The sequence below is a fragment of the Homalodisca vitripennis genome, chromosome 2, assembly GCF_021130785.1.
Source record: "Homalodisca vitripennis isolate AUS2020 chromosome 2, UT_GWSS_2.1, whole genome shotgun sequence".
NCBI lineage: Eukaryota > Metazoa > Arthropoda > Insecta > Hemiptera > Cicadellidae > Homalodisca > Homalodisca vitripennis.
Genome location: NC_060208.1, coordinates 37100082 through 37244260, shown reverse-complemented (window position 1 = coordinate 37244260; position 144179 = coordinate 37100082). Strand labels below are relative to the sequence as shown.

General features: G+C 33.3%; 1 protein-coding gene across 1 annotated transcript; it reads left to right on the top strand.

Annotated features, from left to right (window-relative positions):
• The first annotated feature begins 51730 nt into the window (after positions 1–51730).
• LOC124355589 (glutamate receptor ionotropic, NMDA 2B-like) lies at positions 51731–125952 on the top strand. The gene is given in 15 exon segments (XM_046806750.1): positions 51731–51906; positions 54368–54555; positions 65530–65756; positions 70921–71015; positions 71017–71105; positions 75048–75192; positions 77570–77799; positions 102939–102975; positions 102977–103018; positions 103021–103089; positions 103442–103625; positions 107808–107881; positions 107883–107924; positions 121519–121571; positions 125898–125952. Coding segments are annotated over 15 exon segments (1647 nt in total). The 5' UTR covers positions 51731–51789.
• The last annotated feature ends 18227 nt before the right edge of the window (positions 125953–144179 follow it).

Genomic DNA, 144179 nt, shown 5'->3' with positions numbered 1-144179 from the left:
ACAATTAGTTAGTTAATGTGCTCACTTACGTGACGGAAGATAATATTTATTTTCACAGCTTTACTATAAAAACATGCCACTACTTTAAAATAAAATAAAATAACACACACAAATCAGTGGTAATGTTATTGATATGGGGGAGGAGTGACCACAATTTGTTAGTGTGCACTTAGTGTATCTTCTTGTAGTGTATCTTCATGTAAACTCGTACATGAAGGAGATGGACGTTTGGTGTTTACTGCTTTGCTAACTTCGGCTTCGCACGCAGTTTCGTAGGTTTTGCACGCGTATGAGCACTTCTGGTTCAAAAGAACTAGATTTTCCACTCCAGTTATACGTTTGCCTTGTTGCCACAATCAAGGGAGTCTCTGGGAAAGTTTATATTCATAGTTATTGTAATTTACTCCGGTAGATATGAGAAGTCTACTTCCGTGGTTTCTGTAATTGATAGTAAAAGTTAGATAGTAACTTTGCCTTTGATATATATAATACTTGATATTTGCAAAAATGTACATTCAAAAGTATATTTTTATTAAAACATTTAACTCACTTATTTTGATTATTTTTTATTTTGTGCTCAATAGCGGTTGGGTAAAGAGTTAAAATAGTGTTGATACTATCAAGCTTACTCTAAGCTTTCACACTATAAAATGAAAACAGAGAAATGTATACTCGAGAAAGCATAACAAAAACACTCACTTTCAAATGTAAAAGTTTATTAAGATTATGATTTTCTACCTATAACAGTTATTCTACTTAATTATTCAATAACCTCTTGCACGGGTGATCGGCATTGTGTACCTGGACACAGAACTGTGTTCTCAGGTCGGATCATTAAGCAAATCACATCTCACAGCTGATATATACTAGTAACATTATACTAGCAATCATGTATAGTATGAGTTCCTTATAATGTACGTAGATAAGTACAATTTTCCTAACTCTATGGTTATGTTTATAATTTATTTTTGGAAATTAAATGGAAAAATGTGATTTTATCTTTCAATATCCAATAATTTTTATTTTTATAATTTATCCTCTTTCTTTGATATCATGGTAACTCACAGAGTGCAATTCTGTTGTACAAGTGGGATTTTCTATTTTACGTGAATTATAACACTATTTTTCATTAACATTTTAATAATTTTGTCATGAATAAAAATACATCTAACTGTCACTGAAATATATGTACAACAAAAACTAGCATTCGTTTAACTACGGATGACATAAAATCGTCTAATGTGCAATAAATTTTGCTGCCATTTTAACTTCCCTTGTTATTTGCCATTTTATACATAGCAAAATAGCATTCCAAATATCAGCGAGAGTAAGGACTCAACACAAAACATCGAAGCTGGTAGTGACAGTAAAATATGCCCTCAGTTCCGCAGTTTCCGCCCAACTTTCGGCGTGTATCTCACACATTACTTATGTGTGAGGGCGGAAGTTTGAGCTCTGTCATATAGATGAACTGCCAATGGCACGACTGAGACAACTTAATTAGTTCAAATGAGCTGTTGGCATGTAATATTCTTTGTAATTTTTTATACACGGGTCATTCGGATAATACATTCCTTTTATAAATTAAAATATACCCAAGTAGATTTACCTCTTTTTAATAGATATCTTTGAGAGACCAACTATTAAGACACATAACTTTCATTTAGGCTTAACCTTTGGACTGGTTACCCATATTTCAGTATACAATTAATAAAATTATTCAAGCTGTAAATTAAAATATTCATTTACAGTGAATAGAAAATGAAAACAGCACAATCGAATTTAATTATGCTGCAATAGATCAATAAAATGTGGAACCTTTTTAGTGGTGTTTAAAGGCTTCAAACCACAGCTACCTGTCCCATCTACGTTAGCGCTTCATATCCGATATATAGTAATTTGTAACTCTTATTTGAAAACACTAAGCTAGTTGGTGTAATAAACTTCATATTATCGCTCTCAAAATTGTAATAATTGTGATTACATCGCATCTCCAAGACTGAATCTGTATGCGTTCCATTCAACAATCAGACAGCATATACTTAATAGTTGATGATCTCTCATATTTATACCATATAATGTGTTTATTACTATAAATTACTCACATGAACGTTAGCATCTTGCAATATTCGTTCATAAGCTTTAAATCTTAACCTTGAAGAGGAAGGAATTCCTTTGAATGGCCATCGCTACTTTTTGCGACGTTCCAGCTAAGTGTAGGAGTTGTTCAAGTTATTGTACAGAGATATGATTTTGCGAGTTTCTTCTAGTATTTATAATTGATCTTAAGTTACATTTACAGACAGTTTACATGTGGATTTACACCAATTAACTAGAATTACTAATCCCATGAATATATGTCTCCGTTTAAATAAATTAAGTTGATTAAAGTACTTATATAAGGTTAACCCAACTTTAATTGTGAATAGAAGAATACAAATTACGCTACACTTACTTATTGCTTCCTGCTGTTACGTTTTCTAGCATTCCAGCAGGAATACTTGAACACTAGTTAACAAGCATTAGAAGAGTGCTTAAGCAGTAGAAGAGTACACCTCGTAGACGGACTAGTCACGTAAGAAGAGTTCGCTCCTCGGATATGTACTCACTAGGTGAAAGTAGTTCTTTGATTATGATAACCGACGACTAACTGCTTAGGATGAGTAAGATACACGGATTCCGAGCCTAATTCCTTGACGCCGAGACCACCCCTCGCATGTTACTGTAGTACATTTGTTAATATATAAGGAGCATTGAAGGACCCGACAGGGCGTAACAAGGCATTGTAAGTCTTCCCGGCATTTATTTTCAGAATAACTTACAATCTAGTCATTGACTTTTAAAATAGACTTTTCACTCTATACTTTTTCGTTTCACTCCAAGAATAAACGTCTACAGACAAGTCACCAAAAGATAATATTATATGTAATGATGTGCCTAGGATGCATGTGTTAATATGTCACGAGTAAAAATATGATTGTACTCATATTCTGACAAATTTGTTATTTTGTGATTTTCACGATTTCATAATGGTTACTAAAAGTACCCAATAATCGCTACAGTTAACCAAATCCCAATAAGTGACAAGCACCTTCCTTAAACTCAGCGTTGCCTATATACAAATGCTTCTTCATGCCAAAATTTCAAGTCCTATAATAGTCAGTTCGTTTTTCGTATCGTATAAACTGACAGACAGAAATAAAATGTTACTACCCCTTCCAGTGATAGGCTTCGATAATTCTCAGGTTACATAGAGCTCGTGTTTTATTCCCCCAATTAAAATTATTTTTCAGGTCTAATTGATCACTATACAATTTGAAATATTTGAAAACAATCAACTTTATTAGTTAATTAAAATATAAAACACTCATGATCCTTTTTTTGGTATAATGTTAGAATATTCAAACATAATATGTGAATTTACTCAGAAGCTATGTGAATGAATAATAATTATATTTGCCAATAATACAATATAATATAATAATTCACCATTACATTTAACATACATAAAAATACAATTATGCATTTTAATAAAATAGAAACAATATTTTAATTAATTAATTAATTAATAAAGAATAGTATTTCACAATCTCAAAATAAATAAAACATGAAATTAGTATTTTTCAGAAACGAAGAAGTATTCCTGTTTAATTTCGCAAGCGGTTACGTTATTATGGCACAAACGTAATACCATACATATAGTGATTGATTATAAAATAGTTTCATACAACAGAGATTCCACTGGTATCTTGGAGAATTTGGAACGGTTTAAAAGTGTAAGAATTTAATAAAATAACCGGTATAAGAACATACATTCAGCGTAACCTTAAGTATAACAGCGTTTGATGTATTACAAAAGTAAGCACTTTGAAATTGTTCACGTAATATTATTATTCAACTTAAGGTACAGAGTATAAAGTTATTATAGCTGTTTTTTTAATATACATAATGTTTTATTGTCAAATAAAAAAGTAATAGTATTTCTACTTTGCAAGATTAATTACATTTATAAGCTGAGAAACAAAGAATTAGAATTGTGGAAAACTTAGATTTCTGAAAGCTTTCCGTTTTGTAATTTTCAGTTTTATTTCATTATTTGGAAACATTACAAAAAAATTACACCACACTTTAAGGATGGGTTTAAATAAAAAATAATTATTAATACAATGTTAATTCTTTTTTGTTTTGTTCGTAAAATTAATAACAAAGGTTTTTGAAAAGTTAAGCAACTTTACTTTACTGCTATGTTTTGAGAAATCATGGTAAAATTGTATTCACAAATTTTTTAATGTTTTGTTACAGTTATATTTTGCAAAATTCTAAAAATCTGATACAACCGAATTTCTTGTACAGTTTGAAATAAATATTTGTTACATGCTATATTAGTTAGAGGTCTTTCGGCTCGTGTTCCTTCTCGGACATAAACCATTTATGATAGTTACTCTTTTTGGAATTGGTTTCCTTGAATTAAATAATAACTACACAATATTTTAAAACCGTTACATTCAACACAATACATACAATATACTGGTATAATAATATATGCATAGCGTCAATACAGAAAAGTGAGAAAAATGTTATATTATGTCACTGAAACAAACAATTATAACTGCTCGATGTATCAATCATCTGTTACACTATTATAACAGTTGATTATTAAAAAATATAGACAAGCAATCTTTCGGATTGTAGTTAATTATCTTGACCAATAATTCAATTTTAACATGATTTACCATTTATTATGCTATAACAATACATTAATAGCATACTAAATACAATAAATAATATTAAGCACAATTCAATGTGTAATATATTAAATGCTCTTAATGAAATACGAACTCGAAAACGACTGACACTGTTTCACAAATTGCTTACTTAGTACGTTATTATTAATTGCAGTTGTTATAAAGTATACATGAGCTAACTTCAGAATGGTAGATTTTTAAATTATCTTACCAATTATACAATAATATCATGCAGTTACATTTATCGTACAGCAAACGATATACAGTTAAATACTATACAAAAGAATAATTTTAATTCAGCAAAACTAAATATAAAAGATATTAAATGCTGCTAAATTGAGCATCTGTTACTGTTGAAGGAATTGACAACTTGCTGCGTTTTTATTATGTGCAGATATTACAAAGCATATATGACCAAACTTCCGGATCAGTGAGTTATCTTACCAAACATAAAATAATTTCTTTTAAGTGCAAGAATATCAATACAATTGGGAAACTAAACAATGATAAGATATTGAATACAAGAATATTTTTAATTCAACAAAATTTATAAAATGGAAAAGGTATTAAATTGTGATAATGAAATAAATATTTGTATTCCTGAAAATATTTATAACCTGGTACGTTACTCTCAATTGTAGTTCTAAAAAATATACATAAACAATGTTCAGGCTGGTAGCTTAGCAAATTATGTTACCAATTATACAATCATACAATTACAAGTAACATACAGTTCACGGTACATTTATATTAATAAATAAATATTATCTGGTATAATAAATACCAGAATAGCTAAAATTCAACAAATTGTCTGAAATATTAAATATATTAAATTTTACAAATTAATGAAATGAAAACCTTTTTCAACTTTTTAAAACAGTTTGAAACATTATAATTATAATATCTATTGACTAAACAATTTTGACACGAAACATTCAACGGGCAGGGACAGTACATAGCGCATTAATAATACGTAAATTCAATATTATTATGATTTGTATAGTACAAGAAGTTATAAATAGACATATGTCACATATAATTTTTAGAACAGCTAAACATGAAACATTTAGTTCATATTCAAATAAACAGCCATTAAGTTAAATAATACAAATAAAGTCTATATATAAGTAATAAGTTGAAAATGTATTAAATACAGTTTAAGTTATTTTGCGCAATTTGTGAGAGAAAGTATTCTAATTAGTACAAACAATAATTTATTATTTAAAAGTCATGTAAATTTTATCGATCTGTTGTTTCAGATGAATTTGAGAAAAATAAAAATTAAAGTTCTATAGAACTTGTTACAAAAATTATTTGTTTTCATCTACCTATTTATGTATGAGTTCTTCAGTATATATGTTACAAGTAAATAGTAAATTTCATGTTTAATTTTTATAACAAACCTTGCCAGCTCTAAAATCTTTTACGTAATAATTAAACTTTTTTACTTAAGTTTTGCACATTTTATAAACTTTGTAATTATGTATACATATATATATTCAGACATGGCACCTTTCAGCCGGCTACCGTATATTTAGACGTTTTTCATTTAACGTATGGCACTTAAAATTATAGTAAACAATTTAGCCTCATATAATTTAAACCGAGGAACTGCAACATTTTGTGGTCTTATATATATATATATATATATATATATATATATATATATATATACACTGTAAAACGACATTATATATATAGTGATATATATATAAATATATATATATATAAATATATATATATATATTACTCTCACCTAACACTCTCAAACGATTAAGATTGGTGAAGTGGTTTTCATTGCATAACTAATAATATATGAGTAATGCAAAAATTACATGTTCTAATAACATTTTGTATCTTCAACTTATATTTATTTAAATCAGCCACTATATTATTTTTTTCCTTTTTAATAAAATATATTATCATACTAATATCATCATATATTATCATCATTAATATCATACTAATCTATGATACGAGTACTAATACGTGTACTAATCTCGTATTTAAAATATACAACTTGAGAAAGTTTTAAAACTATTAATAAAACTTTGGATGTACTAAATCTGAAAACTATTTGAAATTAATAGAAGATATAAATTTGCTTATGAAAAGTTGACAGATAAAATAAGAAATTATAAAAATTACCAAAAGAGACCATACAGATTCAACAAAGATGTGCTGAATTTCTCTAGTATTGAATGTTCTAATATACGGATGAAACCAGTTCTAATGTATACTTGGACCTATCAACCTTATACATGGACTTATGTACACGATTCAACGTTACTTCCCTTATATATATATTACTTATAAATATTGCTATATTAACCTAAAAATTTATTAATTTTTAATTTCTTAAAGAATGTGCAACTGGTAAAGGAAAAAATAATTTAATGACTGATTTAGTTAAATATAGGTTGAAGGCATAAAATGTTTTAGAACATGTAATTTCTTCATTATTCAAATATTATAAGTTATGCAATGAAAACCACTTCACCAATCTTAATCGTTTTACAGTGGTAGGTGAGAGTGATATTCTGTTTGACCTTTTATCAACCATGTCAGTCAGTCTACACGTCAGTCGTTCACAGGTATATGGCTGATAGGATGTTACATAAATATTTTTATTTAGTTTCCACAGTATGCAATTTCCCCTCTCTGTTAATGTTTACAATTTTTATCTGTACTGTTTGATCTAATCTTAAATATTTTAATAATTACAAATGTACAAGAATAAAATATTTCTATATTAGTACTAGTTTTAGACTTCTCTGGAGAAATAAATCAGCTCAGATTTGTGGTATATTTTATTTCTCATACAGTATCCGTATACTGTATGTCAGCCTATCTAAAATTCTGAGTGAAATTAATTAAGTGAAAATTGTTAACTTCTAATGTTATTATTAACTGAAGATGTGATATATGTGATGATAATATATATATATATATATATATATATATATATATATATAAGACCACAAAATGTTGCAGTTCTTCGGTTTAAATTATATAAGGCTAAATTATTTACTATAATTTTAAGTGCAATACGTTAAATGGAAAACGTCAAAAATATACGGTAGCCGGCTGAAAGGTGCCATGTCTGAATATCTTTGGGACCAAAAATTTGCTGCGCTTTCAGTAACATGAATGCAAACACAACGAAGTATTATTATTATCACATAGAGATCAACTAGTTGACTCACTTACTCACTTAGTTACAGACAAAAATTAGGTCTTGTAATTTCTAATTCTAGTTAAATCTTAATTTTAAAATGATCATATTTTTAAATCTGAAACGCTAATAAATGTGTTATGAAAAGCCAATAATAAGACATATTAAATAAGTTTATTGTTGAGTACAATCACAATAACACTATAAAGTAAGATAATAAATACAGAAACTTACTAATTTCTCAGTTACACAACAGAGCATATCTTACCTTTTGCTTTCTGCTTTCTCAGTTGGTGATATCATTACATAACCATCGTTGTTGGAAACCCGGTACCTGTGCTCAACAGTGCTACTAGAAATGTAACTAAATACATGATACATTCACTTATGACACGTATTACTTTTACCACAACAATGAACATAAAGCAATAATCTGCAACATATAATCTTGTTCATTTCGCTACTAGTTAATTTTCATTTCGTATTTTCATTTCGCAATACGTACTTATAATGAAATCGACTATTTTTACAATCAATATGTCAACTTTTAGCTTGTTTGTCACGCTATAATTTTTAATTAAATAATTTAATATAACCCATTACCTTGAGATTCCACAACGATACAAATAATTAACCACATACGAGTATCACACTTACCATTAGAAGACCCCAATAACTTCCCCTTTACTTTTATTATGGGTGTAGTTAGTGACAACATAATAAGTTTGTTTCTTAATTTAAGAAGTTAAAGACATACAACAAATAAATGATGCGGTAAACTATGAGTTATGTAATTTCTATAATGTATGCTATGTGTATATTTCATTCTTATACCTAGATCAAAGCGAGTAAATTTTACAGACACGCTCTAATCTATCATATTGGAGATATAAAAAAGTATACGCTTTATTTCTTAATAAGCTAATATTTAATATATATATATATGTGTGTGTGTGTGTGTGTGTGTGTGTGTGTGTGTGTGTGTGTGTGTGTGTGTGTGTGTGTGTGTGTGTGTGTGTGTGTGTGTGTGTGTGTGTGTGTGTTTAACTACCAGGTGGGAATCCTCAGTGTTAATAATGTGAGTGTTTTTGCCTTTATTTATGAAATCTCCTGATTCAGTTTAGTCGTGCTTTGCGAATTTATTGTATTATGACACAGCCTGAGGGACATATGTTGTCTTCACCTTCTACTCGAAGATATTCCTCCATTCAGGTGTCAGAGCTTCACTCATGTCGATTTGATGATCAGACGAAAACCCGATATCCAGAGAAGACAACTTCTCATTGGCACGCTTCTTGGCTAGTATCTCCTCTTTATCCATAAATCTGACAAATCTAACAATAATTGGAGCTGGCCTTCTTATACCAGGTACTGTTTTGATTCTGTAGCAATAATCAATCATCCAATCATTTACATTGACATTTAATTTGCTCCCTAATTTTTTCAGAATGCTCATCAACTGCTGGAGAGACTCATTTCTCGCCTCTGGTACTCCGTGAATTTCAATGGAGTTACTCTTCACATTTCTGCCATATTCCTCAAGTTTACACTCCAGGGTTGCTGTCTTTATCTTCAGGAACTTGTTCTCTTTTGTGATACGATTTAGTTTATCAGCACAAGATTCCACTCTGATAGCTAATTCGCACATGCCGGTAGTGTTGTTTTTAGACTGCACTTTCAGGTTTTTCATAGAGTCAGTCACATTATTATACATTTCCGCCTGAATCTTACTCACTTCGTCCATAATCCTCAAGACATCTTCTAATTTACGAACTTCAGGTTTACGGGATCCTGATACCTTAAATGGCCTTGGAACTGTACAGTCACCCATTTTAAATTTAATCCTGAAAGATTCACAGGTCGCAATGGTACTTTATGATATGTTCACTTCTCAGTCACCTTTGTAATATTTGCAGGAAGACTATCACATACGCTGTAAAGTTACTACATTAATAGAATTTCACTGACTTCACTGAACTGCGCAAAATATTGTTACGATACAATTGAATTCTTACCGCACACGATAACGGCACTGCAATCGAACCATAACAATTATACACACCACAAAATTTAAAATATTCCAATTTTGGCCCAAAATCACTTCAAAATTTTAAAAATAAGTTCAAGAAATGTTTTAACTATTAAACTCACTCGAAGAAAAAAATCATAACCTAATACTTTTAGGATAATATTAAGTCGACATCAAAAGAAAACAAATAAAATTGCCCTCTTAAGTTTCGCAGTTAAACTGATAACTGTCCAACAACGACTCCGATGTGTACAGGTCCAGCGACAGCGCGATACTGAGTTGGTAGGCTGCTATTTTGAGAGCGTTCGTTATCGGTCAAACAGGGTTTGTGTAGGCTAACTAGCAAAGTGCACAGGTAATTGCCTCTGATGCCTTTTTCCTTGTTCAATTTAAGAGTTTCCCGGTTAGTTGGCATCGTTAGTGTTCGACTGCTTCATGAGCGTCGAAAAAGCAATACCTTACCTAAGAGACCAGTTTTAGAAACTTTGGTTTCAGACTCTATATTACCTCTTTGAGGAAATCAACTAGTAAAATACCTAAAGTTTTTAATAATCGTATCCATGCTTAATAAAGAAATTGTATGTGATTCTATATAACTATTCCTTCATTAAAATATGGATGTATTACTCTTTATCGACCTTATTTATCTTTCGTCATTTTTTTCTAAAATTTTAAACAAATAATTAAAAAGTAATTAATTAATTTAAAAATTAAATTAAACTTGCTCCAATAAAACTTCTTAAGAAAAACGAATATTTTAGAAAAAAAATTGGATTCAGTGCCGTTCTTATTACTGAAAGAGGATTAATACACTTTATGACAAACATGGTTTAAATTAAGGAAATTTTTAAACCAGGCTTGTGACACCTTAGAATATAAAATTTTATTTGGAAAGTGGATTATGTGGATTAGAGGAATTGTCTAGTCATGGCTTAGGATTTTATTTTGCAGGCAGAAGCCAATGTGTAGGAAAAAGGTGCAGAGTATAGTGATATGGTGAAAATAAAAAGTGGTCGCTCCCAAGGTCCAGTTTTAGGAGCAATTTTATTTATAATCTTTATTAACGATCTCCGTGGGCTAAATTACATGGGAAATTGTATACTCTGCTGATGACACATTGTTAAGCTATATGGGAAGTGATTGGGATCAGTACATATAGACAATGTGATTTTACACATATTCGTGGTGATTTACCGGAAACATATGCTGTTGAGCGCTAAAAAGACTAAAGTTTATTAATTTAGTTTTTTTGAACGTTTCGATTAAATGAGTACACATGTGTCAATTGCCTTGAACGTACAGATAAATGTGTAACAAATAAAAGCACTCTTAGGGGGAAAAACAAATAAGAGCATGTATTTTTGTGTAATTTTTAAAAGCGAATTTTCATATAAAATTCGTCTGATGACATTCTAAAATAAAATAAATTTTATTTTCAGATATTTTTAGCTAAGCTGATATTTTTATATTTAGGGATATTTTTCGTACATTGTACTTCTATTTCTGAATGGCCCGGTAGGACCCTTAGGCTTTCAGTAATAAACCAAAACCTGAATAATTTTATTTTTACTTTAGCCATAGTAGGGCCGCACAAAAATTGATTATAAACCCAAAACCCGTCAAATTGTCTTTTCCGTTTAGTGTCGGCAAGGGCTCTTAGGCTTTTAATGATAAACTAAAACCTGAATGGTATTAGTTTATGTATGGCCCGGTGGGGTCTTCAGGTTTTTTGTGATAAATTAAAACCTGAAGGATTAAGAATTAAAGCCGCTCAAAGTTTCGGTAATAACCAACCCTTAAGTATATATAATAATAAAGTCTTAAGTATACATTGATCGTGATAAATTAATTTTTAACAATGTTTTACACGTGTCAGAGTTCCTGTCTCAGTGTAGTTAGTTCTGTTGGGTGAGTTGGCCTATCTCAGTGATTAAGACAAAATCTGGTAAGTATTTACATTGGTCCCTTATAATAGTTATCAAACCAAAAGGTTTTCCTAAATATTAGCTTACTTTAATGTATTGTATAGCAGAGTAAAAAAATTCAGTTCTTATCTTTTTATGTTTTATGATAAAAACCAGTAATAAATTTGAACGTACCTAATACTTCTGATGAATCAATTTATATTTTTTAATTAATGTTTAGCAGATAACTAGTTTGAGGTTGTCTTATGAAAGTTTAAGGTTGAAAAATTCGTGGTGTCAAGAGTTCGTGGTTCGTGGTATTTTTAAACGAAATATCGTATTATAGATTGCTACACATTTTATACATACAATAGTCTTTTGCACGCAATACTTTAATTTAATTGTTTATAAGAGGGTGTATACATGTATAACATTTTTTTATAATCTTAAATTTATCTACCGGTAAGACTAAGATTCAAGTGTAATAATAAAATACATCAAACTACAATTAAGCAAATTTCCATAATCAATTATTACTGAAATACTTTTAAGTATTTATGAATTCTTTTTTTTAGATTTTTATGGATGTTTTGAAAGAATAACAGCACTTTGAACATTTTCCCTTGTTATGTGTTCAAAGTGTTACACCTTATGTTACACAACGGTTCAAGATTGAAATCCACACTTTTCGTCAGATAAAAAAATGCTTTCAGACTTCATCGATTCCGAGTGGGAAGGAGTTTAAGTTCCATTAAGGATAACCTTTATTTGTAGTCCTTTCGTAGCGAAGATGACGTATGAGTATTATGAGAGAACGTGAAAGGTGTTAAGTACAGCACAGGATACGCGATTCGCTCTGCCACATCAGGACAGATCCAAAACAATCAATGTCATTCCCAGCTACACTTGCACATACCAAAGAACAAGTATGAGTATTACACGAGAACGTGAGAAGTGTTAAGTACAGACCAGGATACGAGATTAGCTCTGTCACATTAGGACAGATCCAAAACAATCAATGTCATTCCCAGCTACACTTACACATACCAAAGAACAAGTATGAGTATTACACGACAGTGTGAGATTGTTGAGAAACACGCAGCAGAGGCTATGAGAGTATTAAGCTATGTCGGAATTAATACAATATGCTTCCCGGCTACATACGCGAGGGATGTACGGAATCGCTGGAGACTCGATTTATGATAGAAGGAGCTTTATTACTCGTTTACGAGCTTTTGCTACGTGGTGTATAATAATATTTACCAATACTTTTCAAGAGTACAATTACTTGACTTTGAGAGCATATTGGGAGATATTATGTGGTACGTAATAACTTCCTTTCTCAAACTATCGCCCTTGTCATCTATAAACACTATAATTCAATGATATTACAACGCAACATAAGGACAGGCAGCTGCATTTCAGTTATGACAGTAAGTGTATGACAGTTATAACTGACGGGTGTCAAACAAGCTTCGCTAACATTGATTTAGTTTTTTCAAAACTATCTGGAGTTTATGTTTTAAGGTCTCTAGCCAAATACAGCCCGTCAGGTACTCATGGCGGCGCATTATGGCCTGATTTACCCTAACCGTTCCTACGGAGCGGGTTTGTGGAGAACTTGTTGAAACAATCATATTTTAAGACTTTTCAAGCTTCAACAGAAAGCTCTCAGAACAATCGCCTAGATGAACTTCAGAGAGCCGTGTCAATCAGCTTTCAGACAATTTCAGCTGTTGACTCTGTCATGTCCTTACATCTTGGAAGCGGTTTTATTCTCTATGTTTAAATTTGCACTGACTAGGAGTCCAAACTGGGAGAAACAGAACGGAAGTTTATGCACACCTACCCTCGCAAGCAGTTGTCTGTTTCATCAACAGATTGCCCGATTCCATGACAAATTAACAAATTTCCAAGGAGTTAAAACCCGTTAGAAACGCTTTTTAGCGTCCAAGGCATTTTATAGTGTCGACGATATTTTTTATTATAGTTGGGAGACCTCCAATCTGGAAGACTGACACTGACGTTGGCACGGGAAGAGTGTATGTCTGAATGATGTATTGTGAACGATTGTAAAACTTATAGATTTATACGTTGTGACCTTTGCCGTATAATTGTTACATCGAACACGGAAATAAAAGGGTTAACTTCGATTTTAACTGCGTACATACTTGTTTTTAAACTGTCGATTTTCATTTAGTAACCCGATAAATAACTTAATTGAAAAGTGATAATGTAGTAATAATCTGCGTAAAATATTTCACTGAGGGTGCATAATTCGCGGGTAGGAGGAGTTCTATAGTTGAATGTGTTACTGTGTCACATATTTGAATGGCATATTATTAGTTTTATTTACAAGTGTATTCATCCAGCAATGTTATCGTTGTCATCATGGTTACCCATAAGGAAAATATAAAAACGTTCGGCCACTCAGATCTATGGAATAATAGCCATTATAGGACTTGATATTGCCTACATATAAATAAAGTTTTATACGTAATTTAACATCGATAAGTAAGACGGACAGAAATAAAATATTGTCCAGCCCTCGATTATGGAGCCTTGGTATGGCTTCTCTAATAGCCATACCAATGAAAATGTTCATTAAATTAGTTGAAAATTAATACTATAAACCCTAACGTTAAATTAAATTTTAATAAACGCCACCATCCTAGGAACACTGAGCCTCATTTATAGAGGTAATTGTAAATTGTGAAGCATGAAATTGTTTCAGCCCCTAGGAGTATGGGCTTCGCTAACGCTCAGCCAATAAGTATATTGAGATTAATTGAATTGCCCTATAATATTTGGTGCGTATCGCCTACTAAAAAATTATAAACAAATGTTTTTAATCTCTTTAGCTTTTTAAATTAAATTCCTAAAACATTGCTTGTATACCACCTTTACTTATGGTTCTAAGACGCACAGAGCAAGAGGAAATAAGCCACTATCTATCGAATCCCACTTGATCTTTGAATTAAATTAAATACTGTGGTGTACTGTGCGTAACATACATGAATTGAACAAGCTATCAGATAGGAATTACAAATGTATGAGCATATGATCAAATATATATGATATTTGCTGTTAATATCTGTGACGTCAGATATGATGACAGTCATATTCCACTATCAAATGTCATGTACAGTCACATTACATGTACTCGCATGAGATAGCATCTGACATATGTCCTTGTCCCTTTCAACACTTGGATCGCTGAGTTGTACTTTTCATGTTTCTAAGCTCATTTTAAATCTAATTAATTCCATTTTTAAATGGATGGTTCCAAAATATGACAAAAACCTCTATTTTTAAATAAAACATTATATTAAACCACTTACATACTTCCAGAATTTTAGGAATCCTGTTATTGGAGCCTCAAGGTTTCATAAATAATAATAAAAAAAAAACAACTTACAGGGCTGGAAATTTTTTCAATATGGCCATGCATGGTATAATTTGAAAGCTCGTGTCGTGGAGTATAACAAAATTTATTTTGGTGTGGTGTCTTGTTACAGGAGAAGTACTAAAAGGAAAACACTATTCCCAACACACATTAGATCGCCATTTTTAAACGGATAAAATAATTATGTAAATGTGTAAACTTATGTACCACATTACATGAAGAGTCATTTAAAAGCTATTGCGATTCAATTATGAATACTCTTTTTTAATCACTCCCTATTTTCACAGAGTGTAAATTATTTTAAACAAATTCTTTAGGTTAGATTCAATGGGGAATCCGTTTAAACGAAACCTTGGCAGTTAGTCCTTTGACAACTAGAAATTTGAGACGGGTGGTATTAAACAAATTGTATCATATTAAACGGAAAATATTATATATAAGGGGTTTTATATATATATATATATATATATATATATATATATATATATATATATAATATTTTCCGTAATAAATATATATATATATATATATATATTTACTATATAAATATTACTACAGGACAGCCCGATATTGAGTGGTAAACCTCCCACTACATACATAAACATAATATTGTTGTAGCCCTTTTTCTTACCGTAGCTAAATAACTGTATAATACTGTGTTAAAATCTCTGCTTCGGGGAAATATTTACTGTGAAACGAAGGCAAGGTTATAACATCTTCAGGTACTAAAAACTGAGATATATTAAATCCAATTGTTTCCGTTCTTTGTCACAAAAAGATTCAAGTTTCACACTCTAACATTACCTTTATAACGACGTTACGCAGGTCTTACACTATAATGGTGACATTTATTATACTTTACTTATTTCAAACGACAAAAATTTCGTTTATATAATTTTTAAGAAGTTTTAAAAGATCGGTATCCATTGTATTTGACTGAGTGCCAATAGATTATAACTTGAGGACTTGATGGAAGCAACATAATCGTAGAATACCTATGTTTGTTAGCAAATCGAGTAGAATTATATAATATTGTAAAATTTGACATAATAACGCATTCAGCCTCACTATAAAAACACGTATAACATAATCACCTGATGACTTGGTATGTATAGGCATTTTTAATTTTATTACTGCTATGAAACCTCACGTAATGAATACAAATGTGAATTATTCATTGTTACATGTGTTGGGGTATTTAATGGAAGATATTTTAAGAAAATATTATTATCTGTAGATTTAAAATATTGCATGTTACTTAAATTAGAATGACTTCTATGATGATCATCCACCCACTCTAAAAAAAAACATTCACACGCATACACTACTATGATTTTGATAGTTTTACACAATCAGGTTAAAATGATGTAATAATAATGTAATAATGTAATAAGTGGTTGCATAAAACTTATATCAGTACACTAGTTAAAAAAACGATGTCAGGTTTTGTAAATAGCGAGGACTTTAGTAAGGAGCAGAATTGTTTTAAGTTACTACTCTATTTGATTTCATCAGTCTTTGGATTAAATAATTTTGGGCCTATGTATTGAATGGATTGTCTATAGAGTTCTTTATTAACTTTAGGTAACCTGAAGGTCTACTTTCGCTAATTATAGTAGGCCTATTATACGTCAAACTACCTGTAACTAAATTCCCGCCTATAATAAAAGAAAACGCCAAATACGTATTATGTTGTATTTTTTTCACTCTCACACTTAGAGGAAATTTTTTCTACAGTATATGAAACAATAAAAGAGAACTATACGGTAAATAAATAATTTTCATTTTCCGTATTACTTTTGGATGTAGCTATTACAAGATTTAGCCTAAAGGTTTTTTTGTTCCAACGCTGTTCATAGCTACATTATAGTAACTGCATATCGTTATAATAATCCGCGTGAAAGGGAGATACGGAACCATAATCATGGTTATATTATATACCTTTATTGTAAAGCTTCTTTAATTAACGTTGTTATTACCTATACAATAAAACATTCTGAGTGATGACAATCATTATATCTGCATTTAGTTGAATTTAGCGTTGTTATAAAATGTTTAACATTGATACACTCTATACATTTTAAGTTTACTGCTGCTATTTTAAATAGAAGCTTTTATTTTCATAGAAATGTTGACATCAGATCATGAGAAAGCTTTAAATAAAGTAAAATAGGGGATATATTCAGACTGATCAGAAATTAAAAACAAAAAATAATGTAATAATAACTTTTAATAAACGATACATTACAACAAGAGGGCATAGGATCTTATAAAAAACAGTTATACATTTTAGGATCGTAATGGAGTGTTGAGTACGGAGTTTCTGAGTTCATAAGATCGATGAAGTAACCCTCAGAGTTTCTGGGACATGCCGACATTAGAAGTACTATCGGTAAGCACTTCAGTTCCCATCAGCCATTTCCACTTTACTTCCGCCTCTCACCGGTTTATTTCTGGTTTCCTGCACAAGAACTGTACAAATGATTACTTGCTGTTTGAATATTGACAAGGATCTTCAGATTTGTAGACTGAACAGATGTATACTCCCAATAATAATCGTGGTGAATTGAATTTAAGGTATTTAAATTATGTTTCATGAAAATAATATATTGTAAATATAATGTCCTCAAATTTGTTGCTTTATTTTAAACTATCAATAAAAAACATGTAATATGAAGTTTGTGAGTATAGCTATACTGATAGTAAACAGTAGACATTATGATATTTCCCTACGGTGTTATAACATTCAGTCAAAGGATGAAAACTTATTTTAATGCTCTTGACAAAGGAAAAGTCTTTGGAAAAGGAATCCAGCACATACCTAAAATTTAGGTTAAAATAAACAATCATACCAAAGTGTCAAAAATTACAACCAACGTGTTACGGTTCAACTTCATGCACAATGTAAGTAAAACATACACTTAATAAAATAATAACTATTAAAACTGAAAAAAGATCACGAAAGTGATCAATGACAAAGATAAGAACTTCAAGGTAGAAACAATATTTGCTTCATAGTGTATTAGTATAAATTTCGAATGAAATTGACGCTTGTTCAACACGTTCATGCTAATATGAACAACTAATTACATTTGGATACGTTTCTGAGCCAGAAGTTCCACCCATTTACTAAAAGGAGCTAAATAACTGTTGTAGGTCAAATTGTGTTGTATAAAATGTTACTACCAGTGTATGCTGGGAATGGATAAGTCATCAAATTAATCGTGTGGATTAACGGTTTAGTATGGGAGTGTACCCAGTTGGTCCCAAAAGAACGTACCAAGCGGTCTCAATCTATTTCATTCAGTGTCTATAGAACCTATTATTCAAATCCATTACCTAACAATAGCACTAGTACTGTGACTCTTAAGCTCCACTTCGCCCTGGACCAGAAGGAATTAGTAGCTCTCTGTAACACTACACAGAATTTTTACCTGGATTTTGTCAAAATTCCATGGACCCCTAGAATGTCCAAGATTTTTTAGTTATGTTCTGAAGAACAGCGCTATTGGCATCAATTCATTTTTTTTTTTTTTTAAGTTTATTTTTAAAGAGTTTTAGTCAGGTATGATTCATGAATGAATTGGTGAAGGAAACAGGATTTTTTCCGTCATTTGCCATCGTTCAGTGAAACAAAAGTGTTACTGATTTTTTTGTTTCACTGAACGATGGCAAATGTACGGAAAATCATGTTTCCTTCACCAATTCATTCATGAATCATACCTGACTAAAAATCTTCTGTTTATTTTCTATCTGATGTTATTTCAGGTCATTTCGTTAACAAGATATTCAGGGTAGTTGTATTGGACATTTTCTGACCATTAGAGTTCTAGATTCTTGGCTCAGCGATCAACGATCAATCCAAAGAATGTCCAATTATATTTTAATATGAAATCCATGGACCCCTAAGAGGTGCAGGCTACTTGTAATAAAACCAGGTGTATCTGGTTCCACCACTGACAAAAGGGCGTTCTTAATACGTTCCTTGGCTAACAATTGTCCCAAACATTGTCAGTAATGTTTGTACAGAAATGTAACTATATTGATATCGCTAATTTTCTTTTACTGAATTCATTGATTGTGAAAGCTTTACCCGTCTGATTCACTAGGCTGAAAACTGAACCGGATCTACATTTATTCCGTATAATTTATATGCCGCTAACGATTTAGTAAAAGCCCTAGGACTCCTGGGACGTCCATTATTTTTGTCACATTATAGGTTTTATATGATACTCATCCCTACTGTCACTGAAGTGTGCCACAAAACGTCAGGTAGTGAAACGTGTTTGGCATTAACCGTTTTCAGGCAATATTTACTCTGTAGTTTGAACAAACCAATACTAGCATCAACAAATCTGCTGATATGACAATCAGGATATGTGTACGGGGAAATATTTATTGGCCCTACCACCTTGAATAGAAGGAGGCACCTATCCGGGTTAACATTTATTCCATAGAATGCGCAAGACCATGTTTGTTAACATCTTTGCGCTTCTAGAATTTTTAAGATAGTTGATGATGAGAATTATTTGAACTTTGAGCTGTAGAAGGGGTTGGTTCATTGGTTCCAGAGATGTTCTTGAGCTATACTGGGGTTAATAACTGATCAATATAATATATAAGGTAATTCTCATTAGGTAGATTTATGCAAATTTAGTTTAGTGTAGGTACATTAGCAAATATTAAGCTAACCATTTTGCTAAAAACCACACCCCCTTCGATAACTTCGTCCCATCGAGGAACTTTACTTAAATGCTCGAATTACTTAAATATTGATTCCAGTTTTCAAAGTCACTTTACAAATACTGGAGTAATCTGTAATAAACCAGAGGAAAATTTAAATTACATATCCGCCTAAAAATGGAGGAAACATTAAATTTAGGTTAAAACTTTGCTATTATAAACAAATAAATAAATAAATCTATGTATCAGTAAAATACAAGAACATTGTAATACCAACCGTATACAATATTCAACAATATTCTTCTGTGAAAGTTAAAGAAGCAACTTTTTATCAGGTTTTACACTTGGGGAATTATATCCTTTGACGAAATTCATCCGGCTTTTATAAAAAAATCCGTCTTTTAGTCCCTAAATTTCCTGTTGGGTCCTAAGTTGATGCTCTCTAGACGGTTAAGTACATATTGCAGTTTTCGTAGATAATAAACATTATTTTTTTAGTTTTAGAAGTCACGTTTACTAATGTATAAAATAATGTACCAAACCACGAATTCGTTTGTATTTCCTATTAATTAACTAATACTAACTACCGTAATTAATATTAACTAATTTATAATTTTGTATAGGATAAGGTCTTTACTTTTTTCATTTTATGGTGTTCCAATTCGTCAGAGTAACGAATTATCCTCAAATTAACAACCCATGTTAGGTAAAAGATTCTTGTCTGTCAACCAAGTAATAAGTAATTCAATTAATTTTGTTATCTCGGATGATTTTCGTCAGGCGTGAGGTAATAAAGTACTGTGTACCCAAGCTCTTTACCTAGTCAGTTACATCGATTAATTTAGATACAGTGTTTACCTAACTCCGCGCTTAGAGGTATATTACCATTTCCCATTACTGAACTCAATGTCGCTTTAGTGCAATAATGTGACTGACAGGACACGGTTATTTGAAATGAAGTATTTTTTTTTATATTTAGTACAAAAGGTCAGTTATTTTAAATTGAGACTGCCAAGCAACTAAAGGTGTTTTGTATATTCAATCCCATTAAATCTGTGATCATATTTTTATATTATAAATGTAACTATTTAACAAGATTAATATGTCCAAATTGCCTAGAATGGCGTTCTTCCTTAACAAGACCATTAAAAAAGCAAGTAATGCAATTATTAATCAGAATATAGGCATTAAGTCTACCGCTCGATATATTACAATTTACCTTGGCACCATTAATAAAAAAGGCCTTTTCATGGTCGCTATGAACCCACCGATTTTAAAATTAAAACAATTCCTAACCCCACACATGAAAATATCTTCACCCAGCATTAGTTTTAGATAAAAAACTTAATTGGGATAAACATACATATTCCTTACATAAAACACTTAAATCTTCGGTCAGAAAATTTTACTTTCTAAGAAATTTTCGCTCTACACATTTGTTAAGAACGTTGTATTTTGCCTTAGTTGATTCCATATTACAATATGTGGTGGTTTGTGGGGGGGATGCATATAAATATCTCGTGTTGTTAAAAATAACTTTTTACGAATTATGTTAAAAAAAATCCGTGATAGTTCTTTTCCTTTGTTTATTGAGTTAAACATGTTGCCCATTCAGCATATTTATATCTGTAAAGTTCTTAGATTATTTCACCAGAGAAGCGGCAATGCTATAACTACTGATCTTTTATACTTAACTCGTAATATAAATCGTAGAACATTTAGAACTCCAAAAGTATATAAATGTTCGTTTAAATGTTCATTTCGTCGTAGCGGTCCTACGTTTTTAATAAGCTACCCTTGTCAATCAAAGAATCAGTAGGTCTAAGAACTTTTAGCAGTAAGGTAAAAAGATGGTTGTTTTCTTTAAGTACTTTGTAATTATTTTTAAATGATTATTTAGAACTATAAACTTTAAAACTATATTATTGTTAAAATAGTTTTGATATTTTTTTATCAATTGTATTGCTTTGTTAAATATAGTAGTGTAATTTTGGCTGTATAGTTTAATGTGATTGTAGTGTGATACAAAGAACAGAAGTCACAGTGCGCGGCTCTGTGTCATTTCAATTGCAAATCTGGACTCTAGCTTTTTTGCTGTTATTTATTTATTTATTTTTTTTTGTTAATCTGGCCACAATACTTGTAAACGTTGCCAGTTATTACTCCATAGAAAGAGTTTTTGTTCTTTTTATTGTATAAAAATGCTGGAATAAATCATTATTTCATTAGATATTCCCAATGAGTGTGTAGGTTTACATCCACGAAGTGGTTCTATTGCAATTATCAGTGTCATTAGGACGCTCTGTTTCGAAATCTACAACAGCGGGTTGGAACGCCAGCCCAATCATCGTCGTGAATCAATTGCTGGTGATTTACTATTTAGTTTTTATTATCTCATGGAGCTGTTAGCCTTGGTTATCTGAACAGGTTGCCTGGATCTTCAAACTCCGTTGGAATAATAACGGCTCCTTGTGGTAATGACCCTCTTGGTTATATTCCATAAGATCATAGGTGCGGCTCTTACACCACACAATACTCTACGAATACAGAGTCACATCTTGTCGGATATTGCTCATCACCACGAGTTGTGGTCTTGAAACTGGAGAAGTTATAGTATAGTACCGCAAGTTTGTACACTAATAAGTACATTTTAGCCTTTCAGTCTTGATAGTAATAATAATTATTACCCTTAAAAGTACGGTACAAAAATAAACTTTCCATGGGATGACTATTTCTAATTGACTTATTCTAACTGATATATAAAAAACATACGAGTATTCCTAATTTACTAATACTGAACACTTCCCTTTTGACATCGCAAACTTCCCCAATAATATTCCACACAAAAATACTTCAGTTTTAACTCTTTGCTTCTCGGATGGTAATTGCCAAGAAAACTTATAACCGCGACTTAATGCCATCACGAAACGTTTACCACGAAATATTGACCAACAGGTTAGTTACCACGAAATATTGACCAACAGGTTAGTTACCACGAAATATTGACCAACAGGTTAGTTACCACAAAATTTTTTACTACTAACCGCCTGAATTTATTCCAATCATAATTTACATTATATATCAAAGTTAATAAGATTAATATTTTTCAGACAAGTTTAATAACGCAATTATTATACTCAAATGAATACTAACGGAAGCCTCGCGGGAATTTTGCTTCGTGTCTGAGGCAGGGCAATTTGTCTAACGGAAATTACCACATTTATACAGGAAGTGGCAGTCTAATTAAGCCACGTACAAACAGGAACATTCAGCGAAATGATTGTTTCATTGCACTATCTTACAATTTATTATAATAAGTATAAGGGTAATTAGATATTTTTCAAAGTTTTTATTGACAACTTGTTGGATCTATGCTCCCAACATTAGTTGAATAAACATTTTTGCTCGAAATATTAACGGCCACCATCTTAAAACTATTTATGGGTTAATACTAACTACCGAACTTAATTAAGCTATTTGTAAATACTGTCTCTGTAGCAAGTCTAGTTTTTCCTATTAAGAACTACTGTAATTATCGTAACTATTTCAGCATTTATTATACTTGAAAGATGTTTTACACTTTGAGTAACGGATTCCAAAATGGTAACCGATTTATTTGTGACTTAGTCACTTTGAGTAACGGATTCCAAAAGGGTAACTGATCTCTTTGTGACTTAGTCACTAAGAGTAACGGATCTCAAAAGGGCAACTGATCTCTCTGCGACCAAGACATTTTTGCGAATGAAAAACTTAAAAGCAAAATGGCAAAGGTTTAAGACTCAGTTATCATTATCCTGTTTTTATCTTTTCAGAACTCATCAGCATAGCGAAAAATCCATGGAGCTTGGAAAATTGGCGTTTGCATCTGGTACTGCTCTACATTAGTGTACTTGAAATATAATAAATGATATCAGACATTTACCAGCGTTATATGTTACAAAATTGAACAAACGTTTCGAGGATGGAAATCAATTAACTTCGTCAGATGCGAATATAATAAACACAACACCCGGTTACTCCTTTCCTTTCTTTTCTTTGTATTTTTTAAGTTCTTTTTATTTAATGTATTAATATTATTCGCACCTAATGAAGAGAATATATTTTAATCCTCAAAATGAATATATATATATATATATATATATATATATATATACATGTATACAGAGTGAGTTTTATGTCCTGGCACAGCTGGATATAATTTAATGTATGATATATAAATCTACTGTTGACATTCTCTTTACTACTCACTTAAAATTATATATATATATATATATATATAATTTTAAGTGAGTAGTAAAGAGAAGGTCAACAGTAGATTTTTGCAACTGGTAAGATAAGAACAAGGGAAATTCCAAAGCATGTTGACTCATGTTACGATAAACAGGACAAGACAGTTAATGATTGAATGCTGTCTCAAGTTTTTACACACGTCTAGCACACTGTCAAACAGCCGAAGGTGCACAGTTTGAACACCTGCTACATTAAAACAGGTAACTGTTTTTAGAATTTGCGTTAGTGTTGACTCATGTTACGATAAACAGGACAAGACAGTTAATGATTGAATGCTTTCTCAAGTTTTTCCACACGTCTAGCACACTGTCAAACAGCCGAAGGTGCACAGTTTGAACACCTGCTACATTAAAACAGGTAACTGTTTTTAGAATTTGCGTTAGTGTTGACTCATGTTACGATAAACAGGACAAGACAGTTACTGATTTTATTAATGTAAATTTGTCAAAAAACCTGCTAAAATAAACGTAGAGACCTCTAGTTTGCATTATTGGATTTCTTTTTTTATTCCCTTTAAAATGAGGGGTCAAATGATAGGGGTTTATTTGAAAATGTTTAGTCCCCTTTACTCCCCTTTAGAAAAGGGGAGGCAACATTTTCAACAACTTGAAAAATTAAAAAAATATGTTATAATAGGTAGGTTCAAGGTTTCACATAGATATCGGGCCGTTTAAATTATATTCAGGTGTGCCAGGGCATAAAACTCACTCTGTACACATATGTATATATATTTCTAATTGTATGCACACTGAAGGGATCTTGGAAACTGTGAGATACATAGCAAGAATTAAATGAGCAAAGTTAAAACAAGACCAACAAATTAATGTGGTGAAGTAGATTACTGGTTGAGTTGTTCACTCGCTGCGCTCAAAAATCTGTTTTTGGTTTAACTTCACTATCAAACTATCACTGCTCTCCCTTTTCCAATCAATACATCTCCGAATAATAGAATAACAATTCCCTTCAAACAACCATACAAAAATGGGGTTTTTATGTATCATCTGATAGGAACCACAAGAAAAGTATAACATATATGGTATCGTTGCCTTCAAAAAAACTAATCAAACTGTCACAGATTTTAATAAGGGAGTGGTGACAGAGTGAAAAATTGGAGCAAAAACTGCTTTTTAGCACAATAAGTGAACAACGCTACCAATAACCAACTTGACCACACATCAGCTACCTGAATAATAGAATAAAAATACCTTCAAACGACCATACAAAAACGGGTTTTATGAATGATTTGATTGTAACCACAAGGATAGTATGACTTAAATGGTATTTTGCAAATCGGTACAAAATATACTATATTTTGATAAGGTAAAAATTTCTCGTTGAATAAAAAAATTGTTTATAATATTCAAAAAAAGTTACAATATTTTTGAAAAGACACACACATATATATATATATATATATATATTAATATATATATATATATATATATTGTATGTATGTGTGTGTCTTTGTGTCATGATGGTGATTAGAATTAGCAGGTTTTTTTAAAATCTACCTATTAAAAGGAAAACTATTTTACTTCATAACTATAGATTATAGAGAGACATATTCTGGAGCTAGAAACAAATTAAACAACTATAAACACTGATAAAAATATGTAATTTTCATTTTTTAAGTTAATGGTTAGGGTTTCGGACTGTAAAATATTTTAAAATGTTCAATGTCAAGGAGTACAGTGATTCAATTTAAGAGTGAAAGAGCTTATTAGCCAGTTGATAGCTAACATTTAGAACCTCATTAATTGAAGAGTTAGAACCTCATGCTCTATATAGTTAGTGTCAGGTTTATTAGGAAAAAAATTACTTTTGGCCAACAGGACACACAGGTTTTTGTCAAGGGTCTAATATAACTAGCACTAGTACTATAATGCATAAATATATACATTTTTGGTGTCTACATTTTTAATACATCAGTATATTTTAGTAGTACGTGTAGTAAGAATTCTGAAATGAAATTGGCCTCTCTTCGAAAGGAAACCTTTGTAAGAAATTGAAAGGTTTCTTCATCTCATGTTTGGTTGAGTCAGCCATGCGCTTGTTATAAAGTTTTATTCTCGGGAGTACACCTAACTTAGAAGTTCCCATTGATCAAATATAACGACCCTTAAACCTTTCTCTATTTACTTTATTTTACTGCCTTATAAGATAAACATGAAAATATGCCTCATCAATGAAAAATGTAAATGACTGAGGAAACCAAAGTTTAAAAGAACAAAGGTATATGAGAAAAGAATAGACGAAAAGAAGGGACTGGAGAAAGGCGTAGGGAACAAAGTCTTAAAAGAGAAGCAAATGAAATGTTTCGGAGTTCTAAATGGGAGAAGGAAAATATCTGCTTCCATGAGCATTCTGGCAGAATCGGATTGTTTTACAGGATCAAATGAAAGCGTATAGTTAAGTTTAGAAGATAGAGGTCAATAAAATACAATGGTACAATATATAATGAATTCTATAACTTTTAGAAGATCTAGAAATAGATGTAAAAAAAATAATTGAGCTTACTTGTTATTATCAATAAGGTATACTTAATCAAGATAATCTATAATAACAAGTTTATGTAGTCATTAAAATATCGTTTTGCCTAATAATGAATGCAAGTCACGTCAACGAGATTGGAAGCAAGCAACACATTATCCACCGATGCTAAGACGTGCGTTTGCATATTTAAAAGGAATTTAAAACCACCCGGGCATTTCAAATATGCTGGCATGGACTTCCAGTTGTGTGCCGTTATGCATAACGTCGTGAATTAGACATTAATCCATATCCCTTCTTGTATTTAACTACATATTAGTTAGAACATATAACTTGGTAGCTTTTTAATTGACTGGGATAATTGAAACCAAATATTTTTGTTGAGAATTTACGAAAAATAAAGTTTCATAAAGTAATTGTTTAGTAATATAGCATGTACGCACTTTCGGACAAGCTAACATTTCGCTAATATATATTTTAGACACTATGAAGAACACATTTTAAACTTAATAATTTTCGATGGTCAAACACGAAAAATACGACACTCATACAACTCAACACTATTGTACACTTCCATGTAATTTTTATATTTTAAAAATATATACTGATGAATGGCTTTCAAATTCGCACGAAAGGGTTTCAAAGCAATATAAATATTAGTTTAATAGTTACGGTGGATTTATTATAATATTAAATAATTAATTTTGCTGTTACACAAAAGAAACAACACATAAGGCTGGTCCAAAAATAATATTTTTTAAGATTAATTCCTAACATAGAGAGAAACATTTTAAATGTTTACTTCATGTACATTACGTTATAAAAATAGTATTCATTTATGTATAAAAAGTACAATATAATTGAACTTTTTATAGTTAGGGTAGCCTGATAATTAATTATTTATACTGAGTAAACATGAGGTCTGTTGAGTTCAAGAGAAGCGTCCTTTTCTTGCTTTAGAGCCTGTCCAGTCAGTAACTTGAAATAAGCAGAAAGGGGATTGTTGAGTCTGGCTTCTACCAATTACAGCTGGCTTCTCTTTGGGCAGAGCAAACACATATCTTCTAGACAAATGTCTACCTTTTACAAGCTATAGTGCTTAGGAGATTATATTATAAAATTATATTATAAAATCTATCACATATCGTTACTAACCCTAATTTTTATTAAATAAAATTTTTGGACAACAAAATATTTATAGTTTTATGACAATGTTTATACACGCAACATTTTGTAATAATCTAAGTTTCTTAAAAATTAAATATCGAACTTGAAAAGCGAGATTTCATGCACGTGAATCGCGCAAGATTAATCATGAGAGAGTAAATCAAATCATAGTTTTACTGTGCATCGCAGCCCATAAAGTTAAAAAGCAGATCACTGAATATCGAGGGCCATTTGTGTTTGCTCTTTTGACGTTCTAAATTTGGCCTATTTTGGCCTTTTATATTCCCATTTAACCTACGGCATACGTCTTTGGGGTGGATGTGCCAGGGTCAGATTCAACAAAGTGTTTAGGCTTCAGAAAAAAGTCATTAGAATCATGTGCAAATTGAAACCAATAGAATCTTGCCGCGACTTTTTCAGGGAGCATGGTTTTCTGACTTTACCTCTATATCTTTGATGTAGCTCTGTATTTTCGATTCCAGTGTGAGTTGGTGTGGGGCAGAGACGTCCACAGGTATGATACTAGAGGTGGAGACAGCTAGAGGATGCAATACCATAGAACAGTGGCATTTGAACAATTTCCTTCACAAGTTGGTGTCAGATTAATTAATAATCTCTCTGAGAGCATGAAAAATGCAATTTCAACAACTCAACCCTTTTAAATCTTGATTAAAGGACCTTTTAGTGTCGGAAGTGTTTTACCCTGCTGGTGAGTTCATGATGCGCTGCTGGGACCACTAATTTTCGTAACTTATTACCGACAATGAAGCCATGTATGAATGAGAGAGATAATGTAATTTAATGCATGTATGCGTGCAATGAATGAATCTTAGAATAGTCAACTGCAGGCATTCTAGCTTTATTTATTGACGTTTGCAAATGCAATGTAAAATAGTTTAATAACAATAAATATATGATTGACTAATTGTTATAGAACTGTCTAACGTTAAGTGCACTGTCCAAAATATTGACTTATATCACATTTTTACGAAATTTGTATTTTGTGTGCTGTCATATATTTAAATGGTTTTATGTTCCACAGATCATTACTAGAAATCATTTTTCTAAATAATAACACAGGATGGAACTATGGATTAAAAATTTAAAACTCATTCCGAAATAAGTGTTAATAATTGTATCTATTGAGTTACTGACTATTCTTTCCTTGTCAAATGGTTACATACTGTAGATTTCCAATAATTTTAGAACGAGAATTACTGTTTGTTTTCTTATATTGCCAACATAACCCTGAGTATTTGGTAGAATAGAGCAACCCACCATCTACTGGCCAAATTGATTTTTCTCAACTAATGTTTCTTCATTTGCATTTTAACAATCCTTTTCAACCCGTTAGAGATTGAATTAAAAACCCATATTTAGTGCATTTGAAGAGGGAACTCTTTATATTTTCTCCAAAGTCTCTTTATCCACTTATTCGGCACACTGTACATCAGTAAATGGTGCTATTCTGAGATCCGAAATCCTCTGCATATAAGAGGCAAAGCTCTCACTTACTGACAATCACTACTAATTCTTTAAATTTCCGATATCCTAGAGAGTTAAAATTTAGTACAATATGACTCTATTGTCTTCAATAACTCATAGAGAAAGCTAAAGCATTTTTATATAGATCAAATAACTATAGGTGTTGAAATGGCATTAAAACCTTTATATGCACTACATTTGTTTTTCAACTCCCCGAAGTCCTACTACGACGAATTTTTTATTTTATAAGATAACTGAGCAGAAAGTGTTTCGTGTGGATCAACCACCCATACTGATGAAAAACTTCCCTTGAAGAATTATATTTTTCTTTCAAGTTGTCCTAGAAAGATTACATTTTAAACACGTATACACACACGTTCCTCATCACATAAATAGAGATAGTATATTCATGGTGATCAATCAAACATGGGGAATTAAATGGGGTTTTTGCATCAACTTTTAGATAAGCAAAAATATCATAAATAATTCAGATCTTAAAGATGTGAGGCTCAGGTTTTACTTTTTCAACTTTTCAGTTCCTATTTTCAATCTTCTGGTAAGAAAAAACCGAGTTTGGAATTCTATTCTATTAGTAGTTGCAAAATACCTTCTATATAAAATCTAAATGTTTTTCAACTTCGCATTGGTCATAAGAGCAATGATATTTTAAATGCACCTGAACTGCTTTGAACAGACAAAGATATGATTCATCAAGCAGATCATGGGGGTTAGAATAGAGTTGCAGCCCCTAAAACAACTTTTTTATTTATTTTCCAACTTGCTGATGTTCTACAACGATACAATTTAAAATAAACGTGCTGTCAAAAAGACAAATAAAAGCATTTTATTTAGGAAATACCATTTATATGGGTGCAAAGGGTTGCAACCTCAAGAACAACTACAGATATTTCCTCAATGTCTATACTACCCGCTAAACTAAAAAGGTTAAATTTGACACGTGCCTTACGCTCTCAGTATGAATTTCGGCACGGGAAGTACTTTAAATCAGAATTAGATTGTAATGGCAGGGAGTTGACTCTTTTCACTAAGGAAGACTTTCCAAACCCACACATTTATATGTTTTCAAATATAAAAATCTGTATCTTCGAAGATACACTTTTTTACTAAGTAGTCTTTTCAGACCAATGCATGTATATATTTTCTTAATCCATGCAACGAGGCAAACACCACTACTTAACCGAAAATACCTTAAAGTAGATTAAAATTACCGAAAGTATATATTTTTTAAGTGAAACACTTTTGAGACCTATTCATGTATATAAGAGTATTTTCTTTATCGGGACAATGATGAAAACACTACTAAGGCTCCGGAATTACATTAGACAATGAGTAGAGTATAATGTCTTAATATAGACGTTTTTGTCCGGAGCAAAAGTTTTTATACCCACGTATTCATTATTTCTTATACAAAAGCTATCAGAGCACCGAGAATAGACCGGAAGAATATTACAAGGGCTGAAAGTAGATACTTATTGACTAAAGGAAGTTTCTCAGACCGTATATGTATACATCTTTACTTATATTGATCGTGGCAACAAGAAAAACTCTACTATGGCTTATTAAATATAATTCATTCGAACCAGAAATGCTTCTTCACGTGAGAAAAAGAACCATATTCCGGCTTCGTTCTAATATTATTAATCTTTGCTGACAAAATTTGTGTATTTATTCATAAAAACTGTTTCATTCTCCGACTTTAGAGCCCAAAAAACATTTCTCTTTAAACTTAATGTCCAATTGACTGAAAAAGTAATTGTCTATGACGTACTTCAATTTAATATAAAGAGGCGTGTAAAGCCATTACTGTGTTACTGCTAGTATATTTGATTACAGAATAGATGTATATTAAATGACTGTTTAAACTTTTTATATAGTTTATTGCTGTTATAAAACATATTGAATTCATAAATACCCTCCCAATCAAGACGGATTTAAAACATACATACTTAATATTAAATATCACGTCGTGAAGGAGGATGGATGTAATAAATAATTTTAATAATCTCGTTAACTAATGAAATGCCTATTGATTCAAAATAATGAATTAACTGTATTAATTAAAAGGAGAAGCGGTTGTTAACCCATATTCTGTAACCTATTAGATAGTCATTACTACATTAAAAATGAAATCAGGCTGTCCTGGTCATTTATGTAATAGTAACACAGCACCGCTGCAAAAGCTTGACAGGAGTGACGGTTTAAATGGATAAATTACTCTGTAATGTATTCAGCGAAAAGCTGCTTACGAAATAAAAAGGATAGAGGGATAAAGTGAGCGCCCACCTTAATAGGATTATAACACTTTGAACCCTCCTGGGGGGGGTTTTATAGCTGTTTACTTTGTATGCTAGGTGAATTAACTTTCCGTAAATATATTAGCTGTAATCAGGGAAAAGGAAGTGACAAGAAGAGAATTTTTTCATCCTGTGAATATCAACTACATTAATATGTTTTGAGGTATTTTTATACCACAAGGATCTCTATTAGAAAAAAATACTTTCTCTTGATTTGAATAATCTCATATAATCAATAGCTTATAGAAAAACAATTCAATACGTGGACGATACTAAGTTTTCAAGAAAATTCTTAAAAAAACATTAGAGCGAATTTTTTATGGAGTTAAATATTTTCATGCAATTTCTATTAAAACCGAATTTTTATTATTCATTGTTCCAACTCCAATATTCTACGAGCCTGGAGACAAACTGTACTGTATACGCATCCAATCTGGTTTTTAATCGATAAGGAATGATTTCTTAGAAAGAAATTCCTTAGATCGTTAGCCGCGCTAACTCTGTTGGAGTTCGGATTGGGGGGGCTACTAAAATGACAGAGAATATTAAATATAAGCTTTTTCCAATATTATATTTCTCAAAGCTATATTCAATTAAAACCAATCGTCAAACACACGTAATAAAATTATAAAATTAGATAAAGAAACCGAAAGACGCCACATTTAGGATCTGTACATTTTGAAATGAAGAATATGTTAAAATACAAATATTTATTGCGAACATTATGAACATAAATTTCAAAACAAATTTTAAATTGATTGACCAGACGGTCGACATTTGCAATGTTTCGTAATTTAATAAGAGATATCCTTACAAAACGTTAGAAAAGTATTTCGATCAACACTACAAGATATATATTCAGACACATATACAGGTATATAATGTCTTAATTTCCAGGCGAATTTAGGGATAAGATGGCACATGATCTGGGAATCTTTCTAATCTCCACGAATGGTCGGCCGGGCAGGCAAGCTGCCTGCAAGGATTGGATAGCTCAGCGTTAATACATCCAAGGAACATCTGCTTGATTCTATAATCTTGCGATAACCGTCTACCGCTAACCTGCGCCTACGTATCTACACTTGTTTACATTACTTTCTACAATATATTACTTAAAATAGTTGAACAATATTCCCGCAATTATTTATAGTACAAGCCAGCAATTACGCATTTTTAAATCGTACAATACTGAAATAACCAGTCACTTTATAATGTTAAAGGGTAACAATGAGTAAATTTGATTCTAATTGCAGCTCGGTCAAATATGGCAATATTAACCATTGTAAAACTTACGAATTCATACGAGGAATTGAAGTTAACTGTAAACAATTTCTATACAGGATTCATCGTCTTAAACAACTAAATAAAATAATGGTTACTAAACTGTAACGAATATCTTGGAATGTTTATTAATTATCAATATGATTTGTATTGTAATAACCCAGGCACATTATCGTCCGAACCTTTAAAAAGAAAATCACGTGAAAAAATGTTGAATGATAGGAAAAATAAATTCAAGAGATAAACGTATCAGCAGAATTGTAAAATTGAACAAACACCTGACTGCTTGGAAAATGAACAGCTAAGAATTTAGAGTAAACGAATATAATCGGTTATAATTGGCGGAGGTAAACATTGAACCGAGCGCTATAATCGATCCAGCACGTGCGGCGGTATAATGGAGTACTAATGAGGATACGAGAGCTCGTAACTGTGTAGGGGAATTTTGATAGAGCTGAATAATAATTGTTACGTTATAACAGCAGATGCTCGGAATTGTGTCCAGCTCCAGATGATTGCATAAACTACGTTGTTACCTGTTACGATCGATCCTGTACGTGTTGCGGTATAATGGAGTACTAACCACAATATGAGAGCTTGTAACTGTGTAAAGGAATTTTTATAGCCTGAATTATTATTGTTACTTTATAACAGCAGATGCTCGGAATTGTGTCCAGCACCAGATGGTTGCATAAACTACGTTGTTATCTGTTACGATCGATCCTGTACGTGTTGCGGTATAATGGAGTACTAACCACAATTTGAGAGCTCGTAACTGTGTAAATGGATTTTTATAGCCTGAATTATTATTGTTACTTTATAGCATCAGATGCTCGGAATTGTGTCCAGCACCAGATGGTTGCATAAACTACGTTGTTACCTGTTACATGTGGCGGTATAATGGAGTACTAACGACAATATGAGAGCTCGTAAACTGTGTAAAGGAATTTTTATAGCCTCAATTATTATTGTTACTTCATAGCATCAGATGCTCGGAATTGTGTCCAGCACCAGATGGTTGCATAAAACTACGTTGTAATGTTTTATCATCGATCCCGTACGTGTGGCGTTATAATGGCGTATAGTACTAACGAGAATACGAGAGCTCGTAAACTGTACAGTGAATTTTGATAGCCTCAATAGCTATTGTTATATTATAGCATAGCAGTTTTTCAGAATTGTGGTCCAGCACCCGATGGTTATATGACCAACATTGTTCATGTAATTTAACATAGCCAAAATAACCATAACCACGTATTTTATAATGAATTACACCTGACTGCTTGAAAGTTACCAGCTCACCAGTATTATTGTTAAACGAATATAATCGGTTATAATTGGCGGAGTGTAAACATTGAACCGAGCGCTAACATCGATCCTGTACGTGCGGCGGTATAATGGAGTACTAATGACAATTTGAGAGCTCGTAACTGTGTAGGGGAATTTTTATAGCGCTGAGTAATTATTGTTACTTTATAACAGCAGATGCTCGGAATTGTGTCCAGCACCAGATGGTTGTATAAAAAAACATTTTCATGTAATGTTTTATCCATCGATCCTGCCCTACGTGTGGCGTTTATAATGGCGTATAATACTAACGAGAATACGAGAGCTCGTAACTGTACAGTGGTATTTTGATAGCGTTGAATAGCTATTGTTACATTATAATAGCAGTTTTTCAGAATTGTGTCCAGCACCCGATGTTATATGACCAACATTTTCATGTAATTTAACATAGCCAAAATAACCATAAACGTATTTTGTAATGAATTACACCTGACTGCTTGAAAGTTACCAGCTCACCAGTAAGGATAAAACGAATATAATCGGTTATAATTGGCGGAGGTAAAACATTGAACCGAGCGCTAACATCGATCTTGTACGTGCGGCCGGTATAATTGAGTACTAATGAGAATACGAGAGCTCGTAACTGTGTAGGGGAATTTTGATAGTGCTGAGTAATTATTGTTACTTTATAACAGCAGATGCTCGGAATTGTGTCCAGCACCAGATGGTTGTATAAACAACATTTTCATGTCAGTTACCATCGCCAACATAGCCTAAAACGTATTTTATAATGAATGTTGGGGGGTGGGGGGGGGGGGGGGTGGGGGGGGGGGGGGGTGGGGGGGGGGGGGGGTGGGGGGGGGGGGGGGTGGGGGGGGGGGGGGGTGGGGGGGGGGGGGATTTCTCTATAAAGGAAAAGACTTAACACTTTTTATGAAGCTTCATTTATATTTTAGGCACACTGATTTTAATTACCGTGTATTTCACAACATGTAATTTGGCTTAGCGTTATCGAATTCTTTTACATTGATCTTATGGATAACTACGACAGCAATGAAAAGATTTGCTGAATAAATAAATAAATTTGTAAATAATGTGAGTAAACTTCTATAAAATTCGAATGTGAGTAAAATTTAAGGAAATTCAATATCCTTACAATAAGGGGTAAAATTTATAAAAATAAAAAGTCGAAATGTCAATGATAAAAATCAGTGACAAAATCTGATTTCAACGGCCTACCTCACCGTTATTTATAATATATAAAAACAGTTATGAAAGAAAACTCAATCGACAAAAATGTGGATTTACCATGTTGCAAGATATTCGAGGAATATATGATGTGTAGACTTTAAAAGTGGCATGAAAATTCCTAGTTCCATACCCAAAAATGTGTCCCTATGATAGTGCATTCCAATCATAAGTTTTGGCTATATGAAATTTTAGTCTATCACTCAGCTATCACAACTTCTCTTTTTTCGTCTTATCTGTGTTATATGTGTTATATGACAGCAGGGTATTGTGAATAAAATGAGTTTTAGGTTTAAAATTGACATTCAACCTTAACGAAGACTGTTACGCGGACACGTGATGTGGCGTACTCCTACATTGTTTAATTTTTCTACCTGGTGTCTGCAATAAAACAGGTGTACTATACACATCTTCTTTTTTCCGTACCAAGTTCTCTCGTTATAAAATTTATGTAATCATAGCAAAATATCCCCATTGCAAGCTCCACTTCAAATAATTGGATTCTTCCGTATAATGGTGTTGCATTATGTATTTACAGAACTCTCCTTTTAAATTGCATAACACGAATTTATTTAAATAATTTTTTGAACATTCATCGTTAAGATATTGAAATACAGTGCACTCTTAAATATTTAAAAACATATTTTGCTATTATAAAGTCACAGAAGAAAATGGTACAACGGATAAAGAAAAATAAAGTTTAGCCTTGCAATTTTGACCTTGTTTAATATTTAGTTCAGAAAATTTTAAATGAAAACTACATGGTTGGTTCGATTTTTTCAGTATAAAGAATAATATTATGGAAACGAAATTGCTTAGAACCAGAGATAATTACAAGGGTTTATGAGATTTGAAAATTAAGAATTAAACTTCTGGTAATTTTAAATGAGAAGATTCAACATGTGATCTTGACATGTATAGAAACCACTAACGGTCCAGAGTTTTGGAAACCAGTTTTTCCCTTCGCTTATACACTTACACTAGCAAAAAGCTCAATATCTTAGAAGAATTAGTGCCGAAAGGTTTATGAAAATCTCTATCAAGGTGGTACAATGTAATGAGATTTTATAAAGTAAAGGTCTAAAACATGAACATAATGCTATTTGGGGGTACATTTACCGTTTAGCAATCATTTAGTAAATAGTATTTAAAAATAGACTTCACTGATATAAGTAAAGTGGAATTATATATTTTTTTTAATATTTTTTATAACACCTTTATTTTATTTCATTAATATAATTTACCATTGGAGGCAATATACTCGTACTTAATAAGACAGTAAGCAACCAAGTAAAACCCAAAATAAGAACTTTTACAGTCTTAAATATTGTCATTCACTTAATGATGAAGTGCCAAATAGTTAAAATATTTTTAAAAGCAATTGAGTTAACCCACTATTACTGTTTATATATTTCCTTACAAACTAATGAAATCTAAGTATTTGAAGATATTTCAATCTATAACAAAGAAACCCTCGTTAGTAAAGGACAGGTATTATTTGGAAACCAAGCACAGTGCGTTTAATTTTGGTGTTGAATATCTCCTCACTGAAACCCTTCACCTCTCTTCCTCTTTTGTCAACCCGGCTTTGTTGAAATCCTTTGAAAATGCTCTGATCCTTTCCCTGATTCCCAGGAGTATTTTCGTTTTTATTACCTTTTGAGCGATTTCTTTTCGTTTTTATATATTAGGATATTCAAATGCACGGAGTTGTATAACATAGTTTAATGTTTATTTATTCCAATAAATCATCAAGTAGACTAAATAGAAATATTATAATAACAAAATAACAATTAACATTGTATTTTTGAACTAAAAAAAATTGAAAATTATAAAAATGTAACTTTAAAGACAATTGAAGGCTTTTTATTGATTATTTTAAAATCTGAAGGGATCTGACATTCAAATTAGTATAGACAATAAAAACATTACATAAATAAAGTGTTATATATTTAACTTACGTAATTATGACTAATAATTTTTCTTTATTTCTCAACGACACAATCGCAATAATAATTTGTAAAACACGTATTGTAGTAATGTACTTGAAATGTTCATTTATGCAAAATGTTCCATCAGAACTAGTTATGATTATAGCTCAGTAGGTACTAAAAGTATAAACACTCTTGGCTAGTCTGCGTCTGAATCGGTAGAAATAAAGAGGACAATGACACATCGATTCCCAGCGGACTGTACTTATTGTGATTGAAGGAAGAAGCTATCTGGACCGATACAGTGTCAACAATGATTTTAAAATCCTTATTAGATTTATCCATTCTTTGAGTAAACTATATTTTTCGAAACTGGTTTCCACAATTGTTATGTTATCTTGCATTATACATTATACTTCTGTTCCAGTTTTGTTGATAAGCTGATTAATTTTAATTTAGAGAAAACAAACGTCGCTGTTATTACCTCTAATATTCCTTCTCAAATGAAACAAATAAATAAATTCATCTCTCTCTTCTTTTTTATATTTGATGGAGTACTAAGGTAACAAAGAATTAAATACATGATTTACATTTTCAAAAGGTTTTATAACAAATGCAGGTTCGCCTTACCGGCAAAAGCGTTTTATTAATAACAGTTTTGGAGACACAACAGATTTATTCAATTCTAAAAAACATCTGATTCTTTAATTTGATACCTTAGGAGGTCTTTTCGGTATAGGAATCATCTTTAGAACAATATAAATGCCAAATGTACGTCGCAATTGTTAAACAGATATTTTAGTGTTATTTTTTGCAATACATTTTGTCCTTGCCTTGGTGTTTAATCTTGGAAATAATAACCAATCCCGACCTCAACATAGCTTTTATACGAGTAGAATGGAATAAACTTTATATTTAAGAGTAGGAAGAAGCTAAAATATATGTTTAAGAAATGTTCAATGTTTAAAGTTTATACATTTTACATTGTGAAATTTTTAGTTTAGTCGATAATGCAATTGATTTTATTAGGTACAACAGGTAATATATCATTCATATGTGTTACTGAGGTCCGGGGGGAGTATTTTAGTAAGTTCTGAGGTCCAATGGTACTGCTGTGCATCTCTTATTTATTAACCTAAACAACGTAAGGCTCTCACTTCCAAAGATGGCAGTCAGAGTGCACAGTTTTTTCCGAGCCTCAATTCATAGCCTTGGATAACTTGGGTAAAACTAATACAATCATACGCAACGCTCATGATAATGAGATTTCTATAGTCAGTAATGGCAGAAAATATACTCTGAAAGATATGTGTAGAGAAAGGGATGAGAGTAAACAGTTAGATTTGAAGCTTGTTTTCTTGTAATTTTACAAACTAACAGTTTTTAGTTGCACAATTTTAATCTAACGAAATTATTGACAATAAGGCTGTTCAATTTGGTCAAAACAGTCTTAATTGGAACAATCTTACCATTGCAGTTAAGCTCTACCTCTATCAGTTAGATCCTAATGATTTCGTGCTTAATATGCTTAAATTGATAAGAGAAATCCTAAAAAATATTCAGATTCGAGACCATAGAAGGTCCTAAATCCAGCTTTTTGCACATATATGCACCTCGATACAAGTCTTACAGGTTAATCTATATTTCAACTCAATTGGAGGAAAGTGCTCGTCAAATCCAGTCTGGATACAAATAATTACAGAATTCTTACATTTTCCAGTTCAAATTCATTAGAATGTTTCTTAACGGTTTTCATGATCAAAATTTAGTTAAAAAATAAGTGAAAATTACTGCTGAAACTTGTTTATATAAATTATATATATTAACGTACTAAAAACGTATTAAAATAAAGCAACAAACTACATGAATATTTATTCTAGGAAACATGGAAAATGAAATTAAATTTTCATCGGTATGGAAAACTAGCAAATTATATATTAGTCTCCTCAATCGGATGTAAAAAAGATGACATACTAACAACTACATAAAATTATAATGCCAATTATAAACGTGTTCCAGTTTAGAGATCTTTAAATTAATGTCTTTAGATGTTGAGCCAAATAAGCTCTTTTACTTAAAAGAAAAATAGAATTTAAAAAAAAAACACATGTATGAGGACGTTATCTGTAATTGAAGTTGCCCTATATTTTATTATGACTGTTTCTCACACCTCGGGTTTTCCTATTTTGTTATTTTCCCATTCTAAGTAAATGTTTAGATTAAAACTTTTTAATATTAAAGTTTAATTTAATGTATACCCGGTGCTCTAGTATAAAATTATATTCTTTGATCTTATTACTTGCTAATAGAACTAAATATAACTTCACTTGATTGTAAAAATAAAATAATCTAACCTTTTAACACTTATAAGTATTTTTAATGAAATAAATAATTCGAAATTCAAACTACTTTTTAATAAATGTATTCAAATTAAACTTTCAAATATTTGTTTGCTATAATATATATTTATTTATTTGTTACATTACTGACTGTATTATATATTTATAACATATATTTTTAAAATTCTTGACAGTACTCGGTAAGCTTCAGGAGCGGTCAAGTCACAGTCCGGCGATGTAGCAGTGCAAGTCACGTATCATATTCTTTCGCAAGTTCCAAATCAGACTGGCTCTCGAGGCGCAATTCCTCACCAAGCAAGTTTTAACTCATTAAACATATAAGTTACTCGACATACAATTAGTTCACCCCGCTCCCCTATTGATCCCCGATTGACTATTGTAATCCCCGATGTGAACGATAACATAATATTTGCAATTGCCTCTTGGAGCCTGTTTTCCAAGGGTCATTGCAGTAAAGCGAAACAAAACTATTTCTCTTGGTTTATATTAATTTTTTCAAACTTTAACATTAATATGTATTTGGGCATTTGAAATTTATTTATAAAAACAATATTTACCACGAATGTTTAATTTCATTTAAATAAATTCCGTTACTGATTTTTATTATTAATGTTTAGGTTTTTTTCCGCATGTAAACTCGGGCTCTACAATTAGTACGGGATATAAGCTTGTGATATATACTTTATTGTTTTACATTAAAACAAGATCAACATATCAAATTTATAGGAATATTTACCACTAAAAATTTTAGTATAGAAGGGTAAAATTCCTAACAAATGCACACGAATATATCTGGAAAGTGAGTGAAATACGGTTAGGAGATTGTGACTCACCGAATAGATCTACACTGAGATCAGTAACCGATACATGTTACTTAGACATGATCTGCATTTTCTCGTCTACATTAATACATCCCTTACGTAATAAGCTAAGCACCACGAGTACATGAAAAATGGATATTACATTCTATGATAATAATTATTATTATTCTTAAATAATAGACGAACACAGACCACAGACGACATCGGTATTGATATGATAAGAGCAGTAAGCCCATATGCTATTTGATGCCATTACCCACCTTGTAAATATGTCCTTGGCAAGAGATGAGTTTCCACAGACATGGAAGATGAGTATAGTCAAACCATTGCCGAAAACACAGATACCAACAAGTGTTTTCTCATCTTAGACCCATATCAATCTTACCAGCCATGTCGAAAATAGTGGAAAAATTGGTTTGTGAGACCAATTTCGGATTTTGTTGATGAGCAAAATATTCTACCGAAACTCCAGTCTGGGTTCAGGAAACATCACGGGACATGTACTTGTTTGAGACTCGGGACGGAGGCCGGTGTAGTTCACTAGTCATGCTTGACTACTCCCAGGCTTTTGACTCAATCAGCCATTCTTTATTGCTTGCAAAGACGAAGTTTCTTGGTTTCGGGTATAATGCACTAAACTGGTTTAGGTTCATATCTTGTTGAGAGGCAACAGATGACGGAGGATGGGTACAATGACTTATTCTCCTCTGGTGAAAGCTAGGGGCGTCCCGCAAGGAAGTTGTCTAGGCCCGGTACTCTTCACATTGTACACATCAGATCTGGACAACTGTGTGCACCACTGCAAAGTCCATCTGTATGCCGATGATTGCCAGTTGGCATATGCCATTTGGGTTAAATGGGTTGGAGGAGGCTATTGCTAACGTAAATTCAGATTTGGAGAGCATGCGAGTGTGGTCGGGGAAACATGGTCTTAAGCCTGAACGCTAAAAAATGCACGGTTCTCTACATAGCATCAGCGGCTCAGGTGCAGTGTATCAAAAGAGAGCAACGTGCAAATCAGGATTGGCGATGAAAACTTGAGTGTAAGTGACACTGTAAAGACGCTTGGCGTTGTGCTGGACAGTGGGCTGGGTTTTTCTGACCATGTGACGTATGTTTCTCAGAGAGCACTGGGGAGACTGTGAGGGCATCTATACGCTGAGATCCACCCTTCAAGAGTCCGTTAAGCTTCGTCTTGTCCTGTCTGTCGTGTTGCCAATTTTTTATTACTGTTTTCCTGCATACGGCAATAGCATCCTCAAAGGAGGACGCAGAACGAATTCAAAGAATGCAAAACACTGCAATTCTTTTTGTATACGGGCTCTGTCGAAAGAGAATCACGTGTCACCCTTTCAAGATGCTGCAGGACTTATGACCATGGATGGCCGTGTGTAGGATGGCAGACTTGCTGCCTTATAAACAATGTACTGTTCCAGCGGGAGCCACGGTACCTGGCAGAAAGGCTGTGCAGTCGTGCTGAGATCGTTTGCCGCAACACTCGGCAGAGTGACCAAACTTCACTTTAATAAAGTGAGGTTGAGAGATTGGTCGAAGGGGATTTTTCCCATTTTGGTCCAAAGGTTTGCACAACGGTCTCCCTTGTGACCTTAAATTTGCTTAAAGGCTTCAGCTAAAAAAGCACCTCTTTTCACTGGAGTGAATGTTTTATACTTTTTAACTTTGTACTTTTTAACTGTTTTAAATAATTTTAGTGTCTAAAATATATTGTATCATGTTGACGTGAGTTATTATGAAAAACAGATGTATCTGATAATAGCTTTGAAATAAAAGGCATGTTTATTTATTTATTAAATATTTTATTCATAATAAAAAACTACGTTGTTTATTCTAAAATTTAATTTTGTAATATCGTTTGCTTATTCCACATTTCAACACGGGCACTCTATTCAAAAGTGTCTTAAAACCCTCTATTAATCTTAAAAAGCTGTTTATTTTCCGTGATATCCTTAATGTTTCAATCTCCTCAAATCATAAAAAAAACTCAAACCAAAATTTTGTTATTTCAGACGCAGTATAAATTTTGCTCATTTATTTGTATTTTTCAGCAACTGAAAAAAACGAATGTAATATCTATCTTTCGGTAGGAAACAAAACAGCGGTTTGGGAGTGTACTTCATTTTCAAGCTCGTGCACATATCATAAGTGATTAACTACGATGCAACAACGAACCCGTAATATGAATGACCGGTATTGGAACACGTGTGATAGAGAGGATATTGGAAAGGATTGTTTACTCCTCTAAGCTGATAAATCGTTCGATTACTCACGGGTATAATCCCAGCGTGTGAATGACAAACAGGGTACTGCAGAGGTTTTTTCAGAACCAATGTTTTATTTGGATTTGAGATATAAAACATAAATATTGATACAATATCGGATACGATTATCTTCAGTGAAAAATATTCTAGTCATGTGACTTTTGTAACAATTTATTTTATAAACGTGATGATCATTTGAAATGAAATGTGTAGATATTGTACAGTTTTCCCATTGAACTGAAATTTTCAGGAAACACATCCTCATTAAAATACGCTAAATAATAAAAACCTCATCCATCCTGGTTAAAGAGATCAGTTTACAGTAATTCCTCCCTTGATTGGAAGATTTAATGTAGAAAATATTATAGTTAAATAATGGAATTTGTAGGATTAAGGCTATAAATTAAATGTTGTTACAATATTGTAGATTTGTGAGTGGCCACAATGTTGGCAGTGAATTTATAATTTTAATGGACGAAACGTAATATTAATATCTAATGAAATGTGGGTTTTGCATATAGCACTACATTTTCGGTCTTCTATTTTCTATATACCGAAATATAAAATTAAAATTGATAAAATTATTAAATTGAGAAACCAGTGTAAGAGGTACATTTTAATTACAACCAGATTAAAAATAACATTACGGAATATATATAAGTTTACGTGTTACGGTTGTAAATTTGAATTTAATATCTCGCTGTGTTATGCAAAAATTGATGAAAAAACTCCAGTTACTTTATAATGCCTTGGTCATAAAGTTATTATTTTACGATCAACCTTGGTATAAAGAAAACTCTTCTAAGAATGTTATAGAAACACAAAATAACACGTACAGTACAACTAACATCGTTTCTCAGGATAACGTAACACAAATAGAAATACATTTTAATACAGTCCATAATAAAATGCCCAGTTTATAATATAACACAATATCATTATTTTATTGCTTTGAATTTCACCTCATTCATTAATTCAGCTTTAGGGCAAGATATTTTATTATTACCATCTAATAGTAATTCGAGACGTCAATTCAATACGGTTTCAATAACGAATAATATGTAGTATACATTAGGAAAATAAAACAGGTAACATTTTTGCCAATTGAAGTATTGTGTTTCAGGAAGTGATGAATCATTACCATCACGAGTAATAAGAGTTAAGGTAATATCGGGGTTAAATTTTATAATATTTAGGAGAAAATTCCCTCTTAGTAAATAAAAAAAATTATGTAGGAGCTGAAAGCCAATTTACCATGTGTAAATACAAATATTTTCCCCCCTTTATAGCTAGATTTATTTGTTGGTAAAACAAACCAACAGTAAGCTAGGTTACGTTGTTGGAGGCCAAGTGATACGGTATCAAAAGGGTAAAGCATATGAATAAATAGACGTAAGCATATTCATAGACACAAAAGCATATAGCATAAAGCATATAAAGCATAAATAATAGTTACATAGCTGCTATATTGTTGTCTTACAGTTAGATAAACAGATAAAAGTCCCTAGTTACAGCCAAAATTTAAGTGCTAAAAATATGATCAGAGAACATATTTATCACATCATATTAATTTCACTCTTTTGAAAACAGATCGTCATACGCATAAATAATAGTTTACATAACTGTGAAACTGTTGTCCCACAGTTTTTCAAACAGACTGAAAGTCCCTACATATGGCTGCGAAACTGTTGTCCCACAGTTTTTCAAACAGACTGAAAGTCCCTACATATGGCTAAACTTTAAGTGCTAAAAACATATTATCTACGAAAAAAATGGTCACATCATATTAATTTGACGTTTTTAGATACCATCTGATTTTCAAACAGCACTAACATTATTATAGCTTACTAGCGATTTTTTCAGACGAAACTGCTCTATTGATTTAAAGAAAAAATCGAGGTTTTCTTATTCAAAGCAAATTGGACTCTCGGCTTTTGGACTGCAAATAACAATATAAACATTTTCTTGTGTTTTAAATTAACTAAAATTGCGAATTAACAACTGGCATATTAATAAATCATCAAATAATATATCACCAGAATATTCTTTGTGGACACTAACATTATTAAAATATGAAGAAATAATACAGTTTCTTTTTACATTATCTAAGAGGTACAATAAAAATCGATGTTTTAAAAATATCCCGTGGTTTGATAAAGAAACATAATTTGTTCTAAAACAATATATACTTAGAAAAATCTCTCTTTAAAAACATTAGCTTAGCAAAAAAACTGTCATGTAATTCTAATTAGAATGTTTTGTAACTATATCAATAACTATATATTTTAGAGAGAAAAAAAACTGCACTGAAACAATATATGTGACACTGATGCACCAAATATCCATGTACTGCAATTCCCTCCATCCACCCTACCCGTCGAACCACCCTTCCTTCCCTCCCCAGATAAAGTAGCTCAGGCTTCACCGACCAACCGCACTGCAATCTGCCACTTCATAGAAAATCGGTAGATTAATTTAATCCTCACTTCAATTTTTATCTCTGTTGACCGTATACATAAATATTACCGCTATGGTATTATTATCTTTGCAACTTCTAAAAAGAGATCTATTCATGTGAACATCGTCCTCAAATTACTAAATCCAGAATATATAGAATGTATCATTCAACTACTTCAATTTCTTTTTAACTAATCAAATCTGTATATGATATTCTAAATTCGATTCCTGAACTAACATTCGTAAATATATTGGTAGAGATATCAACCTTTTTTAAATTTGTTATTGACGATTGAAAGGATAGTAGGATTTCGGACATTTTCCATCGTTATTTGTTAGAAAAATGCATCGCTTTACCTTAGTTCGCCAGTGACGGGTTTGTGCTCTTGTCTCCTGTTACGGTGACATCGTTTGGGGTTTTCACTCCTGACTGGACTTCATGTCATCTGTAAGGTGTCAGTTAAACTACTTCATGTTTGTGTGACACCCTTGCCACGTCTGCTTTTAATGACTTTAGGGCTCGGACTCACCTGAAGAAGAGGGTTGATTTCAATCCTCGAAACGTTGCTTATACTTATTTGTTAATATATAAACGGTAGCAAATGACTGAAATCGTACATATCTCGTGTTACTAATTTCTAAACATAACAGTACATAGATTAAAGTAACGTTTTACGTACTTCTAATATCCACATCTCACTAAGGTTGGCTGTTGCTCCCATCACTGACATTAGAGATGCTTAAGAACATAACCTTTAGAGTTGGAATAACGATTATGGCTCTCATAATTACGCATATAGCAGCGTTATGGTCATTAGCGAAGAGATATCGGATATTATCTTCTACCTACCATTTAATTTAAATCTAAAAATGTGAGAAATCTCGGTTTATCCGGTAGGCCTTTTTTACTGCGGAGGATGACTGCTGGAGAGGGTGGAGCTCCTCTAATGTTCAAGACTAGACTATACATGAGGGGGGTACTGTTCCCTTTTCTGTTATGACTGGAAGAGCTTGGCCACCCCTTCTTAAAAAGGTGACATGTCCCTTATATTATATAAAAGATATAATTCCCGTTACTCCTCCTCATAGGATTTCAAAAGTAGGTGGCTCTTCTTGAATATCCTGTCACTAAGGAAAGATGTGCAAGAGTTCTTTTCCGGATTAAATCTAATTAGATCATCTCAGTTCCTTATCTGAATTGAAAATGTTTTCGTTCAGCTATATCGCAGCAATGGAAGATGGTGCGTGGACATTGGGATATCAGTTAGTTACTAAAAAGCCTGAAATCTGAATCAGGTTTTTCAGACCTGATGCAGTGAAATGGTGTTTGGGTGGGAAATTACATGATTCACCCATTAAACATCAGACATAAAGATTAAGATATATGATTACCTCAGGTACGTTTCTGTTGACATCACTAGGTAAGTTAAAACAAAACTCTATCAATTCAAATATAAAAGTACAGATCATTATGTTTTTAATCCAGTCTCTGAATTTTTATTTTATATAATTTTTGTTCCATAAATAGAAACTCATTGCTAGTTACCTGAAAATATTGGTATATATGTAGTACAACTTAAAACATAACCTAGTTTAATAAATACTGGATCGTCTTTTGTGGCGTCCACATATGTGTCTAGCTTCTGTATCGATATTCAATATGTTCTGCTCAAGCTGCTCTTTTGCATACTGCTTAGATATGCAAATGTATATTTACTCTTTCGACCGACCTCATACATATATAAACAAATATTATCTTGTAATATCCGTTATCAGTAACCAATAATACAAACAGATTTGTTATATTTATTTATTAATAAATCTGAAAATAGTTTTTATCATTGGTTGATAACATTACGTCATCTATTAATTTAATACTCAATGCCTAATACAGTCAACCCCCACATTACATGCTGCGACGCACACAACATCAGGTTGATCAAGTTCTATTCAAAGTTGAGAATTCAAACACCCCCCCCCCTCCTCAATCGACTACTAGTTTCGTGATTGATTAACTCTGTCATTTAGACTTGCAATTAGTCAAATTCAACTTACTTGATAACTTAAAGGTGTTTTAATACGAGTACATTTTACAAACATCAGAAAATTAAAGTATTAAAACAAAATTAAACGTGTAAGTTTTCTTGAACATCTAATTTCGACACAATTACACCATTAAATACACTTAAAACTATTAAAATATAATGTATATTTCCCTTAAATATTTGCGTTATTATTCTATTGATCTTGTAAAATATTTAATATAATTTATGTACATTTAGAGACCTTAACATTTAAAGTTATGGTTAGGTGTGTAAGAGAAGACTTAATAGTCCTAACCTCGCCGATTGAATGTTTTTCTTTGTATTCAATAAAGACATGTTTCATTTCATTCAATTTTTTTCATTCCATTCGAGATGAAGGTTTAAAATAAAAAACGTCCCAGAATATAGTTCCTCTTTGCCGTACCGACTGTAAATTTTCAATATACGAGTATGTGTGTGTGTTGGAGTCTATATACACGGTGATTCATGAAGTTCTCCCCCCACTTATCTACAGCACATTGTACTAGTAAAAATAATGAAAAAATGTTATATAAACATAGGTCCGAAAACGCTTCGTTAGCGAGTTACAGCTAGCGAAAGATTTCGCCTGAATTCCTGGGTAAAGAGTAAAATAAAGCCATACTGAACTTTTGGAAAGGTTAATTAAGTAAGAAATATCGTGGATTCTTATGTATTTTTACCTGATAAAGCTAATAAAATAGGTTTCAGAACTGTACCTGTAGTAGTTTTTGAGGGATTCAGGGTTTAAATGCAAAAAATTGGGGCACGAAACAATGTTTTTTTATGTTTGATGTACAATAACTTTGTTAAATTGGTAATAAATACATAAAAATCAACAGACATTAATTGTAGAGAATTTAATTCTGAGAAAATTGATATAATCAAAGTCTAAAATAAAACAGAAATAAGTACCAAAAAATCGATTTTATTCAGTATAATACATTACTAGCTGTAAAGAAATACCGTACGGTATTTAGTTAAAATAAAACAAAAACAAAATGTTTGTTCCTTAATGATGAGATAAATTGAGAAAACAAGATTAACTGTTAAATAAATTTGCTTGTAAATAAAAATATCATGTTTTATTACGTTGTCAATGAAGCAAACATTTTCCCATTATTGTTTACTAATCATCGAAATGCAGTTTTTTGTTTTATTAATTTCTAAGTTGGTAACGCACGAATAACAGCTGATCAACAATGGTATTCTGTACTGTTACGTTAGAACTGTGTATTAGTGGTGTTTTGCAAGCTACAGCAGTGAGATCGGGTTCTGTGAATCGTGTTATTAAATGTAATTTTTCTGTGAGTTATAATTCGATTGTTTATTTAGCGAAAAAATGCCTTACTTATTTACATCAGAGGAATACGCTGATATGGTTTTTATTTTGGGTTACTGTAATGGTAATGCTAGAGCTGCTGTAGAAGAATATGAACTACGTTACCCTAATAGGAGGATTCCAGATACCAAAAACAATTTCAGGAACTTTTCGTACTCTTCGGGAAACAGGATCACTACCAAGTACTAGAACCAATTATGAACGAGCTGTCCAACTTGATGATGATATTGTTATTAATGCTGTTCATCGCAGTCCAGGTGTAAGTACACGACGTATTTCTAGGCGGATAGGAGTTTCGCAGTCAACGGTGTGGAGGTCACTTAATCGAAACAAATTTTATCCGTTTCATAAACAAAAGGTTCAACATCTACAGCTAGGGGTTGGTTCGCTTCGCTTAGAGTTTGGAACTTTTTGAATATTAATAATCAACTCTACAAAGCGTATTTTGTTTACGGATGAGGCACAATTCACTCGGGATGGTGTCAATAACTTGCACAATGAACACTCATGGGCAGAAGAAAATCCACATGAGGTAGTGGAACAGAACTTTCAACACCGATTTAGCGTTAATGTCTGGTGTGGCCTTTTGCACAATCGGGCTGATTGGACCTTTCATATTACCTGGACGCCTAAATGCTGAGTTCTATTTGCATTTCCTTCAAGAAGAGTTGCCGCAGCTGTTAGAGAATGTTCCTTTACATCTCAGACAAAATTTGTACTTCCAGCATGACGGAGCACCTCCCCACTTTTCACGTGCCGTTTCTGCTTACTTAAATCATCAATTTCCTGGACACTGGATTGGTCGTGGAGGGCCTCACCCTTGGCCACCAAGATCACCAGATCTATCTCCATTGGATTATTGCATCTGGGGATAGATGAAAGGACATTGTATACAAGACAAAAGTGAATTCTCGTGATGAATTAATTGCCCGTATTATGGATTCGGCTGTGCAGATACAGGGAAAGTCCTGAAAAATTAAGAAACGCAACAAAAGCAATACACAAACGTGCTGCAAAATGTATTAATAATGATGGCCTCATTTTCGAACATCTATTATAAAAAGGTGCGTACGGTTGGCCCAACCTGATTAATTTTGCTTAAAACTAGTAATGTATTATACTGAATAAAATCGATTTTTTGGTACTTATTTCTGTTTTATTTTTAGACTTTGATTATATCAATTTTCTCAGAATTAAATTCTCTACAATTAATGTCTGTTGATTTTATGTATTTATTACCAATTTAACAAAGTTATTGTACATCAAACATAAAAAAAACATTGTTTCGTGCCCCAATTTTTTGCATTTAACCCTGAATCCCTCAAAAACTACTACAGGTACAGTTCTGAAACCTATTTTATTAGCTTTATCAGGTAAAAATACATAAGAATCCACGATATTTCTTACTTAATTAACCTTTCCAAAAGTTCAGTATGGCTTTATTTTACTCTTTACCCAGGAATTCAGGCGAAATCTTTCGCTAGCTGTAACTCGCTAACAAAGCGTTTTCGGACCTATGTTTATATAACATTTTTTTTCATTATTTTTTACTAGTACAATGTGCTGTAGAAGTGGGGGGAGAACTTCATGAATCACCCTGTATATATTAAAAAAAAAACTAAAAATATAAAAAACTGTGTGTGTGTGTGTGTGTGTGTGTGTGTGTGTGTGTGTGTGTGTGTGTGTGTGTGTGTGTGTGTGTGTGTGTGTGTGTGTGTGTGTGTGCGTGCGTGTACAATAAACCAAACATAGGCTAGAAACTTTGCTTGAAGCTTCATTTATTTATAGGTAATACTGAGTTAGATAATAGTGCATATTAGTCACTCCATGGCATTTAGCTCAGCGAACAGCTTTATATTGCCATCGAGCAAATAGAATAAATAAATTTGTAAATGTGACAGGTGGTGGACCTTTTATTGCATACATATGTCCTAAAGAAAATTTTTTTATGTAACATATTAATTAAAAGAGCAAATGATGTAAATATATTTATATCTATAAACAGCCTGTAATTTATTTTATACAGGTCGGAATTTCTAAAATGTTGTATTAGTTTGGTCTATTTAATGATGCCTGATGATTCTTTTGGTAGAGTCCTCGAAATTAGACAGTACGTGAATGGTCCTGACCTGGCGTTAGAAGGGTTTTACTGATTCTCCAAATGAATATTGCTGATAAAAGAGTTATTTCGGAAGATTTTGTTTTCTAGGAAATTAAGTACAATAATACCCATCCTAGACGCCAAGGACCTTTTGGAACCCAAAGTGCGAGTAGATAAGAAAAGTAGCAGGCTTACCTTGATAACCTTCAAAAAAAGGTACAAAAAACACATAAAGCTACATCAGATATTATTTAGAATTAGATAGTATTTTGGAATATTTCACTGTATATATATAAAAACTAGTAAGCTAAGTTTTGCAAATTATCAAGGTGATATACAAAGAATTTAAAAATATACTTGTGGCTGCACATTCTTATCGAATTCGAATCTTCGTTGTATTTACAACCTAGATATATTGTAACTTTTTATATTGAAGTGGTTATAAATATTTGAATCACAACATACTGTTTCATTAATAGAATTACTAACAAGAGATCTATTTAAATATTTAATTTTTATGTTTTACTTATAAAACTGATGTTCAATGCTTATCTATCACCAACTATTCTTCCTATGTAATAATGCAATTTTGAATTATTTTTACGTTTAAAAATGTTTAGATCGGTTAAAAATGTAAAAAGGGTTAAAAATTCTCCACAAAGCTCCGAGATAATGATGGCCGCACAGGAATGGGATGCAGAAAACAATACAACAGCCTCCCCCCACCCACTCCTACCGATATCGTTGTTAATTGGATCACTGACGGTCTATTAGAACAATCAATCCAATAGGAACCAAACACTACTGACTATGAATATTATTAATTATTAATTAACGCCCTTTACATTGATCACTGGTCGTGTTGCAGCTATCCTGAACTCACTCTGCAAGGAGTTCCTGAACGTCAACGTGTCCGCCATCTTGTATCTGATGAACTATGAGAAGTACGGTCGCAGCACGGCCTCAGCACAATACTTCCTACAGTTGGCTGGTTACCTGGGCATCCCCGTCATCGCCTGGAATGCTGACAACTCCGGCCTTGAGAGAGTAAGTGTTAAACTCTCTACAGTCCAAAGCCTCTCCTTCAGCATTCATACATACTTAACAGTTTCTTATGTCTACCATTGCATGTATTTTATTTAGGGACTGTTTTTTAAAGCAATATTATAAATATACTGATATTTCCGGAAGTATCTTATTTCGATAGATTGTATGTCTATATTTGCAAAATGATTTTTGTTCTTCGGTATTATCCGGAAGCCACTATTTCCCTCTCTAATACATCTTATTAGGCAATATAAGTAGGTTTAGACTATCATAAATATGGTAAAATTAAATCTTAACGTCCTACGTCCCAGATTATCAATCTTTTTCGATCGGACGGGATGATCGGAAATGCCCCTCGCCAACAGAGCTGGCTTCGGCGGCACCTTCGTAGGCCTTCGCACTTTTCGCGAAAAGAGAAAACCATCCCTCAAGATAGCACCCAAATTCAAGCTCAGATATCGTGAGCGCTCATAAGTGGTAACTTCAATAGAACGTACTAACATATTTACCTACTTATAAGCCTACTAACAAATAGTAGATAGCGGCAGAGTGGCTTCCGGATAATACTAACGTACCTTAATTTGTTAAAAAGTTTTGTTAAACGTAAAAAGTATATATAATATAAAGTATAAGTTATTATTTTTATAATAAGAAACTACTGTATTTACATCACTGATTGTGACAAAATAATTACTGACTTTTTGTAAATCTTAACTACTAAATATAACTATTCTCTCTCTATTTTGTAATTCTTCCTATCTGAAAGAAACGTACATCATGCATTAGTAATCCTCAGAATGTTTATTGTTCCTTTCCCTACAGCTGTAGTTTGCGAATACCGCTTGAAGGTCGCCAAAGTAACCACTGCGCTGCTTATCGCGTTGAGATAAGATGAGCCAGTTGTGCACTACTTATCAGTTACCGAAGAGAATAAAAAACACTACATGTCAAAGGTACACTCTGTTCCAATTATAATAAATTGGTTGAATTTCTGAAAATACGTCGGTATTCAATTAACGCAAATGGTCCACATTTAATAATTGAACATTGTTTTCCTTAAATTAAATGTACTAATATTTTCTACGGTAATTTATCTAATAATACTTTTTTTAAACAGCTGTCTGTGATTTAATATTCTGTAGTTTGACGATATCGATCAATATAACGATGTTATTACAATGAATATAATCAAACTCCATTCCATACTTGTATCTGTTTGATCGTTTCTTTCTTTATAACTAAACTTTATGTAATAAAGTTATTTTTAAGACAAAATACTCACTCCCTACGTACGTTATATAGATGATAATATATAAAAGACCATTATAAGGGAACCCCTGTAACATTATTGAACTACAAATATAAACTATAATTATATATCTAGTTCATACAAAATACTTCTAGATATCACCCGAATGCAAAGTCCAAACATAAATTATAAATATTGTGTGATTTGTTTAAATTCTTCGTTTATGGCATGATATTCGGATTTTTTTGAGTATTCACACATGTAAAAAAAACATTTTTATACTACGAGATTTTGGATTCTCAATAGAATTATAGCACACACAATAGATAGAAATTAATTTAACAGCTTAGTATATATTTACTGGATTTTTTTATTATTAGCAGCTTACTATAGTTAGGCGTTTCGTTAGAGATTTCTATGATGTGAATATTTAGATAAACATTATGTAAAATTTATTTGAATGGCAATGTAAAATAAATCTAATAGATAATACAACTAACTTTTGAATTTCTGCTAAGTATTATATTGAACTTAATATTATTGTTTATTCTTATAGAAATTCTTCATTTTCGTACTTTTTACTGTAATGTACGTCTTTTCACTATGCGGAAAGACTTTTATAATTCGTTTTAATTTTATTCAAACTATTTAAATTGTATTCCTAAATTTTGTGTGTTTAGATAATTTTAAGAACAATTTATAAATGTCAAATTGTTTATCTTAACCACATTACTGTTGTCTGAATGAATAACGTACTCAGTGTGCGAATTACGGGGCTTATTTAAATTTAACCTCATCATTTTTCGTAACCAATATATGCCTAACTTTCTACTCTAAATCACCCTTTAATTCTGTCTATGTAATACTTGAACATGCAAACTGCCAATGAGGACACTGAAGTATTATTGAAAATATATAGATTCCATTTCAAAAAAAGATTAATTGACTAATATATTTTTTTTTTAATTCCTAAAGCCAAATATTGAAATTGTACAGTAAAAATCAGACACTAATTGTGTAACGTATTTTCAAGTTAAATCGATAAGATTTAGAACGTTTATTTGACTCATGAACAAATATATAACATCGAAAATTCTATAATACAAAAAGACATGTTTGTCTATCGCAGAGTGGCTTAGGGGTGAAATATTCTCCTCTCCTCCCCTATTCTGCAGGGATGTATCAAATATAGACATAATGTGGTGGTTCCAGAGAGCCTCCCAGTCCAGCCTACAGCTCCAGTTGGCGCCCTCCCTGGAACATCAAACCGCTGCCATGTTGAGTATTCTGGAACGATACAAATGGCACCGCTTCTCCATCGTTACCTCCCAGATCGCAGGCCACGACGACTTTATACAGGCCATCCGGGAAAGGATATCGGATATGCAGGACAGATTCAAGTTAGTATACAATCATATTATTTATTTTTTTAGTTATCAAATACATACCTGTACTAACAGTAATTGTATTGTAACTAGAACAAATATCACTCCATAGATGATACTCCAAAAATCCACTATTTATTAATTTACAAATTACTAATAGTTTACAAAGCCTATGTCCTAAAATATTTACCTCCAAATTAGTATTTATTTCAAAAGTTATGTTTCTGAAATTAATATTTTCAGTTAATATAAAGCAATTTTATATTTTTAACGGAAGTAAAAATACAGAGGTAGTATTATATAGCTTTACAATTGTTTATGATTTCTCCATTATACAATTGGAGACGGTATTATACTACCGTTATTAGGTTTATCCACACTTCATTTCCGTACTGATAGCATCATACGCTTTATGTAGGAGGATGCATGTAGGATCTTCTTCGCATCTAACAGTTTCTTATCTTCAGGATTGCCAACTTCTGCAGCGCGACGCCCCCATTTGATTGGAAGGGCGTATTTGCTTCCTCTGATGGTTATCCGTGTCCCCATCCATACAGAACCCTTTGTACTACAAATAATCACTGGGACATTTTGTCGAGCCAAACCATTCTCCTCACCAGTTCACCTCTTACCCGGGATGACCAAGCCAATGTTGTGAGCCAAAGCCCCCTCTGTGGCCTCTTACCTCCGAATACGTTACCTAGACCGCGGCGACCCTCGGAGAGGATTCCGGAAAACCGGTTCTATAGGCATACCTCCAGAGTTATGGCTATAGAAGATACACCGGAGTGACCCGTACCATAGGATACAGGCTACGGTGAGCCAAAACTCATCTTCCTCTTTAGACCCTGACCATCAGATCTGTTACTCAGCTGTTCTGGGATAACGTACCTAAAGCCAGCTTTTACCAGCATATCCCCAGAGATACAAGACACAACTGGGTGGTACTGAAAAGAGCTCTAGCAACAACATAGAGCAGTATACCCATCGAGAAGCCTACCTCATTTCCCAGCTCACAGGGTACATTAAATGGCTCTCGAGGCCCAAGGCCACGCCACCTGTTGTAAATAAATAAATAAATGTTTTATTGCGTTAGACAATATAACACTGTATGGCAATCGTCATTATATTTGTTTAAACTAAAAATTGTCCACTCATTCTTACATCTCAATCCCTTTTAGACATACATTGTCAACATTTATTCATTCCCAATCATTCGAATTGTCCCACTCTTTCACCTAATCAGTCTTCCAATTCGGTGGTCTCCCAAATGGTGTGCCATGAACTCGTCTGTGCTGTAGAATGCTTTTGCAATCAACGCAGTTTTCAGACGGGTTTTAAATGCTTTGAGCATTGGGGCATTTTTGATTGAATTTGGCAATTTGTTGACGAATTGAACTCCCGCCTGTGACGGTAAACGTTCATGAACTGCCGTTCTGTCTCTCCCAGTTCGGTAGTTCTCCCTGCCCCTTGTTGCGTAAGAGTGTATGTTACTACCTCTTATGGTTTCGCATTTTGACATGAAGAAAAGGCATGTCTCTAATACGTAGAGGCAGGGTAGTGTCAACAGTTTCAGATTTTTGAATGCTGGCTTACACGACTCTCTCCTTTGAAGCTTGGCAATGATTCTGACTGCTCTTTTTTGCAGTATGAAGATTCTGGAAACATTTGTTTTTGAGCAACCCCCCACAAAACCAATCCATAGGAGAGGTGTGGGGTAGATTAGTCCATAGTACGCCGTCATCAGCACCTGAGTCGGGCAATACTCGGACAGTCTCCTCAAAACATAAATGCCTGAGGATACCTTGGAACAAACGCTGTCTACATGAAAATCCCATGTCAACCCTTGATCGAGGTGTATTCCAAGCAATGTTTTTGAGTAGACTTCTTCGATCTCAGTCTCATTCAACATGACAGTGGGACTAGAGCCTGAGTTTGTTTGTCTCAGGCAAAATTGAATGAATGTTGATTTCGTTGGGTTTGTTCTGAGGTTGAGTTCATTGAAATGCTGGATCGCATTGTTGAGTTCAATGAATGTAATCTCTTCGAGTTCTGTTTTTGAATTCGCTTTGAAGCATAGAGTCGTGTCATCGGCATACTGGACGAGTTGTCCGCGGCTTACCGATGAACCAACATCATTGACGTAGATCAAAAAGAGTAGAGGACTCAGGATGGAGCCCTGGGGAACTCCATAATAAAGCCCTCTCCCTTCAGATCGAACGTCTGAAATTCCAACAAATTGTTTTCTATCACTAAGGTACGATTCGAGCCACTTGAGTGGCACTCCTCGCACCCCCTAATGTTCCAATTTGAGAATGAGGGAATGGTGGTCAACACAGTCAAATGCTTTCGATAGGTCGAGAAATACACTCAACGTGTCTCCTCGATCTTCCATTCCTTCTACTATCATGTCGACCAGACGAACGATTGCGTCAGTTGTTGACTTTCCACTTCAGAACCCGAATTGGTTTGCTGATAGTAGGTTGTGTTTTTCAAAAAAATTCACACATCGAGTGAAAAAAATCTTTTTCAAAAATTTTGCTGAAGACCGGCAGCATTGAAATTGGGCGATAATTTTGAGTTGAAAGGAGGTCACCCTTCTTAAAAATTGGGGTAACTTTCGCAATTTTTAGAGAGGGTGGAAACGTTCCCGAGTGAAAAGAGAGATTAATCAAATGCTCGAGTGGCCTCAACAAATGCTTGGAGCACATTTTTAGAAGCCACGTTGAGACATAGTTTGAATCATTCGATTTTTTCGAAGAGAGTTCTCTTATCACTCTGGCGATCTCCTCCTCTGTGACCGGGGGTCAGAGCCATTGAGGCTGCTGGACTTGGTATCAATGATGGGGATTTTTGGTTCTGATGCGGACGAAGTCCTTGGTCAGTCCCAACCGAGGCAAAAAATTTGTTGAACTCCTTAGCGATCCTCATTGGGTCACTAATATGTTCATTTTCAATTTGGAGATCGATTTTCTTGTCGATCAGTGAGGATTTATTGTTTATTATGGCCCATGCGGTGTTTGAGACATTTTTGGACGTGAGCAATGCTTTGTTTACATCATAAGCTTTCGCAGCTCTGATAACCTTTCTGTAAATTCTTTTGTAATTTTGAAAAAAGATTTTGAAACTCTTCATCTAATGAGTGCTTATTAATTTCTGAGAGAAACAATAATTTTTCTCTCGAAATTAGAATACCTTTGGTGATCCATGTGCACTTTTGTTGCCTCGTTTTTTGTTGAATTTTTATCAGGGGACAGCTCACGTTTAAGTGGTAGTTAAAGTTCGATTCAAAACTACTGAATTGTGTTTCAAGGGGATCTCCAAAATTTAGAAAGCTCCAATTTTCTTGAGCGAGAAAAAAATTTAAGAGCTTAATATTTGCGGGCCTTGTGTTTCTGATTGTTTTTTTGTTGACTGGATCCCTTGCTGGTTCATGACCATTGATTGTGACCTGTTGGCCATAGTGATCTGAAATGGCTGTGTTGACCACTAAAGCCTCGGTGTCTGACAAATTTGTGACGACATTGTCAATCGCAGTCACCGAAGTGGTCGTAACTCTCGTGGGAGAGGTGATCGACCAAACGACCCCAACAAGTCAGCGAGTTTTCTAGTCATTGGACTGTTATCATCTAAAATGTCGATGTTAATTGTGATAATGGGTTGCAGCCACCAGCGCGTCGTGAGCAGTAAATTCATCGTTTTGTCGCACAAACACGTTTTGTCACTAATCAAACAAACACCAGTATATCGGGTCACGTTTCCATAATATCGTATTTGACACGTGATCGTTACTGATATCATCAATAACGTATTCAAGACAATACATACCTGTCATCATGTCACTCCTACATTCAGCTCGCAATATTGCGTATATGTAATCACGTAACACGTCATCATATAAGTAAGTATTCATGGTTGCATGGTTTGTACGCATTCTGTGGTATTACTGCAGCTCAAAACTACTGGAATGAAATAGCAAGCTCTAGTTATATATTTAAAAATGGGCACGAGTACATAAAATGTTGATCACTATAAAATGTATAAGTATTAACGTTAATAAACGAATTTTAATTTATAGTTAAAGAGAGCGTGCCGTTTTATTTATTCGTGGTTTCATTTGAACGAAAGAATGATTCCATTTAACGCTAATTAATGGTTAAACTTTAGTGCGTTTGCCAATGAAATAAACTTTAATTACTTAATGGAAAGTGAGAAATAGCCTTTATAAATACAATTTGGTCCGCTGTGTAATTAAATTTACCAAGTTCTCTTCATTATTTTACAATCGTTGGTATAACATTTTTTGGTGGATAAAATAATTGTATAATATGTTTTATTACAATAAAATACATGTATACACATTATTTCCTAATAATTTTAATCTTTACAATTTAAAATATTACAAATAATCTATATCACTTTTTACTTTTACAATGCATTCCGTCAAGAAACAATCCATCATTTTGAGAACAAAAGCTTCATAAAGGCTACTGTTCACTTTATATATTTTCATAGCGAATGAAGAAATTAAATTTTTTATCACGGAGGTAAGTACAACTGCCTGACCTTAACAATAATCATGCTACAGTATGAGTCTGTAACTCTGCTTCTGCTGCTTAGTATACCGAATCAGATATGAATTTTGGGTAGGAACACTAGATGCATAGTTAATTCGTAGAAAGAGAAACCATTATCCTAGTAACACAACGGTCTGCCTTGATTTGTTATTCTGTTGCCTAATTTTCAATATAACCATATAACATCAATGTATTACGTAAACATATGATTCTGCTATAAAAATCTTAAACTTAATCAAGGTACGTTACCCAAGGTAAAAATATTGATCAGTTCTACTCGTAGAGTAAAGCCTATTCTAATCCGTAGAGGAAGACAACTAATCAAAATTGTTTTTGAATTCCTTCCTAGACCTCTGAAACATGAAATATTACTACGTTTATCTTAATGAGCTATTATTAGTGACAATGGTTTTCGTTTTACACGCTTAGATCACATATTGTTGTAGGCAATTTGTTTTTAAATCTATTTATTCTGCAATTCCTCCTTGCAGTCTTAGTTAGCCCTTAGACCAATGTAAAAATGTTGACTAACGCTCAGCCAAATCCCATGGAGTGCCATGAGCCAGCCACTTTTGAACTCAGTGCTGCTTATGTAGACATACAAAAGCTTCATGCAAAATTTCAAGTTTGTATGTCATATATTTTCGAGGTACTGTGCAGACAGGAGGACAGGCAGGAAATTCAATTTCCTACTCTCTCGAGTAATAGCCTTTGCTAAATTTCAGACAATATCTTGTAATATTAAGTAATGATAAGCATAGTTGAGTATAAAGTATAGTAATAATAGGTAATTAGATTTTATTAGTATTTTAAATTATCCGAACTTACTCAGGAATACTGTCTAACAGCTGTAAACAGCTGATCGGATTAGTTTACGAACTAGAAAACGCCTGAAGAGCCCTTTAGGGCTGGGAGCAAAATTCTTATCATTCTCTAGTTTTGGAACCACGTTCCTGAAACAAACCCAAGGCGTAATCCTGTTCGAGGATTCAATTATGAGGCATCATTTTCCTGATTTTGCCGATTACAGGTCTATGAGTCTAAATATATACTTGTGAAAATATATAAAGCAGTTCAAAATATATGATTCAATCAACCATATACATATAATATTTCATATTTATTTATTTATTTGTAATCAACTCTATTAAAATACAGATATAAAGAATTATTAAATATCTTATTTTTAACAATATAATAAAAATATTATATCTATTGGATATATTTGTAAAATTACTTTTATAATGGTAAAGTTATAATTATTACATTCTCTGTAACTATTATAGATTAGTATTTTTTTAGTTATTTCCAATATTGTTAGAGTAACGATTAGTTATATATCAATTTAAACAAAACGATGTTGTGGTGAGGGCAAGTTTATCGTCGGTTGGTCTCCAAAAAGATTAATAATTATACGAAAACTTGTGAAAATATTCTATGTCTGTAAGGGCTAAAATTTTATATCCTACAATTTATAGAGAAAATGACATTTTTTCATATTTAAACGTTTGGGTATTTCAATAATAATTTCAAACTTTTATCATCAAGCCACATCCAAATATAAGGCTGCTTATGAAACATCTTTTGTTCAAAGTAAATTTAAAGAGTAGATAATTATTTAGTTTTAGTTATCCAGGTAAATAAATAAAGGTCCGGTTGTTGAATTTATTTATGGATAAATTTAATATTAAAACCAATCCCAAATGTATTGATGTACGAGTTAAATCGGACTATGACGTTCACAATATTAATAATTCTGTTTATTTAATTGAATTTTCAGTTGCAATAACTGTGTCGACAAATCTATGAATTTTACATGACTGCTTTTATCAACCTCAAAATTGAATATCGATAATATTTGTAACAGAGTTTATTTGACAATCCTTGTTTGTTCGATTGATTTGGTGTAATATTTACTTTTCAAACAACTATAATCTCAATTTTTTAATTTTATTGGTAATATAAATTCTATTCGTGGTGTTCGTCTATTAATATTTCAGTCATATTTGGACATCTGTCGATTCATTTGCTGGAGTATGGTGAAAATCTAAAGTCTGTGCTCGTATTTTTTCTAAAGGCCTTATCTTACGAAAATGTATCTCGGATACGTAGAGTGTATGCACTGCAATTATTATTTGATCATACTATAATCCATTACCAAGTTTGATGGAACACGATAGACTGATGGTGTGATGACAGAGGGTTGGCCATAGCTAATGGGTTTCTCGCCATCCAATATAGGACAACACCGCAGAGTCTATAGCCTTTGGAGACTTGCACCATGGTGTCTATTGTGTTGACAGCCCCATAGATACATATAATAACAGATTTATCATTATCAATGGACGAATGTGAGATAAATTAGCTTGGAATTTGAGTTAAATTGAACGTTTAGACATAATAGCGTAGACAACTCTGTTAGCTGAAATACGTGTTTCGTGGAAAATATAGGCATATTTGTCCAACAGAATCCGGTTCTGAACGCCGACGCAACACGAATAAATTCTGTAATTAATTATTATGTATTCATTTAAATTAATTATTATGTATTAATTTAAATACATCAAATATAAATTATACATACCTCCGTATATATTTTTTTTTAATTCAACGTTTTGAAATAAACCACAGAGATTAAAAATTTTTATTTTCATATAACAGTAGCAGCTTAACCCTTATTTTTAATCTTTTGTTGTAAAGACAATGCTCGCGTAAGAAAAATGGAAAACTTATTTGTTAACTATTATTTGTTGTTAAACTATTATTTGCTTCTTATTATCGATGGAGTTTAAAAGGATAATAAGATCACGGACATTTGTCATCGTTATATGTTTCAAAATGTGTAACACAATATTTCAAAGATTGAAATCTATTCTCCTTCTTTGTTTGAAGGTTATTTTTGACGATGGAAGGATTGTGAAGGAAATAAACCTGAAGAAGAGATCAGATTGCAGATCTCGAAAGGTAGTGTTACTGATTTCTTGTTTCACTGAACGATGGCAAATGTCCGGAAAAAATGATGTTTCCTTCACTATTCTCCTGCTTAGGTGGGAAGATAATTAATGTATACAGGCTAAAATGTGTGGTATCTTAAAAAAGAAAGAAAATAAAGAAAAGGGATTAAACATACCCGAACTATTACACTTTTTCCTGTGCTGGTGTGCCCTGTGATTGTGCTCTTGACTTTACCTGCACGTGACTTCAATTCTGAAAAACGCTTGGGTTCATTTTTTCCTGGCCGAGCTCCAAACAGTTTTTGGGTATGTTTAATTCCTTTAATATTTTAGTGACAGTCGATTGCCACGTTCTAACTTTACGTACTTATTGTCTTCTCACCTGTCGAAGAGAATAGATTTCAATCCTCGAAACGTTGTGTTATACATCTTGTAAAATATAACAATGGCAGATGTTCATAACCCTATTATCCCTTTAAAACACTTAATGAAATTTCATTAACTCATTTATTAAATTTAACCAATTTTATGGACTTTTAATATATTGCACAACAGATTTTAATTATTGTACCTTTATTATATTCACTTCAATACATCGTGAAATAATCGAAATGTTTTAAAATAAATGGTGCCTTATAAATATTTAAAAATCAGCGTTTCATTTTTTTAATTTATTTTTATTTGAAACATTGTTAACACTTCCGTAAATACTCTAAGTTTGTGCAACAAACTTATACAGTTTTGGAATTGTTCTAACCTTTCTAGCATAAATATTAGTCGCTACAACTCACATCCAATTTTAAACCGAGCACCGTAATGTAAAAACTTGTGATCTCTACCTCCCAAGTAAAAGCTTTAGAAGAGGTAAAAAAGAAATATTTGCTTTATATTCTGAACATCTGCTCTGGTTCTCAGTCTAACATAACAGAGGAGCCCAGTGTGTTAGTATTTTAGATATCGCTCTTGTGAAAATCGAGTTTTTTTATCTGTACACATAAAACAAAATCGGGGTTGCTACAGCATTTATAACTCAACAATATCTGTACAGGTTGTATTTATTCCTCATTTTTGGATGCGTGTCCAGTCTAAATATCAAAATAACTAAATTACCGTAACATTTGACGGAAAAAATCAGGTAAATTGAAAAAATGTTTGTACATATTATAGTATAGACTGAAATAACCTGTTTCAACATTTAATCACCTGTTCCGTGTAAACATTTTTTAAGACAGTGAAACTGGACTGAAATTAATTTAAACACTGTTTTCAGTTTGTTATTATTATACAGTTAAAAGTATGGAGTATGCTTGATAGTAATAACACTTCTTATTTAAACCTTTTTTGCTACCAATTTAAAGCACAAAAATAAGAAAATAAAACAGAAAAGAAATTAAAGATTCAGTAAATATATACTTTACTGTGCATTTTAGTAAATGGTTAGTATACGGTGGTTGGTCAGTACTGTAATGCAAGCATAAAATATAAAGTTATTATCTATATCTAATTAACTATACTTTAAAAGATTGTTGTAAAGCCCATCTTAGTTATTTGTTAACAGAATTAAGCTTTTCAGACCTGGCTATTTATATTACTTTTCCTAGATCGGGAAAACAAGGCAATATCATGTATGTGACTAAAAATACTATTTGGAATAAACTACAATGACCACAAATATACACGTTTTGACAAATTTTCTTAATCGTAGCAACAAGCAAAACTAATACTATGGTATTTCATGTCTTGTAGATGATTTTACCTTTTAATGATCAAGAATATACGTGTACAAGCTTACTTATTCCAAAAGACAACTAGGATGGCTTAAGTATATTTTAATACTTTTTATATTTTATAAAAATATATTTATATATATTTTAATATTTTTATTATTCTTCTATGGATATTTTCTTACTCTGTGATCAACATTGGTTGCAAAAAAGGTAGAAATAAGGAGTATTGTTACAATCAAGTTTACTCTATGCTTTCGAAACTATAAATGTAAAACATTTTCAATAGTAAACTTCATTAGGCACATGGTTGTGCTGTCATAGAATAATGTGTACACGGAACATGTGATCCACTTTAGGTACCAAAATGTTATTTTTCGCAACTTTAGAGACCAGTGGGGCGTAGCCCGGAGGAATTGTCGTATATGTTAACCAGAGACCCAAAGCATAACTTGTTACATATACGCTTATTCAATTTTCGTTTTTATACATTAGTTTTACAATCATACCTTTTTACATTCGTATAAATTTTGTAGTACTTAAAACATAAGCAAACCATCAACAGTTTGTTAGTAACTTGTGAATGGAGTGAAGCATACTGCATTCACTGTTACTAAAAGCAGAATTCATGCAGATAAACAGTTATGCTTGATCTTGACAACGATCTCAAAGTCAACACTAACCGGCTAGTATCATCCATATTCATAAGATGGTAACTCTGCAACATTTAGCATTCGCAGAGTAGCAATACAATCCCCGAATCATAACGAAAATTCAAATTGCTACTTCTTACTAAAAACGAATAATTTAATATTTTTGTTCTGTTTGAAATTTCTACATATTTCATCAAACGTATTGCATTCAATTACAGTTATTTAATATGGATAACTATCAGCATTATATGGACCTACGTATTCCATTCAAATCCTGCAATGTTCATTCTACAAAAAACCAAAAATTCATACTAACCTGATAAAATCACAAATATGTCGTACAACTTAGTGAATAGCGCCTTCCATTACAATTTGTTTCTTCTTTGTTCTATTATAAAAGTATTATTAAAACATGTTGGTGCCAAAAATAATAAGATAGTACGTTAACGTGGCAAAGGTGCAATGTTTCCTTTGTTTGGGATAGGTGTTTTAGTTCATAATAATACCTGTTTAAAATATATTATATTACTTCACAAAGAATAATTATAGATATTTAATGCAACATGTCGAGGCATATTATAACAATTTATGTTAAACAAAGATTCTACTTGACAATTATAGCACATGTAGAATAGCTTCAAAGAATCCTATCTACTTGCTCAGATGGCATTAACAACAACATATTTACTACAATAACAAACCAATACAAATTCAAATAGCTTTTAATGTTTTATGACTTAAAGAGATTAAATTTTAGGGAAATAGATATACTGAAAATGAGGCGTTCTATAAATAATAATCATGCAACTGCTTCTATGAATGGTGTTTGCTCCTAAAGTGTCATTTTCATATAATCAAGCGCTTTTCATTGAATCTATTTAGGAATTATTATGACATTCCCCTAAATACTAATACTAAATGCCTGAAATTCCTCACGGATTGGTTATGCATATCTTCTGTTTCTAAAAAAAGTTCAAAACTACTATACCATAAGAAATATTAATGTATTAACTTAAACTTAAGAAAGATTGCTACTGCACCGACTAATAAAGTAATCCCTAACTCACTGCATGATTTGCAGGTTTACCATTCTGAACACGGTGCTGGTTACGAAGCCCTCGGACCTGTTGGAGTTGGTAAACTCAGAGTCCCGAGTAATGCTGCTCTATTCCACTAGAGAAGAGGCTACCCACATTCTGTCCGCCGCCCGGGACTACAAGATCACCGGGGAGAACTACGTCTGGGTCGTCACCCAGAGTGTCATCGAAAACCTCCAGACACCGTACCAGTTCCCGGTCGGCATGCTCGGTAAATATGTGATTTTTTTGTGTTCAACTGTACAGTATAAGTATCTCAACAGTCATATCTCAATTATGACAGGGCTTTAGTAAGCACCGGTTGTAGAATACCAAACCCACTTAGATGTTAAAATATGTGCCATGTGGAAATGTATGTTGAGTGGGACGAATGGGTAGAGTATAAGTACGTTAAATTTTTCACGTAGCTTTTCACGAATTTTAAAATGTTGGATTATTACAGATAAGGTGGCTTCACAAGGTTACCAGTAACAGTACATCAAGACACGAAAAAAAGTGAGGATTTTGTATATTAACACGAATTTTGAAGTCAGGTTGGATAGGCTTGGGGAATGTTAGGATATTTTAGAACCAATGGTAGTTTAAAATGGCTGCGACGGACGACAATTCCAAGAAGGGAATGAATTCCCAGTTAATACTTCTTGGTAGTCAGATCGTATTGGGATTTTCAACCAATCAATTGAATTATGAAACTCAGTCTCTCAGCCGCTATATTAATTATTACTATTAATTAATTACTTATATTAAACTATATTAATGGCGACGTGAAGTATTACAGAATATATTTTATCTAAGATCTAATATAGCACAACATTGGTAATTTTTAAATACTATTTTAACAATATTTTGATTGTTTAAATATATTTTCCAAGAATGGTAGATAAGTACACACAATTTAGTTGAGTAAATTTATCTCACTTTAAAAGAACACATGGGTTTGTAAATAGTGAGTTCCGATGAGTTGTAAAACTCTCTTGTAGTACTTCTGTCCCAATTAAAAATTTTCAGTAGCAATGTATTCTTTAAAGCAAAGAAAGTATTTTATTTCTTTTTCTTATAAGAGCTGAAATATTTCTTGATTAAAAGTGATTTCTTACACAAATAACTACAAAAAATTATTTAACTACTATAACAGCTGTTTTAAGAATAAAAATAGCTATAAACCCAACCAGTGTAATACTAAATTTCTCTATAAATCGGAAAAACGTGGCGGAGAGTACTACAGCAAAGTTAGATTGGAAAATAATTGGATTACCAATAGTGTTTAAATTGAGATAAACATGACGTTCCAGCGCTGTTGTGAATATTAACAACGTCTTCGCTCTCTCTTCTTGTGTTATTTGTACATCTCCGATAGTCTAATGGATGCTTGTATTTCTTCTATTTATTTTGTAAAATAATGTTTATAAAAACTGTAAAGATATAAGTGCTCTAATAAGCAAGTTAATATAATTGCAGAGTATAGGGAAAGGTTGATAATTTTTAACTACCAATCATATTAATATTTTTTAATAGTTAAATATTTGAATTTGTTTCGTAGTAACAGGTCATGTGAGAATTTATATTAGTTGTGTAGAAAAATTTGTATAAATTAATATAAAAGCGATTATTTCTTAGAAAATATATAAATTCAACTAGAAACTATTTTAAAATAGGCTCTTAAATGGCCTTATAACATCAGTAACACCATACAATCAATGATGTCCTTGAATAAACCGATGTGCTGCTCCGGTAATACCTATCCACGTCCTACTGGGAATAAGGATAAATTGTATTATAGGTTTAAAGAGTGGATTACACGGCTTAGAGTTATCATCACACTCTGATTCTGATCCTCGCTTCTTTTATTTCCATTTATTAAGACATTTTGAGATCTTTCTAATTACTAAAAACATAAAAGATTACGAAATTATAATATAATACCCATACTGATACTTTGGATTCATATTAACTATTTTTTTAAATGAGGTCTTTTAACAAATTATAAGAAAAAACTTAAAAAAGGGGTGGAAGTTTAACTTTGTTCTTGTTAAGTAAAACAATAAACACGTCAGTATTTAGCTTTTCTGTAAGTAATACGGAATAAAACAGGCCTTACTGGGGAAAGCAGGACAACCTTGTCCATACTTAGATAGGCTCTTTCGGACAACATTACCGGGCTATTTGAAGGGACCACGTTGACGGACGATATACCTCAACCTAATAACTGTAACTCACTACTAAATCTTAATATTAACAAAATAATAGGATGTCAGTGGGTTGGTGCGGAGGGAGGGTGAAGCGGTGTGGACGGGGACGCTGTGGCAGTACATGTCGGGTTCGGTCTAAAACTTTCCGAGGCTCGCCAAAATTGAGTACGGCCTTGCAGACAGCCACCTGCTTCTTTCCATAATCAATTAGCAATGTCTTTCTTACAGAAGAGTCAATGGATCTGAGAGAGTCCCTAGAATATTCACTTCTGACTAGTTTATACCTTCCAATTGAACCCACATTGAATCTTATACCAAAAAACCTATGTGTCGCTTAAATCTGGTCAACCTAATGGATGTCTAGGAGCGGCACATAACTAACCGCAAATATGGAGATTCTGGAGCGCAAGGGTGATTCGATAGGTTTAGTCTACTGCGGGTGGGGTTCGTTCCCTTAGAGTCAAAGTTTCTTGTTAGCCTAGACATAAGGGTGTTCCACTCCCTGCCTGCTTTGACTGGAGAGGCTGATTCAGAACTGGCTTTCCATTCTTTATGGGTTCAGGGAATATGACTTGAGATTAGTACCCTAAATTTTTCCTCATGAATCTTGTCGAGGACAGGAGGCGACCCCTATCCACTACCTTGCTCATCCAGAATATATTGTTACTAAGGAAGCAACGCAAAGGTCCCTATAGGACTAGGTGAAATTCCTAAGCTTCTTGTCGTGGGAGAACAAAAAAAAGAGATCTGAGCGCGCGGCCAAGGATGTACTACACATCTACGAAATATTGACCCTCACCTACGCGCTGTCATTTTGTGATTGTTTTAAAAGAACTGAATTATCGGAATACCTTTTTATAACCTCAACACTACTGAATAAATCATTCAGTTTTTACCTCAGGTCACGAGAAATACCGAGAGATGAACTAAAGGACAGCCCAATGTACTTGGAAAAAAACGCCCTTCTCGACCATTTGGCGGCTGGCCGGCCCACGTGCACAGATCGCATGACCCGTCTTTATATGAATGCATGTGGAAAATAGCACTGACCCTGCACTTTACCCTTTTTCATTGTAGAACTTAGCGGCTGACGTCGAACTAAAAACCTCACAGCTTCTTGTTGGTGCAAGTTAAAGTGAACTGAGCATGGAAGTTATCGGGCGTTTTTTGTAGTTTTTATTTATTTCTGGACCTATTAAGACCAAAGCTCCATATCATTAGTGTCTTGGTTGTTTAGATAAAATTAATAATACGTTTACCCTAATAACGTTTTTTATTCAAAAATTAATAATGCATACGCAAGTAAAAACAGGTTAACTAGCATTAACTTTGAAAATTTAGTTCCTATTGGTGTTAAATATTTTTATTTTAAATTGTGTCTAATACCTAATTATTCCATGCTTGGGTCCACCTAATCATTAGGGTCAAACAATTGCTGTAGAAAGCAAATCCAGACGGATAAATGGCTCCGATAATAAATGGATAATCAAAAACTCCAAGAAGCTGAGGGATTTAGCGCAGCTGGAAACAGCTGTTTATAGCTCTTTAATTCAAACAAACTGAAGGACCAATAATTAGCAATAATTTAAAACTGTTTTGTCAAGACGGCAGTCAAAAAATAGAAGGTTTTCAAGTAAAACATTTTATGTACCTCTTTATCTTTTATTAGTGCAGTATATTTATCTTTTACACGAGCAAATAAATAAATATATATATATGTATAAACTCTAGCATTTTAGATAAAAGACGAAAACATGCTAAAAATTAAAAATTACCATTAAGCACACGAGACAAAATTACACACTTCTTTTAAAATGAGTTTGTTCAGAGCCAAATAGCAATACCACAATTACAATTGCATTTGAAAAACTTAAGTAAAGTTGTTGAAATGCCCGTCACCAGGTCTAATAAGACGGACCTTTTATATCAACAGGTCACCTGTCATGCCTTGTTGCATTTAACGCCTGTAAAATACTGAATTCCGCGCATCAGGTGGAATTCTCAGGGGGTTTCTATGCCCTGTTTGATTTTTTCACTACCCTGATTGTGACAAAAGTCCATTTCATTTTACTTTAAAAGGAAAATAACGATCCCACTAATATAATATAATGATGTCACTACTATTATATTACATTTAACAAGACCACTTTATTGGCTGAACTTTTGCGAAGGGCTGGAAAATAAACATTTCTGTCCGTCATAACTCAATGAATAAATTTGTAAACAAACTATGACAATCGTATGAGATTTTAATAAGTAAGAATTTATTCAAAGAGTAAAAAGAAAGTATAATAGAATGAACTCAAATAAAATTCAGTGACAATATTTCACTTCAGCGCACTCTTGTTGTAATACCCTGCCTAGCTTACCGGAACTCTTATTTGAATACTGTTATAAACCTGAAAGATAAGAACGAAACCCCTCAAGAGGCATACCTCTGACACCATGAAGCCCCATATTCTCCAAAAAAAACGCTGAATAGTATCAAAAGCACGGGCAAGATCACAAAAAGGGTCAGCAGTTCTTCTGCCTGCATCAAGAGATGAGAGTGCAGCCTTAGAAATACATCGATTGCATAAGTGGTTGAACTGTTTTGAAGAAAACCAAATTGAGTAAGTGTTGGTGAAAGGTTTTCGTGGAAAAATTCATTAAGTCTATTGTGAGTTAAACGCTCAAATATTATGCTCAGCGTAGGAAGTATTAAAATTGGTATATTATATTTAACCGTTGTTTTATTGTATCTTTTAGTATTTCTGTTTAAACTATTAAGTTTATACTTGTGCATTTTTTCTATCTGATATAATTTCTAGAATGGCATTGCTAAATAAAAAAATATACGAAATTTAGATTATCAGCTTATCTTAAAATCCAAGATACAAATACTATATTAATAAAACAGTGGATGATGTTAGAAATGCCTTTATCATACCAGATATGTCTAGATTTACCTAATACTGTACCGCTCTTATACTCTTGGATGGCAAGAGTGAAACTAGTCCAAAGTGAGACCAATTTATTAATATTGAACAGTTCTCTCTCTCTCGCCTTATTTTCTGACTACACTACAAAAGTAGTAATCGAGCTCTAACAAATCAGATTTCAAAGCTGAAGTATAGTGAGTGGTTTTAGCGAGGTATATGTCATTGTTTTCACCATGATCTGACGCATGTCACTCTCTGATTGAAGGGGTCCACTTTGACACGTCCAGCGACCGCTTGGTGAATGAGATAACAACTGCCATCAAGGTGTACGCCTACGGGGTGGACGACTACGTCAACGACCCCCCGCAACGCCAACCACTCCCTCAACACCCAGTTGTCTTGTGAAGGCGTAGGCGATGCTCGTTGGAAAACTGGGGATCGCTTTTACAGGTCTGTTATTTCAGCCACAATAATGAAAAGTTTCCTTTGTCTCGAAAGCCGTCCCAATGATCGAAGGTGTTATCGTCTCTGTTTATTACCCAAAGATTCATATTCTGTTTTGAGCAGTGTTTTGAGTAACAAAAAAAGCAATCTGAGTCTAATTCTGTTCAGACTATACAATTTTAAAAATATGTCTTCGTACATAGTTTTAGATTGCACTTTTCTCTAATAGTTACCCCATATTGAAAAATACAAAATTCATAAGTAAAGTTATGTTAGCTGAGTATTAACATTTACATATATAATATGCGTAACGAATAAAAATGCAAAACCGATCAAAGTATTTGGGAATGTTTCTGCAAAGCTCTTTTGTCGTTATTCCATCCTAGTACTTATTATATTCAGTATTGCTGTTTATTGGGTTGTATTCCTATCGGTACTAATTAGACTATAGTGTTTTCTAGCACTGATGAAGAATGTTTCAATTCTTAGGGTTGGTACAACAGCACCAACAGTGTCATTGACAATGACAAATGGACAGCCTTTGTTGAATAAGGAGGAGACCAATTATCGACATAACCAGTCATTAAGGGAATCTGTCTCGACATTCAATGTTGAAGCTAACCGTTTTTATCTCCGCATCGGATCTAGGCAGCCATACGGACTACTCTAGAACCTGAAATAAATTTGGCAGCCATAGTTAGGAGGGGATATGAGGATATAGTTAGTAATATCACATAACCCCCCTTTACGAATTATATGAGGGTAAGTTTTTTCGAATAATCACTTATGATATCATCAACCCTTGTCATTCCTATTTTTTTTCTATGAAAATAATATAATACGATCTGCAATTGCACTTCAATATCCCCTTTAAAAATATTCAGCTCGTTTTAGTGTGGACAGAATTCGCAATATTGCAATTTGGATTATTCTACAACGTATTTAAGACCAAATGTCCATGAGCTTTTATTCCATTAAATACTGCAGGAAACTAATACGTTTTCGAAAGACGTAGGCGATTGTCTGAGTGTTAGCTAAACCAACATTCGAGAAGTTGGAATATATCTTTTCTATCCGACTCTCTGCTTATCCACACGATATTGTAAGAACAAAATTACACTTTAACTTTAAATTTTCATGCAAAAGGTCTAAAAGCGGTGTGGTGTGGCATCCTTCTACCTCGCCTTAATTGGTGACAAAGTCACTTGGTTTGTTAACTGCATTTTTTCATCATAATAAATATTCCATTTCAAAGGATCCTTAAATAATATCAAGGGCCTAAACACCATAACGAAAATTAATTGTTCTTCTTTTAAAAATTTAAGTTTTATATTAGTCAGTATAATTGGACAATACCTTAGTCGTATCATTTTCACACTATATTATACGTTTTCCATATTTCCTCATCAGTATAATTTTAAAGAACTTCAATCAATTTTATGTGGATAGTTAGTTTTTTATAGGTCTTTAAAATAATAATACTGTGCGTAAAATTGCAGGCCAATTTAAACGTTTCTTTATTAATTTATTATTTGAGGAAACTATATATTTAATTAAATATAAATTTAATAAAATGACATGTATACAATTTTCATAACGTGAAACTTACTAAATATTTCTCCCCAACTAAATTAGTTTTTTTATGAATATAAAAACACGTAACTCCCTGTAGTGCAGTCATTGAAGCGAAAAATACGGTCTTACCTCCGAATTTTGTTACTGTAAACCGATTTGCATGAAATTTTGGAATTAGGCTCATCTTACCCTTAATTTCAAAAGTGAAAATGATCTGAACTCCGCCTATTATTTTTAAGGGGTGTAAACAACCCCTTAATGGGAAAATTGAAATTGAGCCATTTTATCGCTAGAAAACATGTATAATAGTAAGTGGTGAAATTGTAAAGTGTTTTCTAACACAATTACCTCATATTAAAATCATTTTCAACCCCTTGAAAATCTTACAACCTTTGCAAACAACCCCTAAATTGAAAAAAATCACAAAAAATACTTTGGTATGACATAAAAAGATGTAAGTATAGAATAAGTAATATTTTATATTCTCTATAATAATTATCAAATTTTTAACCCCCTTTCAACCCTTGAAAACTACCCCTTGATAAAAAATTTAAAAAAATTTTTGTAAAATAAAAAGGATTTAAATATTATTCCACACTCTCAAAATGATTATCATATTCTTAAGCTTTTCTACCCTTAAAACCACCCCTAAATTAAAACAGTAAATATATGATTATATATTTAAAATAATTTAATTTAGAGTAAAAAATTACCATTTATTGAATAAATTATTTACAAATTATATAAAATTCACTCAAATGTGTTATATATACATATAAGAACGTTGGTATGTATTCATGCCTACGTTTCAAAAATATGTGAGCCATATTATGTATATATGTACACATTACAATAGTTTTGGGTCTCTATTATACTGCGTACTTTCACATTGCTCCAGATATTCACACTCCGAAATTTTCAGTTACTAAGTAGAAAAAAAATATGATAAGTTTTTGGACCATAACTCCTTCAATATTCATGCTATCACAATTTATAAAAAACCATTGTAAAGGTAATTAAGAGAGCTACAACATCCTTCATTGCAATATGTAGTAAAAAAACCTTTTTCTCAAACGGTGAAGGGTTAAAGGGCTTAAGAGAGGCTGTGATTGCGCTGCCACGCGCTCTTTAAACAATCATATCTCCGTCAATTTTTGTTTGACAGAAAAAAAAAAAAACCCAAATTTTTTTTTGGCAGAAAAATACCTAAATTTTTCATTCTTACACTTTTATACGTATATGTCGTCATTTTGGAGATATTATGAAAAAAGATGGTTTTCTTTTTAATTTGAATGTTTTTTAATCGTGACTTTTTTTGAAAAATATGTATCCTGAAGCACCCAAACTGATAAAATCTATCAAAATCTTCATAATAAAGTTAGTTCTAGGCGGAATACGATTAGTTTTAATTTTGGTGGAAATGGCACTTATGAAACCCATTGATTTAAAAGAAAAAACATTAGATGCTCCTCTTATTTGCAATACAGCTCACTTATTTTACGTGCAAAAAGACTTTTAATAGTGCTCATTTTAAAGCTTATTTCAAGCACTACAAAACACTTTTTTATTAGAATGCCTAAAATGCATCTGCTCGCCGCTAGATGGCATTGACCACATCGATTAAATTTCAGACACAATAAAAAACTGCTTTGATCTTTAATATCTAGCTTAATATTGCACTTAGAATACTTTATAAAAACCCAAATTGTTTATTTATTTACCTGCTACAATTTTGTTATTTATAATATTTTCAATAAAACGTATATTTTTGGAGATATTTGCAAAAAACAGATGAAAAACGTGAAAAAATGCGAATTTTAAATTGCCAATAACTTGAAAATTATTGGATTTTTCGAAAAACTGTATAGATGATATTTTGCTTAAAATTAGGCCTTCTATCGATATCCGAGGTTATTTAGAAGAAAAAACAATTCACCCCCGAGAAGGGGTTGGCAACCACCCCCAGGGTGGTTGCGGAGTTCAAATCATTTTCACTTTTGAAGTTAAGGGTAAGATGGACCTAATTCCAAAATTGTTCGGTTCACAGTAAAAAAATTCGGACCAATAATGCTTCAATGACTGCACTACTGGTTCTGTTACTAAAGTGCACGCTATGCTATTTTTATGTATCTATCTTCATCCAATTTTTTGTTCCTGAATGTCCTTTTTTCAAATGTTAGTAATTTAATTTGGAGTCACCAAAATAGTTTTATATTCCGGAAAGTACTGTCCAACCCTAAAATCAATTGCACCACCTTAAAAGTCATTCACACAATATTTACTTGGAATATTTTGGATTCACTAAAAGCTCGATGTATCATATGTACAACATCAATAGCACATCTGCCTGAATCATTTATACTTACTCCTCAGGTACTTGAGGAACGTGACCGTGGAGGGCGACCAGGTGAAAGGAGAGCCCAGAGTAGAGTTCACAGCGGATGGAGTCCTCAAGTCCGCAGAGCTTAAGATCATGAACCTGAGACCGGGAGTTAGCAAGCAGCTCGTCTGGGAGGAGGTTAGTGTGGTCGGGAGTTTGCGTTTGATGTGTTCTATAGATTTTAATATGAATACTATAGGAAATCATGCCCAATTCGTAGGCAAACGTTACTAGTTTTTCTCACCCATTCCTACAATTACGGCCTTGGTATACATATCCAAAGATCATAGATGAATAATTGTACTCGTTAATTATTTTGTTTGTATTCATATAATAAAATTATGTTTTATTAAAGAAATTCGCTTGTTTATTTTCAGTATTGATTTTTTTATATTTATACCAATATTAAAAGTAGAGACTCTGATGGGTTACTTACTAAGTAAAAACACAAACATATTTGAACAAAATGGAACATGTATTGATATTTAAAATTTTGCGTATTTTTGTAAAAGCAACCTTTTTATAGTTCAGTATAGAAATTATAGTTCAGGGTTCTTTATGATTTCAAACAAATATTTATAATTAAGTCGTTATGTAACGTTTGAAGTTGGCTGAGAACATTTACTAACACCGTTTATAAAAACCATACATAAACCACTTCTTTGATATATATAAAATCTTTAAAACGCCTCTCTCAGCTGTATATTTAATTTCCTGAACTAAAACGCCGAGTGCTAAGATCATGTAAGCGTTGTATGCATCCTATACACACGATCATCACATGCACTGTGAGTTGTGACACAAGAAAGAACCTAGTAATATCCAAAGTGGTAGTTCTTAAACATGATTAATAAAAGTATAAAGAAATAATAATACAATTTTCAACCAAATTTTTAAAAACACTACAGGCCCCAATTGGTAACACTAACCAAATGAAATTGAATTATTCAGCATTGGCGTTAACGGCGTGTAATGTCGATGTGAGCAACTTGATCATTAAAATGTTATAACGAGGCAGAAGCGTTAACAAGACTTGATACCTGATACTTGAGTTGAAACATGCCGCAGAGTCGCTGCTTGACACTAACTAGCTTGGGAATTCCCCAGGGTCTACCTTCACATTATAATCACTTCAATTTACTTCTTATGGAACGAGCGAGAAATATAAAGGGCTTTATTTAAGTATCTGACACTGTAAAACATGTTTTCTTTCCATGCGTGTAAATTACTTACTATTTATGTGCAGTAATTTAATTGTATGCATAGATTGTTGTAGTATTTGGGATAATTTAATAATCCAAACTGTTATATTACGAGAAATATCATCGCAACCCTGATTTTTTAGAAAAAAGGACTATTTATTAATGCTCTTTCGCCTGAGATATATTGTTTAATCTTGCAGTTTTATATAATAATAATTAATTGTGATAATACCAGTGTTTTTTGTATATATTATTACGTAAGTAATAAAACCCAACAGCGAGGCCTTTTTACTAAATGACTAATTGTTCATTTCTTACATAGTGAAAAAATGTTTTTTTTTAAGTAAACTAAAATAAAACACGTGTGTTAGCCATTTTCAGAAGATAAATAAATATTCTTTTTTTAATTTTAACCACCGAAATCATTACTTTTTAAGAACGTGCGTTAAATTAGTATTATAACGTTATAATATCAAAACCATTTATAAAACTTTCCCGTAAGTTTAATTCGTGTGATTTTTATATTAATAAAAAATGGTAACCAGTTGGTTTTAGATTTAGTCTCCCTTTTATTATTAAAAAGGTTACTTCGAAACACACAAACGTTTTGTACGTAAAAATATTGTAAATATCTAAATTAGTTAAAACCTTTTAATTCGTACGAAGTTTAAAGATGGTTTTGATGAACCTTGTAATTCCCTTATGTATCATATAGGACTTTTTAGTTAACCTCCATTATCTTTCTAAACTATGGTCCAAACAGCAATGAATACAATCACATCACATTAATGTTATTGGTTTTCCAATACATTACCTAATCCATTTACTTGGATTACTCTTTTATTTATGGAGTTTCCTGCAGATGGAGGAATTCTTTGTTGGCTACAGACAAGCCAGCAGCGAGACTCTTTGTTGGTTTAGGGAATTGTATTTGGCTCTTTAAATGGTAGATAACAGATACTACGTTTAATATTTCTTTTCAAAATGTTGACGCCATCTATTTTTCTTATTCATCCCCATCTGTCACACACGATTCTTAATATTCATTAAACTGTAAACATTCGAATAGTTTAATTTAATTTCAATAAAGATTTAATTACAAACGTAAATATTTTTGCTGGGTGTGTACATCTTATATGTGATATTTTTTTAAAGTTATTTAATAACGTACAAACCATGATTTACTATTTTTTTAATTTGGGCATAAACGTATTGTATTGTTAGTAATGCCACGTTTCTCATATATATGTTCCACTAATTACACTATAAGCTGTACACTATTACGAATGAAGCTGTAACTCATATGTCTGTAGATCGGGGTGTGGAAATCATGGGTGACGGAAGGTCTGGATATCAAGGACATTGTTTGGCCAGGCAACTCCCATACGCCTCCACAGGGAGTACCGGAGAAGTTCCATCTGAAGATCACTTTCTTGGAGGAACCCCCTTACATCACCATGGCTCCCCCAGACCCTGTGACCGGCAAATGTAACATGAACCGGGGAGTCATATGTCGAGTGGCCACCGACCCAGACACCTTCGAGTAAGTTCCGTCTACCACACATAATTACACCGTAGAGCAGTTTTCCAGTGTTAATCAAGTAGTATCTGCCGAATATTGTAATCCTAGGCTTTGTATTTACTATGGCTTGGGAAAAACCGCAACAAATTTCCAACGTCTATTTATAAAGTGTTTCTATAAATTAGGTTATGTTAGGTAGCTTAGTTTAGCTTAGAGTAGTTTTAGTTCAATTTTAGTGACTTGCATAATGGTATATTTTAATTTCATAATGTTCAGCGTCAGTATTTTAATATTCATATTTGGTTTGGGATTCACTTGTCCGGTCATTAAATACATTAATATTGCACTTTATATCTTTATATCACTTTACCCAATACATTCGAATACTTTCAAACCTGTAATATATTTACTTATGCTTCTCTTGAATTATTTGCAAACTTGACCATTTATAACTTAAATTAAATTTATTTTGTCATTTTAATTTAGGAATATTTATGGTTCATTACAAAATTAAAAGAGTTTTTCTTGTAAAAATTATCCAAATGAGAGACTATTTTGCTGGTTTTGTCCGCCTTCCTTTTCCACAATAGAATAATATTATCACGTTCTTAACTCGGTGTAAGAAAACACTATTTGTTGACCTCTTTTCTTTAATTTAACCCGGGAACGAAACGGCTTCATCTACGAGATGAGGGTTATAATCGAGTTCTTTGTTGTCTTGTAATGTTCACTCATCAAGACGTTTTATTTGATGTTCAACCAGACATATCGTCTAATTCATAAATTTTAGATTCAGCCAATCCGTCAATTTGCCAAAGAATGATATTATCTTCACAGTGTAATAATCCCCCGAAGACTATATAATAATTCCTAAAGGAAATTTTAATAATACTAGTTCAGTTGAGTTCATAGGAATATTGTACAGTCTTGACTTTCGAAGTCTTGCTGAGAGGAATTAAAAACCTATTACGACCTAAAGAAATTAGAGCTCATTATTTGGTTTGCAGCCATTGTATAATTTATAGTCAACATATATATTCAGTCCCTTCAATCAGGGTAATTGTATTTAGATATAACGAGGAATAATAGATTTCTCAATTTTTCTCACACATGAAATGCAACTGCCATGCACGTTGATATGTATAATTGAACTTGTATTCTGGAACTATTCATCTTGAATTTACTGTTTTTTAGTTTCATGTAAAATCACTTATAATTACTGTAAACAGATTTTTCTTGAGCATTCACTGCCTAAAACAACAGCCCCGGATAAAAAAAGCAAAAAGTGATGATAAATCACAAATAAGCTCTGCTTTCATATTGCTTATCCCATACTTATATTATAAAGGCTGGATGGCCCATTGCTGTAGACTTGCTAATATCAACACTCCAAGAAAATCCTAGCTCCCTACACTCCTCTGTTACACAAACAGTTGTCTGTCACTTTGTCAATCAGGCTTCATATTATTTTACGAAACTTATTGTGTCTTCTCATTATTTCTAAAGTATTCTCATTCTTTAAGCAGACACACTGAGTGTTAATCTTACTCGCAAGTGAAGATCAGTCTGATTCCCTCTAGTGAAGGTGAGGGTCTTGAGGGAAGATGAAGCAGATAATAATAAGACCTATGTTTATCATTTCTGAAACTGCTAACTGAGTGTGAAACTTACTCCTAAGTAATTATTATGATTCTCTCTAGTGAAAGTTAGAATCTTCAGGAATATTAAATAAAGTAGTAAGACAAGACCTATGTTTCTCGTAGCTGGAACTGTCACACTGAGTGTGAACCTAACTCTCAAGTGAAGATCATTTTAAGTCCCTCTAGTGAAGGTAAAGGTCTTGAAGAATTTTAAAGGAAATAATACGACTAGACCTATTTTCTCATATGTATAGCTGTACCCATAGCTATTATTATTGTTTAGAAACTTCTCAAGGGTAGAGCTAAGATTTTTCTAATTATATAATTGTTATATTTCACTTATCACAGTAATCAGACAGTTCCGCTTATTATTTTACTCTTCTTCATTCCGGTTCCTATGGCAAGAGCCCAATAAGCTTCATGTGCTTGTTTGGCAATGCGTAAATCCCTTAACAGCAACATCCAAATATATAATATCTGCAAAGACCAGATGGTGAGAGTTCTATGTAAGTAGTAAAACTTTATGTTTACAACAATTACTTAAGAGCTTCTTAGTAAGAGTCTTTATTTTCCTTTCAACCGTTCAAATAAACCGTGCAATTGCAATCCACTGTCAGGAACACTGTGCAACAAACAGAGCAAATCATATTTCAAAACTGTATTTACGACCAGCTTAGAAAATGTTGTGTAAGATCAGTATTGAGGTTAAACTACCAAGATTAAGACATAACCTTTGCTATTTGTGTCAAAACAGGACTTTGTAGAGAAGTTATGACACCCTAAATAGCAGTTCACCTTGCGCTCTTCGCTTCTTGGTTCTTTTCAACTCTTACACTAGTTTCTCCCCGTAAATCACGTTTCTACTACATGTTTCTTCTTTCAACTAATCAATTTATTAAATGTATACTCATTATTACTTCCATAACGGTGTTAGCTATCACACACTGAAAGTAATGACTTATTACGTAACTAAGGTTTTGTGCTAGGAATTTTATATAAATGCAAACGAAATTATACTTACATGTGTTATATAATTAAAAATTTTCAAAATAATTAGAACATAATACTCTCTACAAATTCTTGAAAACATTAGTTTCATTGAAACATTAGTTTATTATAACTATTACGCCTTAATCATAGACCTTTTAAGTATTAAAATTAAGATAAATCTTAATTACACACACTGATGTAAAGACACTATTCCTATCAAGAACCAAATCTAACGTTCTAATATGAAAGACTCCATAATTAATTACAACAAATAGTTTACAATTTAAATAAGAAGTACTTAAGAATTATGTATTATATCATTGCGGAGGATCATAAAAGTCCATAATGAATATTTGTCCAAGTAGTGGTGGTGTTAACGGAAAAATATTTAGGTATTTGAATTCTTCATTTAGGAATAGACTCCTTGCTTTATTCCAACGTGGTCATTGAAAATCAGGTATTTAATAGTCTTATCAGCCTTACTGACGTCCCTGGATACGGCGTCGTAGCCACTACCCCACCCAGCGCTTGTAAACATCGATACGGTCACCGACTGCCTCTGCCACCCATAGTCTATGCTGCCACCGTCTGCCTCTGCCACCCATAGTCTATGCTGCCACCGTCTGCCTCTGCCACCCATAGTCTATGCTGTCACCGAATGCCTCTACCACCCGTTGTCTATGATGTTGCCGTCTGCCTCTGCCACCCATAGTCTATGCTCTCACCGACTGCCTCTGCCACACATAGTCTATGATGTTGCCGTCTGCCTCTGCCACCCAAAGTCTATGCTGTCACTGTCTGCCTCTGCCATCCATATTCTATGCTGTCACAGACTGCCTCCGCCACACATAGTCTATGCTGTCACCGACTGCCTCTGCCACACACAGTCTATGCTGTCATTGACTGCCTCTACCACCCATAGTCTATTTTGTCACAGTCTGCCTCTACCACCCGTTGTCTATGCTGTCACCGTCTGCCTCTGTCACCCATAATATATGCTACCACCTTACGCGCAATATTTTAAATGATAACACGGTGAGATAAGAATTAGTGAACGCAAAGCTGAAACTTACTCTGCGACTTTTTTATTCTTGTACTATAACTATATTGAATTTCCTTTAGAATATGTGATACTTATTAATTTTAATGTATTTTAAAAGTTTTTAATACAAAGCTGAAGTATTTTAACTACTTTAAATTCCTTATATAACAAATGGACTCTATAATGTTGAGTTTTAATCCAAATGTATTGAAATTAATTAGTTTTAAGTTTTAAAACAACAATTATTTTTAGTGATACTTTCCTCATTTTGAACCACCAGGGAAATATTAATGAGGCCGATAAATATGTCTTTATTCATCTCCCTCTTTAATATTCTTCTACTGTTTCAAAATGAGGAAATTATTACTAAATATAATTGTTGTTCTAACTTTCTGTTACCTGCGGCTTTACACCGGTTTTCCAATTGAATATCATGTATGCCCTTTTTAATGGCATAATAAACACTCCTCAAAATAAATGGCGGCGGGCACTTAAAAATTGCCTGGCAGGTGGATGGATTGCACCCAAAATTTACTAAATGTTCTACAGGACAAGCAATTGCTCATAATCGGTTTTAGAACCAGGGAGCTGGAGGCTCGTAACTAAAACAATATACACATCTTGCAGATGGATATATTGTAACAAATATTTGCACGAATTATTATATAGTAAACGTTGACCATATTTTTCAGCACATTTTGTGACAGTAGGGTGTCCGAAGACCAAATCTATTACATGTACAATTACTCTAAACACCTATCTGATGGATCGTGTTTCATCAAAATCAGTAGGCTCCTAAAATAAATGATATCGTAGGATGACTATTTTCCGCTATTTAAGATATTGGGACGGATGTGTTGGGCAAAAACCGTTACGCACCTAATTTTTTCAAAAATATTTTTGATTAGATATATATATCAAGACAATTGATTAGATGAATGTTTAAACAGGTTCTAGAGAGTGAGAGTTCCCAATAACTTGGAGTAGTTAAAAGCCTTTAGGTTATAGAGACCGAGAGCTCTCCTATGGTAAGAACTGGCGAAGGAGGGGAGTTGTCTGGAGCTGGTCTTTGCTAGAGCCCTGGTGCTGCCGAAGGTGGAGGACTTCCTAGTGGCCTAGAGGTTCGGTAGGCCAGGCTTAGAGCTCCGAGAGCCCGAGATGCCGTAGAGGCTAAGAGCTCTCGGAGTCGAGAAGTCCTAAAATCAGGACTCTGATTGAGAGGCAGCTTTGTTTCAGAGGTAGTTTAATGTACATCTTGATGCTCTTACGGAACCAAGTGCTTTAGTGGCGTAAGTTTCAGTGTGTAAGTTTTATGAAATTCAGCATAAAATATACCTAAATAATATATCCGATGAATCATAAGGGCTTGTTTACTACAAGGAAATAGATATATCCGAACAAATTTACGATCCAGTATTCTTACTTATTTAATCAATCATGTGCACATGAGTGATTTAGTATTTGTTTTTCTAATGTGCCTTTAAACGCTAAAGGGTGGAACGCAATCTAAAGGTTCTAGATTAGCCATCTTTGAGAAAGTTGGGCTACATAGATAGGGACTTATGCCATTGTCGATGAATGGCCTCAATAGTCGGATAGGCGATAAACATAGATATTTCTCAATGGAAAATTATAATTTCTTTCAAGATTAAAATTTTCCGAGCATGGTATACAGTTTATCGTAGTTATTAATGGAACCTGTTTACAAAGTATAAGTTTTAGATATTACAGTTCACTTAGAATAGATAAAAAAGTACCAAAAATCATCATAAAAGGAACTACCACTATGAAAATCTAACACCATATTCGTAGCTGTGAATCTTAGCCTTAGTTTATTGAAATTACAAAAATTAATCCGACAAACTTTGTATCAATTGAATTACACTTTATTTAAAATCCTAATGTCAAGATTTTAAATGTATGAATTTTTAAATTAAACAATTCCAAAATGTAACACCGCGTCTTCGTTATGAAATGAAATGAAATGAAATATGCCTTTATTCAAGAGGCGGAGTTAGGGCTATTTAGCCCTCTCTACCACTCAACCTCACATAATATACAGATATATACAGGGTGATTCAAAACTAAACGGCAATCTCTCGGGAGCTTATTCTATAGCTAAAAACAAGTAAAAAAGTTCATATAACCATTTGCCCGGAAACGCTTCGTTAGCGAGTTACGCCTAGCGAAAGATTTCGCCCGGATTTCAGAACCCTTGGTGAAGTCAGGCCGTATAAAAATGGTAAAGGTAGTTACAAAGATACAAATACGATTGTTTTTTATGTTTTTATATCTGAAAAATTTATTAAAATTCGTCCCAGAGCTGTAAATGCAATACTTTCAGAGATATATTACGTAAAACACAAGAATTGGTGCAAAGAAATAACACATTTTTGTGTTTAACGTAAGATTACTTCCATAAATGTTAAATAAAGGTCATTTTTTTCTTAAACAGATTTGTAGAACATTTAACCCTAGAACTGGCGGTCATTTCATCCTGTAGTGTCGGGCTGTTTTGGAGCTTCGCGCAAGGTTTTTTTAAAAAAATTATTAAAAATATAAAATAAAAGCAATATAAATAAGAGTATATATTTTTGTGTTCAGAATTAAACGTAGAATTGCACTATATTGTAAAATTAACCATCAAACATTTTCTAATAAACACTTTTTTTAATCAAATATAAAATTTACGAAAAATATTTCTTAAATTTAGGGGGGACCATACCTAGCAAATGAAGTTATAGTGAGAAATATTTATAAGTGAGATAGCCATTCTGTGTCACATTTTATCTAGTTTCAGAAAAAACATAAACATTATACACATTTATGAAAGCATCATAAAGCTATAGAACAAAAAGCAGCGATGCGTATAAATTCTGAAAATCGGGTGTACACGTAAAACTTTGGTAAAACAAGTTTTTCAAATACATTTATCTATGAATACATGTTATTTTGCATATTTTATTACTTAGAATAAAATAGAATATACAGTAGTAATGAAATAATTACCATAAATTATTTTTTGAAAAGTAAAAAAAGTTAAATTTTGCCATTATTCAAAAATTTTGCGAAAAATTTTCATTCAGCAAAATATAAAATAGTTTCTAAAGCTTGTACTATATCAAAATTTATAAATTTATGGTTTATAAGTAACTAGCGGGCCCGGCGCGCTTTGCTGCGCATTTCAATAATTTTTTGCAAAAGTTGCCCGCGGCTTCGCACGCAAATCTTAAGAACCGAAGTCCTTATATTACTTAGTAAATTTTTTTTTTACTATAATAAATTTTAGATTAAATTAGTTATATCTCCGATGCCACGATTGAGCTTGCTTTGTTGTCTCGATCGAGAGAATATGTACACACGGAGTTTTGAGAACCATACTTCTGTCAAAAAAAACAACTAAGGTTGATTTTATAACATTCTTTATATTTGTAGCCAACGTAAGATAGTAATTATGATATCTGCATTACTCTTCTGATCAAGCATGAGCATGGTTTATATTAAATAAATATTGCAGTTAAAGGTGAATTTTTACGTCAAATTTGAATTGTATTATCTGGATAGTAAAGTCTATGTTTAACAGTGATTGCAAAAACAGTTTAAACAAAATTTGTCGTTTCTCTTAAGCTTACTCTATGCTTTAAAACTATAAGTGTAATATATGTTTACAAAGAACAGCTGATTAAAAATTTGAAAAGACGTTAACATATGTTTGCTGCAATGCATTTCTTATGGGTATTTCTGTAACCAGTGGGGCGGAATCCTGAATCGGGAAAGGGATGGGCATAGCTTATAAACCTTCTCCGTGGAAAAATACATATACGTACAAATTTTCATCATGATCGGTCCAATAGTTCACGATTCCATAAAGGACAAACATACAAACATTCATTTTTATATATATACTAGCGGGCCCGGCGCGCTTTGCTGCGCATTTCAATAATTTTTTGCAAAAGTTGCCCGCGGCTTCGCACGCAATTTCCCGTTGAAAACAGTACACTATATTCACTTATTCTTTTTCTATCACATTCTAAACATTGCTGAGATAATTGATAGTCGTTCCATCGTGAGCCTCTTGGGCGTATTATGAAGGTATGTACCATATTCCTGCCTCTATCTAGCTGTTACCCACGGCTTCGCACGCAAATCTTAAGAACCGAAGTCCTTATATTACTTAGTAAATTTTTTTTTTTAATATAATAAATTTTAGATTAAATTAGTTATATCTCCGATGCCACGATTGAGCTTGCTTTGTTGTCTCGATCGAGAGAATATGTACACACGGAGTTTTGAGAACCATACTTCTGTCAAAAAAAACAACTAAGGTTGATTTTATAACATTCTTTATATTTGTAGCCAACGTAAGATAGTAATTATGATATCTGCATTACTCTTCTGATCAAGCATGAGCATGGTTTATATTAAATAAATATTGCAGTTAAAGGTGAATTTTTACGTCAAATTTGAATTGTATTATCTGGATAGTAAAGTCTATGTTTAACAGTGATTGCAAAAAACAGTTTAAACAAAATTTGTCGTTTCTCTTAAGCTTACTCTATGCTTTAAAACTATAAGTGTAATATATGTTTACAAAGAACAGCTGATTAAAAATTTGAAAAGACGTTAACATATGTTTGCTGCAATGCATTTCTTATGGGTATTTCTGTAACCAGTGGGGCGGAATCCTGAATCGGGAAAGGGATGGGCATAGCTTATAAACCTTCTCCGTGGAAAAATACATATACGTACAAATTTTCATCATGATCGGTCCAATAGTTCACGATTCCATAAAGGACAAACATACAAACATTCATTTTTATATATATAGACTAGCGGGCCCGGCGCGCTTTGCTGCGCATTTCAATAATTTTTTGCAAAAGTTGCCCGCGGCTTCGCACGCAATTTCCCGTTGAAAACAGTACACTATATTCACTTATTCTTTTTTCTATCACATTCTAAACATTGCTGAGATAATTGATAGTCGTTCCATCGTGAGCCTCTTGGGCGTATTATGAAGGTATGTACCATATTCCTGCCTCTATCTAGCTGTTACCCACGGCTTCGCACGCAAATCTTAAGAACCGAAGTCCTTATATTACTTAGTAAATTTTTTTTTTACTATAATAAATTTTAGATTAAATTAGTTATATCTCCGATGCCACGATTGAGCTTGCTTTGTTGTCTCGATCGAGAGAATATGTACACACGGAGTTTTGAGAACCATACTTCTGTCAAAAAAAACAACTAAGGTTGATTTTATAACATTCTTTATATTTGTAGCCAACGTAAGATAGTAATTATGATATCTGCATTACTCTTCTGATCAAGCATAAGCATGGTTTATATTAAATAAATATTGCAGTTAAAGGTGAATTTTTACGTCAAATTTGAATTGTATTATCTGGATAGTAAAGTCTATGTTTAACAGTGATTGCAAAAACAGTTTAAACAAAATTTGTCGTTTCTCTTAAGCTTACTCTATGCTTTAAAACTATAAGTGTAATATATGTTTACAAAGAACAGCTGATTAAAAATTTGAAAAGACGTTAACATATGTTTGCTGCAATGCATTTCTTATGGGTATTTCTGTAACCAGTGGGGCGGAATCCTGAATCGGGAAAGGGATGGGCATAGCTTATAAACCTTCTCCGTGGAAAAATACATATACGTACAAATTTTCATCATGATCGGTCCAATAGTTCACGATTCCATAAAGGACAAACATACAAACATTCATTTTTATATATATAGATAGATATGAAATATTATGTAGTTAGAAAACTATAAATATAACTAAAGATATTAAAAAAATAGAGAATAACCCAAACAGTTATTATATATAACCAAAGAAATTACAGGAAATATATATTTTATTGTGAAAACTATCTATTTACCAAAAATAAATAGTTAATTCAGAGCTAAAAGACTGCTATAAATAACGTTTAGTAAGTGAAAACAATAACAAACTATGTGTCAAGTCATTTTGCCATAGCCTACACAAAGCCGGTAATTTCTCAAACATATTTCAGTAAATAGAAATTGATTTATTCTAAAATATATATTTTTACACTACTACGACATCAAACAACACACTACACATTAAATACGACACTAAAACACGCGTAAAACTATTAAAACTTACAAATATCCACAGCTCGGCACGAAAGTGATACAGAACGGCAGCGGCAATATGGCGGTCACAACAAACGGCGTCGCGTTTTCTTTTACGTTCAAAATAACAAGCTTGCTACGTCATAACCATAATACAAAGAGGAATAAAACTCATCTGTTCCTTAGCATTTTTCTTCCCGAATCCAATGGTGCATGAATTATATCGATACGTTACCGGAGTATATTATAAAAAGTAATTATAGGAGGGAATGTTTGATCGACAAAATTTTGACGGTTAACACCACAAAAGCGGCATTAACCGACATAATTATGTCGATTAACAGTTCTAGGGTTAATTCTGAAAATATTCATGTGAATTACTTAGGAAAAAATTAAATAATAGGTATTGAAATTTAGCTTTAATTAAAAATATAACAGACGCACAAAAATGCATATTCTTATCTGCATAAAATATTAACTAATGTTTAGGTTGTGAGTAACAGCTGATTATTTATTCTAGACTGAACAGTAACATAAAATGTATTTACCTTTATAAAACTGTAATAATCACCTATAATAGTTGCTCAAAGTGTCCTGCGTTGTTAGCAATGCACGTTTTCGCACGACGAATCCACTCATTTCTAGCGCGTTTCATAACGTTTGGAGCATTCTTGATAGTTTCTGCCGCCTCTGTAATGCGATTACGTAACTCCTCTATGGTGTTAATCCGTTTTGAATAAACAATTGACTTCATCTAACCCCATAAGAAAAAGTCTGCTGGCGTGAGGTCAGGAGAACGTGGTGGCCATTTTACTGGTCCATTTCGACCAATCCATTGTCTACCGTATGTATCATTTAAATAGTTTTTCACATCATTAGAAAAATGTGGAGGTGCTCCGTCGTGCATAAACCATGCATTTATTCTGTTTTGAACAATATCCTCCAAGAGGGTAGGCAGGTATGTTCTTAAAAAAATTAAGTACGCTACTCCATTAAGTCGATTAGGGAGGAAAAATGGACCAATCAAATTATCACCCAGAACACCAAGCCATACATTGACTGAAAATGTATGTTGAAAATGCCTCGTCGCAGTTTCATGTGGGTTGTCGTACGCCCAAGTATGGGTATTACGAAAATTTACAATTCCATTTCTAGTAAAACAGGATTCATCAGTAACGAGAATACGCCGAAGAAAATACTGATGTAGTAAACAATTTCTTCTTAACCAGCGGCAGAACATCTTCCGTTTATTAAGATCTTGCGGTAATAAGTCTTGAACTGCCACCCCTCCTCGCGGGTTAGCAATATTGTCGGCCTCGCTCAGTGGAGAAGGGCGTGAGTATTGGTAGAGCGCCAGGACAACCAAGTTCTTGCGCAGTGACAGAGGACTACTAAGATTGACGGATACCCAGATGGTTACGGTTTGCTCGGTAATAAGGGCGCCACCTTGTTGATGGGGTGTGATAGTCGCAGGTCTCCAACAAGGAACAGTTTCCTGCCCTCAGGTATGCTCAATCGAGACCACTACCATGCACGCAAGAACTATTAGGTTTACGACACTAAGCCTTAGGTACTTAAATTAGCCACAGATTTCGGTTGATTATTTTCTAATAGTAAGTTGCAAGGTCTCTAATTAAATATCAGGCAATTAGAAATTAAAACCAATATTTCACATATTTCATTCTGTATTGCCTATTTCTCTCACAGTGCTAAGGTCTTAAACTAAATAAACAAATATATATTTAACTTAACTTAAACTTAACTCGTTGGCCAATTGAAATAAAAATACGAAAAATTATTACGGTAGGAGCGCTCCGATTACTAATACAAAATTACAGTGGCCAAAATCATGATGACCATATTCCTGAACTACAAAATTACAAAACAATAATTCACATGAATACATAATGGCTAGACATTAAATTAAAGTTGAGTCCCATTTGTCAAAGTCGGAACTGGATCCACCCTGATGCAGTTATTCAGGCCTAGTCCGATAGGTAGAGGCTCCACAATGACATTGACGGAGTTAGTCCGACCTCCCAGGGGAGCACGATGGAATAAGTAGTGTAAAGTCTACTCACCAACTGGGCGGACCCAAAACACACACACGAGCCGTCGATTGTATCGTCCGTGCAATCCAATATTGAAACTTTAATTTCATAAAGTCAGTTTTATTCATTTTCTGCGGCTCATTGAAATCAGTAAACACTACTCATCTTCAATCATGGAAACAATGTCAAACTTAACTTAAAAGAAACCAGCTGACTAAAACAGCAACATCTGTCACTATTGTTGGTGTGTCTAACATACTCGTATTTAGCTTACAGCGGCCAGTAAAATGTAAAGAAACGTTTAATGTATAAACATAAGTACATTAAAAAGCGCAGAATCTGCCAATTACAATGATATACAATATTGGTCTTAAACACAAAGCATAATTATTCTGACACAGAAAAAATTAATTACGTTTGTTCTTACTTAAACTAATTAATTACAATAATTATAGTAAAGTGTATTGAAGTATTAACATAATGCATTAATGTATGCACTTTCACGGCAATGGTAGGTATAAATTTCATGACAACTGCCTTTACATTATTCTGAGTAAAACTAAATAATATACAAACATTAGGACATAAAGTTACCGATTCAATTATTTATAGAACAGTTAACAAGTTTAGTAAGGAAATTTATGAGAGACGATGCAATTGTTACGAGATAATATCTCGGCCTAATTATGTACAATTTACAGAAACAATTTGTGGTTACAGTATTTGACACTATGAACACGTATTTACAACTATATATCTCCGTGAACTATTAAAAGACTAGATTAGTATTAATTTATTACAGATAACGTATTAATTTCCTACGTTTATCGACAGGACTTGACAATCTTACTACGAGGCCCAAGGCTTAGTTTACCGTAGATATTTAATTCTGTAAAGACAAAATTATTATACTGAAATTTTACTAACTGACATACGCAAGCGACAAAATATCAATGGCATGGTAATGGCTCACCTTAGCCTAACTCCTTTATTTGAACAGCTGATTGGCGTCTAATCAGTGACCGTTCTGTTATTGCAGCAACAATGAATGCGCGCTTCTTCATTTGGATGTAAAATTTCGTTATGTAGAGTGATCAGTTCTACATAACAATTGCTCAGGTAAAACAGAAAAGTACACGTCACAAACACCCCCCATCCGGCAGAAAATTTCCCAAATTTTCTTCACTGTCGAAATTTCTTAAAGTCCGACACATGCCACTGGCCTATCTTCTTGCCGTCCATGTCCGCCAGCTTATAAATCAGAGGAGATACCTGTTCAACTATTACGTAGGGTCCAACATAGCGTGGTGCTAGTTTGGCTGCAAAGTAGTTAGTAGCATCAGACTGTACAAAGTTTCTTTTCAAGACGACGTCTCCCACTCTATAAGTCACAGGTCGTCTGCGCAGGTTATAGCGTTTAGCATTTTTTTCATGGGCTGTTTTCAGTCTCTCTGAAACCTCTTGGAATATGTCCTTAAGCTCTCGTAGTTTCTCACTAAAGGGACCACAATCCTCAGTAGAGGGTACACCCGAACCATCGTTAAGAACTTCATATCCGTCTCCCGACGTAGCGAGTTCTCGCCCAAAGTTCAAAAACGCGGGTGAATGCTGTGTCACCTCATGATGCGCGGTGCGGAGTGCAAAACCTATTTTTGGAATGAATTTGTCCCATTCCCGGTGGTTGTCTGTTACATAAGCTCGCAACATAGCAACGATATCCCGATTAACCCTCTCTGCCGGGTTCGCCTGTGGGTGTCGACTTGCGTTCAGTAGTATCTTGACATTGTACTGTTTGGCAAGGTCCTTCACTGGTTTCCCGATGAACTCAGACCCGTTATCACATATGAAGTACCGTGGTACTCCGTAAACCATAAAGATGTCCTCTTCCAGGTGTTGAGACACGAGCCTTGCCGTAGCAGCTCGGAGAGGTCGTAGGACTGAGTACTTAGTAAACGTGTCAGTAATAACCAACAGGTACTTAAAGCCTCTTACTGATCGTGGCAGAGGGCCAATCAGGTCTGCAGCGATCATCTGCCATGGAGAATCAACTGCAACGTCTGCTGCCCATAACGCCCGCAGTGAGTTGTTGGTCGTACTTAGTCCGTTGACATACAGCACATTTTGAAACATAAGTGGCTACATCCTTCCGCATTTTTGGCCAATAGTACAGCTGTTGGATACGTTTATAGGTCTTTGACACACCTTGATGTCCAGCAGTTGGAGTATCGTGGCATTCGAACAAGGCCTGGGATCTGAGATCTTTTGGGAGTACCAATCTCCAGTTATCTTGGTGAAGCGAGGGTTCCAGTGTGTTCACTTTCTTCCACAGTTTCTCCTCCTGAGTTCGCCACTGACAATATTTTTGAGGGCCCATTTTAACCTTTTCCAACATTCCTTTGTACCACTGGTCCTGTATTGTAGCTGGTATCTCAATCAAGTCACAATGAATCACGTCTGGATGAGAGGGTTCAGTCTATATCGGTGGAGTGGTCCGAGAGAGAAGATCTGACACAACGTTCTCTTGCCCCTTACGGTGTACTAGGTGAAAATCATAGGGCTGCAATCGCAGAGCCCAACGAGCCAGACGTCCTGTCGGGTCCTTCAAGTTACTTAGCCAAAGCAAACTATAGTGGTCTGTCACGACCGTGAACCTGGTTCCTTCCACGTAAGGCCGGAATTTCTCCACAGCAAAGATCACCGCAAGGCACTCCCTTTCAGTGGCCGAGAAGTTCTGCTCTTGCCGAGTTAATGTGCGGCTGGCATAGGCAACAACACTTTCTCCTTGCTCACTGTCTTGGCTAAGAACAGCGCCGATCCCCACGCCTGAGGCGTCACAGGAGATTGTGAAAGGCTTCGAAAAGTCTGGACAGGATAATATTGGAGCGCTAATCAGGCAGGATTTTACGTCCTGGAAGGCCATCTCGGCTTCTGGAGTCCATTCGAACTGATTTCTCCGTTTCAGTAAGGAAGTCAAAGGAGTCATACGTGACGCGAAGTTGGGAATGAAGCGTCTGTACCACGAGGCCATTCCAGTAAATTGACGAACCTCCTTTTGGTTCCGGGGGATTTGGATATCCACAATCGCCTTTACCTTTTCAGGGTCGACTCGCAAACCCTCCCCACTGACAATGTAGCCCAGGTACTTCAGTTCTCTCCTGCAAAACTTGCACTTTTCTCTATTGAGGGTGAGCTTTGCTTCACGAACTCTTCTAAATATCTCTTTCAAGGTTTTCAGATGGGACTCAAATGTAGATGTCACAACTATAATGTCGTCTAGATAGACGAAGACATTCGGCTCCAGCTCTGGTCCCAAGACTGTGTCAACGAAGCGCTGCCATGTTGCGGGAGCTCCGCACAGACCAAAGGGCATCGTGACGAACTGGTATAAGCCACGACCCGGTATTGGAAACGCGGTCTTCTCCTTACTTGCCTCGTCTAGTTCAATTTGCCAATAGGCGCTCTTAATGTCCAGGCTAGATAAGAATCGAGCATCTCTCAGTCTATCCAGGATAGCGGTCACCTGTGGTAGAGGGTAGGCGTCTTTTCGGCTCACTGCATTCACCGCACTGAAGTCCACAACAAACCTTTTACTGCCATCAGGTTTATCCAGTAACATAATTGGCGAGGACCAGGCGCTTTGTGAAGGCTCTACAACCCCTAACTGCAACATGCGGTCTAGCTCCTCATTGATGAGTTTTTGACGAGCAGGGGATACATTGTAGTACCGCTGTTTGATTGGTGGCACACCCCCAGTGTCGATGACGTGCTTCACACGGTCTGTTCTACCCAATGTTGATGGCTCATCCTCTAAATGCTCCTCGAGAAGATCCTGTAGCCGTTTTCTCTCTGCTAGAGTTAGATTGTCTTTCCGATGTGATTCCCTCAACATAACCACAAAATAAATCCACACTCTTCGTTGCAAAGTTCCACTTCCGATTGCGCATATCCGCAACAATGTGCATTATTTCCCAGAAGTCGATGCCTAGGATTAAGGTATGCTGCAGTGATGGTACAACGCAAACCTTTAGACTTTTAGTACGGCCCTGTAAAGTGATGGGTAGATTGACAAAGCCCTGGACCTCATGGCGTGTTGAGTCGGCTGTTTCTACAAAACGTCCACTGGCACTCTGAAAGCGAGCGGGAAACTGATTCAAAATCCACATTCCATGTCCACCTAAAAACGTTTGGGAAGCTCCCGAGTCTAAGAGGGCGGTAACTTCACGGCCAAACACCCTCACTTTAAAATAAGGCCTATGGTCTTCTTGTTGGCTATGAATGACATAGTTTATGGCCGGGATGGTCTCAGTATCCAAGGAGCCAGAACCACCTACTTCCTTTCTGACCCCTTGCCTTGCCCGTTTTATTGAGCAGCATTTTACACAGTCTCGTTTAAATACGTCCTCCTTTCCACAACCAAAACAAAACCTTCGTTTTGGTTTACTACAAAACCTGAAGCGGTGGCCCTTATCTCCACAATTCCAGCAGACAGGGTCCTGGCGGTCTGAATTTGCAGACTGTACGCTGGCTACACGTCCGGATAAAGGTTTTCGTGGGTGATTCTGATCGTGATAAGCAAGGTCCGGTTCAAGGGTATTTTCCCTTGTAGTTGCGGGCCTTATTCTAACCATACTTAGTCGGACCGCTTCGGCTCTACGTCCCATGGATCTCAACTGTTCAAGAGTTTGAATGCTGCAAAGTGCCAATCGATCTTGCAGCTGAGGGTGCAGGTTATTATAGATCTGTGCTAAGCGAGTAGGTTCAGGAACAGCTACTGCTAATCTTCCATATAAACCCTCCATAGCGGCTATATACAGATCTATCGGCTCATTATCTCCCTGCAGCCGATTAAAGATTTCCTGATGAAGTCTTATGTCATAATCCGCAGGCTGAAAGACTTCCTTGAGCTCCCTCGTCAACTGATGCCATGACTGAATCCGAGTAGACGCAGCACGGTACCAGACAAGCGCTGATCCGGCAAATAAATCAACCGCAGACTCATATAGCTCTTGATGTGTGACTCCTCTTGCCCGACGAAGTTCTTCTACTCTCTCAAGAAATGCAGCGATACTTGGTCCGGAGTTGTCAAACTTTAGCCCCCACTTGTAGACTGGGACATATCTGGGCCGGGAACTAGCGCCTGTGTCGTTTCGAGTTAGTGAAAATCTGGGAAGGTAGTCGTCCTCTGGAGGTCCTCTTCTTTCTTGACCTCTCAAATCCTCTTGCGGGATTCTTTCTTCTGTTCTCTGCTGAGGTCCTCGAAGTCGCACTTCTTCCAGCTTCCATTTCTCCTCTTGCTGTCTTCGGGCTTCTTGCAGTCGTCCTTCTTCTTGTTTCCATCTTGCCTCCTGTTTTCTTCTTTCCTCTTGTAGTTTTCTCTCTTCCTTTTGGAGCCATTCCTCTTGGTGACGCCTTTCCTGTTGTAGTTTTCTTTCCTCCCTATTCCGCCATTCCTCTAGAAGTTTCCTTTCTGTCGCCAGGTTCTCGTCGCCTTCAGTGGTTTTATTTGGTTTAAATGCCAACTCTAAAGTTTTGGGCAGTTCAAAATTAGTTTCTTGCGCTCCATCCTCTGGTCGTTGAAGCTGTTGAACACCACCTGCCGATGTCCTGGGATCCGGTTGGTTCTTCGAATCAGAAGTCCCTCTAAAAGAATCCAATAGCTCCTTACTTCTACTCAGCAACTTTTCCTTACTTTCCGATTGCTCACTATCAGAAGATGCCCCAATCGGAATCCTCTCCACTCGGAGATACAAATGCCAAAGACGAGCCACAATACGATGAAACTCGTGGTCATTATTCGTGCCTTCGTAATCACTCACTAGCGAAGATAAGTCCTGGTACTTCCATTCGCATTCCTCCAATTCCGCATCGGCATCCAAAGAGTTTACAACGGTTTCATCAACCTGGGTATCAGCCGAAAAACATTGAGTCAGACGCTTCCTCAGTTCATTAGCGTTGCCATCGGTATCAACATTCCTAATTTTAAGTTCGTAGATAACCTCAGTCTTACGAAGATGATACGCATTCATCGTGAGGTAGGATACTAAAAATGCACCAGATAACCAGAATAATTCATACAGCCCACATGGAAATATCACCTCGCACTAAGTTTAGCCAATCCTAAAAATGCAGTTCTTTCCAACCAAATAACAACACTAGAATGCAACCAACGATTATGTAAGTTCACATCATCCTCAGTTTGTCATACCGGGGAAAGTTCAAATCCAAAACAAAATTATTTATTTTATGTTTCGCAAAGAGGTATTTTTCCAATATTTAACTTAAGATCATGAACACTAGCAAAATTTAACACATAACCATTAACAAGACATTACCAGTGTTTCCCAATACTAACAAACAACAAAAATACTAAATACTATCTTTCAAAAATATTCACACCACAAGTTCAATAAAATTTTATATTCTGTGAAAGTCAGGTGCTAACACAAGGGGCCCCACGTTGGGCGCCAGTTTGCCACCCCTCCTCGCGGGTTAGCAATATTGTCGGCCTCGCTCAGTGGAGAAGGGCGTGAGTATTGGTAGAGCGCCAGGACAACCAAGTTCTTGCGCAGTGACAGAGGACTACTAAGATTGACGGATACCCAGATGGTTACGGTTTGCTCGGTAATAAGGGCGCCACCTTGTTGATGGGGTGTGATAGTCGCAGGTCTCCAACAAGGAACAGTTTCCTGCCCTCAGGTATGCTCAATCGAGACCACTACCATGCACGCAAGAACTATTAGGTTTACGACACTAAGCCTTAGGTACTTAAATTAGCCACAGATTTCGGTTGATTATTTTCTAATAGTAAGTTGCAAGGTCTCTAATTAAATATCAGGCAATTAGAAATTAAAACCAATATTTCACATATTTCATTCTGTATTGCCTATTTCTCTCACAGTGCTAAGGTCTTAAACTAAATAAACAAATATATATTTAACTTAACTTAAACTTAACTCGTTGGCCAATTGAAATAAAAATACGAAAAATTATTACGGTAGGAGCGCTCCGATTACTAATACAAAATTACAGTGGCCAAAATCATGATGACCATATTCCTGAACTACAAAAATTACAAAACAATAATTCACATGAATACATAATGGCTAGACATTAAATTAAAGTTGAGTCCCATTTGTCAAAGTCGGAACTGGATCCACCCTGATGCAGTTATTCAGGCCTAGTCCGATAGGTAGAGGCTCCACAATGACATTGACGGAGTTAGTCCGACCTCCCAGGGGAGCACGATGGAATAAGTAGTGTAAAGTCTACTCACCAACTGGGCGGACCCAAAACACACACACACGAGCCGTCGATTGTATCGTCCGTGCAATCCAATATTGAAACTTTAATTTCATAAAGTCAGTTTTATTCATTTTCTGCGGCTCATTGAAATCAGTAAACACTACTCATCTTCAATCATGGAAACAATGTCAAACTTAACTTAAAAGAAACCAGCTGACTAAAACAGCAACATCTGTCACTATTGTTGGTGTGTCTAACATACTCGTATTTAGCTTACAGCGGCCAGTAAAATGTAAAGAAACGTTTAATGTATAAACATAAGTACATTAAAAAGCGCAGAATCTGCCAATTACAATGATATACAATATTGGTCTTAAACACAAAGCATAATTATTCTGACACAGAAAAAATTAATTACGTTTGTTCTTACTTAAACTAATTAATTACAATAATTATAGTAAAGTGTATTGAAGTATTAACATAATGCATTAATGTATGCACTTTCACGGCAATGGTAGGTATAAATTTCATGACAACTGCCTTTACATTATTCTGAGTAAAAACTAAATAATATACAAACATTAGGACATAAAGTTACCCGATTCAATTATTTATAGAACAGTTAACAAGTTTAGTAAGGAAATTTATGAGAGACGATGCAATTGTTACGAGATAATATCTCGGCCTAATTATGTACAATTTACAGAAACAATTTGTGGTTACAGTATTTGACACTATGAACACGTATTTACAACTATATATCTCCGTGAACTATTAAAAGACTAGATTAGTATTAATTTATTACAGATAACGTATTAATTTCCTACGTTTATCGACAGGACTTGACAATCTTACTACGAGGCCCAAGGCTTAGTTTACCGTAGATATTTAATTCTGTAAAGACAAAATTATTATACTGAAATTTTACTAACTGACATACGCAAGCGACAAAATATCAATGGCATGGTAATGGCTCACCTTAGCCTAACTCCTTTATTTGAACAGCTGATTGGCGTCTAATCAGTGACCGTTCTGTTATTGCAGCAACAATGAATGCGCGCTTCTTCATTTGGATGTAAAATTTCGTTATGTAGAGTGATCAGTTCTACATAACAATTGCTCAGGTAAAACAGAAAAGTACACGTCACAGAACACGTGTTATATGGAATGGGTACAACTGTGCTTCATGAAGTGTCCGCCATACGCTTGACTGGCAAATATTTAACTGACGTGATAATCGTCTGGTGCTTGTGGTTGGTGATAATTCTACAGCATTTATTATTGCTTGTTCATTATTATAGTTCCTTGCGCTACGTTGACGACCAGTATCTATTCGCTTCGGTTTAAAGCTACCAGTTTCTCTAAGTCGTCTCTCCACAGCTTCAAATGTTTTGCGATCAGGTGTTCTTCGATGTGGAAAAGTATCACGATATTCCTGAACTGCAGCTAAACCATTCTTGTTAACTTTGCCGTAAATCAGTATCATGTCCGTATACTCTTCAAACGAATACATACCATTTACATTATCTGCCATTATTTACTAAGATAATTACATACACTTTTATAAAAATATTTAATAAAATATTTTAAAAATAAATATTTAATAAAATATTTTATACACTTGTATAAAATATTTCCAAATAATCACAGGATCTCACAAAATACAATCTTCACACGCCACAATACAAAAGCCTCCATAAAGGTTATTCAAATATTACTTCATGAACTTAATTGTTGATCAGCTGATATTGCCAACCTTTGCAAAGAAAATATGACGATAAAAAGTGTTGAATAAATGATCAGCTGTTTACTCACAACCTAAACATTAGTTAATATTTTATGCAGATAAGAATATGCATTTTTGTGCGTCTGTTATATTTTTAATTAAAGCTAAATTTCAATACCTATTATTAATTTTTTCCTAAGTAATTCACATGAATATTTTCAGAATTAAATGTTTCTACAAATCTGTTTAAGAAAGAAATGACCTTTATTTAACATTTATGGAAGTAATCTTACGTTAAACACAAAAATGTGTTATTTCTTTGCACCAATTCTTGTGTTTTACGTAATATATCTCTGAAAGTATTGCATTTACAGCTCTGGGACGAATTTTAATAAATGTTTCAGATATAAAAACATAAAAAACAATCGTATTTGTATCTTTGTAACTACCTTTACCATTTTTATACGGCCTGACTTCACCAAGGGTTCTGAAATCCGGGCGAAATCTTTCGCTAGGCGTAAACTCGCTAACGAAGCGTTTCCGGGCATATGGTTATATGAACTTTTTTACTTGTTTTTAGCTATAGAATAAGCTTCCGAGAGATTGCCGTTTAGTTTTGAATCACCCTGTATATACAAATTTACATTTTATGACCTTAAAACTATAACAAATTCCATTTTTAAATTTAAATTTAACCAAAATATATACTACTATGTAATAATTAAAAATCAAATTTATCAGCTGAATATGTAGAAAATTTTCAAACAAAGATAAATTAAAACTTTAATTAACAATTTACTTTTTAAATAGTTTCTTGTTATTGCTACATTCATTCTCTCAAACACACAGCCTGACCACAAGCACGCCACGAGCACCGCCATCCGCCACCCCTACAGACCGCCCAGCAACAAGTCCCTGACCCCCGCCCCAAAACGAGCCCGACCTTCTATAACACGAATATCATCAGGAAGAGAGTTCCAGAGGCGACATGCCTGAACAGTGAACGACCTACTGAAGAAGTTCGATCGATGAACAGGAATTGAGAGTAACGTGGATCCCCTTCTCGTAGCTCGCTCACTTATATCGGAAATAAATTTGAAATTTTCGGACAGGTAAACAGGTGACTTGTTTCTGATAACTGAATGTAGAGTTGAAAGAATGTGAAGTTGGCGAAGTTGTTGAAGTTTCAGAAGCGATAGCTGTTTGAAAAATGGAGTCACATGCTCATAACGTCTGAGATTGAAAATAAATCTGATACAATAGTTTTGAGCACGTTGAAGCCTGTCCGAAAGCTCAACAGTCATGTCACTGATCACAGCGTCACAGTAGTTGAAGTGTGGCAGTATGAGAGTTTTAACCAGCATAACCTTGACACTGAATGGTAGATATAAAGCAAAACGCTTTAAAACTGTGAATGCCAGCAAATACTCTATTACACGTTATCGTAACCTGGTCATTCCACTTAAGACTTGAGCTCATAGTAAGACCAAGATTTTTTAATTTGTTTTGAAAATTTAGTACGTGGTTATTGAGTTCAAGTTTTGGTGCAACGTTGAAGTCCAAACGGACGATCAATCTTGGGTTTCCCAATACCATTGCCTGCGTTTTGTCTTCGTTTAATTTCAGCCCATGTTTATTTGCCCAACAAGCAATTGATTCAATGTCTTGATTGAGTAGAACCATAAATGTGCTCAATTCATCAGGCGAACAGTGTACGTAAATTTGTAAATCATCGGCATAAAGATGAAACTTAGAGTGCCTTATAATAGATGTGACGTCATTAATATAAATTGAGAACAATAGGGGTCCAAGAACAGAGCCCTGTGGAACACCCCGTGTTACGGCTTTCCATTCAGATATTTTTTCCCTTTCTTTGACACATTGCTGTCGCCCAGTAAGATACGATTTGACCCAGTTAACACACTCATCGGAGAAACCATACTTCTTCAATTTGATGAGGAGAAGGGGGGTAATAAACACAGTCGAAGGCTTTGGAAAAGTCAAAAAGCAGTAAAATGGCGATTAGTCTCTTGTCCATTGCCAATCTGATATCATCGGTGATTTTAATTAGGGTTGTGGTGGTGCTGTGATTAGGCCTGAATCCAGACTGGTATTTAGATAAGATGTTATAGGTATTCAGATAAGATGAAATTTGTTGATGTACCACTCTTTCAAGGCATTTGGAGAGACAAGGGAGAATACTGATTGGACGTAGGTCAGAAGGGGATTGCGGATTAGACACTTTTCTCAACGGACGAACTAGAGCATGCTTCCAGGTTAAGGGAAAGACAGAGGAATGTAAAGAATAATTCAAAATGACTACTAAAACAGGAAGGGTGATTGGCAATGTATCTTTCAGAAAGCGCAAAGGTATGTTGTCAGCCCCAACTGCGTTGCTGGTCATCCTCGCGAAAGCAGCAAGCACATCAGCCTCACTCACAGGTGTGAAAGAAAACTGGCGGCCAGCAGCCTCTCGAGGAGCAGCCTCCAGCTCAGCAATATAATCGCTAGCTGCAGATATATTAACAGGGATATTAGTTATAACGGTTTATTAAAAACTACAAACCATTATAATCGAAAAACAATATTTCAACTTAAAAGAAATATTTCTCAAAATACATTATCAGAACATTTAGAAAACTGTATAAAACTTAAACTAACCTTCTTAAAGCAATTGTTGTTAAACTTTTATTATTTCAAAGTCTCATATTTATGAACATTTTAATGAAAAATGTCATATTAAAATCAAAGATGAAAACATTTTTGTAAAGGCCTTTATGAAAACTTTAACGAGAGACAAACGTTTTCGTTAAATCTTCTAACTTCCGATACCGCGTTTTCTTCTTTTTCCATTGTTTTAACTTCAAAGGTCTTGGAAATCGACCTCTGATTTAATTACAGACCCTTCCGTTTTCATTGTAAAGATTCAAATTAATTTGTTGTTTGATCATAATGATTAGTTTGATTCCCTCCAGGTCTTCTTTTTTCTCTTATTAAAGATTTATTTTCTAAAGAGTAATTCCTATTTCCAATGTACACCCTCAGATATCTAAAGTACTTAAAACTTCAATTATAATAGTTTTATTTATGGTTATTCTGCTAATTTTAGGTGTTATTATAATAAGTACGTCTAAAAAGAAGTATAAAGATGGTTTCCTTATTCCAATATATTGTTTTTAGGTATCTTTTACATATCTTAATCGCATTTTGCAATATATTTCATTATTATTTATGTTATGCATATTAAATACTAACAAAATATCATGGAAATGATTGATTTGGGGAAACTTATTCTGTGACCATAAAATCAACAGTTATAGTCCATAATTGCAACTATGTCATTCTCAATGTAAACTATGAAAATCAATAAAAAATTCATTAAAAAATGTCTTTGCTTACATTAAAATCAACCACAATATTTAGTAACAAAATTATATTTCACATATTGTGTTCATTAAATTTTATAACATTTTAATTACAAGGAGTTTATTATATGTATTTTTCGTTATGTTCGTGCCATCTTGCGTTTTAATAACATCCTAAAATTTGTCGTACAACTTAAATTACCGAAGCTGGCAACTTTTATTTGCCAAAAACCAAATTATAGTTTCTATGTTTCATATATCTGGTAGTTTTAGGTAGATGACATTTAAAAGTAATGTATCACATTCTTTTTCTGCATACGATCACAGTGTGACCAATAAATTCACGTTTTAACAAAGATAAAAACAGTATGTCACAAAAGTTTCAAGATAAAATGTATTATACAGTATGCTATTGAAAGAACATTTAATGTTGTTCTAGGGGTCAGAACATCAGAATATACGAGTAAATATAGTACATTTTTCTGTATAGATTGTTATGGTTTGTATTCAATCATATTTTTACATCGGCTATAGCCTCAACGATACTTATGCTTTAAAAGAAATTCACTTTTGTAAGTACGTTTTTGGACTTGTGACGTTTAATGATTGAATATTGAAAAAATATACAGATAACCATGAAATAACAAAACGAGTTGATGCCATAACCCATAAGTTCAGTATCGTATCGTTTTTCATCATAGCTTAGCATATTTTATGAATGTATATTCACAAAGTATGTCAATCAATTCTCTCTAAAATAGTGAATTATGTTTCTTTATTTTTCCTATCATATATCTAGTTTGAATTGAAAAATTATCAGTGTGGAAATGTTTATCCCAAGAACGTTCACGTGCATAAGTAGGATGCTTTCTAAACTGAATTGAAGGTGTCAGATATTTTACTTTTGTCTTATTCGAATATGCTATTTCTTTGACAATGAGTTAGCTAACACGGCTATCTGGTAAAAATATTACCAAGGAATCTTGTTTACAGGATGGATATCACTGCAGCCCACAGGAACGGAACTTACAAACCAATGCTGCTCAGGATTTTGCATAGACCTGCTGGAAAAAGTTTGCAGAAGAAACTGGGGTTTACATACGAACTGGTGCGGGTGGAGGATGGAAAGTGGGGGACTCTTGAGGTAATAAATTAGTAATTATTCACTATTTTATAATAAATTGAATTTCTACTATTAAACGGACATATTTCACCAAAACCATAAAAGAACTTAGTAAAAAAATGTCCATAGTTTTCTTTTAAATCATTATTTACTTTGGCTTCTTTCTAAATAATTTATTCTTAATTTTTAACGTTACTTTATCATTGCCAATTTAATGTATTTCCCATATATTCTTTTACTACCTAATAAAGAATCAAAATAATAGATTTTAACCTTTAAGTAAGGTATTCTACTTAAAAACGTCTATTATTCCAAACAAATATATTTTTACTTAAAGTTCTATGCATCGTCATTGATGTGGATTCACTTTCAGAACGGTAAGTGGAACGGACTGATAGCGGAACTGGTCAACCGGAAGACGGACATGGTGATGACGTCACTGATGATCAATTCCGAGCGAGAGGCCGTGGTGGATTTCACTGTCCCCTTCATGGAGACAGGAATAGCGATCGTCGTGGCAAAGCGGATAGGAATCATCTCCCCCACCGCCTTTCTAGGTCAGTTGATGTCCTTACTGATGGGCGAAATTTGTCACCTTTGTCAAAACGTTACGGATCTCAAACCTACATTTTCCTCACCTGTTACCTCCTTCTACATAACCTAATATATGATATAGTAGCTTTTTGTGTAACATTTTATTTTCATATAACCTGAATGAATTATTATATTGATTGTTTTCTTTGTTATGTTAACACAAAAATCCATATAGCTTACAAGTACAACAGATGCACTAACAGTTTTTATGTAAGATTATTATTTATTTCTAGCCAAGATCTCAGAGTGTTTTAGGGCAGTTTTATTATATATTGATCAAACCACATTTTAGCATCATTCCGCGTATAGACGAAAGAATATACTATTTACTTTATCAGCGGATTTGGTTTCTTTCTTATAATTAAAACTAAACACTCTTTAAAATTGTGTTATCTCGTAGTTAGTTAAAATATACGTATTATTAGAAAACTAACTAATATGTTTAATTAAATGTAAAAAAATGTCATACCTACTAGATTCAAAAATAAACGTAACCAAGTTGTAAACATTTTTTTAGTGTCAAAACAAAATTTTTATATTCACAAATAACATGTGTAGCTCTAATTTTAATGAAGTCCAAATTTTTACTTAGAAATAAATTTCTCACACAGTAATTCAATCTAAGGCACCACAACCGCGTCTATCCAGTAGCAATGAATACCACTTTACAGCGCAGCAAACCTACAGATTCTCTAGAAAATTTCAGGAATCGGAAGGAATGAAGCATATCCAAATAAATATATTTTGTATGACAAGGAATCTACAATGTTTACGATCGATATGGTGTATTCCTCTAGCATCCATCAACGTCAATAATCAAGACGTCTGCGAAGTCTATGACTTGACGGACTAGAACAGAATTTCTGTCTGTCTGTGTCTGCCTATCTGTCTGTCTTTCCACGTCTAATCTCGAACAGACCTATAGACTTGAAACTTTAAAAGAATCTTCGAATCTTCGCGAGAAAATAGGTTAATAAAATACTGGCAAGCAAACTATATACAATCTTATGACATTTTAAGAAATGATACCTTTATTCGTAGGTTTAAAGAAACATATAATCGACTGGAGTTAAAGTTTAAAATCGGTAAACAGTATTTTAATACAGCATACTCTTACGTTGTAGGACCCTTGCTAGCTTACCGAAACATTTATTATTTGAACACTGTTATAAACCTAACTAAAATAACAAAAATGTAATTTTTACCATGCGGCAGTTCATCTCGAGAAAGATTACATATGTAAGTCTTTACATTTTGCAAAAATGTCCACATCATCCACATAAACAAGAATTTATGAATTCTATAACGGTGCATTCCAATCAAAGAGCTGAGCCTGAATGAAGCTCACGCCCAAATTATGCTGACAAAATTGTTTATTTTTTCTGCGGAAGGTATAAAGATTACTTTTCCGTATGATTATCTGTCTATCTGTCTGCAGGATATCTCGAAAATACAATGTATTGTAGATTTAAAATTCTGAAAGCAAACCTCATCGTTAGCTTGTTACGTGGAACGTAACGTGACGTAATTCTACATTATTTAAAAATTGATTGCAAAAGTATAACAGGATTTTAAAATATAACAGAGAGAAAAACAGGATACAATATAATACAACATTTTGCAGTTGCAATTCCCAATGTAATTAATAAGATAAAAGTTTTGTTTACACTGGTTTATTTTAAACTATCAGGATATGTGAAGAGTATTGGATTTTACATATCAATTAATTAAGGAGTGTGATTAATAAGAGCACGCCAATATAAAAGTTGAGGATATTCAAATTATGTAATAGGTAAAGTATGAATATATCAGTGAGGACGCCTATCCAGACGTAATGTCCTGAGCGCCGGGTGAAGAGCTCGAGCCATAAAACCGTAATTTGCTGTGCGGTTTGAGCTGTCATACCGCAGATGTCGGTATAGACTCCGCTGAGCCACTCCCTCTTTGCCGCTAGGAACTGGGTCAAAAACTGAATCCTGCATTTGTACGTCCAGTATTTCAAATAAATCCGATGCATATCTCAGTACTTAACAATACTAATCACTAACTATTCTCATACTTAACATTTTCAATAAACGAATTATAGAAAAAATGGAATAAAATTAAAGTTAGAAATCCATACTATTTCATATGAATAAAAATTGTGTTTCTCTGTGTGCTTGTTTGTGTGTGTTTTTATAATCGATCACGTATAATCTACATTAGCAATTATACTAAAACTGTACACAGACAATTCTTGCGGTCCCTGATTAACATAAAGGTCAATTACTATTTCAAAAATACGTCCGGGATACGCCCTACTGGTTTTGGAAACTCCCTTTTGGCATATCCAGCAGATAGTTTAATTTTTTTTAACTCCTGTCAAAATTAAGGCTACTAAGTATAATAATTTATACACTTTAAATGTTTGCTGTTTAGCTGTTAAAATTAATTTACACTTTACATAATTTCTTGTTACATGTAGAAGCTTTTCTTTGTCTGTGGTTTTGATCAACTATAGTAAAAGGCTAGAAATCGTTGGATATGTTCAATAATTTATCATGATACAAATTTTAAAATTTCTCAGGGGGAATTTTAAAACAGAGTTTCACTCTACGAACTCAGAGCCCCATCTTTACACTCGTAATACTAAAACTAAAATATTATAAATAACATAATAGGAATAAACTTTTAACACTTTTATTTTTCTTAGACGATGTTACATTTCGGAATCATTGATTCCATCTTCAGGTACAAAAATAAGGTTAAGTTAATTATTAAAATAAATAATTAAAATCAATTTGGACATGTGTTTTTACTACCTTGGTGGCTAAATTTGTTGTATTTAATTTTATGTGAGATCATTGTATATTGTTTAAAAGTCTATCGAATAATAAATTTTTTGTGTTAGAAAGTCTTTGTCATTTAATAATATATTATGATTAATTTTGGCACTTTTGTAAATTTCAAAATGTTCTAAAGTAGATAATAAGCGACTTTTTTTTGCTTCTGTGTACTTATTGTACATCGTCTAAGAAAAAATAAAAGTTTAAAAGTGTTTAAAAGTTTTTCCTATTATGTTATTTATTATAAAACACTTTTCGAGGCTACATCTCTAACATAAAATCATATTATACTTTTAGATTTAGGTGATAATATAAAATTGGTTCTAAATTATTTTCTGTTGATTGTAATATAAAAAACATAGTTACAGTTTTTCATTAATTAAATATTCAGTACCCAAAAGTTTAAACTATGAAATAAAGACAATAAATAGAATTTAAACCTAGTAAGATGCCTACAATGGCATTAAAATAATAAATTAAATATATATTTTCCTTGAACACATATTCTTATTATTAACTTACTATTAAATTTATTATTTTTCTTAGGAAAATTTTAATAAAATAACTATTTCTTACTTACTTTCGTAAATTGTAATAAACGGAAATAATTTATTTGTATGTAGTTTATAGTTATATTATTTTAATACTTCTTCCGATTGAAATGAAAGAAAATAAAGCGCAATATTTTTAAAGGTAATTATGGCATAGTTATTGTATTATGATATCTTACAAATGTTTTTTCAGCATTTCATTTATTTATAGTTATTATTTTTCCCTTATAATATTCTTTCCATAAAATGAAAAATAGTAATTACTTGTTTTAGTACAGTAATGCTAACTTCAATATTGCCACAAATTGAAAAGAAAGGTATAAGAAATACAACGGAGCCATAAATAGGTCTCAATGTGGGGTTGGTTTAGTGAAAATCTTTAGTTTAGCTCCATTTCAAGTTCCGTTTTAGTGCAGGGTCTGAAATCTTATACTGGTACAGACTCGACTTCTGAAATCTGGAGAGTCTCAGACGTCTGAAGAGATCCAAAAAAGTCGGCGATGAAGATTTTCACAACGAATTGCGCATCGTTTCAATAGTAGAGATACTTAGATTACAAAATAAGTCTGTCCAGTTTAACCTAGAAGCCATCCATTGTATATAAACAAAAAGAGGTTGTTCTTATTGTCCTTCAATTTTCTCATTGTTAAATAACCCTTCCCTCCATAGCTACGTTATGTGGAGATTCACTAAATTTTCCAATTCTTTTGACTGAGTTTTACTATTATTTCATATATTTCTTAGTGAACAGTATTTATACATGTTTCAGAGCCATTCGACACGGCTTCCTGGATGCTGGTGGGTCTTGTCGCCATCCAAGCCGCGGCTTACACCATCTTTCTTCTTTGAGTGGCTCAGTCCGTCCGGATTTGACATGAAAGTTACGGTAAGTACTGAGTAATACATACTTATTACTATAATATAAGGTAGGAATATGCTACATTATGTGTTGCGTAACAAGCTTCTCTGAGGTTATATGCAAAATTTACAGTCTGTAGCTTATTTCTTTCTTGAGATGTCTAGTTAACAAATAGATAGACAGTCAATCATACAGGACAGAAGTTTGTATCTCCACGGCAGGTAAAATATGAAAGTGACAGCTGTTTACATCCTAGTAAGCTTACTAGGATTATTCAGTAATGCTTCAATGACACTCAGTCAAATTCAATTGTCGGGCATGCACCATCATAACTTATTCAAGTTTTATGTAGAAATGAAGTTTCATTCAATCTAATATCTACTGATGAATGCCTTACTACATGCTACTTTTTATGTTTCAAGTTAGGTTTCATGACAGTTTTCAAGTAATAATAGTTCCGGTAAGCTATGGGAAATTTGTGGTAACTGCCACACAAGAGTGCGCTGAAACAATTCTGATCACCTACGGTTTAACATTGGATTTCCGCTCTATTACTTTTTTTTTCTACGAAAAAAAGTACGTGGTAAAATCCAACATTAATTTTACTTTGATTATTAATTTATTATTCCGCTACTAATAATAATACTAATACTAATAATAATAAGTAATAGCTTACTGAATTGAATTCCACAAACCGCATCTCAAGGGAATTATTCTATCAGAAAATAGAGCATTTTTAGTATTGAAAATTTACTGATGTTCAGCAATGTAATTTTAACATGGTTCTTGCCACAAAATGTGTTACACTAATTTTTTAGCATTTTTTTAAATGTTCAATTAAATAAAACAAAAATTTTCATTTTAAGCTGGTTCTATTAGCACAAATTTGCCAGTTTTTATTACAGTACAATTATGGAAATACTTATGTTATTGATTTCTTATTACAAATAAAAAATAATGTATGCTGTTAGAAAAGTCTTACAACAAACGTTTTACCTGCATTTGGTGTCAAAGCAATTGTTCGAACTGTGTTCCTTCTACGGTTTGACAATGAGCCAATCTTGTGTAAAATGATTCGACAGAGTTGCCTAACATTTCTTCAGTTATCAAAGCAATCTCCTCTATAATCCTGTTTCTTAGGTCTTCCAAATTATGAGGCTTTCTTCTATAAACCATTGGATTTTTAAATGACCCCCATAGGAAATAATCGATTGGTGACAAATCCGGAGATCTTGGAGGCCATTCGATTTCTCCTCTTCGGCCAATCCATTTATGAGGAAAACCTTAAATCCAAATACTCTCTTACCTGTCTCCCATAATGGGGTGGAGCACCATCCTGCTGAAACCATACATTATCAAAGTATTCTCCTGATGCAATTTGAATAGCTGGGATTATTTCATTTTGGAGCATAATTGTAGTAAAGTTCGGCATTTAAATTTCCATTGATGAAAAAGGGTCCAACAATTTTTGTTACCTAAAAATTCCACACCATACGTTCAGTTTTTTGTGGTTGCTGTGAATGGGACTCAGTAATCCAATGTGGGTTTTCACTAGCCCAGTAACGGCAATTGTGCCTGTTAACATTGCCATTTAGGAAAAAAAGTTGCCTCATCAGAAAATAGTATGTTGGTCAGAAAATCTCTATTGTCATCACATTTGCGCATCACAAGTTCACAAAACTCAACTCTTCTGTCGTAATCATCCTCACTTAACTGTTGGACTAAATGAAACTTTAAATGGTTTGTATTTATTAATTTTCAAAATCTTACTCACAGGACATAGGGTGCATATCATGTTGCTGTGCAGCTTTTCTGAGCGATGTATGTGGGTCTTCAATAAATGTTTGCAAAACATCTAGTGCATGTTCTTCATCTGTTGCATATTGTATCCTACCCGACTTTGGCCGACTACGTACACTCCCTGTTCATTTCAAAAACGCTCAATAGTTTTGATATTGTTGAAACACTTATGGGATTCCTTTCTGGGAAAGTGTCATTAAACAAATTACAAAAAACTTCCCGATAAGATTCTTTGACGATCGCCATATCCTCGCATTCATCAACAGAGTAATTCGTTCTCTTTCAGACAATTCCATTAAAATGCCAAATAAAAACTGAACTACTGTAATTAGATAACTTGTTGACAGCAATGCTTCAGAGACACTGATTAACTCGACAGGAATGATATGACCTTTGTCCATTTGTAATTCCCAAGCTTAGACCTGTCTAGTGAAAGCTCCATGCTCAACAAACTGAAACCTGTAGACCAGATGATTAATAACACAATAATGTTTCTCATAGGCTAGTGACCTTTGTCTCTTTAAACCTTCCTGCTGACTGGAAAACACCAAGTACAGATTCATAAGTAATCAGAGAAAGTGACTCATAAGTTTTATTCATTGCAATAAAAACTAGTAAATTTGTACTAATTAAACCAGCTTAAAAATAAATTGTTTATTTTATTTTAATTGAACATTTTAAAAAATGCTAAAAAAATTAGTGTAACACATTTTGTGGCAAGAACCATGTTATAAAATTACATTGTTGAACATCAGTAAATTTTCAATACTAAAAATGCTCTATTTACTGATAGAATAATTCCTTTGAGATGCGGTTTTGTGGCACTCAATTCAGTAAGCTATTAATTTAAAATTATGTATCACAAGGTATAGGCTTCTATTAAGAATATTCACGATACCCTCGGCAGGACGTCCCCCGTTGGTGTGACATAACAAAACATTGTTCCAAAAAAGTAGATGCCCAATCTCTATCACGATTGTAAGAGGTTTCAAATTTATATTTAAATTATTAAAGGATATATTTGGGTTTCCAGACATAATATACACCCTGTATATATATATATATATATATATATATATATATATATATATATATATATATATATGTATATATATCATTACTTTAATTTTGGGGGGGGGGGGGGGTGGGGGGGGGGGGGGGTGGGGGGGGGGGGGGGTGGGGGGGGGGGGGGGTGGGGGGGGGGGGGGGTGGGGGGGGGGGGGGGTGGGTGCGGATAGTGATGTGCCACTCTTGAATATTAGTAGTATTGCCCAGATCTAAGTAAAATATCGGTTTTACTGCATGAGGTGTAGGTTCCGCTGCAAGCTATAAACCAGCTAGAAATAAACCTTTCGTATAGCTCTTTGATAAAAAATGTTTGCTTTAAAATCTTTTCAGGCAATTGCAAGAGTTTTAAAACTAAGTTGAGACCCTTATACTTTTTTAAATAAAAGTTATAAATTATCAAAACTTTAGTTCAACGTGATGGATTTTAGGAAATATAAATTATAAAAAAATCACTTCATTTTTTATAGATCACCTATTTTGTCATAAATAAACATATAAATGTCTATCAGAGAAGTCAATGTAAGAAAGTACCGTAAACTATGCGTTAAAAGTAGTTGAGTTTGTTTACCCATGCAAATTGTAACAAGAGCAGTCAGAGGAACACCGACTTTCCCATCAATCTGCAGAGAATCTATCGACAGTCAACCTTTCCCTTACTCACCTAATTAATAGAATTTCCTTAAATAGGACATACTTCCCGCATCAACGAAACGTAATGTGACATACTCATGAAATCCAAGTCTATTTCATCAGTTCAATCCAATATCTGTAATATTTTAGAATAATATTAGTGTAAATAAAATGTAAGAAATTTTGCCATGTACATACATCATTGAGCTTGACAGGTAACAGAGGAGAAAGGTGCGCTAAGAGCATTTCCTTCAAACACGTCATACTTGTCAAACTGAATAGATTCACCTGCAGAATATTGCTTCCTCTTCGTTACAAAAGTCGATACTTTAAAAAAATTATTCATCGCTTTGGGGTTGCAAAGTCACCATTAGCTGAGGAATATTATTTGATTAAATATTGGTAAAAGGTTTTAGTCACTATTAACTTACTTTTTTATTTATGTAATCGTGCACATCTCAGCCATATATTCGCCACCACTTTATACGTATCAAAGTTTGTCTGAATGTTGGAATTTCAGAGTTTTGAGCGACCATTTTGACAATCCCACTAACCATATAATTATAATAATAATGAAGTAATAATATTAATGATTTATTGTAGTATAACAACACTACATTGTATTGCCACCGCCATGTATTTAACACTTAATTAGCCCTAATTTAATCATTCGTACTACAGCCACATTTATTTAAAATCATATTTCTATTTTTAATGAATGTTCTTTAGGAAGAAATACTAAATATGAAGCATAACAAATACGCTGTGTTGATTTCTAAATAACCGGATATTCATTAAGGGCTGCAGGTATTTTCTGACGAGGACCGAAGGAATGGAACTCCTGGAAGTTAAAAAATGGGGTCCTCAAGCAATTTTTATACTATTTATACTGGTTAAAGCGGGAATATAGAACATGAATACCCAACAATACCTAGGCTTTTAGGCAGATTTTTAACACTAAGAAACCACTTCAATCATCATCTTTTTCAGTAAAATGGTTACATTTTACGGTACTATTCTTGATATCACATTTCCGCTCTTAGACGTCCGTTAGATAGTCCAGATGTAGGTAACCTCAGTTTTATTTTTCCAGTTTGTATCCTACAGAACAGTTTCAAACCTGAGGAAAATTACATCTTACCAAAGTAATTAAAACTTCATAGATAACATGTTAGGTTTCATTCTATTACAATTAATGCCTTAAAAAATTATGAAAATTGCGAGATTAAAGTATGATATGAGTTGATAAATACTGTTTTTTATTTACCTTAGATCACTTTGCTATAACAATGACATTTTTTCTTATAACAAGGTTGGACAAGTATACAAACTGAGAACGTGACAAGCATACCAACAACGCTTTTAGCTCGACACTTTCTCTCTCCAGCCTTGGTAGTCGTTACGGAGAATTCTCAATATCCATTTCCATATCATTCCATATGTAAAGTTATTCTCATTGAACTGTTTTGGGTTAAGTATTCTAAGTTTTTTATACCATTGATGATTATTTTTAAAACTTAAACTTGTGTAAAGTATTCAATCAAAATTTATTAAGATTTGATTTCAAGAGCTTAAACCAAACTATTTCCTGTTTTAGCGAATTAACGTTAAATTATGAGTGTTGGACCGGTTTCCATCTCTAGAATACATTTTAGAGTAACAATTTGTTATCCATTTATTTATTCAGAATAGGAAGAATTGTTTTTGATTTAATAACATTATTACACTGACTGGGTCAAATAGTCAAAGATAATTTTATGAGTCGTGTTCTAATAAACGTTCATTTGTAGTACTTAAAAATCTAAAAGTATCTAAAAAAGTTACTTACTTCAAGGGAAGTGGCGAATTAAAATGAGAATATTAATTTAAATTTATAGATCATTTTAAATTGATCGATTTTCAATTTTTGTATTGTAAAAAAATCGATTCAAAAAAATTGATGCAGATTAATCCAGAAATTAATTAGTTCCTGTTTTAAAAATATTACAAATGCGTAATCCAGATAAAGCTTAAGTTTAATTTAGTATAACGAAAAAGGTAACCATCTAAACATACTTTCAAAAAGAGTATTATGATATTTTATAAGTAAACTGGGCATATCGTAACGTTTTTAGTAGGCCCTAATCATCTTCAATGTAGAAATACTCGAAACTTGAAATTCATGTACTTCTCAAGTATCCTTGAAAAGAAATAAAGTAAATAAGATAGTATTCCAAAGGCAATGATGATGGTTGTTACTCCGTATATATGGTTATCACTATTTTACTGAAATAACATTAAAAGCTGCTGAATTGTTAATAACCTTTCCCTGACCTACAGGAACCGGAGGATATAAGAAATTGTGTCTCTCAATCCAGACAAATGTGGCTTACTGCCTAAATGCCTTAAGAAAGTCATCCTTTATGTTATGGGGATGTTTTTGCTCAAGGATGACAGCCAAAAACAATACCGCACGTTCAGTCTTTTACGAAAAGAATTATCGTTAGAATTTTTGAAATATGAATATTGCCTACATTAAGTTTTTTGTTTTAAACCTGAATCTTACAAGTTATTCTGGGTAATTTCAATGTATTGCGTATTAAAAAAGCTTATTATGGTAGGGGAAAATACCAAGAGACTTAATAAACTTATTGATTGTAAAAGATCCCTCAACGATAAAGAGCATCATAATCTAAACTAGAACTTCTGACCCAAAAACACGATTAAGGTTGTTATTCCATTGTTGTTCACAAGGGGACTATTTTTTGGTTCTGGTACTGATCCTTGAAAGTCCATAGTTCTTTCACTGTGTACTAGTTACGTCGCTTTGTCTTGCATTTATGATCTGTAGAAAAGCAATATGATGCTAGAAACCTATATGTTCTTATACTAAATATGTTCACACTTTTCTTAGATTACTTTTGAACCTTCATATTTAGAAGATTCACGAGGAATTCGGTTGCTATCTGTCACCTCTATTCATCCCTTATTTAATATTCAGCCATTCATCTTAAAACAGTAATAATCAATTTATTGAAAATGTTTTTTATCTAACTTAAAATATGTACTTTTTTTGAAAATCCTTTTGAAAAAGACAAAACAAATTTTAAAGATACAAAATTATTAATTCAGTCAAAACAGGCTACTTGCTGAAAACAGGTGTCATAAATAAATGTTTTGCAACCATGAAAAACATCCTCATCCCAAATTTATTATTTCACTAAGTTATTTAAAACAGTATTAAGTATTCATGCAAAAGATTTTGGAAATTTTATATTAATGTACCTCTGAAGAAAACAATTTTATAAAAAATTGTGTATGTGTTTTGGCAATAAATGTCATTATAATCCCTGCCGTGTTATATTTCACTGGAAAGGTCATAAAATGCTGCAAATTAACACCCCTTGCAGAGTAGGTGAGCTCCTTGAGCGATTTCAGAAACGTCTGATCACGTCTCTATTGTGAGTTTTTAAAACTATACGTAAGTGTATTTATGAAACGGTTTGAGATAAAAACTCACTATGAGTGTATTAAAAATTTAGACAAATACATCTAAAATGGTGAGGTAAATTGTGTGTTGATTTAACATGGAATGGCCATTACGTTTGTGAACGTATGTATATAAAAACAGCTCAATGTATAGCTTATAAATCTATCTAGCGTGTTGTAAATCTATAAGAATATATTTTTCATTAATATACTTGTTGTTATAGTATCGATGTCCTAAAAACAACTTTACTGTGGAGCTATCTGTTGAGTGTAAGTTACACTAAGCCCTCTGGAGCGCTGAACCCTGCTGCCCACAATAATTTGAAGGCTGATTCCAATCGGAAAATTCACTTTCCCAAATGTGATTTCCCGTCGGAATCGATATCACAAAATCATTTTCGAAATTCCTCGCTGTGATAAATTTTCTTCTTGCAAGATGACTGAAGAAATAAATCAATATTTATGTTGTAGCTTTTAATAACTGTATAATACATTATATATACATCCACGATGTATCGTGGAACAATATGTTTATAGTCACAACAGCTATCATGTAGACTATTGAGAATGCTTTTAAAGCTTAAATAATTATATCTGAATTTATCTCATATGGTGTGATAAACTGCTACAAGTTTATAAAATTAAGATCAGCGGGGGGGTCTATTAACTCGTACTGTCTTTAGTGTGCGAGTCAGTTTAAATTAAAAGTATTATAAATAGTTTGAATTGTAGAATAAATAGTTTACATTTTGTTGTGTTGTGTGGGTGTGTGTATTTTAAGATAAGGTTTTAAGTATTAATACAAGTTTTTTTTTGAAAATACATACAAGCTAATCCATTATTAAGGGAATAACTATCAATTCACTTATTTATTGCTCACATATAGTCCTATTATTTACATGTAATTACGATACAACGTAATATGTTTGTTGCCAAGTCTAAGTATATCCAATTTTCACGGCGGCGCACTATAAAATATAAAATTCATTTTTATTTCATGGAGATTATGTTAAACAAAATACTCAGTTAAGGGAGTTAACATTCGGGGGCCTACCTGAAGGAAGGTATAGAGGACACGTTTCTCTAATGACCTGACTAATGAATATTCATTAGAACTAAACTAGATTACGGAATAGTGAGTTTGGATCTCAGGATATTTTTATGTGTACTATCAGATATGCCATATTATTTACTTGTGTATTAATTTACATTGAAAAATGGTAAAAATTAAAAATATTAAAATATAACTATGGTTGTTTTAGACGCTATTATTCCCCCGACTTATTAAATTTTTGAACATCCCTTTCTGATTAACGCACAGCACGATACATATTTAAATATTATCAGGTCTACAGCTGATACATTTTTTTAACTTCATAATGATACGAGTTTTATAGCTTAAACTTAACTGTACAGCTGTCTGTATAGAACAAATATGTTTACATTTAGTATTAGCGAATTCCTGTGAATCTTTTACAACCTGAATAGTACACAGTGTATAAGAACTTTATTTTTATGCTGAAATAAAACACTCGCGAATGAAATAATGTGGAAGTGTTTGCTTTAGAACATATAAGTCGATGAGAGTGTCACCAATCCTGATTTATCGACTCTATTACAATAATGTTAAGTTTACATGTAAAAGTATATTTTTAGTAATACCGATATAAAGTTAAATAAAAAGTTTATTTAAAAAATGTTGCTTTATGTTAAAAAGATCTAGCAATGAGACCAGTCAATTCCACGTTCACAATAAATCAACAAACAATGGTAGAATGGAGCAAATTAAACGAATGTCAGTATCACATCCTGTGTTCTCCGCAATAATTTACAGCCTGCTACTAGGCTAAACTGGTGACAGCTGCTGAAACGGGAGACACCTTAATTAATTCTGACCAAGTTCTACAGTTTCATATTTAAATCAGATTAAATTTCACCAATGCTAAAGTAGCAATGACAATAGGAAATAAAAGTGAAAGGCAAATTCGAAATTTAAATCAAATTCTGACAGCTTATTATCATGACTGTAAAAAGAATTGGGACAAGGATTTGTACCATGTGCAAATGGCCCTAAATTCTTGTCACAATGAAAGCATAAAGTCGTCCTGCATTTGAATTAATGTTCAGTTTCAAAGCAAATGATGGTTTGTCACTAAAAATGGCAAATTAAAGATATTTGTGATGAAAAATGGAGCAAAGATAAGAATGCAAAGATGGTTGAAGCTATTCAAAATTTAAAAAGACAAAATGAGCTGAATTCGAGAAGAAACCGATACAACCGAAATCACAGGCAATTAAAAATGTATGATGTAGTCTATTGTAGAATTAACAAATCAGCGATAATAAGCTAGATCTGAAATATGAGGGACCATTCAGAATAATTTCAATTATTAGCTCCAACTCATATGTAGTTTCAGAATTTAAAAGAATTGAATGAGTTCCGTAGAATACACTTGCAGGATGTGAAACCCACTGGGGAAAGAAGAATGCATGTTTAAAATATAACAAAACAAAATAATTACCGAGGGGTAAATAATTTGAATTACAAAAAAAAAATGTTTTAAAAAGGAACTGATTAAAAAATTATGACGAATTAAATTAGTTGTAAGAATGAAGAAAAACTATATTAGATGTACGCTGTATGTATGTATGTTTGATTTGAGAAATTTCAGTGACAAGGAAGGTTCAATTAAAATATATTGAACAATTGAGGAAATTCTACAGCCCTGTTAAATTGTAAATATTAACTTGAATTGTAATCTTGTAAAAATGTATTTTAAAACATGAAGAAACCTCAAGAGGAATAAAAAGTTTATAATTTGGATAAAAGGGCACAGGTGAAGTAAACAGTTGCGATAAACTACATGGTTTGGGAGATATTAAAACAATTCAGTATTTATTTTTCTGAATAAATGCACAAATCCGAAACTCAATGGACCGTAATTAATGTTATTAACATGTGTTATTTATGTTTGTATGTAAATTAATAACTAACACGAATGTTGGAATATTAAATTTAAACCTGTTAGTCTGATAAAATGTATCCCAAGGAAGAGGGGGAACAAAAAAAAAGACTGTTATGTCTATGATAAACAATGGTATAGGGTAAAAATAATAAAATAAGAACTGACACCCCCGTCTGGGGATATGTTTTAATTCTATATGAAGCTGCGTCAACCAGTGAATGGGCGAGCCAAGGACACACAGTCGTGCAGGGCGAAGGTTCCAAGGACGACCCAACTGATAACAGACCGGACCTGCAATAAACATCCCAGAACAACAATCACCGTCTTCCTCGTTCGGACCCATTGTGAAGGATTATCTGGATGGACTATCTTTGTGGTAGGACTTAGAATTGTAAAAAGGTAGGTGGCAATTGGACTCTTAATTATTTGCCATAAGTTTTAGGTCAAGGGTTTTCTATTGGGGAACTTAATTGTTTAAATTTTCAAAAACAATCTGATAATGTATGGACTCTTTTAAAAAGTATTTATAATAATTAACGCTTGGTTAAAATAACTTGACAACTAGTATGCTGCCTCTTCTTACAACTATTTATCAAAAATAAAATTAAAACAAATATTATAAATAAAAAAAAGGTTTTGTAGATTTTATGATGCATGTTAAGGCTAGGTGGAAATACAATTTCTAAAGGATGTGAGATAAATTCTTAGAGTTTAAGTATAAAACTTGGCAGATACCAAGCGCTTTAAGGGGGTGTGTGTATACCAATTACATGGTATAATTTAAATAAAAATAAAAATTTAATAAATAAAATTTCAAATTAAAAATATTAGCAAAAAAAGGACAAAAATCTTATTTTAGAATTGTAAATGGATAGGGAATAAAAAGGGTAAATTTATATTGTAATCCAGCGGCAGGCACAAACGCGCTTGGAATCTGGTCTAGACCTGACTTGATGGCAGTGAATGCTAAACAATAGTTTACAAGTGGACTCAATCTTTTGTTAGGGGGCGAACCTGCGTTGAGAGAGATTTAAACAGGCCTGCAGGAACAGGAGCGTAGTCGGTGCAGGCCGAGAAACCACGCTCTGCTACCATTCCGAGTTGAGAAGCGATAGAGTAAAGTCTTTTAGTGCGAGTTTAAAACTAGTGTCGGGCGTAGGATCCGTCGGTATAAATTATTTTAATACCGAACTCCAAGACCTTCACGACCAAAGAGCTAAGTACTTTTGACTGAATTATTAAAATTTTCTAAATTTGAAATTTGCAAAATTAAGAAGTGAATTTAATTTGAAATTGGAATTGAAACTTTGAAATTAACGATCCAATTCTGTTGAGTGAGGACTATAATATATATAAATTGTAAAGGAGTAATGTATTTTAAGTCGAACGTAAAATTTCATTGAAATTAAAGGGATTGTAGTAAAAATTAAGAGCTGCAGGTGCTGCACCATATCCTGTAGGAACTTGTGAAAAATTCCTGTTGAGAACTGTTTAGTTTGTTTGAGAATTTTATTTGAAAGAAGTTTATAATTTTTATTTTATTAGTTTTGAGAAGAAGCCTATTAATTTATTTCATTCAAATTTATTCAAGAATATTATTTTTACTTATAATTTTATTACACACGTATTTAGAGGACAATGAGCCCATATTAAATTGAAAGTGCCATGCCAAAGGAAGTAGTAATTTTAACCTGTTGTTCAAAATCATTGATTTGGTGGAATACAAGGTTAATAATTGACATTTGAATTGATTTAATAAACCTGAATATAAAAAAGGTGCAGTTTTTAATTCCGTACCAGTATCTACTTAAATCTTATGTGTTCGAGACTATTTAGGGTCATCATAATAAAAACAAAAAATTTTGTATATTAACATTCAGTATAAATGTCAAATACGGTAAATATTTGCAATTTATATTTTGCTTACAAGTAATCAATATTCAACAACAAAACCTAATGAAAATGTCCAATATCAATATATACAAATAAATCAGTTTTTATTGTTTCTGTCATTTGAATGACTTGATTCAGTTTCTGATTTGAGTTAAAAAAATTCCATTTCCCTTTATGTAACCTTATCCTGTTACTAGATCTATAACAATCAAACAGAAACGCTCCAATAAGATTATTGATAATTTCTATTAAATATTTCCTCTAATTTACAAGACATCATTCTATTTTTAGTAATACCTCAAACAACAGGCAATACATAGTAATAAGAGTTAAATATCGAGACCAATTTTATGTTTAGTTTTCTAATTTCTATCAGTATAATTTTTCATTTCAATTTTGCTTTACAATATTTTACGATATCATTGCCTTTAATTTGTCATTGCTTTTATAAATTACTACTTATTACAGCTTCTCATATACAGTATATTCGTATTTAATTTTTTTTAAAGAAGTCATATCTTCAAGAAACCATCTACATGGGGTGAAACTATTATTAAATATGACATAGCTCTACACGTCATAAATAAATGCATACACACTTCAATCGTTTTAAAACAACTTTTATTGAAATTTAACGGTCTTCAATGAATATTATTTTATTCCCTGAGTTGAACAAACCGTTACCTAACTAAAACACTATCGTAAGTAACAACGTAGTTTTCGTTTAATGAAAGATATAAAGTTTAATGCTTGAACCTTTTCATTGCCAAGCTCGGACACAATTGGATTATATAATCTCAGGTGCCACTACCAGAAGACAGCCTTGTCTTCGTTGGTCAGTAAATATTTCTCAACAGTTTTCACAAATGCTTTAACAGCTGTTTGGCTAACGTAGCATATAAGTGTGCTATGAGTATGATTCGTTTAGGTATGTAAGCCTGGCTGGTTTTGTATGTTTTATTGCATACTGGCTATGTTTTGGAATTTTAAAGAAAGGGTATAGTATTAAAATGCATAACGATAAACACAAATGTTTTATGTTGGCTAACAACCACTCTTTTTCTTAATGTCTAAAGAAAATAGTAACGTATTTAATACTAAGGTTTAAACACAGATTTTCAGATTATACGAATTAATTATAAATATCAGGCATATTAACACTTCCGCTACCAAAAGATAGTTTGTTTTATATCATTGTATAACATAAGATTTAATTGCTCAATTATTATATATAATGCAATAGGCAGGTAATTTTATGGAAAAACATGAGATCATAAATATTCATGATTCTTAAAATATTTGACTTGACAGTTAATATGTTCAGTTTTGTTAATATGTTACCTAATAATTGTACTATTTTCATCTTTGATAATAGACAAAGTTAATTTCTCTGTTAATAATTTACAAATAATTTGTTTTATAAGTCAAATGGTTTATAGGAAGCCAAAATCGTATTTGATATAACGTATAGATTAGTTAAAATCGTGTAAATCGTATGTGAATAGCTAGTATGTATTTATTACTTGTTTTTTTGTTTCTTTAAAATTACAACTAAAGATATGAAAACTCATCCTACGATTTTTGAAAGCCTGTTATTGTGGAAATGGTGGTATTTATAATCTAGCGTGACGATAAAGAAATTTGAGTAATATTTTTGTACTCTTTAGAGCTAAGTAAAAATTCAGGGGTTGCGTGTTGGCGGGAGTATAATAATGATGTTAGCTGTTATCTCATGCAGCAGATTGCATAGTAGATGTAAATATAACTGACGCAATAATGCATACATTTTGTTACAGCAAGAAACTGAACCCTCCCTCTACCTGGAACCAAAGAGAGAGGGGGTTCTAAGGTAAAAATTTAAAAAAAATCATAAAAACCCCCCTTTTGCTTTTTTGTATGCCATTCTGGTAGGTGTACCAAATAAATAGTTATGTTAGAAAAAAATTAAAACTTTTCTGATTTCTTGGTTTACATAATTAACCCTTCTTTTATGTTTTTAACAAAGAATTATCCATTACTGGTATAAAACAGAACTTGATTTATAACTTTTAAATTGACTTAGTATAAAAAATTACTCTTTCTTAAGACAATCTTATATTTCCAACAATAATTATATGAAAATTTAAAACAAATTTGTAAAAAAAATTGTGTAGGTTGAAAAACCAAAGGACTAACCAATTTACAATAATATATATACGATAATATAGTTACGAGCAATAATCCTTCTAGTGACAACAGTCAAAATTTGTACATTTAAAAAACTTATCGTACACTCAAAGGTCAAAGATCTAAGCAATTACAAGATATTGCAAAAAAGACAAAAACATTACTGGTAATAACCCTAAGAGTGATACATAAAAAGGAATTTGATCATTTAATTTTTTCTAACAAAATTTGGAAATTGCGAAACAGAAAAAAATTACAAATAACTGAAACAATTAATGATAAGTCATAAGGCAGATAAATAAATAATCATAGGTCCGGACATATACTTAGACTACAAAGAAAAATAAATTAAACAATTTTGGTAGGATAACATAGGAAGAAAAACAAATTTGGTGGTTTACGCATTCAGCCCTCATAACTACCTACAGGCACAAGGGTTACAGGTAGACCACACAGGAATACAATTCCGCTAGAGCCAGATGTGACTTTGTCAGCTCTTAATTTAAACTAAAGGACTGATAACCCTGCCTCAGTACCCTCAAAAAATAAACAAGTACATACTACGTACAACTTATACATATAATCATAGGCCTAAGCTCCATAGCTACTTTCTGTTTATCTGTTACAAATTAGGCTACATTCCTTAAAAGTTACTCTCTTCACTCCCCGGATATACTTTACCCAAAATATCTTCAAAAATTATAGAAAATATGTATAAATTTGTCTCTAGTTTACAACTTTGCTCATCCTCTATTGTAGCGGAAGTCCATGCCAAGGGAGACACGCAATGGTACCTAGACGTTGGTACCGGAAGTACGGGGGCCACGGGGCCCGAGACACTATAACAGAGTATACATATCTGTAGGTAAAGTTAGCGAAATTCAAAATGTAACAGTTGTTACAGAACTGTTTCTGGGCCCAAACTGCAGAAAAGTAAGCTAATGTAATTACAAGACAAATTTTGTTCGAAACTTACTCAACACAGCTAAAATATGTGAATTAAAATTAATATCTTTAAATGAAAGTAAGTTTAATGTTTAAATATTTTTAACACAGTAAAAAGTTTAACTAATCTCAAACCAATCTGTGGTATTCAAAACATAACGAAATATGTGTAACAGATTTAAATGAAAGAAGCCTAGATATTTAGAAACCATTTCTAAAAAGAGCATTGAGTATTAAAATGTTTAATGAGTACCAAAATTTTTAACTTTTCTCAGGTTGGATAATTAATTGGCCAATATGCTATTAAACAAATAATCAAGAAGGAGGGAAGGCAAGAGTAAACATGTCTGCAACAACTGATAGTTAAGATAAATTTATATACGTTTGAACACTTTAGGACTACTATAATGCAATTCCAATAAATAAAGAAACATACACCAGCCTGTTAATTTTAGAGACTTAATCTAAAGCTTGTAGAATGATATGGTGCTAGTTATTTCTTGATTTATATTTGAGATCAAAGTTTTCAACAAGTTTTAAAGTTCACCATCTTGACATTTTCAATCAATTCAGAGCGTCCTAAGAGCTTGTTGAATATATATGTACACAGAACCTTCAACAAAGTTTGGTTGGAAGCTTTTAAGAAATACGGTAGTTATCGTGTTCTGGAGCTTGAGTGTAAGGTCATACATTTTTATGTTTTGTACATTAGTTTGCTGTATCTTCCTCATTATATCTAGAGTTCGTGATTAGAGATGGTATTTAAACAATATCCCTGAAAAGATGTTGAAATGATATTGATTAACAATGCCTTCATTTCTGACAGAAAATAGAAAATAAGAGTTATTTTAGCTTAAATTTAATACACACAGCTAATAAGTAGAAATAATAAAATTTATTGTTTTCTGTAAGAAATGTTTTTTTTCAGTAACGGTGTAACGTACTTATTTCTTGGATATAATTTTTAAAAGGGCCATTCTTCTATAATTTGCATTTATAGATAGATTTGCTCAGTTAATGTACGATTCAATAAATTCATAGCTCATGATGTAAGTACAAACAATTGGTTGCACAATGTAACATTGAACTTGTGATTAATCACGCCAGTTAATAATCGTACGGGAAGTTTAACGCAATGACTGCAACTAACTCAATTACGCACGCAACCTGCATATAGCATTGTAGTCAGCATATCGGCAGAATATTTAGGTGAATACGATAATGATTTCAGAACTTAGTATCGTTACAATATCAGGTTGTTTATAAGAGAGTTTTAACCTAGATGTACCTAAACAACAATAACTACTAGGTACGAGTTTACCAAGTGAAATTTTAATCAACCACCGAAATAAAAATATAAACTTTAATTAAATAGAGCTATTTTTTATAAATACTTTTTAAATAATTTATTATCACTTTTATATTATATATCTAAACTCTAAAATAAGTCTAAAGTTGGTATAGGACTATATTATTCGCTTATAGCTTAGATGAGTTCGTAAGCCAGTCTCAACTAATTAAAAGTGCTATTTTGGAACCCGTCACAATTTTGCGATAATTTAAATTAAAAACCCTCTAACGTAGATTCAAAAACACATGTTTAAAAAACAACATTTTAAGCATTTATGGACAAAATGTACCTTCAGATTTTAAATTGACAGCCGTTTAAAGTATTGGAAAGAAATGTTTATGTTATAGTTATTTTTAAAGGTCATTTACGGGTCTCAAGATGACTAGCGTAAGTATTGATATCTATGATAAGAACGATGTTCTTAAAACAATGCCATAAAATTAGGATATTTTATTAGTTTTCATGATTTGTAAGTACCTTATTTAGATTTAAATAAAACAGAAATACGGTAAAACATGTATATTATGTTTATTACGAAGAAGAAATATTATTGAATGTTTATGAGTGGTTAATGTGATATACATATATGTAATTAATTGCATTGTTTTAGATTCGGAGTATGTAAATAGAAAAAACTAAATTCATTGAGTTCGAACATTTTCATTAGAGAGTTGCTGTCATCGCTTAGATCATACTTTAAATGAAACTTGTTTTTCGTTTAAGAACATATTTAATCTTTCAAACACTCAAACAGTATAGATGAATACATGCAGTAGTAATTGCATGCCATTAAAACGGAATATAAATTTGAAACAGATATTACGAAAAACAAAATTTTACGTATAGGTAACGTGGAAATATGGAATAACATTTAGATCTATTTGATATGAAACCAATGTACTGTATAGAGTATAAACTTAAATAATACACGTAATCAAGAAAACTGTTAAAACGATTTAAACAACTGTTTTAAATAAACGTTTAAAGCTTTAATGGTTGGATACTATTAAAAAAGGAATATGGAAACAGAAGAATATGTCAAGAAAAATAAAATTATAAGCAATGGAGAATGTAGAGATATGGAATAAAATATAGATTCATTTTATATTGAAGCCAATGTACTGTAAGGACTGTAAAATACATTAATGTGGAAGGTAATATTAGCGCCATTACCTCTAAACGTTCCCTCGCGTACAATGCTGATAATAGAACATTGATATTGGGTCCGGGCTATAGTAGTACAACAGCTGTACCAATTGTGCAGTTATTGTAAGCGGATTATCGTATTTGGTAATTTCACTAACATAAATTGGTAAAATAATTAATAAACATCGTTATATTTATGGTATTTACTGGTTAAGCAATTATTAAATGGGTCATGGTTAATACTATATTAATGAATGAGAATACCTGGTTTATTTATGTACGGGAAGGAAAGGAAATGTAAATCCAGCACTAATGTCACCTGAATGCTTATCTTACTTTCGATAAGTTTATATTTAAAAACCGTTAACTAATCTCTTTTGTTCATGTAAAGTAAACTTATGGTTGAAATATAATATCGCCTTATTTATAATTTAATATATCAAGTTATTCTTATTCATTTTCCAAAATTATTTTCGAAAGTCCTAACAGTGTTTTTTTCTGTTAATTTAGAACAATAAGCTGAATAACCACTAATTGCACTAAAAGCACCTTTGGGTTTGCTTCCAGAGTGACAGGATCCTCCAACAGTCATTCCCACTCCAACAGTCATCCTCCACAGTAGCCTAGACATATCGATCTACTCTTCCACCCAAATATCTAGATATTTGCGGTTAGTGGTGTGCCACTCTTGAATATTAGTAGTATTGCCCAAATCTAAGTAAAATATCGGTTTTACTGCATCAGGTGTAGGTTCCGCTGCAAGCTATAAACCAGCTAGAAATAAACCTGTCGTTTAGCCCTTTGATTAAAAATGTTTGCTTTAAATCTTTTAAGGCAATTGCAAGAGTTTAAACTAAGTTGAGACCCTTATACTTTTTTAAATAAAAGATATAAATTATCAAAACAAGATGGACAACCGCACAACTTTAGGTCAACGTGATGGATTTTAGGAAAATATCGATTATAAACAAATCACTTAATTTTTTTTAGATCACCTATTTTGCCATAAATAAACATATAAATCTCTATCAGAGAAGTCAATGTAAGAAAGTAACGCAAACTATGCGTTAAAAGTAGTTGAGTTTGTTACCATGCAAATTGTAACAAGAGCAGTCAGACAAAGGAACACCGACTTTCCCATCAATCTGCAGAGAATCTATCGACAGTCAATCTTTCCCTTACACTTACCACACTCATTAACAGAATTTCCTTAAATAGGATACACTTCCCGCATCAACGAAACGTAATGTGACATAATCATGAAATCCAAGTCTATTTCATCAGCTCATCCACTATCTGTAATATTTTAGAATAATATTAGTGTAAATAAATGTAAGAAATTTTGCCATGTACATACATCATTGAGCTTGACAGGTAACAGAGGAGAAAGGTGCGTTAAGAGCATTTCCTCCAAACACGTCATACTTGTCAAACTGAATAGATTCACCTCAGATTATTTAAGCAGAATATTGCTTCCTCTTCGTTACAAACGTCGATACTTTAAAAACTATTCATCGCTTTGGGGTTGCAAAGTCACCATTAGCTGAGGAATATTATTTGATTAAATATTGGTAAAACTTTTTAGTCACTATTAACTTAATTTTTATTTATGAAATCGTGCACATCTCAGCCATATATTCGCCGCCACTTTATACGTATCAAAGTTTGTCTGAATGTTGGAATTTCAGAGTTTTGAGCGACCATTTTGACAATCCCACTAACCAGATAATTATATAATGATTTATTGTAGTATAACAACACTACATTGTATTGCCACCGCCATGTTTTTAACACTTAATTAGCCCTATTTTAATCATTCGTACTGCAGCCACGTTTATTTAAATTCATATTTCTATTTTAATGAATGTTCTTTAGGAAGAAATACTAAAATATGAAACATAAAAAATACGCTGTGTTGATTTATAAATAACATGATATACATTAAGGGCTGCAGGTATTTTCTGACGAGGACCAAAGGAATGGAACTCCTGGAAGTTAAAAAATGGGGTCCTCAGCAATTTTATACTATTACTATTTATACTGGTTAAAGCGGGAATAGAGAACATGAATACCAAAAATACCTAGGCTTTTAGGCAGATTTTAACACTAAGAAACCACTTCAATTATCATCTTTTCAGTAAAATGTTACATTTTACGTCTCCATTCTTGGTATCACATTTCCGCTCTTAGACGTCCGTGAGATAGTCCAGATGTAGGTAAGCTCAGTTTTATTTTTCCAGTTTGTATCTTACAGAACAGTTGCAAACCTGAGGAAAATTACATCTTACCAAAGTAATTGAAACTTCATAGATAACATGTTAGGTTTCATTCAATTACAATTAATGCCTTAAAAAATTATGAAAATTGCGAGATTAAAGTATGATATGAGTTGATAAATACTGTTTTTTATTTACCTTAGATCACTTTGCTATAACAATGACATTTTTCTTATAACAAGGTTGGACAAGTATACAAACTGAGAACGTGACAAGCATACCAATAACGCTTTTAGCTCGACACTTTCTCTCTCCAGCCTTGGTAGTCGTTACGGAGAATTCTCAATATCCATTCCATATGTAAAGTTATTCTCATTAAACTGTTTTGGCTTAATTATTTTAAATTTTTTATACCATTAATAATTATTTTTAAAACTTAAACTTGTGTAAAATATTCAATCAAATTTATTAAGATTTGATTTCAAGAGCGTAAACCAAACTATTTCCTGCTTTAGCGAATTAACGTTAAATAATGAGTGTTGGACCGGTTTCCATCTCTAGAATACATTTTAGAGTAAAAATTTGTTATCAATTTATTTATTCAGAATAGGAAGAATTGTTTTGATTTATATCATTATTACACTGACTGGGTCAATAGTCAAAGATAATTTTATGAGTTGTGTTCTAATAAACGTTCATTTGTAGTACTTAAAAATCCTAAAAAGTTACTTACTTCAAGTGAGTGGCGAATTAAAATGAGAATATTAATTTAAATTTATAGATCATTATTAATTGATCGATTTTCAATTTTTGTATTGTAAAGAAATCGATTAAAAAATTGATGCAGATTAATCCAGAAATTAATTAGTTCCTAATTTAAAATATTAAAAATGCGTAATCCAGATAAAGCTTAAACTTAATTTAGTATAACGAAAAAGGTAACCATCTAAACATACTTTCAAAAAGAGTATTATGATATTTTATAAGTAAATTGGCATATCGTAACGTTTTAGTAGACCTAATCATCTTCAATGTAGAAATACTCGAAACTTGCAATCCATGTACTTCTCAAGTATCCTTGAAAAGAAATCAAGTCAAATGAGACATTATTCCAAAGGTAATAATGATGTTTGTTATTCCGTATATATGGTTATCACTATTTTACTGATACAACATTAAAAGCTGCTGAATTGTTAATAACCTTTCCCTGACCTGCAGGAACCGGAGGATATAAGAAATTATGCCTCTCAATCCAGACAAATGTGGCTTACTGTCTAAATGCCTTAAGAAAGTCATCCTTTATGTTATGTGGGATACCGCACGTTCAGTCTTTTACGAAAAGAATTATCGTTAGAATTTTTGAAATATGAATATTGCCTACATTAAGTTTTGGTTTTAAAACCTGAATCTTACAAGTTATTCTGGGTAATTTCAATGTATTGCGTATTAAAAAAGCTTATTGTGGTAGGGGAAAGTACCAAGAGACTTAATAACTTATTGATTGTAAAAGATCCCTCGACACTAAAGACCAACATAATCTAAACAAGAACTTCTGACCCAAAAACACACGATTAAGGTTGTATTCCATTTTTGTTCACAAGGGACTACTTTTGGTTCTGGTACTGATCCTTGAAAGTCTATAGTCCCTCACTGTGCACTACTTACGTCGCTTTGTCTTGCATTTATGATCTGTAGAAAACAATATGATGCTAGAAACCTATCTTCTTATACTAAATATGTTTCCACTTTTCTTCGGTTACTTTTGAACCTTCAAAATTAGAAGATTCACGAGGAATTTGGTTGCTATCTGTCACCTCTATTCATATCCTATTTATATTCAGCCATTCATCTTAAAACAGTAATAATCATTTATTGAAAATGTTTTTTATCTAACTTAAAATATGTACTTTTTTGAAAATCCTTTTGAAAAAGACAAAAATTTTTTTAAAGATACGAATTATTATTCAGTCAAAATAGGCTACTTGTTGAAAACAGGTGTCATAAATAAATGTTTACAACCATGAAAACATCCTCATCCCAAATTTATATTTCACTAAGTTATTTAAAACAGTATTAAGTATTCATGCAAAAGATTTTGGAAATTTTATATTATGTACCTCTGAAGAAACAATTTTATAAAAATTGTGTATGTGTTTTGGCAATAAATGTCATTATAATCCCTGCCGTGTTATATTTCACTGGAAAGGTCATAAAATGCTGCAAATTAACACCCCTTGCAGAGTAGGTGAGCTCCTTGAGCGATTTCAGAAACGTCTGATCATGTGTCTATTGTGAGTTTTTGAAACTATACGTAAGTGTATTTATGTAACGGTTTGAGATAAAACTCCCTATGAGTGTATAAAAATTTAGACAAATACATCTAAAATGGTGAGGTAAATTGTGTGTTGATTTAACATGGAATGGCCATTACAGTCACGTTTGTGAACGTGTGTATATAAAAACAACAGCTCAATGTATAGCTTGTAAATCTATCTAGCGTGTTGAAAATCTGTAAGAATATATTTACATTAATATACTTGTTGTTATAGTATCGATGTCCTAAAACAACTTTACTGTGGAGCAATCTGTTGAATGTAAGTTACACTAAGCCCTCTGGAGCGTTGAACCCTGCTGCCCACAATAATTGAAGGCTGATTCCAATCGGAAAATTCGCTTTCCCCAAATTAATGTGATTTCCCTTCGGAATCGATATCACAAAATCTTTTTTGAAATTCCTCGCTGTAATACATTTTCTTCTTGCGAGATGACTGAAGAAATAATCAATATTTATGTTGCTGTTTTTAAGAAATTTATAATACATGTATATGCATCCACGACATATCGTGGCAAAAATATGTTTTAGTCACAATAGCTATCATGTAGACTAATGAGAATGCTTTTAAAAGCTTAAAAAATTACATCTGAATGTTCGTATGGTGTGATAAACTGCTACAAGTTCATAAAATTAAGATGGTTATTTATAACAGACAGCAATATTATTTACAAAACTCGCCTTCGGCTCGCTGGGGGCTACGCCCCCAGGCCCCCAAAGTAAACGCTTGCAAATTCGGGGATAAGCGGAATTCGGTGACTGGTTAAGTCCGGACATTAAGTAAATGACAAGGGATTTAAAAATTGACCTTTTTCATAGATTTTTTTCCGGATTCGTAAAAACTTTTGACTTTGAGGGCATTTTGCGGTTAAAAACCGTTTAGAGATACGACAAAAAGTGACTGGACCTTTCTTGTTGGAAATTTAATTTTGTCTTTCGATTGTGCCCTCAGATCTGATCTACGACCTATGGTTTAGCCAGAAATGAGCTCGGGAGAAAAGTCTGCACGGGTCAGCTATCTTGAATTGTTTAGTATAAAACATAATAAAAACCGACCTCAAGGCAGTATTTTAAGTCGAACAGGGGGTTTAATATCACCAGGAGACTATCTAGTCAAGGCGAGAAATTCCCTGGGTGGGTGATTAATGTTAAGGAGGTTAAGACAAGAGGGGGTTTAATTTCGTCAGGATATTGTCTGGTCATATGAACAAATTCCCAGGGGGGGTTAACGTTACCGGGGGATAAGTCTCCAGGGGGTTATCTGGTCATACCAGGATCTTCCCAGGGGGGGGGGGGGTTAAGAGATTTGGTGACTGGTAAAATTCGGACATGAGGTCATGGCAGGAAATTCCCTGGGGGGGTTTAATGTTACCAGGGGGGTTAACACATCAGGGGGTTGAATGTACAGGAGGTTATCAGGTCATACCAGGAAATCCCCGGGGGGGGGGGGGTTAATATTACCGGGGGTTAATGACACACTTGGGCCTTTTTTAGAGGGTATTGTGTCTGTGAACATAATAAATATTCCTCTGTCCCTATCTACTATTGACGCTTAGCTAACGCTCAGCCAACTCCCGAAGTCACTGAACCTTTTCTGTAGATCACGTGATTTCCTAAATCCCGTTTAAAATTTGTTTTGAGTTACGACCAACCGTTTAGCCGCTATCAAGCCCGGAATGTAAATTTTTAGGCGAAAATGTCCAATATTTTCACTTAATCGCGTTTTGCGGTCAAACTAAGGGAAATATAGTAAAAAGTCACTGGACCTTTTTTGTAGGTCATCTTATTTCCTAAATAAAACGTTAGTCTTATTTTGACCTCCGACCAATGGTTTCGCCGCTATCGACCCCAAAAACAAAAGTTTCGCGTAAAAGTTACAACAAAATTGTACATAATCACGTTTTTCGGCCAAACCAATCGAGATAGGGCAAAAGATTACTGGACCTTTTCTGTAGATCGCGCAATTTGCTAATTTGATGGGTCAATCAGATTTGAGCTACGACCAACGGTTCGGCCGCTATCGGGCTTGAAACATTATTTTTATCGAAAAAATCTCTGGAATTTCAAATGTTCGAGCGTTTTGTCGCTTAAACCATGGAAGATAGAGCAAAAAGTCATTAGACCCTTTTTGTAGTTCACTTCATTCCTGACCATGAATTTTCCGTCAGATCCGAGCTAGCTCCAACGGTTCGCCCGCTATCGGGCTTACAAAAAATGCCTGCAGGGGTGAAGAATGCGCGATTTTTTGGGAATTTTTTTGAGGGGTTGAAAATGAAAAATTCTCACTTTTCGGGATTTTTCCTGGTGGTTACACGTGGAAAGCTATCTGTGTACCAAATTTCAAGTCTCTAACTCATCTGGAAGTAGGTTAGAATTAGTATACGTGAGTGAGTCAGTCAGTCAGTCAGTTACACATGCGGTTGTATATGCTTGGGAGAAAAGACTGCACTAGCCAACTATGGTTAATTGTTTAGTCTAAACAAAATAAAAACTAACTTTATCAGATTATTAGGTTGATCAGGGGGTCTAATTTAATCAGGAATTCATCTACCAGGAAATTCGCGGGAGGGGGTTTTGCTATAGGGGGTTATAAGAACGTGTTGTACTTTTCTGGGAAATGTGTGTCTGTGCTACAAAAATATGTGTACAGTAATTTTTATAAAAAAAAAACGTTGATCAGAGGTTACAATTATTTAGGAAATTATCATTCCATAACACAGTGTTGATAAGGAATCACTATTTCATTAAATTAATTAACTCTTAGCCAATTTCAAATCTGGGGTTGTATTCACTCGTTAACCTAGCAGAGCAAGTGCAATCGGAATCTGGAATGAATTGCACAAATATTAGTCGCATATAAATTAAAATCTCCAAAAATTGCCAATTCACGACAAATACGAGTATTTGTATTTTACTATTTAAGGCGATTTTTCGGGCTTGCGAAAGGATATACGATAAAAGCTACTAGACCTTTTTTGTATACCTAGTCATTTTATATTATTGGAAACTTTCATATTTAATCTAAGACTGAAGATTCGACCGCTATACACTCCAGAAACAAAATTATCCACGTCAAAATTACATAATATTAACATTTATTAGCCAAAAAAATAAAGATAGAGCATAAAGCTACCAAACCTTTTTTGTAGATCGCTTCAGTTAATAAACAAAACAGTTTTTAGTTTTAAGCTAGAACCATCGGTTCGGTCACTATCGAGCCCGGAAGGTAAGTTTTTAAGTACAATTTTCATCATAATCACGTTTTACGGCTAAACCAATGAAGATAGAGTAAAAAAAAATCAATTAATCTTTTTTGTAGATCGCCTTAATTTGTATTGAAATCACATTTTTAATTTTGTGCTAAACAAACTGCTGACTGCAATGTAGCCCAGAATCACAAATTTAACGGGAAAAAGTAATGCGTTTTAAACGCGTTTTCCGGCCAAACCATTGAGGATAGGGCAAAATATTATTAAACCTTTTTTGTAGATTGCGCTCTTTCCTAAGACCTATTAAAATTGTTTTGAGCTACGACCAACCGTTTTGCCGCTATCAAGCCCGGAATGTAAATTTTTAGGCGAAAATTTCCAAATATTTTCACTTAATCGCGTTTTTGCGGTCAAACTAATGGAGATAGAGTAAAAAGTCACTTGACCTTTTTTGTGGATCATATTATTTCCTAAATCTAACCTTTGTTTTATTTTGACCTCCGACCAATGGTTTCGCCGCTATCGATTCCAAAAACAAAATTTTCACGTAAAAATTACAAAACAATTGCACATAATCACGTTTTTTCGGCCAAACCAATGGAGATATGGCAAAAAGTCACTAGACCTTTTCTGTAGATCGCGGAATTTGCTAATTTGATGGGTCCAATCAGATTTGAGCTACGACAAACGGTTCGGCCGCTGTCGGGCACAAAACATTATTTTTGGCGAAAAAATCTCTGGAATGTCAAATATTCGAGCGTTTTGTCGCTTAACCATGGGAGATAGAGCAAAAAGTCACTGGACCTTATTTGTAGTTCACTTCATTCCTAACTAACGATTTTTCATCAGATCCGAGCTAGCTCCAATGGTTCGCCCGCTATCGGGCTTACAAAAAAGGCCTGCAAGGGTAAGAAATGCGCGTTTTTTTGCGAATTTTTTTGAGGGGTTTAAAATTTAAAATTCCCGGTTTTCAGACTTTTCCTGTTAGTTTCACGGTAAAAGGTACCTCCGTGCCAAATTTCAAGTTTCTAGCACTTCTAGAAGTAGGTTAGAATTTGTATACATATATCAGTCAGTCAGTCAGTTTCACATGCGGCTGTATAGTATATTAGACTCGCCTTCGGCTCGCTGGGGGCTACGCCCCCAGGCCCCCAAGGTAGATGCTTAAAATTCGGGGATAAGCGGAATTCGGTGACTGGTTAAGTCCGGACATTAGGTAAATGACAAGGGATTTAAAAATTGACCTTTTTATTGATTTTTTTTCCGGATTCGTCCAAACTTTTGACTTTGAGGGCATTTTGCGGCTAAACCGTTAGAGATACGACAAAAAGTGACCGGACCTTTCTTGTCGGAAATTTAATTTTGTGTTTCGATTATGCCATCAGATTTGAGCTACGAGCTCTGGTTTAGGAAGTACAGAGTGTGGTAGTAAAGTCTGCACCTGTCAACTATTGTAAATTGTTGAGTGGAAATATAGTAAAACACCTACCCTAAGTCAACATTTTTAAGTTGCTTAGGGGGTTTTTATTTGCTCAGGAGTGTATATAGTCATGCCAGGAAATTCCCAGGGGGGAAGTTAATCTTACCGAGGTTAAGCCATCAGGGGGTTTAATTTACTCAGGAGGTTATCTAGTCATAACAGGAAATTCCCGGGGGTGGTTAAAGGATTTGGTGATTGGTAGATCTGATGTACGCTAGCAAAATCGGGGATGAGAGGGATTTGGTGATTGGTAAAATTCGGACATGAGGTCATGCCGAGAAATTCCCTGGGGGGGTTTTAATGTTATCGGGGGTTAAGGCATCAGGGGGTTTATTTTACTCAGGAGGTTATCTGGTCTTACCAGTAAATTCCCGGGGGGGGTTAATGTTACCGGGGGTAAATGACACACTGGGGTCTATTTTTGAGGGTGTTGTGTCTGTGAACAAAACAAAACTTCACTCTGTCCATATCTACTACTGACGCTTAGCTAACGCTCAGCTAATTTCTAATGTGGGGTTGTATTCACTCGTTAACCTAGCAAAGCAAGTGCAGTCTGAATCTGGAATGAATTACACAAATATTTATCGCACATAAATTTAAAACTCAAAAAATTGCCAATCCCACGACAAATATTTTAACCATTTATAGAGTTTTCCAGGCTTATTAAAGGATGTAAAACTAGGGTGTTTGCCTAATTAAGGGATAAGAGTGGTTTTATTGATAGGTAAAATTCGGACATGAGGTCATACAAGGAATTCCCAGGGGGGGAGGGGTTAACGTTACCAAGGGTTAAGACATCAGGGGGTTATCTGGTCATCCTGGGAACTTCCCAAAGGGGGTTAAGAGATTTGGTGATTGGTAAAATTCTGTCTAGTTATTGAACATTTAGGATTTAAGTTATGACCAATGGTTCGGCTGCTACTGCCTCCAGAAAACAAAATGTTTCATCTAAAAATAATAAAACATTTCCCTTTAAAACAGGTTTTTAGGCCAGACCACTAAGGATAAGGCAAAAAGTTACTGGACTTTTTTTATAGAACACGTCGTTTACTAAAAGTTGTTAAATGACGTGTTTTTGAGCTACGACCAACCGTTTAGCCGCTATCAAGGCTGGAATGAAAATTTGTAGGCGAAAATTTCCAAATATTTTCACTTAATCGCGTTTTGCGGTCAAAATAATGGAGATATAGTAAAAAGTAACTGAACCTTTTTTGTAGATCATATTATTTACTAAATCTAACCTTTGTTTTATTTTGACCTCCGACCAATTGTTTCGCCGCTATCGACCCCAAAAACAAAGTTTTCACGTAAAAAATTACATAAATTTTGCACATAATCGCGTATTGCGGTCATACCGATGGAGATAGGGCAAAAAGTCACTAGACCATTTCTGTAGATCACGTAATTTGCTAATTTGATGGGTCAATCAGATTTGAGCTACGACCAAACGGTTCGGCCGCTATCGGGCTCGAAACATTATTTTTATCAAAAAAATCTCTGGAATGTCAAATGTTCGAGCGTTTTGTCGCTTAACCATGGAAGATAGAGCAAAAAGTCACTGGACCTTTTTTGTTGTTCACTTCATTCCTGACTAACGATTTTTCGTCAGATCGAAGCTAGCTCCAACGGTTCGCCCGCTATCGGGCTTACAAGAAAGGCTTGCAAGGGTAAAGAATGCGCGATTTTTTCGGGAATTTTTTTGAGGGGTTTAATTAAAAGTAAAAATTCCCGGTTTTCAGACTTTTCCTGTTGGTTATACGGCAAAAGGTACCTGCGTGCAAAATTTCAAGTTTCTAGCACTTCTAGAAGTAGGTTAGAATTTGTATACATATATCAGTCAGTCAGTTTCACATGCGGCTGTATATATAATAGGACTCGCCTTCGGCTCGCTGGGGGCTACGCCCCCATGCCCCCTACGTAGATGCTTAAAATTCGGGGATAAGCGGAATTCGGTGACTGGTTAAGTCCGGACATTAGGTAAATGACAAGGGATTTAAAAATTGACCTTTTTCATTGATTTTTTCCCGGATTCGTCCAAACTTTTGACTTTGAGGGCATTTTGCTGTTTAAACCGTTAGAGATACGACTTAAAGTGACTGGACCTTTCTTGTCGGAAATTTAATTTTGTCTTTCGATTATGCCATCAGATTTGAGCTACGAGCTCTGGTTTAGGAGGTACAGAGTGTGGTAGTAAAGTCTGCACCTGTCAACTATTGTAAATTGTTGAGTGGAAATATAGTAAAAAACCTACCCTAAGTCAACATTTTTAAGTTGCTTAGGGGGTTTTATTTGCTCAGGAGTCTATATAGTCATGCCAGGAAATTCCCAGGGGGGAAGTTAATCTTACCGAGGTTAAGCAATCAGGGGGTTTAATTTACTCAGGAGGTTTATCTAGTCATAACAGGAAATTCCCGGGGGTGGTTAAAGGATTTGGTGATTGGTAGATCTGATGTACGCTAGCAAAATCGGGGATGAGAGGGATTTGGTGATTGGTAAAATTCGGACATGAGGTCATGCCGAGAAATTCCCTGGGGGGGTTTAATGTTATCGGGGGTTAAGGCATCAGGGGGTTTATTTTACTCAGGAGGTTATCTGGTCTTACCAGTAAATTCCGGGGGGGGGGGGTTAATGTTACCGGGGGTAAATGACACACTGGGGTCTATTTTTGAGGGTGTTGTGTCTGTGAACAAAACAAAACTTCACTCTGTCCATATCTACTACTGACGCTTAGCTAACGCTCAGCTAATTTCTAATGTGGGGTTGTATTTACTCGTTAACCTAGCAAAGCAAGTGCAGTCTGAATCTGGAATGAATTACACAAATATTTATCGCACATAAATTTAAAACTCAAAAAATTGCCAATTCATGACAAATATTTTACTATTTATAGAGTTTTCCAGGCTTATTAAAGGATGTAAAACTAGGGTGTTTGCCTAATTAAGGGATAAGAGTGGTTTTATTGATAGGTAAAATTCGGACATGAGGTCATACAAGGAATTCCCAGGGGGGGGGGGTTAACGTTACCAAGGGTTAAGACATCAGGGGGTTATCTGGTCATACCGGGAACTTCCCAAAGGGGGGTTAAGAGATTTGGGGATTGGTAAAATTCTGTCTAGTTATTGAACATTTAGGATTTAAGTTATGACCAATGGTTCGGCTGCTACTGCCTCCAGAAACAAAATGTTCATCTAAAAATATTATAAAATATTTCCTTTTAAACAGGTTTTTAGGCCAGACCACTTAGGATAAGGCAAAAAGTTACTAGACTTTTTTTATAGAACACGTCGTTTACTAAAAGTTGTTAAATGACGTGTTTTGAGCTACGACCCAACCGTTTAGCAGCCGCTATCAAGCCTGGAATGAAAATTTGTAGGCGAAAATTTCAAAATATTTTCACTTAATCGCGTTTTGCGGTCAAAAAAATGGAGATATAGTAAAAAGTAACTGAACCTTTTTTGTAGATCATATTATTTACTAAATCTAACCTTTGTTTTATTTTGACCTCCGACCAATTGTTTCGCCGCTATCGACCCCAAAAACAAAGTTTTCACGTGAAAATAAAAAAAAATTGCACATAATCACGTTTTTTTTCGGCCAAACCAATGGAGATAAGGCAAAAAGTCACTGGACCTTTTCTGTAGATCGCGCGATTTGCTAATTTGATGGTTCAATCAGATTTGAGCTACGACATACCGTTCGGCCACTATCGGGCTCGAAACTTTATTTTAAGCGAAAAAAATCTCTGGAATGTCAAACATTTCCGTGTTTTGTGGCTTAACCACACGAGATAGGACAAAAAGTCACTGGACCTTTCTTGTAGTTCACTTCATTCCTGACTAACGATTTTTCGTCAGATCGAAGCTAGCTCCAACGGTTCACCCGCTATCAGGCTTACAAGAAATGCCTGCAGGGGTGAAGAATGCGCGATTTTTGAGGAATTTTTTTGAGGGGTTTAAAAGTAAAAAAGTCCGGTTTTCAGACTTTTCCTCCTAGTCATATTGTGAAAGGAACCTGCGTGCCAAATTTCAAGTTTCCAGCACTTCTAGAACTATGTTAGAATTTGTATCTATATGTCAGTCAGTCAGTTACACATGCGGCTGTATAAGTATTTAGACTCGCCTTCGGCTCGCTGGGGGCTACGCCCCCAGGCCCCCATTTGGGTATTGGCCAAATTCGGGGATAAGCGGTTAGATTTACGCTTGCATATTCGGGGATAAGAGGGATTTGGTGATTGTTAAAATTTGGACATGAGGTCATGCCAGGTAATTCCCTGGGGGGGGGTTTAATGTTACCAGAGGTTAAGACATCAGGGGGTTAGCTGGTCATACGAGGAACTTCCCAGAGGGAGGGTTAAGAGATTTGGTGATTGGTAAAATTCGGACATGAGGTCATGCCAGGAAATTCCCAGGGGAGGTTAACGTTACCGGGGGATAAGACACCAGGGGGTTATCTGGTCATACCAGGAACTTCCCAAGGGGAGTTAAGAGATTTGGTTATAGGTAAAAATTCAGACATGAGGACATGCCAGAAAATTTCCTGGGGGGGTTGTAACGTTACCGGGGGTTAAGGCATCAGGGGGTGATCTGGTCATAACAGGAACTTCCCAAGGGGGGTGAAGAGATTTGGTGATTGGTAAAATTCGGACGTGAGGTCATGCCAGGAAATTGCCTGGGGGGGGTATAATGTTACCGGGGGAGTTAACACATCAGGAGGTTTAATTTACTCAGAAGGTTATCTGGCCATACTATGACGTCGCCGGAGGGGGGTAAATGTTACCGAGGTTAATGACACACGTGTGCCAATTTTACAGGGTTGCTCAGGAGTTAATATAGCCATGCCAGGAAATTCCCAGAGGGTAATGTTACCGGGCAAATGTTATGTCCGAGCTTAAGATTACTGGTTTGGGAGTGAAAAATTGACCAACTTTATCTACTTTTCCAGATTAATTTCAAACTTTTGACTTCAAAGGCATTTTGTGGCTTAACCGTTAGAGATACGACAAAAAGTGACTGGAACTTTCTTGTCGGAAATTTGATTTTGTCTTTCGATTATGCCATCAGATTTAAGCTACGACCTATAATTTAGGCAGTACAGAGCTTAGGACAAAAGGCTGCACTGGGCAGTTTAAAAATATCACGTAAAACTTAAAAAATCAATACTTTAAAACGCGTTATGCAGCCAAACCGTTGAGGATAGGGCAAAATGTTACTGAACATTTTTTGTAGATCACGCAATTTCTTAAATCCTGTTAAAAATTTGTTTTGAGATACGACCAACCGTTTAGCCGCTATCAAGCCCGAAAGGTAAATTTTTAGGCAAAAATTTCCAAATATTTTCACTTAATCACGTTTTGCGGCCAAACCAATGGAGATAGAGTAAAGAGTTTACTGGCACATTTTTGTAGATTACCTCATTTCCTAACTCCAACGTCTGTCTTATTTCGACCTCCGTCCAATGGTTTCGCCGCTATCGAGCCCGAAAACAAAAGTTTCACGTAAAAATTACAAAACAATTGCACATAATCACGTTTTTCGGCCGAACCACTGGAGATAAGAGCAAAAAGTTACTGGACCTTTTTCTGTAGATCGCGCAATTTGCTAATTTGATGGGTCAATCAGATTTGAGCTACGACCTACCGTTCGGCCACTATCAGGCTCGAAACTTTATTTTAAGCAAAGAAATCTCTGGAATGTCAAACATTCCCGCGTTTTGTCGCTTAACCACACGAGATAGGACAAAAAGTCACTGGACCTTTTTTGTAGTTCACTTCATTCCTGACTAACGATTTTTCGTCAGATTGAGTAATCACGCCAGTTAATAATCGTACGGGAAGTTTAACGCAATGACTGCAACTAACTCAATTACGCACGCAACCTGCAGATAGCGTTGGAGTCAGCATATCGGCAGAATATTTAGGTGAATACGATAATGATTACAGAACTTAGTATCGTTACAATACCAGGTTGTTTATAAGAGAGTTTTAACCTAGATGTACCTGAACAACAATAACTACTAGGTACGAGTTTACCAAGTGAAATTTTAATCAACCACCGAAATAAAAATATCAACTTTAATTAAATAGAGCTATTTTTTTATAAATACTTTTTTAAATAATTTATTATCACTTTTATATTATATATCTAAACTTTGAAATAAGTATAAAGTTATGGAAAAAATATACCTTCAGATTTTAAATTGACAGCCGTTAAAATTGTTGGAAAGAGATGTTTATGTTATAGTTATTTTTAAAGGTCATTTACATCTTTTTAATTACATGACTATTGATTTATTATCGGGTCTCAAGATGACTAGGGTAAGTATTCATATCTATGATAAGAACGATTTTCTTAAAACAATGCCATAACAAATTAGGATATTTGATTAGTTTTCATGATTTGTAAGTAAATGTTTGCTTTAAATCTTTTAAGGCAATTGCAAGAGTTTAAAATAAGTTGAGACCCTTATACTTTTTTAAATAAAAGTTATAAATTATCAAAACAAGATGGACAACCGCACAACTTTAGGTCAACGTGATGGATTTTAGGAAATATAAATTATAAAAAAATCACTTAATTTTTTATAGATCACCTATTTTGTCATAAATAAACATATAAATGTCTATCAGAGAAATCAATGTAAGAAAGTAACGTAAACTATGCGTTAAAAGTAGTTCAGTTGTTACCATGCAAATTGTAACAAGAGCAGTTCGACAATGGAACACTGACTTTCCCGTAAATCTGCAGAGAATCTATCGACTGCCAATATTTTCCCTTACACTCACCTAATTAACAGAATTCCCTTAAATAGGACATACTTCCCGCATCAACGAAACGTAACGTGACATAACCCATGAAATCCAAGTCTATTTCATCAGTTCATCCACTATCTGTAATATTTTAGAATAATATTAGTGTAAATAAATGTAAGAAATTTTGCCATGTAGATAAATCATTGAGCTTAACAGGGAACGGAGGAGAAAGGTGCGCTAAGAGCATTTCCTTCAAACACGTCATACTTGTCAAACTGAATAGATTTACCTCAGATTATTTTAAGCAAAATATTGCTTCCCTCTCCGTTACAAACATCGATACTTTAAAAAATTATTCATTGCTTTGGGGTTGCAAAGTCACCATTAGCTGAGGAATATTATTTGATTAAATATTGTTAAAAGTTTTTAGTCACTATTAACTTACTTTTTTTATTTATGTAATCGTGCACATCTCAGCTATATATTCGCCGCCACTTTATAAGTATCATAGTTTGTCTGAATGTTGGAATTTCAGAGTTTTGAGCGACCATTTTGACAATCCCACTAACCAGATAATTATAATAATAATGAAGTAATAATATTAATGATTTATTGTAGTATATCAACACTACATTGTATTGCCACCGCCATGTTTTTAACACTTAATTAGCCCTATTTTAATCATTCGTACTGCAGCCACGTTTATTTAAATTCATATTTCTATTTTAATGAATGTTCTTTAGGAAGAAATACTAAATATGAAACATAAACAATACGCTGTGTTGATTTATAAATAACAGGATATTCATTAAGGGCTGCAGGTATTTTCTGACGAGGACCGAAGGAATGGAACTCCTGGAAGTTAAAAAATGGGGTCCTCAGCAAATTTATACTATTACTATTTATACTGGTTAAAGCGGGAATATAGAACATGATACCCAAAATACCTAGGCTTTTAGGCAGATTTTAACACTAAGAAACCACTTCTATCATCATCTTTTCAGTAAAATGTTACATTTTACGTCTCCATTCTTGGTATCACATTTCCGCTCTTTGACGTCCGTTTAGATAGTCCAAATGTAGGTAACCTCAGTTTTATTTTTCCAGTTTGTATCCTACAGAACAGTTGCAAACCCGAGGAAAATTACATCTTACCAAAGTAATTAAAACTTCATAGATAACATGTAGGTTTCATTCTATTACAATTAATGCCTTAAAAAATTATGAAAATTGCGAGACTAAAGTATGATATGAGTTGATAAATACTGTTTTTTATTTACCTTAGATCACTTTGCTATAACAAACGACATTTTTCTTATAACAAGGCTGGACAAGTATACAAACTGAGAACGTGACAAGCATACCAACAAACGCTTTTAGCTCGACACTTTCTCTCTCCAGCCTTGGTAGTCGTTACGGAGAATTCTCAATATCCATTCCATATCATTCCATATGTAAAGTTATTCTCATTGAACTGTTTTAGCTTAAGTATTCTAAGTTTTTTTATACCATTGATAATTATTTTTAAAACTTAAACTTGTGTAAAATATTCAATCAAATTTATTAAGATTTGATTTCAAGAGCGTAAACCAAACTATTTCCTGCTTTAGCGAATTAACGTTAAATAATGAGTGTTGGACCGGTTTCCATCTCTAGAATACATTTTAGAGTAAAAATTTGTTATCAATTTATTTATTCAGAATAGGAAGAATTGTTTTGATTTATATCATTATTACACTGACTGGGTCAATAGTCAAAGATAATTTTTATGAGTTGTGTTCTAATAAACGTTCATTTGTAGTACTTAAAAATCCTAAAAAGTTACTTACTTCAAGTGAGTGGCGAATTAAAATGAGAATATTAATTTAAATTTATAGATCATTATTAATTGATCGATTTTCAATTTTTGTATTGTAAAGAAATCGATTAAAAAAATTGATGCAGATTAATCCAGAAATTAATTAGTTCCTAATTTAAAATATTAAAAATGCGTAATCCAGATAAAGCTTAAACTTAATTTAGTATAACGAAAAAGGTAACCATCTAAACATACTTTCAAAAAGAGTATTATGATATTTTATAAGTAAATTGGCATATCGTAACGTTTTAGTAGACCTAATCATCTTCAATGTAGAAATACTCGAAACTTGCAATCCATGTACTTCTCAAGTATCCTTGAAAAGAAATCAAGTCAAATGAGACATTATTCCAAAGGTAATAATGATGTTTGTTATTCCGTATATATGGTTATCACTATTTTACTGATACAACATTAAAAGCTGCTGAATTGTTAATAACCTTTCCCTGACCTGCAGGAACCGGAGGATATAAGAAATTATGCCTCTCAATCCAGACAAATGTGGCTTACTGTCTAAATGCCTTAAGAAAGTCATCCTTTATGTTATGGGATACCGCACGTTCAGTCTTTTACGAAAAGAATTATCGTTAGAATTTTTGAAATATGAATATTGCCTACATTAAGTTTTGGTTTAAAACCTGAATCTTACAAGTTATTCTGGGTAATTTCAATGTATTGCGTATTAAAAAAGCTTATTGTGGTAGGGGAAAGTACCAAGAGACTTAATAACTTATTGATTGTAAAAGATCCCTCGACACTAAAGACCAACATAATCTAAACAAGAACTTCTGACCCAAAAACACACGATTAAGGTTGTATTCCATTTTTGTTCACAAGGGACTACTTTTGGTTCTGGTACTGATCCTTGAAAGTCTATAGTCCCTCACTGTGCACTACTTACGTCGCTTTGTCTTGCATTTATGATCTGTAGAAAACAATATGATGCTAGAAACCTATCTTCTTATACTAAATATGTTTCCACTTTTCTTCGGTTACTTTTGAACCT